General features: G+C 37.3%; 8 protein-coding genes and 1 pseudogene across 10 annotated transcripts; 3 read left to right on the plus strand and 6 right to left on the minus strand.

Annotated features, from left to right (window-relative positions):
* Positions 1-19,448: 19,448 nt before the first annotated feature.
* On the minus strand, positions 19,449-20,325 carry KRTAP26-1 (keratin associated protein 26-1). The gene has a single exon (XM_015244061.3). It carries the CDS (start codon positions 20,259-20,261, stop codon positions 19,710-19,712), a length of 552 nt encoding a protein of 183 aa, XP_015099547.1. The 5' UTR covers positions 20,262-20,325; the 3' UTR covers positions 19,449-19,709.
* A 14,520-nt stretch (positions 20,326-34,845) lies between these two features.
* KRTAP27-1 (keratin associated protein 27-1) lies at positions 34,846-36,427 on the minus strand. The gene has a single exon (XM_006209792.4). It carries the CDS (start codon positions 36,276-36,278, stop codon positions 35,658-35,660), a length of 621 nt encoding a protein of 206 aa, XP_006209854.2. The 5' UTR covers positions 36,279-36,427; the 3' UTR covers positions 34,846-35,657.
* A 5,221-nt stretch (positions 36,428-41,648) lies between these two features.
* Positions 41,649-59,906, minus strand: LOC102533350 (keratin-associated protein 13-1-like). Of its 3 annotated transcripts, none has more exons than XR_012076041.1 (4): positions 59,518-59,906; positions 53,669-53,845; positions 45,058-45,231; positions 43,462-43,583 (listed from the first exon to the last, which is right to left on the minus strand). XR_012076041.1 is itself a non-coding variant. In XM_072968243.1 (3 exons), the coding sequence occupies exon 3, from the start codon at positions 43,553-43,555 to the stop codon at positions 43,118-43,120; it is 438 nt and encodes a 145-aa protein (XP_072824344.1). In that variant the 5' UTR covers positions 43,556-45,231; positions 53,669-53,845; positions 59,518-59,906; the 3' UTR covers positions 41,649-43,117. The 3 variants fall into 3 exon arrangements, 1 of the variants encoding a protein (XP_072824344.1); XR_012076043.1 differs by adding an exon at positions 48,077-48,278 and having other exon boundaries at positions 43,565-45,231; XM_072968243.1 differs by having other exon boundaries at positions 41,649-45,231.
* Positions 59,907-61,456: 1,550 nt separating this feature from the next.
* On the minus strand, positions 61,457-62,322 carry LOC107034124 (keratin-associated protein 13-2-like; annotated as a pseudogene).
* A 15,090-nt stretch (positions 62,323-77,412) lies between these two features.
* Positions 77,413-78,203, plus strand: LOC140700260 (keratin-associated protein 13-1-like). The gene has a single exon (XM_072973450.1). It carries the CDS (start codon positions 77,457-77,459, stop codon positions 77,970-77,972), a length of 516 nt encoding a protein of 171 aa, XP_072829551.1. The 5' UTR covers positions 77,413-77,456; the 3' UTR covers positions 77,973-78,203.
* A 10,867-nt stretch (positions 78,204-89,070) lies between these two features.
* Positions 89,071-89,744, plus strand: LOC140700277 (keratin-associated protein 13-1-like). The gene has a single exon (XM_072973529.1). It carries the CDS (start codon positions 89,106-89,108, stop codon positions 89,502-89,504), a length of 399 nt encoding a protein of 132 aa, XP_072829630.1. The 5' UTR covers positions 89,071-89,105; the 3' UTR covers positions 89,505-89,744.
* Positions 89,745-104,143: 14,399 nt separating this feature from the next.
* LOC102532037 (keratin-associated protein 13-1-like) lies at positions 104,144-104,916 on the minus strand. Its single transcript, XM_006209876.3, has one exon. It carries the CDS (start codon positions 104,843-104,845, stop codon positions 104,360-104,362), a length of 486 nt encoding a protein of 161 aa, XP_006209938.1. The 5' UTR covers positions 104,846-104,916; the 3' UTR covers positions 104,144-104,359.
* A 5,570-nt stretch (positions 104,917-110,486) lies between these two features.
* LOC107034113 (keratin-associated protein 13-1-like) lies at positions 110,487-111,363 on the plus strand. The gene has a single exon (XM_015244038.3). The coding sequence runs from the start codon at positions 110,549-110,551 to the stop codon at positions 111,074-111,076; it is 528 nt and encodes a 175-aa protein (XP_015099524.3). The 5' UTR covers positions 110,487-110,548; the 3' UTR covers positions 111,077-111,363.
* A 5,714-nt stretch (positions 111,364-117,077) lies between these two features.
* LOC102532866 (keratin-associated protein 14-like) lies at positions 117,078-118,010 on the minus strand. Its single transcript, XM_006209790.4, has one exon. The coding sequence runs from the start codon at positions 117,932-117,934 to the stop codon at positions 117,428-117,430; it is 507 nt and encodes a 168-aa protein (XP_006209852.1). The 5' UTR covers positions 117,935-118,010; the 3' UTR covers positions 117,078-117,427.
* Between the last annotated feature and the right edge of the window lie 26,169 nt (positions 118,011-144,179).

Below are 144,179 nucleotides of genomic sequence, written 5' to 3' on the forward strand. Positions count from 1 at the left end.
CATCAAATATCTGAATTCTGCAAAACAAAGCTAAGTTTTTCATAGTTGTACATTGGAACTTAGATATAATATGGCAGTATGTGGGGATTTTCTCTTTCTACCCAAATTTATCTCAAATTAATCCTTGCTCCATAGACTACCGGAAGCTTTACTAGTTATATGTCCCCCTCTTCTTCCAGGACACATAATTGTTTTACATCTAACAGCATTTCCTGTGGTTATATAAGGCCACGTGGCTGAGTTCCATGCTTAGCTAAAGTGGAATGCGACTTCTAGGGCCATCTTGGTAGTCACGTCTTAAAGAGTCAGGCCTCTGCCAACTAATTTCTAAATGACTGCATGAAGTGCAGCTTCCCTGCTGACCTCTTTCCTTGCCCAGTGTTGTTGGAAAGGCAAGGATGTGTTTAAAACCATTACATATTTGGTGTCTTGCTTGCTACACCCAAACCCTACTCTAAGTGGCAGAGTCCTTCTGAGACTAAATTTACTGTTACCCGAATGATCCTCTTGCAAAGCCCTCGAAGCAGCCATGTACTGTGTGTACACACTTTGACAATAGATTTTCATAGGTCCTTTTTAATTAATCAGTTTTTAGCCTTTGGAATAATTTCAATATACTCCATAATTAATCCAGAGTACAAAAACGGTCAACATCACATAAAGCAGTTGACATAAACCAAGAGAATAACAAGACATAAAATACTGGTTCATGAGTCTTGGGAATTCCTTGAAGTTGCTGTTAAGACCCCACAAATGGGGACACACAATGGGGAAAATTCATTTATGGCTACGTTTTTTTCATAAAATGAAAATATATATATGTGAATACTTAAGAAAATTAATACTGTATTTTTAGAAATGATAAATGTGAAAAAGTCTTCATTTGGGAATTAAAACTTACTTTGCATTCTTTGAAGACATAACCTAAATTCAAAATCTAATTCATTTTCTGGGAAACTTGACATCAATATCATATCCAAGTGTATCTTTCCCAGTGAAGAATGGTGACTTGGAAAGCTTCGACTATCTTTGTTAAGATCCACACCCAAAGAGACTATATGTCACTTGTAAAACTGAAAATGTTAGCACACATATTTTGATAAATGTTACACAAGAAAGAGGTCATATATCTCTTTGGATGCTTATTTAAGTGAATTTTAGTATATTATTGCACATATAGAGTGATGTTTATAACCTGTTTCCATTTTACTATTTTTCAAAGAATATCTTTCACATGTAAATAATTCATATTTTGGAAATAATTCATATTTTTCTGATTACTTACTTAAGAAAGACAATCTAATTTATGATTAAGTTGTTTTCTAAAGGTTTGTTCATCTGTTGATTATTTGGTGTTAGAATGTGTTTCTATGAGGAAAACAAATGGAAATTCCTCAACTAGTTTGCTAAAAAGAAAAATGTTTTAATAATAATAAATAACTCAAAATTGACCACAATATTTGGATAAATGGACTTTTATGCACTCATTGAGGAGTTTTATTTAGAGAAACTGCTTATATCATTGTGTCTCTGGAAATATGCTTTTGATGGGAAAATAATAGATCTTTTATAGAATAGTGTTCTTGTTCCCAGGTTTCAGTATTATCTTTCTGAGTGATGAAGCAGCAGGAGCCGGCGTGCATAACCAGACTGAACATAGCCAGAACTCATGACTTTGACACTATCTAGCTATAATAGCCTACTCTATGACATTTCTGAGCTTTACTTTTCTCATATGTAAAATGGGTACAGTAAATACAATCTCACTAGTAACTTTCAGAATTTAATGGAAAAAAAAAGAAGATGAAAGTCCCTGACCATTGTTCCCTAGCACAACCTGATTGAAGCGGGTTTGCGGTTACACTAAGATGTGATGCACAGCAATCAGGGTCAAGGTGGGTTTGACTGGACCTGCTTTTTAGGTTGCTGACAGCTTGTAGAAAAGGCACACTTTCACCTTGAGAAGAGAGGTGTTCCTCAGTCAAGAGTTCACAAAGAGCTGAACTTCCCTCCTGGAAACTAAAAGATCTCTCGTAGTTCATTTGTGCGAATTTAGTCATTAGATGAGTCTTCTCCGCATTTACAACCTCAGGAAACTTCCACCCTGGCACTGAGTACACTACTCCTGCACACGTATATTCAAAACCACATTTATATGGAATCCCTATAATACTGGTAGCACTATAAATACATTTTATGATCTTTGGTTAAACTGAAAATGGAATGAGTCACGCTATAATTCTTTTTATTGAGTAGGGAGTGTCTGTAGTAACTAAGTGCATACTACACCCTCCTTACACTGATGTTTAAAGAAAAATTTTTAAAGATAAGCCAGCTGACTATTTAATTCTTCAATCTAGAAAATAGGTACCACAACAACATGTCTTTTCTGATTCTGGAATATGATGTTCCCCAATGATACATGAGAACAAACCAATCAAGTTCCCAAGTACACCCAAAAGTTTGAGTGTCTCAATGATTAATGCCACAGGGTGGATCTATCCTTTAAATTTGTTAACAGCCAGCAATGGAATTGTGCTGTTGTGTTACTGGATTGTGGATATTCTGGGTTATTATTATTGTCCACCATCAGATACCCCTGGTATAACTAATTGGACTTGTTGTAAATAAGAAGTGCCTTTCCTTTCTGTTATTCAGTTAGTGCACAAGTTCATATGTAGTGAAGTAAATAATGCTGACTTATCTTCAATATGCTATATTTCCAAGTTCCTGTGTAGATAAAACATCACAAGTAGCAAAAGAATAGAAATGTTGTTATCTCTCCCCTGAGGCCCAACAAATGCAACAAAATGAAAAATATTATTTATAATCTCTTCAACTGCCTTCTAAAATGGGTTTACATACGAGGAGGTCAGATTGGCATAGCTGTGTTAAGTTTGGGAATAAGGTCTGGAGGGGGCTGGATTTCTGTTCATGGGAGATTAAGATCTGGAGTTCTCTGAATCAATTCACATGAGAGTGGAATGGGGAAAATGGAAGCAGAATTGCTGGTACGGGGAAGTTAAATGACCCACCTTTTGACCAATCTTCCCAGTAATATTATTCGCTTACTGCTTCTGGAAAGTAGTGAAGGGCTGTGGATAGCTCCTTGGTGGATAACTAGTGAACTAGTGAGAGCAGGATCAGGGAGCAGATGGGACTATAATTCCCCGGGAATTAGTAGAAGTAATTGAATGGTACAGGATTTTCATGCCATGGAAACGGCAGGGGTTACAGTCAATTATAGCCACACATAAGAGAAGACAAAACTCTGTCTTCTATTATAGCTCTGTCTGTATTTCTGTTATGAATTTGTAAAGGTAGAAGAGTCTCAGATAAATTCCTCTCTTTGTTCATGTTATTCAGTGTTTTTTCTCTGTGTCTCATTCTGGATAGTTTCTGTTGCTATGTCTTGAAGTGTATTAACGGTTTCTTCCTTAAGTGTCTAATTTTCTGCTAGTGCATTTTCTGCCTCGGGCACTATAATTTCCACCTCAGTTTTACTTATACCTTTCATGTCTCTATTTAACAGGAACAGTCTTTCCTCTAGCTTCTTAAACATATGGAATACAGTTATGCCAACCACTTTTATGTCCTTGTCTAAAAATTCTAGCATCTGTGTCATTTGTGGGTTACCTTTGATTGATTTTTCTTTACCATAGGTCTTATTTTACTGTTTCTTTGCATACTTGGTAATTTTTTTTGGATACCAGATATTATGATTTAATTTTCTGTGAATTGTATATTTTTTGTATTTCTATAAACACTCTTGGGCTTAGCTCTGGGCCACAGTTAAGTTACTTGGAAACAGTTTGATTCTTTTGGATCTGATTTTTAAGCATGTGGGACTAAAGCAGTAATTAATCTAAGGCTATTTTGGCCCCAGCACCCAGGGAAAATCCTGTTTTCTACTCTGTCTAGAATGAACACAAATCAGTTTACCAATTTTCTACTCTGTCTGGTATGAACACAAACTGTCCAAAACCCTCTAAGACCTCTGAATATCTTTTGTTCACTTTTTTCAGGTGGAAGAGTGTGGCAGTTTTGTGCAGTTTTTCACATGCAGGTACTGATGGTTAAGATCCTGTAATGGGTTTCGTGGACCATCTATGGACCTCTGGGACTCTCATTCTGTTCAACTCTCTCTTCTCTGTCATTCAGGGATCACTGCTCATCTCTGCCTGTTGTCCAATGTCGCCTAAACCCATGTTTCACCTATTTTGCCTAGTATTATGATTAGTTTAGATGAAAGAATAAATCCTGCCACTGTTACTTCATCTTGGTTGAACCTCTTTTGAACCTCTGCTGTCATAAAGAGAAACATCTAATACACACACACAAAATCAATTTCCCTTCTTTTAGAATATATATAAATATAGATCCCATACTTTGTAGCCTATTAGGGTGACATTCTCCTTCCTGTAAAAACCTTATTTATGCCCAGCAATCATCATTCTTGTTTAATCTTAAGCCATTTTTTTACATATGGTCATTTTTAGCATAAAGGACAATTTCTAAGGATACCATTCATGAAAAGAAAAATATAGCTAGATTCCCCCCCTTTAGGCCAAAAAAGTCTCACTTCTTTAACTTTTATCCATGGGATATATTTATATTCATTCCCATGTAGTTTCTTTTCTTTTGCTTTTCAAGTAAACCAAGTATCAATACTCTACAAAAGGGCTCTCAAATCTGAAAGGAATGTAACCTTTCAGCTAACAAATATTTACTTCCCCGTTAAAACAATCCAGAATGATACTGCCATTGTAAGCGTCTACGTATTTGCTGTGTGGTCATCTACATCCTTGAAATTTTTTTCTCTTCATTTTCATAAAAGTCTCTATTCAACACATCAAGCATGATATCACAAGTATCAAAAACTGATAAGCAATTATGATGTAAGTGTATGTTTACTCCTAAGAATACTTTGATGATGCTTACCTAAGCAACACCTCCCTAAAAAAGTGTCCGATAAACCTTAAAGGTTAAAACATGGCATGCTCATGTGGAATATACACATACTTCTCACAGGTAACACACCCATGAATGGACCTGGAGCATCTTTGAACGCCAAAAAGTAAGGAGTGCTCAAAAACAGAAGTAAATTAAACAGCTATGGAGATATGTCAAAGAGACCCAGGAGCCAGCAGAAAGCACTCTTAATGACTCAAACTGGAACGATTCAAGCAACAAAATAAATAAGATAATATTAGATTATATCCCAAAGTATAAAATATATAGCCATGTGTCCACACTGATATAAATAAATCATTGTATAAATAATAAGTAGGGAAAAGTAGACAAATCTTCTATGCAGAAGGATTCCAAACAATGCATGTAAATGTTTCTCCCTTGAAAAATTGGAGCATAACTTCCACTTAAATAAGGACTACACACAGTGGCTTCCTTTCAAAAGCACAGTTACAGGTGAGGGAAAACAAATCCTATACAGCAAGCAATTCTGACAAACACTATCTCAGCCAAGTGATCAAGGTTAACATGAATAATGATAAGTCATGTTGATTGCATTACTCTTGACCTAGAACTTTACTCCAATGGTGTTTCTCCTTAAAACCCATAAGCCAAGTCAAATCCTGTAAAAATATCATGCAAATCCAAATTGAGGACATTCCACAAAATTCCTGAGTAGTACTCCTCAGAACTGTCAAAAGAATCAAAAACAAACAAACAAAACTTTTGAGAAAGTGTCACAGGCAAGAGTAGCTGAAGGAAACATGACAACTAAATACACTGTGATATCCTGAATGGGGTCCTGGAACAGAAAAAGAACATTAAGTTCATTTGTATCATATTTTAGATTCCATATATAACTGATATATAGTATTTGTCTTTCTGTGTCTGACATACTTCACTTAGTATGACAATCTCTAGGTCCGTCCATATTGTTGCAAATTACATGATTTCATTCTTTTTATGGCTGATTAGTATTCTATTGTATACATAAACCACAACTTCTTTATCCAATCATCTGTTGTTGGACATTTAGGTTGCTTCCATGTCTTGACTATTGTAAGTAGTGCTGCCATGAACAATGTGGTGCATGTACCTTTTCAAATTAGAGTTTTCTCCAGATATATGCCCAGGAATGGGATTACTGGATCATAAAGACACTCTATTTTTAGTTTTTAAAAGAACCTCCATACTGTTTTCCATAGTGGCTGTACCAGTTTACATTCCCACCAAGAGTGTAGGAGGGTTCCCTTTTCTCCACACTCTCTACAGCATTTATTGTTTGTGGACTTTTTAATAATGGACATTCTGACCAGTGTGAGGTAATACCGCACTGTAGTTTTGATTCGCATGCCTCTAATATTTAATCTAAAACATGATACAAATCAACTTATTTACAAAACAGAAACAGGCTCACAGACATAGAAAACATACGTATGGTTATCAAAGGAGAAAAGGGGATGGAGAGGGATAAATTAGGAGTTTGGAATTAGAAGATACAACTTACTCTGTATAAAGTAGATAAATAACAAGGTCCTACTGTAGAGCCCAGGGAACTATATTCAATATCTTGTAATAAACCCTAATGGAAGATAATATGGAAAAGAAAAAAATATATATATATATAACTGAATCAATTTTGCTGTACACCAGATACAGAAACTAACACAACATTGTAAATCAACTATACTTCAATTTAAGAAAGAATATTAAGTAAAACTAAGGAAGTCTGAACAGAGGATGGCGTTTAGTTCATGATAATAAGTCAACATTGGTTCATTAATTGTGAAAAATGCAGATATCAATGCAAGCTGTTACTAATGGGGAAACTAGGCGTGGAATATATAGAACTCTCTGTACTACCTTTATAACTTCTCTGTAAATCTGAACTAATCCTAAAATAAAATATTTATTTAAAATGTACATTAATGAGCTAAATTATTGAAAGAGATTTGTTTATTTCATATCTTCATCAGTTTACACCACTGGTTATTGGGACTTGACTTCTTTTGTCACATAAACTACCAGTTACTAACTTACATTTTGGTAGCATTCAGATACCGGTCTAAAACACTTGATCGTATTGACCTCGTTTCATTTTTGTTGCAGCTTTCTGAGGCCAGAAGGTTTGTTTCCCTGATCAAAAGATAACTTTCAAAATGTACTCAATGTAGCCATGTCGCAGAATTATTAAAAAGTGAGGCTGAGTCTATAAGCCAGCTCTTGTGACATATTGCCCAGCATTTTTTGGTATTTACCTTAAGAAAAACTAAGTCATTGCTAAAGACGATTTTTTTTTCCTTTGATTATGGACAGAGAGCAAAAAAAAAAAAAAAAAAAGTTACCATACTGCTTTTAAATGCTAAATAGCACCACTGTAGCCTGAAAAATCAATGATGATAATATACTTTCCTAGGTGACTCTTCCATATGTCACTCTGCTCACCCTCTGCTAATGAGAGCAGGGCAATTGATTATAGCTGTTCTTATACTTTATTTCTCAGGAGATGAAGCCAATCTAGCAGTCTTCATGGTGAAAATCCCTGTTATTAAGTTCCTAACATAGCACCAAGCAGTATCCAAGCGGAGAAGAATTTAACATTTGTGACAATTCAGTGGCTCTGTTTGTGATGAATAAACAGTACATGTAACCATGTCATTGGTAGATGTATTTCAATGTCTTCATGAGTTTTGGAAGCTATTACTTCAAAAGACACATGATTTTCTACTTTTTAGCTGATTATAGAAAACCAATACATTACCAGAAATTCTAAATGATACTCTTGTGACATTACTCTTACCAACTCATGTGACAAATTTACCAGTACTACTGCATAAAGCACTGAGAATAATTTAACCATTGTACACAATATGCATCTCTGTCAAGTTGTTTTCCTATTTAAACTCCCAGAGTGCATACTTTTTCGGTAACCGGTACCATTAATATTTCTATAATACCATTTTGAAAATAACTTTAGCATATTTTTCTCAGTTGCAGAAGAGTTGATGGAATTTCAACACACACTAATTTATGATGAGGGACTGACTCACACATACATTTTACTCAACAGTCACTGAGAGCTTTCCCACATCTACACCCCACCAGGTTTACTGAGCAGTTTTTATGCTTTTAATTATAGTGGCCACTTGAAAACTCAACGACAAGATTACACAAGTTTAATTACCTGCCATCGCTGAGAGCCATGGTAAGGAAGAATAAGCCCCAAGTAGCGTCCTGCTCACTGGGAGCCTGGGAGCCACCACTGAATGATGTTTACTCCTTTCTAGTCCTATGCCCATGGAAGCCTCAGAATCAGGGCTTGAGAGTGGCTTTAACCAATGTAGTTCATAAATGGTTAAAAAAAAAGTTTTATAACCAACACGAACATCCAGAAGGACCCATAGAAAATATTACAACATGGTACATGGCACAATTTTTTGAAAGTTAATAAATACTTGCTAAGTGAATCAATGAAGAATTCAAAAAAATCACTCAGCTTACATTTGCCATTATTTATCAAGCGAATAGAGCTCTCTTATTAATTAAAAATACTGTAAGCTCCCTATAATAAACTAAAAATGTAACAGAAGCCATATTTGTAGCACTTGGAAAAGCACACTTATTAGGGGTTAGAGCAAGCATTAGCTCATATGCTGGAAGACGTATGAACAAAAGCTGAGTTAAAGATGACGTTGTCCGGGAGCACCTTGAAACAACTAGTACAGAAAAAAAACCCCTCTCTCTCTGTCTCTGTCTACTGATCTTCCTATCTTTGGAAGAGTTTTACAAGAAATAAAAGATGGAGAGACATTTTTAGCCAGAACTCTCAATCCTAATATTGATTCTACTTAATCAAACTTATTGGAAGATGAATAATGCCAGGTGCTCCAGAGAGGACACAAGCATCAGAAATTACCAGACACATGAGTCAGAGGTCTAAAGTTACTGGACTATAAGCTTAGTGTTTGGCCTCTGCTATACACCTAGTCAGTGACTGCAACAACAGGAGTCATAAGTCAAAGGGAATCCAGATGAATAATTGAGGGGCCAGAAGATATAGAAGAGGAAGGTCAGGGAGTGGCAGCTGTTAACCTTGGGAAATTTCGGCATCTGGCATATGTTGGTGGACGAATACCGGAAGCACAGGCTAGAGCAGGAATGAAGTCAGTTTCTGCAGAGTCTGGACACGGGCAATCAGGAGAAAGGTATCAGTAGGTTCCGCAACTTCTGGGCCCACAGCTGGCTGGTTGGCAGCTGGTGGTGGGTGCACCACAGTGCTCTTAGCAGTGGTCCAGGAGCCAGGCTGGCAACCACTGATTAAGCAGAGGTCACCTCCACTGATCACTCCTCCAGAGCAGAGAACAACAGATAAGGAGAAAGGAGCATAGCCATGACTCCCCAAAGAGCAGGGGCTGTCGTTTCCAGAGTGGTGGTGGTTGAAAGACATGAAGTTAACAGTTTCAGAAGAGTGATGGAAACTTTCTCAAATTTGACTTTCTCGTGTGCAACCATCTTCTTGGTACATGCTCTTTATGATCTTATTGCTTCCTGGCAGTTCCATACACATACTCACTTGTCTTGCTGATTTTTTTTTTCACCTGATGGCATTTTATTAATAGTTGTTTAGATGCCAATGAAAATATCCTCCAACTCTCATAAAATTTAACTTGTACTTTTCAAGCACTCCTGTCCCAGATACGACCTTCTTTCCTATTGCTTCCAGCAAAGTATGAGGGTCATAAGCAGCTGGCATGGAATTCCTTCTCCAGGATATGGTGCAAAAGGGGAAGGAGAACATAATAAGTGTTCTTATCCATAAGTTGTGGGTAGAACACACCAAAGAATAGGCTAGTAGCTCACGAAGCAAGAATGAAGTTTTCTGACCTGGAAGTCTTCACAATTCTGGTTGTCAGCAAAATGGGAAAAATATACACAAGTGGTGGGGTTTTATAAACTAAACTTTTCAAAATAAATTATTGCATTTACTCTAAAATTATATCCAGATTATACCTACATGTTAATTCTCCCATTAAAAATAATCCTGAGTAAAATTCAGATTAATTGGAATACTCACCACTTGAGGTATAGTGGTTTCCAAAAACCTGAGAGCTTTGGCAAATGTTTTCAGTTTCCCATAACAAAAGATTTGTTTAGAGGCTGCTCATCTTTCTGTTTTAATCCTATTCAGTTTATCATTTTATAAAAACATTCTAACCTAATCACATCACAATATATTTTGAAGGCTTTTTGATACATGTTTCTAAATTCACACTGCTAGTACAGTGAGTGAGACCTCACCAAAACCTCAGCAACATTGGATATTGTCACCATTACTTAATTTTGCCAATTTGATATGGAAACTAACAGTTTATTATTAATCTAAAATGCATTTTTAGATGACTGGTGAGGTTTCCTGTTTTGGTATATTTTAATTAATTGTTTAGCTTTCTAGTTTTTAAGTCCTGATGGTTAATTGTAACATAATTTGTTAAGAACATTTCATACGATGAGATTTTATTCTAAGAATCCAGAAAAATATAAGCATCGAAAAAGGATAGTTTAGACTGATTCTTTATTGCCAAACAAAACTCTACTTTGAAAAATATGGTGAGTTTTTAGAGAAAAAAATAAAGCAGATTGCTGGACTTAACACTTGGAGGCTCATATTAAGAGAGTTGTAGATGGACCCAAGAATGTGGTTTACTTTGCAGATGTCTACAAAGCCTGGATAGGGATCCACTGCACAAGAAAATCCCTTAGGCATCCACCAAATCTCAAAGTCACTGACTAGCTGTCCCTACATAAAATGAAAACAATCTTACTGCATTCCAGAAGTTCTTAAGACAGAAACTCTTGAAAAAAGCCCATTGCCATGCAACTTTCTGCAAATTTTATCTTTTCCAGAAAATACTTCCCAACTCCAAACACAGATCAAACTGCTTTGACATTTGGTGAATAGATTGCAGAGTAACACGTTGGACTGAAGCTTTATTAGGATTCTGCTTTCAGATGCCAAAACATTCACCTGGTAACTAAACTTCCTGTTCAGAGTTATGCAAATAAACTGTGGTCATCACCTAGACTCGTGCCCAGCAGATAATAACAACTCAGAAATATTTGTTGAGTAAGTGATATTGAATGAACATATTTGGAGATACAATTTTAAACAAAGATATGAAACTGTAGTTTCACCAACCTAATTTCAGATTCTACACCTGGGAGATCGTTTTTGCTCTTTCAAGTCCTTCCTATCTTTGTCTTTCTCCTTCTTTTCCACCCTCTCCCCACACAACTAGAAAAGTAATAGAATTCCTGTGTGCTACTACACTGGTGCATTCTGATAATAAATAGAATAATAGAGAATAGATTTTTCTACAAGAAACAAGACATCAAGTATGCTTTAAAATATAGCAGCTTTTTCACCTTGCAGTCAAGAAAGTTCTACAATCAATTCATAAATTTGTATTACAGATATTTCTTGCAGGTCATCATCGCCTCCAGAGATGTGGCTTGTGCTGACTTGACAATACCAGATATTTATCAACCAATAAGAATTCATAAAGAAAAGGGAAAGTACTCTTCTATTTTAATGGAGAATGAAGGCTCATGAATACAGCTGCTGTTAGCACAGACAGAAACAGGCAATGTGTTATGTGTGGGCCACATTATGGTTCCTTGTGTGTTCTTTCTTTTCCACTACGTAGTTAGACCTGACAATGATCTGTTTACGTTGGGAACCAGAGATGGTTGGTACTTGCATATGGAATTAAAAAGACTAGAAAGATGGAGAGACAGCAAAATACTTTGTGTGACCTCTCAGGTGGCCCCTGAAACCATTGACCTCAAGTGCCTAGACAAAGCTAAATTGCTCCTCTGTAGGTTCTGTGCACAATTCCATTTCTTTGGATCATGGAAATAAAAAGACTTTTAACATTTTCAGTAAGGCTCTGGTTTGAATTCAAAGAAATCCTAGTCCATGGTTGATTCTCCTTACTTAAGTATGTCCTATAGTGTGATCTTATAATCAGTCCTTTAATTTCAAAATAACTGCCACAAGATGCAAATATTCAAAGAATAAAATTTATTATTTTGAGATTTTTTTTGAGAGAGAATAGTAGACAATTGTGGAGGAAATACAGAACCAAGACACCTGCGATCCATTACTCACTAGGAGTTAGGAAACTTTGCAAGCTCATGTCTATGGTCAGCTGACTAGAGCCAAACAGATACATCAAACATGATAAGAAACTTGTGCATATGGAAGTAGGAGCTCCTAAAACTGAATGTTCTATTGCTCTCAATTTTCCTATAAGCCTATTTTCTAGAATCATTTGAATGCAAAAGTCTCTGTTCAAGAAACATGTTACATTTTGCTAGATAATTTGACATACACGTTGTGGTAGAGCTGATCAGTGTGGCTGTAGTTAAGAAAGCAAAACAAAAAGTATTCCATATTGCACTTGTTCACAGGTCAAATTTTACAAGTTTGACACTATTGTGTGTTCTGAAATAAGGCATTAAATAGTCATAAGGTGTTGATTATTAACTTCCCGTTTAGATGAATTTACATGAGACTTTAAGAAATTTTCTAATAGGATTAGATTTTTGAAGGAACCATAAAGATTAATGATCCTATAACTAGATTAAATTATCATAGAAAGTATGTTTGGATTTGTTTTCCAATACTGAAAAATCCCAGCATCTGATTGAAACATCTATATACCAGAAGTCCAATTTGCAGCATTGTTTCTCTACATTCAACTGAGGGACTTTCATTAGAACGACTTGTTTGACACTACACTGTCTACACAGAAGTATCGTTCCTCACTTCCCCCGTTGATATATGATCCTGGAAGATTTTCTGTAAATTCATCCTGCAGTCTCTCACTGGCAGCATTGTTTATGCATGACACATTATATAGGTTCCTTGTGGGCAGTAAACTGCCTTCTCCTGACATCCTGGAAGCTCAGATGTCACATAAAGGGCACTCACCCACTTGGAAAAGATCATTGTTTTCCACAGTATAAAAATATTAGAGGGCACATAGGACCCACAGGATTTTTCCTAATTAACCCTATTCAAAAAGGCAATTGCTAGATACTTCACAGTATAATTAACCTCACGTATTTTGTAAGCAGATCTTTAGTTTTTATTTTTAGATATTTCCCAGCACAGGTCAGATAAGTAGGACATAAAGCAACCTGCTTTCATTTCACTGCACAACCCAAACTTTGAGAATCTATATACACAATAAAAAATAGAAAATGATCCTGGTGAACACATTAGCAATAATGACATAAACATGACAAAAGAGTGCATTTAAATATGCTGAGCAAGTTCTATACAAAAAAGTAACTCAATCATTAAAAAGGAGCAGAGCTATACAAATAATTTGAGAAGAGAAAAGTCCTTGGACCTTGAGCAAGGTCAAACAAATATTTAGTCACTCTCATGATAAATATGTCAGAACAGTTGCAGAATTAAGAATATATTCTTTTAGTTATTTCTTTTGAAGCTTATAATTAGGGTTACTTTGACATCTCAATGTATACTTTTTGTGATTTGTTAACCTTCAAAAAATGAGCATTCTAAGTGAAGTAAGCCAGAAAGAGAAAGAAAAATACCATATGATATCACTTATACGTGGAATCTTAAAAAAAGAAAGGACAAACTTATTTACAAAATAGAAGCAGACTGATAGACATAGAAAACAAACTCATGGGTACCAGGTGGGGAAGGTGGTAGGAAGAGATAAACTGGGAGTTCGAGATTTGCAGATACTAACTAATATATATACAATAGATAAATAGTAAGTTTATACTGTATAGCACAGGGAACCATATTCAATATCTTGTAGTAACTTATGTGAAAAAGAATATGAAAAGAAATATATGTATGTTTATGTATGACTGAAGTATTATACTGTACCCCAGAAATTGACACAACATTGTAAACTGATTATACTTCAATAAAAATATATTAAAAAGTGAGCAAGATGTTTGTAAGGTATTGATTGAGTAGCTTTCTACTGAAGGTTGATAACCAGGATGGTCAAAAATGGAAGATGTTGGACATGGCAAGAGAAAAGTAACCATATGTCTTAATTTGGCTAGGAAGGGCACCTCCGTATCTTGTACTATTATTTCAAATTTACTAAGCTTCTGGTTTCTATTGGTTTAAGAGTTACCCACATTATATATTCTTCTGTCCTTTGGAGCTATCTCAAAGTTCAAGCTCTGCTGTTCTGTTCTTACTCAGCTGATGAAATAAATGCATGAATAAGAGTAACAGATGATGTTAAAACACCTAGAGGAAAATATTTTTGTTTATCCCTCAATGGCTGCTGACACATTCCATGAAGCAAAAATTCTTAACCAGACCCCTCACTCCTCCTTAGAGGTGTGTACCTTAAAAAAAAAACCTTAGGTCAGACCTGGAGTTACTCCAGTGAAACCTTAGATTAATGACTGATTAACAAATACTAAAACAAAATACAGCTGCAAATTATTTTTGAAGATCATGTTGTGAGAGAATCAGTCTTATGCAATCTGAACCACCTTGGGTCTTACTGTCTCAGCAAGATGCTGTGATTCATGGTAAGTATAGATTCATCTCTAATTGGACGCCCATCTGGCTGTATTTACTCTATTTTTGGAAAACCACCACTGTTTGTTAAACACATTTTAAACATACCTGAGAGAGCTGATGACCCTGTTGTTGGCAACAGTGTCTAAGCTACTGAACATATTGATCAGTTCTGTACTGCTCTCAACTTCCTCACTGCCTTCCACCCACACGAGTCTCCTCTCGTTCTGAAGAGTCGCCAAGTCTGTGTCTTCGATCTTGTCCTTCCTGCCCAGAACACACCTGCCTCAACAGGATGCCCTCGTCCTTACCCTTCTAGCTGCAGTTCCTATGTCATCCTTTAAAGGACAAAATGCTCCTGACCTTGTAGAAAGTAGATCTCTCCCCCTGTTTTTAATACTACTTCCCTCCCTTTATTCTGCCTTATACACTCCAATGTTATCGTATCTGTATCAGTGTTTCCTGTTTATCTTGTCACTCCTGCAGATAGTGTGTCAGCTCCATAAAGGAAGGGATACTGTCTTAGTTACCATTGTATCTCCAACACCCTTTACACAAGTTGGCACATAATAGAAATTCCTTATTATTTACTGAACAATTATGCACACTGAAATAACTTTGAATTATACAAATGTGTTAATCAAATGGTACACTGAAACATTTATTGAGTTGTAAATCTGAAACAGTTCTTTTATTTAAATAGGTTTTCTCAAACATTCCAGGGAATATATTTTTTTAAAGACAAGAGACCAGTGTAGTGATTTAAATGATGAAGGGAGCCATGACTAAGCAGTCGTATTACTGTGTACATTTCTTTTGGATCAATTAAGGATAAGGGAAATTAAAGAGTCTATTTCTCCACTGTCCAGCCTATCTTTATTAGGAGCTGAGCTTCTGACATAAATAATTTCCTTCTCGCTGAAGAATTTCTAGCATTCTTTGCAGGAATCTTCTGTTAGCAACCAATTTCCCAGGTTTTGTTTGCCTGAGAACATCTTTATTCTCTTTCACTTTTGAGATCAATTCTGTTGGATATAGGCTTCTAGGTGAGTGGAGTTTTTTTGTCTGTTTTCTTTCAACAATTACAAGTATGTTATACCTTTTGAAATTGTCCCTCGGTCTTTGGATGCTCCATTCTGTTTTTTTGTTTTGTTTTGTTTTATTTGTTTGCTTGTTTTCTGTTCTATTTCTCTTTGAATTTCAGTTTGGGAAGTTTCTATTGACCTATCTTTATTCACTGATTCTTTCCTTGGCCATGCCTTGTCTACTAAGGTAATCGAAGGCATTCTTCATTTCTATTATAGTTTTTTTTATTCTAGTCTTTTAAATTCTTTCTTCAAATTTCTATCTCTGTGCTTGCATTAGCCATGTGTTGTTGAATGTTGTCTACCTTTTCCATTGGAGCTCTGAACCTAATAATCAGAGTTATTTTAATTTATCTGTCTCATAATTCCAACATCTATGTCATATCTGAATCTAATTTTGATGCTTATTTGTTCTCTAGGGAACACATTTGTTATTGCCTTTTGGCATGGTGCATAACTTTGTTGAAAATCAGGCATGTTTAGGGTGATAGGAATTGAGGTAAATAGGCCAGGATTAATCACAATCAACACATTAGTGCTTTGATATTAATTAAAAAATTAAATTTTGTTGTGAAAAAAGAGTTTAAATACCTATTTTCCACTTATTTTAGCCATAAGAAATATACATATGAAGCTAGAAGTCAATAAATATCAACTAATATATTGATCTGGAATAAACTGACTAAACTAAATAAATTTTTGTACTATAATCATAATATAGGGTGCTAGAGAAACATAGACTTTGAGAAAACTTGGAAATAAATCTCAGATAGTAATTTACAATCTATGATTTTGGCTGAATTAGGATCAATTATCACCACCTTCTGGATATTAAGGTAATTAAATTAATTAAATAAGAAACATGACCCATAATTGGCAAAACAAAATTATCACATGTGGGCTAATGTATAAATGTTAATAGCATATAGAATTTCCCTAAATTTCCAGCTCTTAGAATTCTGAACTATGGGGAGATGAGAAGTGAATTCTTTTCTCTAGCCCACCTCAAGACAACAACATGGAATAAAATTTCAAAGGGGGAAAAATGCACCGTGTAGAATTTCTTGTCAGTACTATCCTAAATCTAAATACCACTTTCCCTAAATTTCACAACCATCTGACCCAAAATCTAATTTACTTAAACTCAAATCAACAAACATTTCCAGAAAACCTGGTCATATATTGACCAAAGGCAGCCTTCAAAGAGCTTCAAGTCTGGAGAAGAGTTCAGAAATGCTAATAAAACAATGAAAAATCAAGCACAATATTGATGTAAGAATAGCAAAATACTGAATAGAACAGAATGAAGAGTCTAGATATTGACACATTCATTTTATACTTACTTGATTCACGTACCAAGAGCACTGAACTGTTTTGCAGTAGGAAAAGGAGCAACTTTTCCTAGTACTGGATCTCCTGGAATTTTGGCCCCTAGTACAGAACACACTCACACACACCACACACACACACTCACATCAATTTTACATTGATGGTATATTTAAATGTTGAAGAGAAGATAAAAACGTTTTATGAAGTTACCATATAGTATCTTCATTAATTTCCTTTAAAAAGACAAAAAAAGTACTAACCATAAATAAAAGATTGATAATTGGACTTAAATAAGGAACTTGTGTCAATCTAAAGATATCATTACATGAAAAAGCAGGCAGTGACATGGAAGAAGATACTCAAAAATATATATATTTATATATACACCCAATAAAGAGCTAATGTATGCACTACATAAGGAATTCTTTCTATCCTAAAAAAAGACATATCAAATCAAAACATAAGCTAGGAACCTGAATGGCTACTTTTTCATTTAAAAAAAAAAGTGATGTTCAAATAGTTAGGGAGCATTTAAAAAATATTCTCAACCTGATGAATCATCCAGGAAATTCCAAATCAAACCAACATTTGTTATAACTATATACTCACTAGAATAGCTAAACTTAAAATGACTGACAATTATAAATATTGATAAGGATGCAAGAAAAACTGGAATTTGTATGTTCTTGATAGCAGAAATCAATATTGGTATAACAATAGGGCATAACTTTGTTGTGGCATAAAATAAAGCTGAACAGAAACGTTTCATATAATTTGCCAGCTCTACTCATATTACCCAATAGAAATAGCTCCATTTACACATAAAAGATATGTACAAGAACAGAAGAGTATTTTATACATCATTTCTAATAAAGCCAAATTGGAAACAACCCTTCTGATCAGCAATAGCAGAATGGATAAATATATTCTGTTGTTTTAGTATCTTAACTATTAGACAAAAAGGATAATAAACATACTGGTGTATATACAACAACCAGGAAGAATCTCACAAACACAATATTTAGTTTAAACAAGCCCAAGACAAATGGGCAGATATGATATAATTTCATTTTAAAGTTCAAGAGCAGGCAGAACTAAGATTAGATGTTAGAGTAGTAGTGGCTACTTCTATGGAGTAATGATTTGTGTACGAATTCATATGTATTTCACATTTCAACTAAATTCTCACTCAACATTATTTTAAAAATAATCAGTTCAACAAAATCAGCAATAGAAACATGTCTGTGATAAAAGGAAGGCTAAGTCAAGTTGTGATTTACTCATTAGTGTAAGGGGCGAGAGAAGACCTGGGAAAATCTTCAAAAAGTAAAGGATGTTGAAGTCACAAAATCAAGACATCTAGGAGACCCAGACAAGTAAAGCAAAATAATGAACTAGAATGGATTTTGAAAGAGCAGCATGAACATAATGTTAAGAGGAACCAGCATTCAGCTTCAGCGCCAGGAAGTCCATCAGGAGAGCTGGGTTCTGAAGACTAGAGAAGGTGCATTCCTTCTCTAAAGGGAACAGCTATTAGTCAGCACCTAGAGATCATTGTCTTCTTTGCATGATGACACGGTTTCTAGATATTACAGTTCCTCAAAAGGTGAACGTTGATGACTTTACACTCTAGCTTTATTTTATTATGTGAAATATATACCCCTACACATTTTATGTTGAATGAGGGGAAAAGGTACCATTAATAGAGATATACCCCATAGTATATGATTTCTGGTAAATACTGAGTGAGGGAGTTCAAGTTTGTCTTATTCATCTCAGTATCTCTTGCAACTGGCACAGGATGGCTTGAGATGTAGTAGGTAAATCATAAAATTTTTGCTGAATAGATGAACAGTTTAATAAAGTTGAGCTGCATTTTTAAAAGTGAATATGAGTTTTCAAGGTAGGTAGATCAGAAGTTCATCCTGGTCTTGATGATGACACATACAAAAGGCTGGATGCTTATAAAAAGCAGCATGTGTGAAGAATTATGTATAAGTCAGAATCCTAGGAGCTTAGAATTTGCAATATTGAGGAGAGGAACCCGAAAAGGTGGGAGGGAGAAGGACAATGAAAAAAAAAAAACAAGTATCATGATAAAGGGCTTTTATTTTCATTTTACAGGAATACATCTTAGGAAGCCGTCAAGGCTTAAGCAGGAATGAAAGATGATTCAGTTTGCAGTTAGAAAGGACAAGTGGAAGTATGTTCATCAGAAAAGAGAGATAAGGAGATCATTCTGAATCTTGCCTTTTTAAAATAACTTCCACCAAGGGATTTTTGGGTTTCTCAAGTACATATCATCAGAGCTCTAGAAAGCAGCTTGAGGAGTGAAGCATCAAGCTCCTCCCCGGCTGTGAGGAAAGAACACGTGGTTGAGCACACCATGTCCTACTGGCTTCTCCCGCAAGCAGTCGAAGTTGGTCATGTGTGTTAAACTAGAAAATGAAAGACAAACTGAAGAACCAGATTCTTAATTCTGACTTAAGCTCATTTATTACAACGCAAACCAAATAAATTCTTCCCACACCTAGGTGACACTGAACAGCATTGTACGCCAAATAATTTTAGGTCAAGGAGAGATGAAAAAAGATAAACATGTGGAAGGAGCAGCTTTCCTTAGATCAGGCACAGGAAAATCCAGGAAAAGTAGTCACTGCCAGGAAAGAAGCAAAAATCCATGGAGTTTGAATTTCTGCCTTTCATCCTCAGCATGATTATTAGCTGGAACAAGGAAGCTACTGGCCTCCCAATGCAGAGCAGGATGGACGACAAGGACTGAACACTTGTGTCAGAGGTTGGCATCCACTGAAGAGAGGACGCAGAGGTCTGAGGCTGCTGGACACAACACTAAGGGGTTGAGGACCACAAGGCAAGCAATTCAAGGGGCAGCATCCATAGGTGAGGAGGCTCAGGGGTCGGCAGCTGCTGGACGCATAGCTCAGAGGTCTGCAGGACACTGGGAGGCAGGAGCCAGAGATGTAAGAAGCAGGAAGAAGGTTGGTCCCTTGGCAGGGTCTGGGCACATAGCAAGCAGTGGAAGGGCAGCTGGAAGTCTCACAGAGGCTGGGCTCCCAGGTGGCTGGCTGACAGCTGGTAGATTCGCTGCAGGTCTCTTGGCAGTTGTTCAGGGGCAAGGTCTGGTCGGGATAGCTGCTGGGCAAGCAGAGGACATCTCCACAGCTCACATTGGTAGAGCAGAGGGCAATGGAGGAGGGAAGAGAAATATGACAGAGATTTCCGGAGGATCCCAAGCTGTAGTTTCCAGAGCAGTAGTTGTGGCAAGACATAGTGAGATTTCGAGAGCAGGCTGTGGTTGAATGGAAAGAAGTGATGGCTCAAGTTTCTCATTCGGCTGCCTCCCTCATATACCTCTAGAAGGTGATGATTGTGTACACAGACTCTCTTCCTGTTTGTTGTATGAGGCTGCATCAGAACTCTTTATTATAGCCCGGAAATAGTGCCCCCACCGCCCATAAAACTGAATGTCTTCCATTGATTAAGTATGTCTATAAAGCAGTGTGACTGAATTTTAATAGGATCTCTGCTTCTTAAATTATCCAACCAAAACAGACATTTTGAAGGTAACTTACTTATTTGACTTATAACCACCACTGCATAAACATTCTTGGAATTGTCTTTAAAAGTTGTAGTAAACTTCTTTGAAACAGTGGGAAATTGTTTCTCTTTGAGGGGAAATCCTGTGCTTTTTTGGAAACTGTCAAAAGAAGAAATGTGAAAGCACTTATGTCATAAAAGAATTAAAAAATCCTAAAATCTATACGGTTTGGGGCAGAAAGAGGTTAAGAGTGGTAGAATACAGAAAATTTCCAAGTGCCAAAATTGCTTTTGCCTTATTTTAGAATCCTGGTGGAAAGTGACTTTCCACCAAAATATCTTTATTTCAAAAAATCATGGTCATTTTTTTCATTCAATAAATAAATAAAAAAAAAACTGAGTCAAGTTGAAATTGTGATTTATGTGTTCTTAATACAAATAAATAAATTGGGCCCAGTTTAAATTATGGATCTTACTGAGAATAGAAGGAAATAAACAAAACCCCTTAAAAAAGTTACACAACATGACATTTTACGTAGTTGTTATAGGCTTATCATTTCATGGCTACTCACGTTCCAATTGAAAACTAATGTCTTTGGTTAAAGGAAAAAAAAGGAATTAGACACAACAATAAAGACATATAAATGGATTTGCTTTTCTTCTTCCATTGGTTCTGATGTCAGTTAAGAGGAGCTTATAAACTGTGTGTATGGCCAATAGCATCAGAATAAACATAGAGTTTTCCTAAGTGTGAATACTTTGAAGGCTATTTGGGGATATATTTTCTGATTAAAAATTGGTTTAAAAGATGCACGATTATTTTTAGCTTCAATCATCCCACTGTATTTTTTATATTCCAACATCTCTGGTGGCTCCAAGGACTATTTTAACGGAAAATTTAATTATCTGCTGGATCTAAGCTCCAATTCCCTTTAGCTAAAAATTCAGTGTAAATCACAACACTTTATTTTTATATTCAGTGGATATGCTCACACTTATTAACTCTCCTTTAGTGGAATCTGAGAAATAGAAGATTGGTTTTCTATGAGCCAATATAGGACTGTTTTACTGCCAGGGGTAGAAATATGAAAAGAAAAGGATACAGCCTCTGAGGTGTCAGTGTGTTAGGTCAGGGGCATCGCCCTTTGATGATTTGCACCTGACGTGTTTGAGGAGTTCCCCAACTCCAACCCCCACCCTGCCAGCCTTCAGTTCATGACACTGTTTGTTCATGTTGCTAGGGTCTTCTTGTGGAATCTCAGATGCATCAGCTGAATGGCATTAGTAATACCTACAGCCATTTTTAGCTGAATGCTTGTCAAATTTATAATTGATGCTCTTTACGCCTGCCCTTCTCTATTATAAGCAAGAGCCCAACAACTGAATCACTAGTTCATCAATATATTTGTGTGCATGTGTGTATAGGTACTGTTTATGTTGTATGTATACATGAATGTTTTCCCATGACTATAAGGGGCGTAGAATAAGAGAAAACTGACATTCATTTAGTATCTACTCTGGGCAACATCTTGCAGCGTGCATACCCACATGTGCTGTGTCAAATTCATCCTCACAATTCTTTCCAGTAAATTTTAAAATTTTAGGCATTCATCTGAAAATACTTGAGATGTAGAAAGTCATAGTAATTGATAAGAAGACAAACATTTGAACAAAGGGAGTTTTGTGGTCTTTGACCCCTAAAATGTTTTTTCTCCCTTTATCCAAGATGGCAGTCTAAAGAGAGACACTGGTACCATTCTTTACTAACTGTGTGACTCATGACAAAAGTTACCATCCTGAGTTTAATCCCTTTAGAGCACCTCCACATTTTTCTGTTGTGGTTAGGTAACACTGGCAAAATACTCACGGAATTCAAAAATTAGAGTGCCCTGAATGTAAGTTGTAACCTAATATAAGAAATATTGAACTAGTGTTATTTGAAAGTGATGGTGTCACTTCAAAAGAAGAGCTCATGTGGGCATCACAGTAGATACCTCATTAAAAGGCTCTTATAAACTACATATTTCAGGCTCTTCTTCTGATGCAAGAGCCCAGGATAGATGGAGGAACTGGACATCCAGTGTGTTCCTCCAGATTTATCCACTTTGTTGCTTTTTCTTCAATGAACTAGAGGTCTCCTACTCTAGAAAAAGCATTTGTCTCTTTCTTGGACACAGAGAATCCTCAGAGCATTGCAAGGATAAAGGTATGCCAATAAATGATGCTTGGATTCAATCATTCATTCAACAAATATTTATTGAACATCTTGAACTTGAAAAACATTATGATAGACGCTGACAATAATACCAAGATACTATTGATTTCTGCTCCCAGACATATCTAGTCTTGTAGATGTAATAAGACAGATACATAATGCAAACCAGTAATTAATAAGTTCTATAGACGATATGCAGAGAACATTGTTCATTGGTTTTACCTAAAGTTGGCATTAATTTTGAGGGATGGGAGGAAATGGCAGGAAGACACTTCAGTTTGTGGCAAAAGGTGGAAGGGCAGAAAAAATGCTGACATGGTGTTTTTCAGTGGAAGGTTCTTAAAGGCAAGCTGTAGTAGCTGAGCTTAAATTCACATGCAAAATCTCATTCAATAATCAAGGAAGTAGTTAAGATTTTGTTCTACAGACAAGATGATCCGGTAACTGCTTTCAAGAAGAGAGTGTTGTGATTAAATTGCGGCACAGACTGGAAAGAGGGAAAATTTACTGTAATGCTTTTCTCCTTTGATGCACTAAAATGTCCTTTTATACGTTCTGTTATCATTGTCATCACTCAAGTTGGGTTTTGTTCCTCTTTGGTAAATACATGTATTTCTTACTGCCCCTTGACTCCTATCTCTATTGTCTTCCTGCTTGAATACTGTACACAGATTGACTCCTAAAATTAACTCCATCATAAGACCCTCTTACTCAGAAATGTCAGTGACTCTCTTTGCCCACAGAAAATTGTCCAAACATTTGATTAGTCCTCTCCTGCTTCCCAATAGCAACTCTGTCTATTTTCTTCATGTCTCCAGTTACCCCACATCTGTCCTCATTCCATGTCATCTCTTCATTCATTCATTCTACCTTTCCTCTCCTTTGGAATAAGTCTTCAGTTTTATCCATCATTCAGACTTCAGCTAAATTAGCCCCTTCTTTGTAAATACCTTCCTAATGACCAAAATCTCTGCGGCCTTAAATTTGTGTAATTATCATTACCTAATTCACACACATGCACATACACTCCTTTGCATTACAAGAAAAACATTGTTTTTGCATATCTTATTTTATGACAGTACTACAGAACCCTTGTTTGCTGCCGTTTGCTGAGTCCTCATTATATACCAGACATAGTTTTACATGTTTTACATGTATCAACTGATTTAATCCTCACAACATCCCATTTAAGTAGATGTGATCATTATTTTCAATACAAGGGAAGAAACTTGGTTGATCTTTAATAAATATTTCTTGACCTCATAGCATTCATACACATAAAAAAATAGATTTTTCTTCATCAAATAAAAATTGACCTTTACTTAGTCAAATCAATAATCTCCTTTATATATTTTTCTGTCTATATTTTCACCAGGGATGTCAGCTTTCAAGGAATATGAAAGAACATAAAAGCACAAAGAGACTCAGGTGGACTAACCACCCTTTGTCAAGTGCTTTGCTCCTTATTCTAATATTTCTGATTTGTATTCATCTTAGCTTGACTTAAAGAAGACGATCAATTAATTATCTGGAGTCAGTACATTGCAACCTACAACATAAATGAAGCATCCTAATTTTAGCACCTCCTGTTGGATTCCATGTGTAAAATCATTAAATTATAATCAATTGGAAGAATTAAGTAATGTAGAGTTTTGGGTAACTGAGAAGGCTGTCAGACTGTAATCTACTTTGAACTGAATTTTTACTATATCATTCCTGAGTGTGGAAATTGTAGTTTATACATGACTTGAACAAAATTTGCTCCATGTCCCTACTTTATTCATACACAAAAATTGTCCCCCAATGATGTTAGAAAACTGGTTTGCATTAACACATCCTTTCATGCTTGTATTAAAGACAGTGTAAGTGGAGGTAAACCTTCCATGATTCATAGCTAAGTCCTTAAACCATGTCCCACTCAACTTTAGAAGGTCTTTGGCAATTTCCTTCCTTTGCTGATATATTTTATCAGCTTTTTTGAGATATCATTGACATACAATAAGCTAAGCATATTTAAAGAGTACAACCTGATGTTTTGACATCTGCATATACCCCAAATCAAGATTATAATCATATTCATCAGCCCTCTAAAATCTCCTACGCCCCTTTGTAGCTTTTCAGCTTTTCCCTTCTCTCTCTCTCCACCCAACCCCAACCCCATCCCCAGGCAACCATTGGTCTGCTTTCTGCCATTTTGGACTAGTTTGTATTTTCTAACATTTTATTAAATAAAATGAAGTTAAATAGCATATATTCTTTTTCACTTCTTCCTTTCACTAAGTATTTTGAGATTCATCCATGTTGTAGCATGTATCAACAGTTCATTCCTCGTACTGTTGTATAGTGTTCCATGGTATGGATATAACATAATTTGTTTATTCATTCATATACTAATGGACAATTGGGTTATGTGAAAGTTTTTGAAAATTACAAATACACAAATGCTATGAACATTTGTGTACAAGTTTTTGAATGGACATATGCATTTGGTTCTCTTGGGTACATACGGAGAACTGGAGTGATGCAGTCATATGATAGGTCAACGTTTAACTTTTCAGGAATTGTCAAACTGTTTTCCAAAGTGACTGCATCAGTTTATATGTCCCACCAGCAGTATATAAGAGCTCAAACTCCTTCATATTTTTTCCCCAACATTTGGTATAGTTACGCATTTAAAAAAATTTTAGTCATTCTATTAGTTGTACAGTAGTATTTCATTGTGGTTTTAATTTGCTAGTGACTGATGGTTCTAGACATAGTCATTGCTTATTTTCCATCTCTATATCTTCTTTAGTGAAGGGCTGTTCAATGTTTTGTCCATTCTTTTATTGGGTTGTCTGCATTCTTGTTCTTGACTCGAAGAATTCTTTAAATATTTTAGATACAACTCCTTTATTAGATACATGATTTACAAATATTTCCTACCTGTCTGTGGCTTGTCTTTTTTATTCCTGTAATAGTGACTTTTCGAAGAGCCAACATTTTAATTTTGATGAAGCTCAATTTATTCATTTTAGTTTTTAGATTGTGTTTTTGATGTTGTGTGTGTAAGAAATCTTTGCCTAACTTGATGTCTTAAAGGAATTTTTTCTTATGTTCTCTCCAATCTAATTTCTATCCTCGCCAATATTTTACGTTGTTATTTTAAAGATCACCAGTGATTAATTCCCCACCCAATGGTAATTGTGGCCTTGGTTCTGAATTCCATGGCACATGTGACTTTGCTGTCCACACTCTCTGTTTTAAAGCATTGTTCTATTGCAGCAATGATCTAATCTCACGGTTCTATTTCTATCACATGGAATACCTGTTTTTTCTTCTTCATCTCTATTTCTCGTTTCTCCTTCTATTCCCCAGGAGGATCCTTCTTTAGCCTCTTACTCTTCTGCGTTATTATCAATCTGCATTTCATTAATCTTACACATACAATTAATAGCTGTTCATAAATTCCTCTATATTAATAATTATAGGCTTGCTCTCTTTCCTGATCTCTGTTCCTGTATTTGCAATTGCCTGCTAGACCATTCCACAGGGACACCTTGTACTTCAAATTAAATATGTCTTTGCACATACTGCTTTCTCCAAAGTTGATTCCTTCTCCCATGAGCTTTATATCTACATATGGCACCATGTTCTCTTAGTCACATGGGCTTAAATGTATTGTAAAACTGTCCTCATGAGTGCTTTTGTCTCTGTCATATTCCCAAGATGACATTAACTGTTAAATTCAGCTCACGTTATGTGTCTTTTTTTGATTGCAGTTAACTTGAACACTTCTCTATTGCCCACAGAATAAAATCAAAGATCCTTAAATTATCATTCAAAGCTATTCAGAATATTGGTCCAACGTACATTGCCAAACATAAGTCCTTCAGGTCTTTGTTTGTTTGTTTTTTGTTTTTTGGGAACTCTAGATGAATTTATTTTCCATTCTCAGTATTCACTGAGAATGAATAACTCACTAACATTGCTGGTTCCCTGTTTGCTCTCTCAGATGTTTTTCCACCTTTTGTCTGCTTACCCGCATCTTACTTATCCTTTACAGTTCAAATCAAAAATAATAACTACCAGGAAGCCTTCACTTCTGCACAACCAGAAGTAATTTCTTTTCCCTTTAAAGTCATTTCTATGCTATAGATTTCCTATTTAACTAATCATTTCATACCTTATATTTTATTCAGTTTACATCTTATTTTTGCTTCTTTGTCATAATTATATTAAAGACATTATAGCATTTTTTGTGTTTGTATTGCTAAAAATGCTTAACATACTAACTGTTTTTGGTAAATATTTATTTTAAAATGAACAGAAATGCTTTAGTCAATGTTTTCCTCTATTCTGTTCATGTATTTTATTTTCTCTTACTTTACCTTAGATATTTCTTATGTCATATTGAAGACTTCCATGTGGATCAGTGTATATGATGGTAAATGGCTACTGAGGAAGATGGATTAGGGATTGGCAAAGTCTATCCTAATGTAAGCCATACTTTCTCTTGTTTCCTAACCAGTTCATCTGAATGCAGATGTGTCTTAAGCCCTTTTGGACATTAGTTTTATCAGTTAGAACCAATTGTTATTTTTGGTTCTGTGAGAGCTTTTCACAATGAAAGCAAAGATTTACTTTAAACCCCTAGAAAAAAAGAGTTATAGGTTATTGTAGTGTTTATAACAAATTTTACAGCCACGAGAGCGTGATTCACCTCCAGGTCCTAGAGGTCCTTGCTCGGCTATTTCCTTGCATAGCATCAGCACCTCTCCTGGCTCCTTTTTACTGTCCAGGCACACAGGAACTCTGGAAAGAGACTTTGCAAATAAAAAAGTATCATGTTAGCATATAAAGATTTTCTAGTTGTTGTTGTTGTTTTTAGCAGAACAAGTGATCAAAATAGCAAAGCTATGACCTGTCAGCAATTCAGCAGTCCCACAAAAATGAGTCAGTGCTTCCAGGAGTCTGGGCCTAGCAGACCCTTATCTCACCAGGCAGAGCAGCACTCAGGGTCAGATGTCGACTCTGAGCTTCCTAAAACATTTTTTCCTCTAAGAATTGTTTTATAACACTTCATAAAAAATAATCACTCCTCTTCAGTTGAAAGACTGACATTTAAGAGATGCAAGTCTTCATCCTGATCTCAGTCACAGGCTATCCCCATTCCCAGGTTCTGATAGAAGAGTTTTGTGCTTTTCTTTTCCCCCAAGCTGAAGGGATTTTTGTTTTTTCTAGAAGTTTTCTCATAGTATTTGAAGACGTCTCATCTCTTTCCTTGACTAATACTAATGCCTCTAGAGATGGTCTTATTTTATATTCAGGTAAGTTAACCCAGGGTGAAATACTCTGAGAACCTGCCACTTGGTTACCATGTATAGTAACTTTTTTTTTTTCCCATGGTGGAAATAGGAACAGGAGATACATCCCATTCTCCTCTACGTTATCACCAGGAATTCTTCTCTGGAGGAATTCAAGGCCATTCTGGAAAAGAAAAAAGAAAAAAAAAATAGAGGACACTCTCCTATCTGAAACACTTGCAGATTGGAATATGTAGCAAATGGTCCTTTAACTTAAAAAAAGAAAATTCTAAAACAGTAGGTTCCTTGAAAGTGATATGAAACATCACCAAGAATATAGACATAATAGGCATAATTTTATGATAAAGGAAGCAGTACCTTTCGTAATAGGAAAATTCATCAGAAGCAGTGCAGTGCAGAGACCAGGGCTGGATACTGGGGAGAAAAAAGTCCCCATAGGTTTCTTGCATTTCTGCATGTCTTGCAAGCAGAGTCTTTGGTTTCCGCTATTTTGAATTGTCTTTTAAAGCATGTCTGTATAACAAACAGCCTTGGAAAATAGATACAGTATTTCTCTCTGGGGCAAATGACAGACATGCTTACTGTCCCTTCTCATGCCCATGATTCAGACTTCTTGAACTCAAGACTGCTCTTCTGTAAAACAACTCACTGTGTATGCAGGTGTCATCTGGCCATCTTACAGTTGCCCTTTGGGAATTGAGGCTCAGGGAATTTCTGCAAATGTGAACACTCTGGCTTCTGCTATTGCCAAGAATAATGAAGTCTTTGTCTCTGATCCACAGGTTACATGTCTTCTGCCGGCATCCATGAAGCTGTGACAAGCTACCTTGTTAGATTGGGAGTGGGATAAAATCTTGTTCTCATTGCCCCCTCCCACAGATGTCTCATTTCTAGTTGATATTGTGGCACTGCCATGTCTATATGTTTTAAGCAATAATTTCATAAGAGAAATTTTAATAGAAATACAATAATCATAATATTGAAATAATGATGACAAATGTATGCAGCAGTAAGGAGTGGAGATCAATCAAAGTTATTAGAAGATAAAGTACACAGCTTGATGCCATATTGAGAACATTTTCTTAAAAGCTTCAAAGAAAAAACTGACAAAGAAAAGGAACAACTATAAATCATCGCTTAGTTAATAAGCAGTCTTAATACTGAATAGTAAAGCAATAGATGAGTAGAGCAAATTTTTCTTTAAAATGGTAGAGCCATATAATATTGTCTTTTAAGATACTGCTCATCTTTTTTAAACAGGCTAGTTTATTTAGGAGTTGGCAACTATGAGGGGTGACTCAAAACACCTCAAGGTATAAGATACGGTATTCAGGGGCAAAAGATACGGAACTCAGGAGCAAAAGCTGTGGAATAATGCAGCTCATTGGCTAACGAGCAAGGCTCTCCACTAGGGGTCAGCACTGCCAAGCCTCCGTCATGGATGTGCAGTAAGTAACCACCCAGGGATGAAGAGCCAGGAGCCCTGTGAACGTAGCCATGAACCGTCCATGTAGCCCACAGTTTAGAGTGCAGGTTGCCGGATGGTAGGGGCTAAAGACCTCAGAAGAAAAAAAGCAGGTGGTGAAGGCATGGCTGGCTCAGGACACACCAGCAGCAGAGAGCTGTAGGTGGTGGTTCACAGAAGCTGTGCACAGGCATGCTGGTTGGCAGCTGGTGGTTCCCTCCAGCTTCCTGGCAAGCCTTCAGGAGCTGGGTTCTGCCACGACTGCTACTTGCTAAGCAGAGGACACCTCTGAGGATCACATGGAGGAGGAGTTTTTAGAGGAGATGACGGAAACATGGCGATAACCCCCGAGGGAATGACAGCTGTAGTTTTCAACTGAGCACTTATTGAAAGACAAGCTGACTTAAGTGTAGATTCTAAGCAGATTACCAACACTTGGTGGTCTTTCCAGTCTGTGCTCGGCTTCTAGAAGTTTTTAGTGATGAGTGTTGCCTTCCAGTGCAGGCTCTATTCCAGCTCAGTATTTCAAAATTGTTGATAAACATGACTCAGTTACTTGGAAGTCAGGGAAGATGGCTCCTTACAGCCATCGAAAAGCACCCACTGAACCTCTAAAACAAAGAAAATTGTGGCCTTATTTACCATTCAGCAAACCATGCATTTAGAAAAACAGTATTCCAAACTTCACTCAACTTTATTGGAATACTTCAAGTATTAAAATACTTGAAATTCTGCAGATAGATTAATGTTTATTTCATCTGGCAAGTTAATTTAAGGTAGGCCACATTTATGATCCAATAAAGGGTTTTTTAAGTGTGTTATATATAGCCTTTAATGTACATGCAGGGCTCATTAGAAATTACTGTGCTTAGTACATTTAAATATTTGTAATAAACTTCTCACAAGGGACAGTTTAGATTGTGGTCCAGGGGCACCAGAGAGAGAGTTACTAGGCTTGAGTTCTTGGACATCTTTCAGAACAAAACTAGCTTCAGATGGTTTTTGCCCTCCAGGGGAAAGCTCAGAGGGCCCAAGCGTAGCGTATTGTTTTTTGATTACCTACCACTCCATTTGTAGCCTGAGGGCCCCAGAGCACTGGCCTTACATTAGAAGCCCCTCCAGGACCATCTCAAGATCAATGCTTTGATCACTATAGCCATTCACGGCAGGAAATTAAACCAGACTCCTGGGGACCAAGCCACCATCAGCTGCAGCCTCTGGGAGATAGGAAACTGAAAGCAGGCCCACTTCACACAATCTGCTGAACAAATGCAGACTTGGCAAAATGAAAGAACTACGCTGATGACTGTTTCTGTTTCCTGAGGAAGATTTCTAAAAAAGCATTTCACTCAGTAGTAAGAGGTGTTCTAAGTTTAATCTGGTAAGTACACCTGTGATCATTACAAAACTTAATGTGATCTACTGTAAATCCGAACATTAAGTAAATACAGAATAGTACTTGTAAATACCAAGATAAATAAAATTTAAAATATTTTTGTCACTGTCTCCTGTGATTTAATAAAATATGAAGTCTAGAGGGAGATACTTTGTTCTCGAGAATTTTAACATACATTATTACATCGGTTTCCTAACATACAGTGTCAGGGTGCACATAGCTCATTCCAAGAGGAAACAAGAAAAGTTAATAACTCTACTGTAAAAGCTGACAAGATTGATGGTGGAAGAGCGTTTTTTTAATCCGGGTGATAACACTGCACATTCAATGCCCCGCTGTCCGTGAAGCAATGGTGACAAGGCACAGAACTGCTAAGGGAGGTGTTATTCTCAGCTTTTTATTTAACTTTCAGCCTTCTTTTCTTGTTATCTTTGTTGATTAGTAGTTACTGAACTCCTGCAGGGGCGTTGGCCCTGTGCTTGAAGCAATGCCATATTGAGTGATGGAAGAATAGCGATGGACCATTTCCCATGTTTACCTTTGAAATTCCTTTGTTGTGTCTGGACGCAGCCACATTGATTTTGTCTCTGTCCTCCAAGAAATAACTCTCTTTGAATGTCATTAATGAATTTGTTTCCATAAAACCAGAGAAAGTCATACAAAAATTCAGGCAAAGGGCTGAGTACTTTGTACCCACAAAACATTATTTTTTTAATGACAATTTTAATTTACTCTTTAGGTGTTTAGTCTATTTGTATCTGTCTGCCTATGATGTCTTTTATTGCTTATCAAAGTCATCGCTGGATATGATCAGTAGTAGGGAGTTATCAGTTGTCTAAAGCAGTATAATGCTCTTGCTTTATTTTGGTGGTTCTTTTTTTAGCTGTTTTGTCAGTCAATTATTATTCTTTCCATTCGGGTCCCAAGGGAAGAATATGGAACAGTTCCTGGCATGAAAGAGTTTCCAGCTGAGGGAGTAACAGGAATTCTCTGAAGGTAGAAATGGGAAGCAGAACGAGAGAAGAATATTCTGGCTTCAGGAATGGGGTCAGTGACTCTGATGCAACAGGGAAAAAAATATTGTTTTGTATCCTGTTGGTTTCTACCACAGGCTCAACATTTTCAAAAGGATAATGATTTAACTAAAAATGGATTGGGACTAGGTATGAAGAAGTGAAACTGCTAACAACATTCAGATGATCGAACTTCTGTTGTAGAAAAATCTCACTCCATACCATCTAAACACCTTCCTTGACACCTAGGTTATGTCAGTTTCACAAAATTTGAAATTAATGCTTGTTCCTAAGATACTGAAAATCTATAATATTTTACAAAGTCCAGTGAGATATGCCTAATTTCTTTCTAGCATTAATTCCTGAGTTATAAATAAACCATCTAAGCAACTATGCTTTGTTCTGATTGTAGCCTTGACAGACTCACAACAAGATATATACCAGGCCAAGGATTTTCAATTGAATTGTTTGTACAGACCTTCCATAAGACACAGAGACTTTCCCCACATTTGAGCTGATCTAGTGACAAAATAATAATAATAATAATAATAATAATAATAATAATAATATAATCAGTTAATCAGAGTTTATAGCTCTAACTCCGAAGTCCAACTCACTGGATTAAAATCCTGACTGCCATTTACCATCTGTATTATCCTGGATAACCTACTTAACTTATCTGTATATTCATCTTCACTGAAAAAAAAATGAAAATCTTCATTCTCACTGAAAACAAGTGGGAATTAAAAAATCATACTTATTCAATAAGGTAGTTTGAGTTTAAAATGGTAAAGTATACATACACAGTGCTTGGTAAATAATTAAAATCAGACCTGCAGACTTAGTAAACAATCTTATGGTTATTGGGGAAAAGGGGTAGGAAGGGATAAATTTGGGAGCTTGAGATTTACAAATGTTAGCCACTGCATATAAAACTAGATTTTAAAAAAGTTTATTTTGTATAGCACAGGGAACTATGTTCAATATCTTGTAATAACCATTAATGGAAAAAGTATGAAAATGAATATATGTTTGTATATGAATGACTGGAACATTGTGCTGTACACCAGAGATTGATACATTGTAATTGACTGTACTTCAATTAAAAAATCAAATTAATAAGAGGTATTTTACAGTTCTTATCACAGTATTGCATAAGCAAGGAAATGTTCTGTAAATTCACTATCCTTGGCTTCTAGGACAAAAGAATGCCATTAAGCTCTCCACGTTTTGAAGAGCGTGGGGTAAGCAACGTCAATACCAAATCCTACCAAAGCCTTTCCATTCAGGCAAGAAGAAATTCCTAGATCTATAGAGAATGTTCTGTAGCAGGTACCACTGAATCATTTCTGCAGTTTTGAGAGTACCACATAGACTGTCTGGGTCATGTTCCATAATACGTACGTCCTTTGCACTTATCATCAATGATTTTTCTTGATCTCTGTCCTAAAATGTAAATTCAGTAGATTGTCTACCAAGCATCTAATCCCATCACTAAGCCATTTGCTAGCCCTTTACCAAGAGTCTTTAGCAACCGAGTCCACACAATTTTTCTCTATAAAGAGCTCCAGCATGCTCCATTTTGGGTTAGACTAGATACTGGTTTCTTCTTCAGCTACCTTCATCTTAGAGGAGTGGTCACGTCCAGCCTGGGAAGGATGAGTGGCCCAGATGAGTTGAACTCTCCCCAGACACTCCCTCCTTGAGTCACACTCGTAACAGTCTGCACTGTGAGTGAGTTTCATTTGTCCACATGATTGACTGGCTGTGACTGGAGCGCTCGGAAGCTGTCATGCAGATGCAGTCCCCTTACCACTGCCAGTGCCACATTGCTGCCGTCACTGCTGTGGCCAGGAGCTCTGTGTCAACGTTTCTTTCTGCACGGATACTCTGATGTTATGACTACCATATGCTCTGTTGCTGTGGATGGGATCAAAGAGTGCTCATTCAGCTTCTTTCAGACCCGCCTCAGCTACCTCTCAATCCCACCCCTCTACAGAAGGACCCATGCAAGTAGTGGTTTATAGATTTTAGGCTTCACTCTTCCCTTTTGGGATGACCTCTGTCTAACCTACCCACAGAGATGACAAGCTAATAAACCAACATTAGCTCTGTCATCCACTCGGAATACTTGCCAGCCCACTTCCACAAAGCATGGCCTGTACTTTTTACGCATTTCCCTTAGTATGAAGTGCTACTTGCATCTTTCCAGATACAAAACAGCTAATCTCTCATTTTTTGGATGAATTGCTTTTCTAATATGTCACAGATTTCTGGATTTATCTACAAATCTCTGCCTCCACCCTTCACTTTGAGTCTCTGAGCTAGCTAATCTTGTTGCTAAATCTCACTGAGCATTTCCTAGACACAAGGTCACGTGCTGAGCACTTTCAAGTTATTAATTTATTAAGTCTCACAGTGGCCCTGTCATTATCATCATCTCAACTTTGAAGTTGAGGAAATCGAAGTGGAGAGTGGTTAAAAGAAACCTGCACGTGGTCACACAACTGGAATTCAAACAGCCTTCACCAGCGCAGCTAAGGTCAGACCTGAAGGAATCTGACTTCAGAGCCCATGCTCTTAGGTAGTACCTAATGTCACCCTGAATAAAAGATCCAGTTAAGAGCACACCCACAGCTGCCCAACAGCTGAGCTGTTCTAAGCACAATCAATGCATCTTCACAACATTGAGACTCCATGGTTTCATGATAATCATACTGAGTGTGTTCCCATCTTCTGCCGAGTACCACCCGTGTGTTCTTTTATTCTGGTCCATACTATACAAATAATGCAAAAGGAACATGTTCTCTTTTTTTTCTTCCAAATAGTTATATTTTTTATCCAGTGGGGTGGGGAGGTGGGGGAAACCTGTAACATTAAATCCACAAAAGTGTTGAACAAAAATAATAGTATGACAATGATTAGTAATGTAAATAAATTTATTTAATACAAAGAACATTTTCCTAAATTAAAAAAAAAACACTTAAATAGTGAAAAGAGGAAGAAGAATAGCAGAAAGGTAGTGAATATGCTGAACCTGAACTTCTCATTTTCAAACATCTCTGGCTGCTCTGGTTATGGAGCTCGTGGAGGTGAAATTCAAAATTCTCTTACACTTTTCAAGCAGTAGAGTCAATCTCATGTTAACAAAAAGTGCTGTGATACAGCAAATAAAATAGTGATGGAGAGAGAGTAGACACAGATTTGAGCTGCGATTCTGATGTTAGCTGGGTGAGCAACCTTTGATAGAGTTGAACCTATCAGATTCACACAGATGGGCTTCAAAACGTCTTTAAACTTCAACACTGTACGGATTTCTGATATTAGTAGCTCGTTACCTTTATCTATTGTAAATAACATGTCATTTTACAATAAGCCAGATTCAATGCTAAGTGCTTCCATTGATAATTAGTGGTAGCCAAAGTGTGATGTGGACATTTAAAATAGCCATGCTAGTCCCTGGTTGCAACTTTCATTGCTCTTTAATAAGTAGTGTCCTAGTGACCTAAAATAGTTAACATACTTTCCTATTTCAGCTTACCACCAGAAATGCCCCCAAAAAGCAAAAAGGAAAAAGAAAAATTCTTCTCTTTGGAAACAGTGAAGACATGTTCATTCACTCACAAACACCTGCAAAATAATTTGTATTTAGAGAAACAAAAGTTCCTAGATATTTCAAATATCAGTTTATGCAAATTAGAATATGATTCTCGCTACACATTTTTCACATTCTTCATTCACTAGGCAACTGCAAACCACCAGTAACACAGCAAGTTGGCTCATAAGTGTTAGAAGAAGATTCCAGGAGTTGTGGCCTCTGTGCTACGCAGACCAGAGAGCTACAGGAACTGGATTCGGGGCTCTGAGATTGGCACTGGCTAGATTCACATGCCACAGTTTGGCAAGTCTTAGAGACATAAGTCTTGGCTGGACAACACTTTGCCATGTTACTTACAGGTTGGCAGCTCTGGACTACAAAACCCATTTGCTGGCTACTTCTTGACTGGCAAGGCTGAGAAACACACTCTGACACTGCTGAGGAGCTTCCCGATTGACATGGTGTCCTTTCACAGGGCCTGGAATTAGAACAATTCGTTTGGACAACTCGGGGGAGGCAGGCAGTTTGCACACAGCTATCCCCTGTGGACAGTCCCTGTTCACAGCTGGGTACTTTGCAGCTGGTGGTTTCACAACAGGTTTCTTGAAAGTTGTCCAGGAGCCAGGTCCTACTGTGGCAGCTGCTGGGTAAAAAAAATCCATCTGCAAAGTTTATAGCTTTCGATTCATGTATGATGGCAGAGAGTGGTGGGACACTGTAGAAGCTCTTGAGTGGGTGGCTGTGGCTCTGGGTCATATTGTTAAAACCCTTGATTGAAGTTGATCACAAGGACCCAACACGCTGGGTCTGAAGATTAAATTCGTTACCGAGGAGATTATATACTCAGAAAGCTGGGTGTTGGCTTCTTCTCAAGACTCTTTTCTACCTCATTGCTTGAGCTAATTTGAAGGCTAACATCTCATTAGCACTTTGTTATATATGACAATGACATCTTATTCATAAAGAAGCCAGTCCATTTTGAATCTTCAAAATAGCTTTCATGTTCATCCCAAGGCTGATTCATCAAGGTGGAGCTTGTCCAATACGAGTCCCAACATGTCACCAAGCTAATTTTTTTCCCCTTAGTCACCATGACTTGTCATATTGGTAAAGGGACAATAAGAAATGTGTGTGAAGATGGCCAATTGAAACTGATTAATATTCAGCATTGGAGTTTTGAGAAATGCCACCGTGGCAAAACCTGATATGATCAAGATGTTTTTAGTAAGAACTGATCTGATTGAGCCCGACCCTCATTCTCCTTCTTACTCTTTACCCAAAGTATCAAAAGTGGCCATTGTCCTATAAACATCTGTCCCTTGGTCTAACATTTTGTTCCCCTCATTTTATTGAATGCCAAATTTAAATGTCACCTCTTCATAAAGTTTTTGCTGTTGAGATGTTATTACTTATTCCTCTGAATCACCAATGGGTTTTGACACATTCTTTATTATGTTTGCATTTCACACCAAGTAGTGTGTTTACTTACATTTCTGCTTGAAAATTTGCCCTTGGAACAAACTTGTTTTCAGATCTGCTTTTCATTTTTGTTTATTCAGTGTTTTGCTTTTGGACTGCAGAGTGATGAACTCCTACACTTATCACATTAGCATGCTGTATTTCTCACAGTTTCATACTCATAGCACGGGACCTGCCAGCACAATTTCTGTAACACATTCTATAATTTATTTAGCTCAGCTTTTGACAGTGAAACACCAGAAGCATATGTTTAGCACAGCACTCTGATCTCCCTCTCTTGGGTCGGAAGCAAATCAGGAACATTCAGGAACTTTGAACAGCTCTTACTTGCACAGGGTCCTCCTTGATATGTGATGCACTGGGGACATTATGTATTTAAAAGGACACCTCTGAGTATGTCCAACTTAACAAGCTGTACACTCAACTTGTGTGTAAGGTCTTTGTAATGCATGCAAATCATTGATAATTTGAATGACCACTCTGGTGTGATTGAAGATCCCATTATGCCCTCTCCATGAACCCTACAAAAGCCGATTTAATTCTTATGCATACTTGGAGTTATCATTGCACAGAAGCTTCCACTGTAGCTCATGAGTCTCCTGCTTAAATGTACTAAGTGGATTCTCTTTGCCCTTAAAACAAAACCGAGTCCCCTTAGCTTGGACTATATCACCTTGTAAGACCTGGCTGCTGTCTATTTTTCTAACTCCAAATCTTGTCATTTCCATCTGCCTGGTGTGTTCTGTTCCCCCAGAACTCTATGTACCTCCTCAAACACATCAGGCTTTTCCTCATCTCAGTAGTTTGCACGTGCAGTTGCCTTTCTGCAAATAATTTTAGTTGTTTCTTCAGTGGGTCTTTGCCACTACACTGTGAGTTCCAGAAGGCACGAGGCATAGATATATTTCTCACTGTTGTACCCCCAACACTGAGCACTGTGCCTGGCTGGCCTATCATAAGAGCTCCATAAATATATTTTGAAAAATTAATGAATAGAAAATGCTAAGTAAAAATTCATCCAAACTCTAGTTACATGTCTGAAGGGATCCAGGTCTGAAAGCTGAACATACCCAAGATTTCCCAGAATTGGCTGGAGTGCAGAGCTTAAAGAAAAAGAATTAATAATAACCTTGCCTACCTTTCAACCACCCCTCTGTGAAATAAGAACAAAGTCATTAAGGAAGCCACTTATTAGCATGGCACAAGCTGAGTTAATTATTTCAAAATACATTTGATTGCACATCGGCATGTTTTTAAAAAGCTTTTACCATGAAAAAGGGCACCACTTTTCACTGTCAGCACAGAGCCCTGTTGCCGAATTCTGAGGGGCAAAGACAGGACAACAGTCACACAGTTGTCTCCAACAGGCAGCCTCCTTATTAACCTCACGATGTGTAGTACATTAAGGAATACCTGTGCAGTTCCAAATCCCCAAACGTCAGACAGTGTCATGTGTGAGTCGATCTGTCATTTGTGAATAAGGCAACGCCATGAGTATTTTTTCTCTTTGGGATAAGGCATTAACTTGCACATTCTATTTAACTGAGTGCTGAATTAACAGGTATTTGAGCCTACAGCTTTGATTTAATGAATAAATACAGATTTTGTCTGGTGCTGAATTTATGCAGGGAGTTACCTGTCTTATTACAATGGAATGATGTAGGCTAGGACAACTGGTCACCTTGTAATTGTTTTTCATTAAACCTACTAAAAATTAAGTATTAGTTTTGTAGGCACTTGAATAATGATAAATATGTAGTCTATTTCCTAGTATTCTTGAGGAATAGGTAGAAATAGTTACCTGATTGCTTAGGGGTGACTGGGTATGTGTTAGTAGATGGTTGAACAACAGTTTCCTGGTCTTGAGGTATACATGATTGCAGCTGCAATGGCACCTCCTTACCACCAGAGGGTGGAATATCAACATTTGCTATGGACTGCCAGGATTCTAAGCCTGATCTACAATCACAAACTATAACCTTCCATTTCTGTGACTTGGTTTCTTCCCTTTTAAAATAAAAACTATGAGTTTCAACCTCAAAAATTTGTTTTAATGATTAAATGAGATGATATATATTAGGTACCAGGTTGCCTGCCACATATTGAGTGGTAGATGAATAAAAGTAGTGATTATTTTTGATCAGCTTAAGGATTAACATGCAGACCAAGATACTGTTCTTGTCAATATCAGTCTTGGATTGATCTAAAACTATAAGGTAGATCAAACATGGTATCTTTTTTTGTGTTTGAGATGGTGTTATTTGTGTCTATAAAGGTTGCACATTCCATCCCTTTAAGGGTTGGGTTGTACTTACCGTTATCATTAAAGATCTAGCCAGCCCGTTGCCACCTCTCAAGAGCTTGGCACTTGGTGACTTTAAGCTTGAATACTTAATATTGCTTTTATATTTGATTATGTGGCCATGGTGGACTTCTGATCACTTATTCAACTATATTAAAAATTTTTAAAACTCAAAAAATTAGAGTCACCCTTCATTAACATAATTCAACTCATTTCCCCCAAATTTATTTCTTCTATCCTAGCCTTAGTTTCATTGCACCAACCAAACTTATGCTGAAGCACCTAAGTTAATTTAAATTCATTCCTCTTTTCCAACCAAGAAGTCACTCATATAGATACAGTGCATAGCAATGGAATATTACGGCAGGAGTGAAAAAAACCTGGCTTCCAGCCCTGTTGGTTCTGTTAATTCACTACATGAATTTGGACGAGGCCCTCTGCCTCTCTGGATAGCTTACAAGATAATGAGTTTAGATGAGAAGATCTCTAAGGTCCTTTCCAGCTGTCACATTCTATGATTTTATATCAGAATCTTAATATCTTAGAGTTAAAAAGGACATTAAATGATATCTTGTCAAATCTACCTACTGAATGGAACCCACACTTTCCTTTAAGCCATCTAATCTTTATGAAGATTATTTATAAAAAAAAATTTTAAAGGACAGACAAAAGATTGAAGTCTATAGATGATTAATTCCCATGCATCCTGGTAGAAATTCACAACTTTAAATGTACTGTTCTATTGTATTTGAGAATAACTTGAATAATAAACAGAAAGTATGCTTTCTGGCCAAGAACACACTGGTCCACCTGGAAAGAGTGTGTTGAGTGGAATGAGTAATTTCCTTTAGATACAACATTCTGTAAAGTAACCCTTCTCAGACACTGTAACACACACACAAAATTGGAGCTATCAAAATTTTGACATTGTGACCATAGGAGTGATCCTATGTGGAATATGAAAATAACCTCTTGCCAGCTTTCTGTTTCTGATAGTATATAGATTCTCTTAGAATATGATAATAAAAGGATTCACTCATGATGTTTCTTCTCTGAAACTCTCTCTAAATAATTTTGCTTCTTGGGATAATCCTTGGTTATTTACTATTCAATTACATCAGACTTTGATTCGAAGAACCAAAAAGAAAAAAATAGAGAAAATTTAAATGATTACACATTATCTATGTAAACTTTAATGATTGGTAATTGGAATAAAGAATGAACCAGAGTATCTCGACCACCTGAGCACTGAATCCCGTATTTTCCACCCCCTTGTTCATTACGTCTTGGATATGGAAGTGTCATGGTTTATTATAGTAATTATACAATTGCTTTTGTTCCTTTCCCTGGAGGAACTTGCTCTGGCCTGCCTCCAAGGTTAGCTTTTGGTGAAGTTATTCTTCTGCTTTTGTGTGATGCAAAAATGTGAATTTGTTTCTGAGTTCCTCCACTTCTCCCATGGGTACTGAAGTTGTGATAATATGCCACTGAGATGTGCTAAGTCAGTTTTGATGATGGTCACAGATGACTGATGACGTTGATGGCAACCAGCTTATCTATAGAGTTCAACCAGTTAAAATGGGTGCATGTTCAACATCACTGACATAATACATCCTGCAGACTGTCATCCTGGCTCTGTTTCATTCACTCATTTATTCAGTTAACTTTTATTGAGGATTTACTACTTGCATGATTCTGCTGGTCAGCATTCATTGTATTCATTGAAAATATGACAAGGGTAACCAAACAGTGCGAATTAACCAAAATAGTACTTTAAAAGAAAAATTTTAAATAGTGACTTTGTAATAAACAAAAAATAAGCATATATAATGCTGGCATTATGTAGGAAATAATCAACTCTATTGATTTTGAAATCTAGAAAGAGAGAAAGGATATAAAATATTTCCTTGGGTTTTGAAGATTAAGAGAGATATGGCATTCCTTCTAGAGGTACTAGACTATATCAGAGCTCAGTTCTGCACAATGTGTTCAGGAAAATAGGATTAGGTAGCATTGATGGAGGGCATGTTGGTGGAGTGTGTGTATAGGGGGTGGTGAGAAGAGAGACTGGGAGAGGGTGGAGGTGGGCTGCAAAGAATCTTTAACATTATATTAAGGAGACTTTATTGGGAAGGGGGCTTCTTTCAGGTTTAAATGTGTCTCATTTAGAAAAACATTAGCTGCAAGTAACAGAAATAGTAATTCAAAATGGCTTAAGTAATACCGTTTATTAGCTCATGTTTACTGAGGTCCAGAAATAAGATGGTCAGGGTTCTGTTCCTCAGCATTTCTCCTGGCATTACTCTCTTCCATGTGATGGTTCAATTTTGAGGCCATATGCAAGATGCATGTAGTATTCTACATATGATATGACAAAAATCCAGAGGAACACATGATTGCTTCAAAAAACTCCACAAGAAGAACTCTACCAGAATCACCTCTCCAGATCACTCCTCGCTTCTCATTGGTTTGAGTCAGATCACATGCTCCATTCTGAACCATTCACTTTCAATGGGGACGGGGAGCCCCTGGGCTAGCCAGATTCAATCCTGAAACTCAGGCATAGCCACGTTCATATAAAGGGCTGGTTAGGGGTGGATAAGAGGGGATACACAAGCAAAATCCAGTTCTTGTGGGAAGAAGAGGGAGAGAAAAGCAATTGTGAGGGCGATGAACAATAAGCTGTCCACATCCAACTACATATTTCCTTCCCACTTATGCATTTCCAAATGTGGATGCCTGCATCCCCCAAACAAGAAAACAGTAAACTATCCATCCAGATCATACCCAGTTATCATATCAAGTTATCGTATCGGCTATAAACCCAAGATGTCAAGAAGTTCTCCCTCTCAGTCCATATTTCCTACTCATGATACTGCTGTGTCTCTAGAAGTTCTCAGGAGACTTCCATGAAGATGGATGGCCTTACAGACTGACCAAACAGAAGGAGGACTCATGACCCCAGAATTCCATTACGGCTTGCATAATTCTGTAAAAGGGTCTCATTAAAGTATTTTTAAAATTTCCTTATCTAGAACAGTCGGTCTGGCACTTGCTGAAGCATCACTACTGTCTCTGAAACTTGTCTTCTTGGATCAGACCCATGACTAGTTTAACCAAAGTAAGGTGTCCTGATAAGACGGAAGTGACCTCGCACAGAAGAGTTTAGGATCATCTCCTGCCCAGGCTCTGATTCCACTTGCCAAAAATTTCAGGGAGATGGGGAGGGTATAGCTCAAGTGGCAGAGCTTATGCTTAGCATGCACAAGGTCCTGGGTTCAATCCCCAGTGCCTCCTCTAAAAATTAATAAATAAATAAACCTAATTACCTCCCACCCCCCAAAAAAATTTCAGGAAACTAACTCTGTACTGGCAGATAATTCTACCAACTAGGGAATCTGTTCCTTAAATCAAATCTTTATTTGTGGACAAGTAACAGTAGGTTTGGTATTTCCAACGGACATCTTTTTCTTTTTTAATTAATAGCAAGATTTGTGAACTGATAACAGATTAAATGAGTTTATTTGAAAGGAAAAAATACCTCTTATTGCATTTTTAACTAGAGAAGGAAGGAAGAAAATAGAAGAAAACAGAAGGAAAACAGAATGTGTATTTTATGAGATAAATGAGTTTAATATTAAAAGGATTGTTTTAATCATCACTCTTCTAGGTAGTAGAATACAGACTCAAGCCAGGTAGCAGCTGAGATCAACTTTGAGGGAGGTAACGGTGAAGTCACAGACTAGAACCCTTAAGGTGATCAGTAGAAGAGGCCAGATCTACAGGTTGGCTGGTAACAAGAAGTTTGGCAGCTTCAAGAAACCACATAAATTGGATGGCAGGATCCACAGCTCAGGGAGGGGAAGCCAAAGAATCCAGAACCCAGAGATCCACTGGACCCACAGCTTCTGGATCCATAGACCAGGAAGTAGCCTTTGCCGGACCCAGAGCCCAGAGACCCAGCATAATTTGTCCAGCAGGGACTGCAGAACGTGGATGTCCTAGGGCAGTAGCAGGATGACTGGCAGGGGCTGGACACACCATGGGACATCTGGCACCTGCTGGGCTCCCAGCAGGTCTCCTGACAGCCACTGTACAGAGAGGAGCTCAGCTGGCAGGTGCTGGGAGAGCAGAGGTCCGTGGTGTAGATCAGGTTGCTGGGGTAGGAGGAGCCACAGGAAGAGCTTGGGTAGTGCAAGTGGCCCCCAAGGGAGCAGGAGGAGAAGTTTCCAGAGCAGCAGATGTGGGACATGGTGACAGGAGATGTGAGTTCAGCTGAGCTGTAGTGAGAAGATACTCTGATATCCTTGCCTTCTCCCAGCCATGTTTATATATGAACCCTCACTGCGCTGGATGTGATGCAGACCCTCTCCATTCTTGTGCGTGTCTTATCATGAAAGCAGTTAATTAACCTAGGCTATAACTGAATATATTCATGTGTTTTCTTAACTGCTGTTCAATTATTCTGGTTTATAGAAGCCACTCTGCTCCTCTCTCTCTTTTCTCTTCTTCTTCTTCTTTTTTTTTTTTTTTTTTTTTTCAGAAATAAGGTGTGTTCTGTCTCCAAAGACATAGACCATGATGCATGTAGGTATTGCCCTCACTTCTTCCCTGAGCGGGATGATGGGGATTTTGTTTGTGACTGTGTAAACTGTTACTCGTAACAGCCATCATAACCTCCATCTCAGCTATTTAGATATGTTTTACGAAGCATTTACTCCGTGAAGAACCTTGCAAGTTGTGGGATCATTTAATCCTTGCCACAAGCTTATGAGATAAGAATTATCACTAATTTAGTAACCCAGGTGTGACTGCCTCCGAAGCCAGCAGTTCCAGCAATGCTGTGCTGACAACCCCAGAAGTTTATTCTTCCAGATCCCAGATTCACGTGAACAATGAACACCCAGGTAAAAAAAAACGTTTTGATGTGATAGCATTTGCATTTTATCTGATGTGCCTACCTAGGTTTTCTTATCGCCTCTGTGAAAAACCAAATACAGTCCCCAAAGAAATAGACTCAATTCTTTTAGTTATACTTTTGAGCATTCCAAGTTACCATGGAGATGGTTATTTCAAACCACCTTCTATTTACCCACTCATATAGTTTATCCTCATTAAGCAGCTCATGTTTGATTCCACTTGGCGTTATTGAATGCTTTTTCTGTGTGAGGCAGAGATTCTTTGGCAAACACGTAGACCATAGCCGAGAATAATTGCTAAAAACTGGTATACCTTGAGTGAGTTGACTGTCAATGAAATACATTTGCAAAACTTGAATTTTAATAGTGTGCTAACCTTTGCCAACTCAGTTGGGAGTGAGAAACGAGACACCTTAGAGAGTGATTCGTTTCACTCCCTGCTAAGTTCTCTTTTGCTCATTGTTCTAGAAAGACAAAGCAGCAAAAAACTTCCCTTCATATTAAGTAGTTAAAATTATCCTCATCGCTATAAAAAAATCAATGTATAAAGAAAAGTCCTCGAATTAGAGATGTCTTTTTTTTTTGACTTATTATAATATCCAACATCTGCCTTAAAGCATCTTTGAGAAATTGGAATGCAAAAAGCTATTTATGTAATTTGATCTTTTCTACTTGTTTCTTGGATGATTGTTTTCTCTAATCTCCTGTAGTATTTGCTTATCAGTCACCACTGAAATAGTCTGCCCATTGTTTTGCTTACAGATCTCTGCCAAATGTCTTGCTTGCTTCCCCGAATTCTTCTCATCCCTCAAAGCCAAAATCGAATTCATCATACCTTACAGGTATTCATCTCACAGCTTTAACTCTTCTGCAGTAGGTTTTTTGTATCTTAGTAGCAATTCCCTGGGGTGAGCGTACACACACGTCATGGAGGGAGTGGAAGGGATGGTCTTTTGAAGAGGATCATGCAGATGAAGATTTCAGCCATTTGAACTTGCAGGACAGTCACCTATGGGTGAGAGTGGAGTGCACAGAAGTTGTTCTGGATCAGAAACAGGGCTTAATTTTCTTTGTCACAGCATCTGCCACACAGTGGATGCTCCAAATTATTTATAAAATTAAGGAATATATCAAATCATTGGCTTTTGACTTTTACATTCATCTAAAAGAAATATATACATGCACACTTACTGTTTTGCTTCTAACACTTTCCTTTAAGACAACATTAAGTGAATATAAATATCTCTTTCATAATTAAATATAATCCTCAAATTAATCATAACCAGTTTAGTGCTTGAAGGAACCCTTATCTGTCCCCACTTCCACCCCAAGCAAAGTTGCCTTTTACAGCCTCGATCAAATATTATTGCTTTCTCTGTCCAACACTTCATGCTCCTCACCTACTCTAATGGTTCTGTTTTCTCAGCCTTGTAAATACAGTCAATCTTCTTTAATCCAAAATGTTATGTTAGCGTCATTTCCTCGATGATTATATAGATTTTATTTTTAAAGATCAAATTCTCTCAAGACTTATGTGATCAGCTGGTCAACTCTTTGGTGTCTTACTGTCTTTTCAATAACCATATTATTTGTCTCTGGTTTAACACTCTTCTGAGATTCACCTGACATGTTCAGCAGTGGCTTTTATGTGTCTAAATGTAGTGGCCATTTTTAGGGTGATGCCATGTGAATGTTTAACCACATTTAACACAGGTACCTGTGTCCTTGACCTTGAAATACGTTTTACTATGTCCTTCTGTGACATCACACTTCTGGCTTTCTGTCTAATTTTCCCCTAATTCCCTTTCACCCTTAGTTGGCTTCCTGTATATAATGTTTCTTGCAGTTTGATGTTGATTTGGCCAATTATTCTCTCTGTAGAAGAGGCACCTCCCCTTCGTGACTTAAAATACTATCCGTATTCCATGCCATTCAAGTGTACACACCTCTTTTTATTAAAATTCTAGATCAAGATATCCAATTACTAGCCATTTCCATTTGAGGCTTCATAAGGCTGTCAAAATTGCATGTGTATGAAATTGAACTTCTGCCTTTCCATGGTAAGCAGTATTTTCATCCACACAGTCATTTAACTCAGGAAACTTGGAATCCTTTTAATATATGGAACGCACTCTAAATGTGACCCTTCTATCTCCTAAACTTCTCATAAATCTACCCAGTCCTCTTACTGCCTTCCCTCTGGTCTAGGGTTTCCCAACCTTGTCATCAGTGACATTTTGGACTGGATAATATTGTGTCATGGGGAGTATAGTGCTCATTGTACGATATTTGGCAGTATCCCTGGCCTCTTTCCACTAGATGCCAGGAGCACATCACACACACACACACACGCACACACACATAAGTTATGACAATTAACATCTCCAAAGATTTCTTAGGGGCTAAAGCAGTTCTGGTGAAGAACCACTGCTCTAGTTCAAGGTAGTCTCCCTTCTTGGTGGGACTACTGAAAGGGTTCCAACAAAGCCCATATCATTTTCAAAAAATGTCTCCTCCAATCTTTTCTTTCTATACCTGCCTGATTAATCTTCTTGAAACAGAAAGCTGATCATATCACTGTCAAGATGAAAACTTTCCCATTCTTTTCTTTTTTTTTGTTTTTTTTTTTTCAGTTGAAGTATAATCAGTTTACAATGTTGTTAATTTCTGGTGTACACCATGGTGATTCATTTATACATATATATATATTTATTTTCATATTATTTTTCATTGTAGGTTATTATGAGATACTGAATATGATTCCCTGTGCTACACAGTAGGACCTCGTCGCTTACCTATTTTATATATAGTGGTCAGTATCTGCAAATATCGAACTTCCAATTTATCTCTCTCTCCATCTTTCCCCTCCAGTAACCTAAGTTTATTTTCTATGTCTGTGAGTCTGTTTCTGTTTTGTAGCAGTTCATTGTGTCATTTTTTACAGATCCCACATATAAGTGACATCATATGGTAATTTTCTTTCTCTTTCTGGCTGACTTCACTTCGTATGACAATCTAATATACGTTTGATAAAACAGAAATCCTCTGCACGATCCGCAAAGTTGCACAAATGTGTCCCTGCCCATGTCTCTAACCTCATCTTCACACTCAGACTTTTTCCTTTCTCACAAACACACTGCCTCTGCTCCACAATTAGCACAGCTCAAGCTCTTTTTTTTTTTCTTAACCACAAGGACATGCTGTTTCCTCTGCCCTGAATGTTCTTTCTTCATCTGAATAATTTAGGTAATTAAGCCTTTCCTCACTTTTTAACCACCACATCCCTGGATAAATTAGGTTCCCCTGTTATGATATCTACCATCCCTATAATTAATTTTATTATTTTTATAATGTATTTATTCTTTAGACTGTCCTCTAGTACAATCCAGACAAGTTGGTGCATGAGTCTGTACCATCTGCCCTGAGACAAATAGTGTATTCCAGCTTCTAATTCCTTTGCACACTATTGTAGTTAAAGTGTACTCTCTACGCAATTCCTGGAAGATATCTTTGACCTCCATCTTCCTCTCTTCCCACATCTGATCTTGGATAAGCATACCTTGCTAATTTTTTTTAAATCTGAAAAGCATGTCAAAATCCTTTTCTTTCTGTCCTGCTATAACTCAGCTATTTTGCCTCTGTTGTGGCAGGTGGTCCCTGGATCCTCTGGCCTTGCCTGTTTCAACTCAATTTCCGACACATTTATCAGAATATTTTTTTCTGAAAGTCTATTTTTGTCCTTTTCAAACTCAAATTCAATTTTCTAAGTATTTCATTTAAGTCATCCTTTGATCTGAACCCCAATTATCTCACACTTGGTGTCTCTATGCCCTAATTTTATCTTCAGAAGTTACCTGATCACTGCCGCTCAGCTTAAGACTGAAGGCAAAGAAGTAAGTCATGCGAGACGGTCTTGTTCCAAGAAGCTCAGCGTCAGAAATGAGTGTCAGAAGGGAAGAGATGAAAGGCGAGGCTGGTGACAGACGGAAGCCAGATGACAAGGGGCTCTGTAAGTCGTGTTGGGTGTTTGGACATTCTTCAAAGGCCCAAAATACACTGAAAATCAATCACTTTCTTTAGAGCTAATTTAGTGATAAAAGAAGACATTGCCTGTTCTCTTTGGATGGAATGACATGATCAAAATAATGGAAACCACGCACATTCTTCTTTCTTCCTCTACTTAGTGTAAGGATCTTTATATATCAGAAATACATCAGTATGTTTGATTATGACGTGTTGTCCCACATATTACCTGGGGTATTGTATTACATACAGTTCCTCCATTCTGTTGTCTTTCTAAAACCTAAAAACCTGGATTCCGAAACTCATATGTCCCTATTTGCTTAGACAAAGAAATGGGGACGTGTAACAATGAAAAGCCACTGATGATAGGTTAAAAATATGGACCTAAGCAGGTCAAATTTGCCTCCTACAGAGATGACTAACTGCAACATGAAGAATGGATTGGAGGGTCACATAGCAGTAAGAGTGGACCCCCAGGTTCAGACCCTGGCAGTGTGATTCAATAGCCTATATTCTTAACTATAATACTTGGCTGCCTCCCATAAAAATGGTTATTAAAGCTCAAAAACATGTGTAAAATGAGATGAAAAGGGGCCCAAGAGTTGTGCGCTGAGAAAATCTCACGATTAAGGCATTGGCAAAGTAAGAGGCTCCCACAAAAGACTGGGAAGGAATAGCCAGTAAAGGTTAAAGAAAAATTGGAGTGTAATAAAAATTAAGTTAAAAATGCATTATAAATAAAGGAAAGTAGTCAAAAGTTTACAATGTTGGAGGGAGGTCAAGTTAGATTTTAAGCATCTCACTATCAAATATTATATATTTATATATGTATCTGTATCTACTGTTTATGTTTTTTTGCTTTTGTTTTTGGTTTATTTTTTATTTTTTATTTTTTTTAATTTGGAGATGACCCCAATTTCAATAGTGCCCAGGACATAGATGCTAAAAATAACACTCGTTAAACTAAACCTTTGTGTTCAACTTTCCCAATATCCTAACATGGAATTTGAAAGCTAGAGGGATTAATTTCAGGTTAATTCAGCAAGCACACACGTGAATGATGAGGATGAGGAGGGGACTGAGAAATGACCCTATCCAAAGGAGGCAGCCTTCACCTGACTCTGGAAAATGAGAAGAATGTTAAGAGCAGATAAAGTACATTTATAGGCAACTAAATCTAATCACTTTTGCTCTTCTTTAAGACCCCCAGCTACTATATGAAGCTGGATAAAATCTTAATGCCCTTTACATTTGCATACAGTGAATTATTTTTAATCTTGCTTATGTTTTATGTAGGAAATAATAATTCTCTGATTAGAAGTCAGTTTAGACTGGAAGATTTTTCCTACTTACGCAAATGGACTGTTCTAGCACTAGTTTTACAGATTGCTTCTTACAAAATCAACAGCCAAAGTTACCGAAATAGTAATTTTTCCTCTTAGAAAAATGTAATCCCAGTAAGCCAATAACTCTTAAAAAATCAAGGAAAAATGAATGTATTTGAATCCCATAAAATGTTAGTTTATTTAAGAACAACATTGCTGTCACATTGTAGGAGAACAAGGACACATGAAGAAACCTCATTATTTCTCTTATATATAATTTCCCTTAATATCTGATACATAAAACTTCAGGACAGTTTCCCAATTCTGACTATTCTTTGATTGTGTAATGATGATGGAACCTGTATGCCTCAGAGAAACCAAGTGGTTGGTGGTCAGTCCCTTCCTGAATGTGAGGAGTTGTTGTAGTAAACGAGCATTATTAAAAGCAGCATTTCGTATAGGAGTGTAAAGAGACATTAAGCTGATTTATAGAAGCCAGACCTTTAGGCTGGTCTGTGTTAAGTTGGTAGGACATCCCTAGTAGGGAAGTGGTTTGCGTAACAGAAGCTGAGAAGAGAATTCAGTTTATGGGAATCACCGGATCGACATTTTAAATGTTGGAAGCTACTGTATTCACAGTCTCTGGGAAAAGGATGGCTTTTGGCTTCTGGAAGGCTTCTGAAAGTTCTCTAAGAGTCGTTAGAAAGAGACCTATCTTGGAGAGACTGGGAGAACAGAGGCCAATGGGTAAACAAAGTAGCTGAGGTACAAGGAGCCACAGGCTAAGACTGGGTAGACCAGAATTCTCTAAGAAAGCAGGGAGGAAAGATTCCAGCCAGCAGCTGTAGCATGCTATCACTATACCTAACTCATTTGTTAGTGGTGTCAGGGAACATCTGAATATTCCGTGCTGGCCCAGAGGGCTTGTCTGTTCTAACCCTGTGGTCAAGATGTTCTTGACAGCCAACTTCAATATCTTTCTATACTACAATTTGCATAAGAACATCTTCTTAGTGTGTTGTCTAATTTCAATCAAATAAATGAACACTATGGTAAATACACTTACTTGTACTTTATAGCTAAAAGCCAGCTTACAGTACTACTTTGGACTTGAGATGGCTGTTGCATACTCAGAACAGTTGGTTATCTTTGCTGGTTTGCTTTGTGATTCCAAGGGTCATTTACAGGATACGGAGATAGAGCTCTTTTCTTTCCTCCCTGCTTTCTGCATTGTATTTTATTGCAATTTTTTTCTCAGTCATTCCCGACGTGGTTTGCCATATTATAAATCATGTATTTATGTTCAGTAGCAACTGATATGTGTGATATAAATGGTGCATAAAAGACAATGCTATCATTGCATGATCATGATACTTTGTAAGAACTGCATGAATTTTATGGAAAAAATAATTCTGCTTGGCTCTCTTTAGCAACTGGATGAATATGGAATGCCTCATATAACTGGATTTAAATTATATTAGCTAAGAAGATGGAGATTTCAGCCCAAATACATTTAAAAAGTAATCTGCTATCAAATTTACGGCATGTAAATTTTTAATGGCCCCTTAGGGGCTATGTTTATAAGCAGTAAAGCAAACACCAAATTATTTTCTTCAAGCACAGTGAAAATTGCTGAACAAATAAAAAGCTTACAAAGCAATGTTACAGATAGTCACATTTACATATTATGTAAAGGTGGACATTATATCTAAAGGTCCTTGATTCACGAAATATAGGAACGTGGTGGTTTGAAGGGTTGACAGACACTAGAGAAGATCAAGAGTTAAAGGCACAGAGAGAAGATTGCCCAGAAGGATCACAGTATGTATAAATGAAACATTAAATATATATACATATATGGAAAGCATAAATATATATACACACACACATACATGGAAAAGTACACACACATACATGGAAAAAACATTAAGAAAATTCTGAATTAGTTTATACCCAGAGTAAAAAAAAATATATGTATATATATATGTGTGTGTGTGTACATATATATTCAAAGAAATGGATTAAAACATGTTTGTTTACATGTTCATGAGGTTTGGGAGGAAATGGAGTATACTATTGTGTACTTTAGTGTGTATTTACTAAAGTGGAATTGAGAGGCTAAATAGTTTTAGGCCAAATAAAAGAATATGATGTTAATGACTCATCCAACCGGAGTTAGGTTAAGGGACCCATATGCATTTATATTTTTTGGATATAAGTTGCATGCATTTATAGTCTAATAATAGTTAACATTTATAGAGTGATTTCTGTATTCAAAGAACTCTTATAGTTGCTTCATATACCTTATCATTTGGACATATCATATTGTCATGAGGACTTCATAATTCTGTGATGTAAATACTATTGTTATTTCTCTTTTACATTTAAGGAAATTGAATTTTTGAGAGGTTCCACAATATGTACAAGACAGATAGTAAGGGTTAGAATCGGGGGATCCAAATATATATATATAGTGTTTCTTCTTAAACTCAGTTTAAATGGATTCACTCTCGCAGCAGACAAACTAACATGCAAGTAAAAAACAAAACCCATTATATCGAAATGCTTACATATTTTAAGAAATCGTAGTGTAAAATCTCAGAAGATCCTCCAGGTGGAGAAACCAAAGTGGGGACCCAAACGGAGGCACCCTGAGGGTCAAGGGATCCCATTATGTGGAGGACAGCATGGGAGCCCAGTCCCAGTTTGGGATGTCAGTTGGTTGATGGACAGGACAGCCCTGACCCCTCTGTTTTATGAATGGGCTTGATCCTCAGCCATTCTGTACCTAACATTGGATGAGCTAGCCTAGTTCTAGCTGCAGTTTGAAAGAAGAAGTTGCTGCTAACAATCACATTACCTACCAAAGAGGCTCGCCATTCAGGAACCATGTGCCTAATAACTGGCAGGAACTTCGGACAGTATCATTCCTACATGGGGTCAGCATCTTGAAGGTAATGAGACTGCATTCTCTACTCATACTGGCAAGACTTTAAAGTTCGACAAGCAAAGGTAATAACTTACGGTGCTCATTTGTTTTGCATGTCAGACCATCAGTAAGCAATTTTCTTTTTGTCATTCCCAAAAGAATCATGATAGAGGCATGACTGATACTGTTATCCCCAAGAATAGGATCTGGCGGGCTAATGGGCACCAGGTGTGGCTCTGTGTTTCCATAGTCCTGTTTTCCTAACTTTTCAGTGGCTCCCATTGCACCGCAGTGATTTATAGAGATTTACCCAAAGTGGTGTCAATGGCTAAGGACTCTTCTAAGGAAATTTTGCACATTTTTAGCCTGGTCTCCTCTCACTCAACATAGCAATCAGTGAAGGTTTAGGCAAGAAAAAATATTAAATTAGTTGCAAGTAAGCTTTGGAACACACATTTATTTTCCTCCGCATTTGAACAAACAATAGTTGTTTTGCATATACTTGAAGTAGAGATGCCTTTTGCTTGCATTTTGGAATCTCAGTAATTAACTCAGACCAAAGCCTATTCTATGCTCCTCCTGCTTTCCACAAGGACGCTAGTGAGTCAACACTAATCGCAAATACCTGGTAATCACATCATGTATCAAAGGGACAGAAAAACAAGTATGTCTGGGGTACAATACCTTCAAAGCACGCAAAATCTAAAAGCTCCTACTTTCCATTAGATAATTCTTATTTAAATTCCTCATAATAGCACTATGAGGTAACCAGTGTTACTTTCACTTCTCAGGAAAAAAGTGTGGTAATACGTTAAGTGATGTGTTAAAAGTTATTTTAACAAAAACCTCATGAAGCCAGAAGGTGAGACGCAGTCTCTCTGTCTCCAAATATGTCACGACCTAACCCCAACTTCTGTTATTAAGCCACAATATACATACAGCTAACAAACGCTGAGGACCCGATGCGTGACACGGATGAGTCGAACTTTCATTACTCAGCTCTTAAAACCCCTCACAAATAGGATTAAAATGGAGAGGAGGAAGGTAATGTCCCAGGCAAAGTGCTAAGCCACATCACAAAAGGCAAGGGGTAGGAAAGGAAAGGAAAAGCATTTTAGAATTCACATCACATTCTTTTCTTGTCTAGAATTTGAAAATGAAAAACTTGCCGCGAAGAATTCCATCTCGTGACTTCGGTGAACGCAGGCTTGCTGTCCCGAGCATCCTCCCGGCGTGTTGACAATCGATTATGAGAACAGTTCCACGTCTCTCTCCCAGAATGAAGTCTGCATCTCCCGAGGATGTGCTCAATGTGGTTTGACTGTTTGTTTTTTCTGCTTTACCTCCTGCAATAAATAGACCATGAAAAATCACCCTCAAATTGTGGAAGCTAAAGAAAGCATCTTTCAAATTTGGTTTATAAGCTGGAGAAGACGAACAATCAATGACACCGCTTCACCTTGCAATATCCGTGGGACACAGAGAGCGTTGTCCCCTGGAATCAGTTTTATAGTCGAGACATTAACCTCTGTGGTCATTTGCCCAGCAGGAAGAGTAAGCTGTTAGAAACACAGAATCAGCCACTATTCACTTCTTTTTATGATTAAGAGTGTGATAACAGCTTCCCCTCCAGTTACATGACTGGGGCTATTTTGCTGGTAAAATACCAAAAATAGGGTGTATATCAAAAAAATTTTAGTTATTATCCTTTTGCAGAAATTCCATGAAAAAAGAGCAATAACTCATTACCTGGAGTATGGATTTTAATTAAAATTAATTTTGGCTAAAAATGACAATATTACCTGGCTCCCAAAACTAAGGGAAATTCATGCTGTGTCCCTATTCAACTTCATTGTGGAGAAGAGACAGATGGAGACAATAATTCTCCCCTCTTTTTTTTTTTTAATTCACAATATGCTTAAGCATAAAAAAAAAGAAAAAAAACAACTCTGAAAGGGGAAGAAAAGCAAACCTGATTAACTTGGTTCGTCCAATATTCATTGTGTTAGTGTAAACTTTGTATCTAATCTATTAATATCACTTAAGAACAGTGATCCAAGAGCTGAACGTTGGGAACTGGGGCTTTAGTTTTTTGGGATTGACACGAGTGAAGAGAGCTTACTGACTCCATCAGGAAACAAAATGGAGATAGAAGGGGAATCTTACAAATTCTGAAATAGACATGTGTGGAACATAGAAGAAAAAAAACAACTCTGGGCAATTTTTAATCATGTGACTTTATTCACAGCCCCCATATCCACCCATAGCTGACTGAGAAGTTCCATACATCAGTGACAACCATGTCTTGTCACTTTATCTGATAGACTTTAGCGTGCCTAAATGATCCTTCCAGAAACACCTTTATGATGCATATAAACCTTTATGATGCATCTTGCAATCAATAGTTGACTTATGCTGTTAATATACATTTAACTTTCATTAAACCTTTAAAAAAAATAATTATAGGCATACAGGAAGTTGTAGAAATAGTCCATAGGGTTCCTTTAACCTTTATCCAGCTTCCTCCAAAAGAGACATCTGACCCAACCATATGGCAAGACCAAAGCCAGGAGACTGTCATCAGTGCAGTACTGCTAGCTGGACTACAGATCTCCTTCAGTTCAACTAGTTTAAACATGCACGCATTTGTGTGTGTGTATGTGTACAGTTCTTTATAATTATATTTCATGTATAGATTTCCTGTAACCACTGCCACAGATGAAGAACTGTTTCATTCATGGTTAGTTTTTTCATGTTAGAAAAATTAAAAAGTATAATGAATCAGAAGTATGGACCACCAGTTTTGCCCTTTTACATTTAAGAATGTTATTTAATATGATTAAATCTGAGATTTAAAAAAAAATGAGTGAAGTTCATAGTTGTAGCACAATGATTGAAATGGGGTGAGGGGTGCAGTGGGGCAGGGAGAAAGATCAAGTTTAAATATCACTCCCCTATGTGATAATCTTTTCCTCCAAATCACAAGCAGATGCAGTGTCATTAGAAAAGCGTAAATTGATAAACTAGGCAGACTAGATTCTTCCATGACACGGTGTGCATAATGTCTTTTCTTCTTTTCTATATTAAAGAAAAAAATGATGTTCACATCGTTGCAGCACATGGATTACTGTGTTTCACGATGAAAATTACTGATTTTACATTCGGTTGTCAGGAAGAAAAAATTGTGAGACTTTGAAATAGAGGACATTGGATTCAATTACTCTGTGGCCCGTCTAGCTTTCCTTTCAGGTTATCTCCACTTTGCATGGCTTTTGATCTACTGCATAATTCAATACACTGTAGACAATTGATAATCATGCCAACGATTCTTGTCTATTAAAATAAAAATGGCTCCTATCTAATGGAATGCCATTGATTTATTTTTTCTCTGCATACGGTAACCACTTTGTATCGAGCTTTGTAAATTCATTTCAGCATCTCGGACAGCCTATGTTTTTTGCATTCTCCTTTGAGCCAGTTGTAGCTTCTTAAGGGTGGTTCCTTCGTTTACTAATGAGTTAAAGTATTTAATATGTGTGCTTTCTTATTTGTAAGAAGATCATGATTTTACCTTTTTGAAAAGTTATGTTAACCCCATTAGATTTTACATTGCATTTTAAATGGTTTTCATCTGTTTTTCCCTTCCCAGGTCACATAGAAGAGTTTAAACTATTATGAAGGACATTAACAGCCCATCACTCACGTGCTCCTATTATCTTACTATTATCATATAATAAGGATAGGTCAGTAGTGTTGAAACCTTAGAGACCACAGATTATCAAGGACCATCTCATTTTACATATAAGGAAGATGATATCCAAAAAACTTAAGTGATATGTGTAAGATCAAGATCTTGTTAGCAAGAAAACTAGCAATAGAACCTAATTCTCAACATATTTTTTGCTTACTTTATTTTCCTTTATATGGCACCATAAACAAGGGAGAATATTAAGAGATTTCTGGACCACAAAACAAGCTTCAGTAAACTTAAGAAAACTGAAATTGTATCAAGCTTCTTTTTTGACCACATGCTGTAAGGCTAGAAATCAACTACAAAAAAAAAAAAAATGCTGCAAAAACATGAACACATGGAGGCTAAACAAAGCATGGAGGCTATGCTATAAAACAACCCGTGGATCACTAAGGACATCAAAGAGTTGAAAAATCAGAAAATTCCTAGAGATAAATGAAAACAAAAACATGATAGTCCAAAACCTCTGGGACACAGCAAAAGCAGTTCTAAGAGGGAAGTTTATAGCGATGTAAGCTGACCTCAAGAAACCAGAAAAATCTCAAATAATCCTGTACGTACAGCCAGAGGAAACTCTAATTCGAAAAGATACATGCACCCCAATGTTCATAGAAGCACTATTTACAGTAGTCAAGACATCAGAACAACCTAAATGTCCATCAACAGATGACTGGATAAAGAAGGTGTGGTGTGTATATATACATATACATATATGTATATATATATATATATATACACATACACACACACACAATGGAATGTTACTCTGCCATGAAAAAATGAAACAATGCCATATGCAGTAACATGGATAGACCTACAGATTATCATATTAAGTGAAATGAATCAGAGAAAGACAAATACCATATGATATAATTTGTATGTGGAACCTAAAAAATGATACAAATGAACTTATTTAAAAAATAGAAATAGACTCACAGACATAGAAAACAAACTTATGGTTACCAAAGAAGAAAGGGGGGTGAAGTGGGAGGGATAAATTAGAAGTTTGGGATTAACATATATATACTACTATATATATAAAATATATAATAAGGACTTACTTATAGTAAAAGGAACTATATTCAATATTTTGTAATAACCTATAATGGAAAATAATCTGAAAAGAATATGTATATATTTATATATAACTGAATCAATCTGCTGTACACCTGACACTAACACAATATTGTAAATTAACTATACGTCAATTAAAAGAAGGTTAAAAAATCTAGTCTACCTATAGTAATTGTCTATGTAGCAACATTTTTATAAGTTCAAAATTTAGTGTGCATTTCACTGGAAAGGAAATATTTCTTTAAAACTCAGAGCATCCCAAAGATACACCAGAACACACACACAAATGACAAATGGTAGAGTGCACAATTTTTGTGCCAATGAGTTAAATCTCACAATCTCCTTTTTCTCTGTTGTCTTCTACTTCCTTGTAAGGATCTACTATACTACAAAAAAATAAGCCTTGAAGTAAAACATTACTAAGATTTATTACTTTTTAATGGATTAGCCAAATAGAAGGGCTAATGGACAAAAAGGCTACTTTTCTCTAACGAGATGGTTGGTTGTCCTGTTATAATGGCTACCTTAGAACAAGCGCAGTTGGCCTGGGGGAGACCACAGTCCAGCAAGGGAATGTTCATATTTGACAATAGTTGATTGTGTAGGAAGGCTCTAACATCTCTAGAAGCTTGTGTATTCTTTGCACGAAAGTCTGATCATGCAGCAGTTTGATGAGTAACCCACGTATAGAGACTGCTTGGTAAAACATACAAACAATTGCTAGAAGGAAGGTGGATGGGTGGCTGGGTTCACAACCCAGAAGTAGCAACTGTTGTGTCCCTAGACTGAAGACTCCAGGTCAGAAGTTTGGGAGGGACAGCAAAAGGCAACAGTTATTAAGTGGCATGCATGTGACAGTCAACATAGGGAGGGGTTAGAAAGTAGAGGTACAGGCAGGACCAGGACCGGGGCTTGGGGAGGGGCGTGGAGAGCCTAAGGGCAGCACTGAAGGAGGCCACCACTGGACTACGCTGAAGTGAGTACCCCCTTAGGAATGAGATGCTCCTGTAAACCAAGTTGATGGGATGAGAATAAACACAGCAGGACACCAGGAAACTGGAAGATCCCGAAGGGAACAGTAGAGGGAATTCCCAGAGCAGCAGTATGTAAGGCATGGTGAGAGGGATGATTTCCTTCTGAGTAGCTGGGTAAGGTATTTTAAACGTGAGCAGTAACTCACATTCTCTTAGAGGCCAGTGCCTCCCGAGCGATAGACTGCATCCCTGAACTCTGCCCTGTGTGTGTCAGCATTGGATCAGACTACTAATTGCAACGGAATGAGTCCCCAGTCACAACAGCAAGCACATTGATTTTGTTACCCAAGAAAAACATAAGTCCCTCAAGTCACTCTTGCATATTACTTGCAATGGTTGTGTTTTTGTCATTGACATCTTGTCACCCCAGACACAATGCTCAGGCTTTCCCAGGCATCAGCACTGTTCCTACTTCTATTCATACACCTGTAGGGTTAGGCAATTACATTTTTAATTGTTGTGTAATCTCTTACCTCTTGCTGCCCACATATTACAGTTTAATAAAAAAAAGAACTTGTCTTTTTTCTCCCCACATCATATTCTTTCAAGAAGCTGGGCAATTGCTTAAGCAGTTGCCTCTTCCTGAAGCTCTGCTCATACTCGCCCTCCACACCAGGATAATGGGAGAAAATTTGTCTCTCTTGCTAGTCATGAGCTAACTCTTGGAAGGCAAAAGTCATGGTCTTTTCTAAGTTCTCTAGTGCATTTTTCGTAGAAGAACTCTAGTGCAAATTCAAAGCTCTAAAGTTATTTAGTGAGCTGAGTTCAGAAGAAAAAGCTGATGTCAGTGTGCTAAAGGGCATTAGAGTCGGGAGAGCTACGCTTATTCATAATGAGCAGCATGAGCTGGAGAGGAAAGTGCCCCGTGTCAGTCTGAGATTTTTCACTGCCATTGATAGATCCTAGTCTTCTCTTACACTCTGTCACCATCATCCAAGTCAGTCACCCACCAAGTGTTACCTGGTCCCTAGAGGGTGGATGTGGAGAAAAACAGAGTATATGTAGGAGATGAACAATCAAAGGGAGAGAGAGGGAGAGGGAGAAAAAGAGAAAGGATAGATAAGAGAAGAAAAATAAGAAAATATATAGAAATAAGCAGTGATGTGATACTAAGGAAAGATCACAATGCAGAGAATGAAGACATGCACATGGTACTCACCTTGTCTGATCCCTGAAATCTTCACAGATACTTTCAAAAGTTTAAATATTGGAGCTTTCTAATGTATGCATTTCCTCTCCCACACTTTGCCTCCTTGTTTCAATTTTTAACCTCTCACCTCGAAGATTCCATTAGAATGGGAAATCCTCAAGTCATCAAGTCATTCCAGAACTAGATTCTCTACGCCACTGGATATCGCTTCCTTCCATCTTGGATTGTTCTCAATTTTAAACATTTCTCTCTACTCATCACCCCTTGCTGGGCGTGGAGACTTCGTTGCTTGCAGTTAAAACCTTCTAGTTCTTTTAGATTTGCTGAATGTGTTTCCAGGACTTTCTCACCGTCTCTGCCATAATAACCCCTTTGAATTCATTTTCCCTTTGGTTTCTTTAGCCCACATGTTACTCACTTTACAGGACTTTAAGAAGAACTCTTGTTCAGTGCTAATGGCAGTAATTCAGACTCACAGGATCTTTTTTGTCTTACTAATAAAAATTTTATATGCCTGTTTACACCAAAGTCCATGAGTAATTCTGCATCTGTATGACACATCATGATTAATTGTAACTCTTTGGATGTGAGTGACAGAAATCTTATTTTATTTTAATTAGTTTAAACAAGGAGAAGACTTTATTGGTTCATATAATCAGAGTGCATGGAGGGCTAGAAAAGCTGGCTTAAAGGTGCTGGGAACCAGACGCTTTTGTACCAGCAGGAACTTCTGTGTCCCTCTTCTCTACTTCTTTCTTTTCTGTCTCTTGAGCAGAATTCTGTGCACAGAGGGCCTTATTCCCACACCTTCCTGTTTAGCCCATAACTGTCTCGTATATATGAGGAAAAAGCCAATCTTTTCTCAGATTCAACCAGGAAAAGCTCGAGGAAGAAGGAAGACAAATTAATAAACCCTCATAGCACATGACTGGAGCAAATGATAATCTTGGAGAGTTACTCTCTCAATCATGCTGAGTTACTACTAAATATGTTGTAAAAAAAAGTTTTAACTGAATTCTGACTCTCCGTTTAGCCTCCGAGACAAATAATCTGCTCACATTAAAATGAACACAAAGTGTCCTGTTTCAGATCTGAATAGTATCTTACAAGAATGTATTTTCTCTTTACTATCAGTTGAGCAGTGAATTCCAAGGATACTGAAACAAGTTATTAGATTCAGAGCATTGGAAGTAATCTAATTATTCTTCCAATTCAAAGCAGAAGTCACTAACCAAAAACAAAGAGGGCTTATGGATTTTCTACTTGTTGAGGAACTCAAAAACCTCAAAGAAATGTACCCAGATTATAATTCTATAAATTTATAATTCATATATATATTTACAACCAGCCAACATGTTTCTACAACTCTTTTCCCATTACTCACAGTTTAAAATTTTTAGATTCTTTCTCTCTCTCTCTCTCTCTGTCTCTCTCTCTCTCTCTCTCACATACACACTTTATAATAATCCATTTCCCATGCATTTAAATACAACCATAATGTCCTCTAATCAGTGGTCTTCATAGTTTCTCTTTTTCTTACAAAAACATCAGATTTATATAAATATTTTATATAATGTATTTTATAAATATTTCATCACCAAGTTGACATCTTCTGGACAAACTCTAACTTATACTGCTTTGAAAACATAAGATCAAAATCAAATATGGTTGTCAGCATAAGGTGTCCTCATTGAAAACACAATGAGAATGTTGACTGCATTATGAGCATACTGTCAAGAATAAAAATCCTACCAGCTTTGATTGTGGAAGACATGTACACCTGTTAGCTCTTAGGCAGTGGCTAGAGAGAACTTCCCATATACCAGTCCCAACACCACTTGCTGGGGAAATCTAAACTATTCCCAGGGAAAGGACTCTGAGGGCCCAGAGCCCCAAAGATAGATGACAGATCAAACCCTTAAAATGAATGAAGAACAATGAGAACATATCAGATGCAAAGGTGAATAAGTTTATTAGGTCAAGCAAAAGAGAATTTCTACATATTGTATACGAATAATTTATGTAATTCTGAATTAACTATTTTAACAAAATTACAGACATTGAACTCAATACTTTGGTCATTCATTAATTTCACCATTTGAAAGAACTAGTCTGTCAGCCGGTGCTTGATGACTGAGAAAGGGTGAAGAGCTGATGGTGAGATGGATTAGCTAACATTGCTGGAAAAGGCTATGATAGCAGTTCTAAGAAGAGACTGAAACATTTTGCTCAGAAGGTCCAGAAACTCAACAAGCTGATTTACAGAAAGCTGATCTATAAACTGGCCCATAGCAAGAAGGCTGGCAGCTCCTGGAAGCCAAACTTTTGTTGGAAGACAAAGTCTGGATCCATAGCTCAGGGAAGGGAAGACATGGGCTCCAAAACTCAGGGGTCTGAGGACACCGGATCCCCATCCCAATAAGGAGGAACTTCTGTATCAATAGCCCAGGGAGCAGCAGCTTCTAGATCCAGAACCCAGGGAGCAGCCTCTGCTAGACCCCCAGCCCAGAGACCCAGCATAAGTTGTCTGGCAGGGACTGCGGAGCGTGGAGGTCCTCAGGCGGTAGCAGGACCTCTGGCAGGGGCTGGACACCACACAGGAGGGCTGGCAGGTGCTGCGAGAGCGGAGGTCCGTGGTGTAGACCAGGTTGCTGGGGTAGGAAGAGCCACAGGAGGAGCCTGGGCAGCGCAGGTGGCCCCCAAGGGAGTGGGAGGAGAAGTTTCCAGAGCAGCAGTTGTAGGACATGGTGACAGGAGGTGTGAGCTCAGCTGAGTTACACTGAGGAGACTGAGTTTCAGTGTCACGACCTGACCTTCTAGTGTATATATACTCTTAGACCTGGATGCGTCACTGTCCAGATGGATGCCTGCTCCTCCTTGCTCACCGCTTTATACAAGCATACTTCTCTAGGTTATTGCTTAAGTCCAATTTATCACATCTTCACATACTTTATAGTACTTGAATCACTCTGATACACTTGGAAAGAAACTACTCAGTTCCTTTCCCCAGGAATTTGCTGTGATTTGACCTTCAAAATTAGGAGCCCTCACACTTCTAAATATCCTCCCCCTTTTTACTCACGTGTGCAGTGTGTCCTTGTCCTACCAGCGGGAGTGACATACTTTCCCTTCACGTCCATTAGGTATCAGAAGCATCAGTTTTAGCATTTCAAAATAGCTTATCTTTTTCTTCGCAAGCAAATTATAATGTATTTCTCCAAATGTTAACACCATTGAATAGTCTCACTAATCTATCCACTGAAACCTTTACTTTTTTCTACTTGAATTAATCCGTATAATTCTTGATAGCCATTAATTTAGCTTAATTAAATTGTGGATTCATTGGCAAAGCTCTCATCCTGCCTTCTCTGTGATATGGTTGGATTACTCATGTCTTGCGCTCATGATCAGAATTAAGGGGTGCAGATAGCATCCTCGGTGTTCAGGCCAATGGACTTTATTAAAATGAATGGGAGCCTAAAATGTTTCCTTAGAGGATGCTCTTTTAGGAAACAATAAATGCAACTCGTAGTGAGACTTTGAATAGAAGTGTTTACTAGACCTGAATCTCTCCATATATTTTCTGATATGCCTGTCTTGTAGCAGGCATTATTCTCTGTTTATGCCCTAAACAAGTTCATAGTTTTTTTGTCTTGTTTTATTCTTTGATGGAAGGACAGATTCTTAGTTGCAATTATTTATTTATACTTAAAATTTTAGGAATGGTTAACATTCTCTGAAATAACTAACTTGAAATATTAGAGCTACATGGGTCCTTAAAATCCTCTGGTCAACCTACACATAAAAAATTGTCTCAGAGAGGTTCAATAGACTTCTTCTAATTGCTCAGTAAGCTAGAAACAAAATTGAAGCTGAACCATGGTCTCCTTTTGCAGAGTCAAGATTCAAATACTCTGCAAAAATAAAAGCAAATTCAACTTTAAGTTGTCTCAGAAGAGAAGCTATTAAGTTTATTTATATGAAGATATAAATGCCTAATAAAGCCTTATTTACTTCTCCTAAGAATATTTGCATTGAATAGTGCTCACTAGTAGAATTCCATGCATCACTGGCCTTTATACATTTAAAGTATATTTTACTTTCTAGCCTAAGAAAGAGAAAAGAACCAGTGCAATCCATACTTAGATTAATGAGGGGTAAAGAAAAGAAAAAGGGCTTTCTTTGTCTGGTATGTGCCCATTTGTCTTCTTTTGAATCTAACATTTTATTTGTTTTAACTAAGGGAAATGGCATTCACAATTGTCATTGAAGAGAGAGCTCCTTAACTACCTGAAAACTAAGTTGCTTTATTCCAAAGCACGCTGCTTCAGAGCACTTAGTTACTTTGTTTTATGATTATCTCTCCCATGCAGAATCCAAAATGTGGCATGCATCACGTGAAGTGCCCTTGTGCAATACTTAAACCGTCACTCTGATTCACTGAAGTAAAATAAGCTATGCTTTACAAGCGGATAGCTATTAAATTTACTAAAGATGTATGTGCCACCCCCAACACATGGGAATCCTTATAATGCCAGCCCTTAACTCCTTTAGAATGGGTAATACTTTTCTCTTCCTATTAATAGTTGATTCTGCTAAAAAACAAACAAACAAACAAAAAAAAGATGTTCTAATATGCAGAAGTTCTTGCTTTTCTAGGCCAGCTCCCTGTGTCTGGGTATTAACATTTAAACAACTTGGGGATAAGTCATTTCCAATTAACATTCCCCCCAACTCATTCCTGATTAGCTTAACATTTTTCATTAGAGTCATTGGTGCACTTTGTACAAATGCTAATGAATAACTCATAAATGCTAATAAATGTGTCCCTCTGAAAGGAAGAAAAAGCAAAGCAGAACTAGAATGGCTTGAACAGTTGAGAAGTGCATCCAGGAACTAATAAAATACTCTGTGTGCTTTGTATACACAGGCAGTTTGTTTAAGAGGAAAAGAAAAAAATCACTATCTGAATAAGTCAGAGGAAAAATGCAATATTGGAAATTTTTTTTTGAGAAATAGAGGACTATGGAATACCGACATTACATAGAATAAAACAAACATTAGCGTGTCTACCGGCCACAAGGAGATTATGATCTGAATCACTTGAATAGTGATGGTTTTACCAGGTCACCGTATTAATGCAGCTCAGTCTTAAAGATGACAATCCGTTTTGCAATGTGTTTTCAGAGTCTTTGACTCTTTGACTGTCTTCCTAATGAGGCAAATACTAAGTAACAATAAAAAGAGCGGAAATCCACGTGTTCCTACCTACCCCTTTATCCCTTCCTGTTCACTTTTCTTCTGTGGCCTTAAACCACCTTACCTAGACCTACAAGATCCTTGGATTACCCCTTCCCCAAAGGTTCTCCTTCATAACAGCTATTCTTCACTAAGATTTTACTTTCCTAATTCTCTCACCCAGCAGATGACCTATCTGTTAAACATTATTGCTAAGAATGAGTTAAAAGACCACTTCTCTGTAAGGAACTTGAGATAAACCGCTTGGCCCCTCTGCCCTGGCCTCTCTCCCAGGCACGTGTGCAAGTCTGTCCTGGGCGGCTGCTTTTCCAGAGACCATCCTGCCTCACTGTTAGAGATTCTTCTTGAGACTGACCCTCCTCTTGTATCACTGCTCCTTTTTCCTGCTTCAAATGGCCCCATTTCCAGACTGAATCATTCATAACTTTTTTATTTCATTAATTTTTTTCCTTCCATTTATTGTGATATAATTGACATACAGCACTGTATGGGGGGTGATTAGGTTTTATTTATTTGTTTATTCTCAAAGGAGGTACTGGGGATTGAACCCAGAACCCTGTGCTTGCTGGGCACGCACTCTACCACTGCGCTATCTTCTGCCCCCATAACTTTTATTTTAAGTGGAAGGACCAGTGTAGCTGACTTCTAATGGGTTCTGCTTACAGGCATCTCTGATCGTCTTACACTCAAATTTACCTGTTGAAAAATGAAAACCATTTTTAAAAAATAAAATACAAATATTCCTGCCCTCTTTCAGACATTTATTCAAATCAAATTTTATTGCTTATCTTTATTAAAAGTTTTTTTTTTTTAAGAAACCAAACATCTTTTGAATCCTATTAAATGTGATGGCCTCCAGCTGAACAGATGGCTCTAGTTCTTTGACTGCCATTATCTTTTACAGACATGCATGGCCAATGTCCTACCTCACTTGCTCTTGGTGCCACATTTAGCAGTCTGTTACTAAGGTGGCAGAATGTGGTGATAGGTTTCACCTTGCATCTGAAGCGAAGATCATTCCCTGGATGCTGGATGGATCATTTAACTGGTGGAGGCTAGTGGAAGTCCTTGATCTTCAGTTGGCTTGTCAGCTGATAAATACTTCTGACTATTCTAGGAGGACTGAAAAATATCCAACTCCTTTTCTGTTTCCAAAGCTCAGTTCTCAAATCTCCATCTTAAAATTTTTCAAAGATGTGCCTAAGCTGGAAAAAATTCTTAGCCAACCAGAAAAGGAGTCCAGTAACATAGTCAACTCTAAGCTCTTTCTTGTTTTGTTTGCTTAAGTTCAGCACTGTGGGCAAAACAGAAACAGAGCCTAACTAGGAATTGAGCAAAGCACGTATTTCACAGAATTAAACATTATGTAACCTACCAAGGAGATGCTAGTGTGTGAAACCATGGATTACAATGTCTGATTTCTTACACTGATAAAGATTCGTTTTAGTATATTATGATGGAAATAACACTGCATTACAGCCACTTACTTTTGGCTATTTCATATCTGATCAGAGGTATGACTAGATGGCAGCTAAAGGTCCTGATAATTGCAAAATTCTCTGACCCCAAGGTAAAATTCATGTTCTGATAATTCAGTCTCCTTGAGTTTTCAAATGACTACATTTTTATTTACTTGTGCTTGTTTTTCAATTAAAGAAAGTATAGTTGATTTACAATGTTATATTAGTTTCAGTGGTACAACTTAATGATTTAATATTTTTATAGATGATATTCTATTTAAAGTAATTATAAAATATTGGTTATATTCCTGTTCGTTGGCTGCTTGTGAAGGAAGTTACATTCTGTCCCTAGTGAAGTTCAAACAAGATTCAAGAAGCACATGTTTAATTTGGTTAGAGAGGATACTGACAACAAACATTAAAGAAATCATCTATTTCTTGGAGAGTGTATTGGAGTTCTCCAGTGAAACAGAAACATACATGTGATTAATGTATATAATGGACATGTGAGTGTATATATACACAGATAAAATGTTTATCTTTATACAAGATATGTATACACACACACACATTTATATATAACTTGTAGGTATATCTTGAGTGTGTGTTTATACAGAGACAGAAAGAGAGATTTATTCTTATAAACTGGCTTATATGATCGAGTCTGAAATCTACAGAACATACCAACAGGCTAGAAATTCAGCCTGATGAGGCAGTCTTAAGTCAATCCTATAGCACAGCTGGCTAGAACCTCAGGCAGGGTTTCCATGTTGAAGCCTGAAGAATTTCTTCTTCAAGAAATGTCAGTCTTTGCTTTTAAGGCCTCTAACTGATTGGACGAAACTCACCCACATTATGGAAGGTGATCTGCTTTACTCAGAATCTACTGATTTATATGCTAATTACAACAACATCTGGATTGGTGTTTGACAGACAACTGGAAACCATGGCTGAGCCACGTGGAAACACTAAAGTTAATCATTACACATGGTTATCAAGGCATTAAACAGTATCTGCAAATCAGGTATCACCAGGCATTAAACAGTGTTAGCAAACAATGCCTTCATCAGAACATCATGATTATTTGTCACTCTTCTATGTTCTCCTTTTGTTGATTTAGTATTTGTTTCCAAAATATCGATAATATAGAATTTTTGGAAATCTCAGTATCTTTGAGTCACCTGGATCAAGTCATATTTAATGTTGCAAGCTTTAAAACCTCAACAGCACTTACAGAGAAAAAAAATTAAGAGGCTTTTGACACAAGTGTTTTGCAAAAGTAAAGCATCATATGGCAAAGACATTCATCTTATTTACACATACAAGAGAGAATGTTTTAAAATATTCACAAACCAGTGCTATTCAATATAAACTAAATCTATATATACTCTAAACCTCATCATAATGTCTTTATTTACCAAAAAGTACAAATTAATTTCCCATGATACTGAAATGTTTATTATAATAGTTTAAGAACTCTTGACTTTGGAACATGAAAGCTATGAATCTTTGTTACATAGGAAGACATATTTGTTAAGATGTCCTTGTTCAGTTAAAGTTGCAAACTATATTTGCCATTTGCCATAGAATGTGAATTTTCGCTCGCTATGCATGTGATTATTCAGATCTTAACTATGACATCACTGGATTAGCTATCATTCCCTCACTTCAGCAGGTGAGAGTCCTGGAGACTTCTTTGAAACTCAAAACATCCAGGAAAGTATTCCTAGTTCTTTTTTTTAAAAGCAGGTAAAATAGATTAGACAGTCTAATGACTAATTATTGAACACAATGTAGAATCTCAATTTTCTCTCTTAATAAAATAACAATAGTGAAGAACATGCAACAAGCATTTTATATGGACCAGACATTGCGCTAAGCATTACACATGGTTAATAAGTTCTCCTATTTGATTCACAGTAGTTCTATAATAATTTATATCCCCTTATAGATGAGCAGAGACTATATATCATCTTAGCTTTATCTGAGTCTACACTCTTTTTATTTTTTAATTTTTAATTTTTTTTATTTTTTGTGTATATATATATATATTTTACTGAAGTATAGTCAGTTTACAAAGTGTCAGTTTCTGGCATACAGCCTAATGCTTCAGTCATAGATGAACATACATATATTCATTTTCATACTCTTCTTTTATATCGTAAGTTAGCACAAGATATTGAATATAAGCCAGAAGGAGAAAGAAAAATACCATATGATATCACTTATATGTGGAATATAAAAAAAAAAGCCAAATGAACTTATCTACAAAACAGAAACAGACTCACAGACATAGGAAACAAACGTATGGTTACCAGGAGGGAAGGGGTGGGAAGGGATGAATTGGGAGTTCAAGATTTGCAGATACTAACTAATAGATATAAAACAGATTTTTTAAAAAAAGTTCATACTGTATAGCACAGGGAACTATATTCAATATCTTGTAGTAACTTATGTTGAATCTACATCCTTAATTGTACAGTGTCAGTAATAAGAAAGATGGATAAGATGGCTGAGAGTGAAGAGAGTAAAAGATTAGAGGAAGGATAAACAATGAAGAAATATTAGAAGAACAAAGTGAGAAATTTTGGAATGATTAGGGTTGGAGTGTTCTCAGGACCTACTTTTGGTTCCAGTTATCCAATTCTGTTGAAACGAAACTTTAATTAGACTGTTACCTGTGTATGATTGAACCAAACCAGAAAAATCCATACCTAAAATCTACTACAAATTCATGCCCCCTAGGCTTCCATGATACCAAAAATGTTCTATATTATTTAGAAAAACAAAATCTTCCATCCTGATTCTCTACCATTTTACAAATCCTTGAATCCTTCCTTAATAACTTCCTCTTCTTTTGATTCAACTGAACTCCAAAGAGCTGAACTTCAGAACCACCTCAAGTAACAGTTCTCATGAAGGCTTTCTAGCTTTTCTGACAAGATTCCCTTGGTTCAAATATAGTTGTCAACTTCACACTATTTTGAGTCAACCCTGAAAATTATTTTAATTTCTAATTTGCATGCCATGCAAAAATGCTTTATAAGCCTACGAAGTCATAAAGAAACAAGTTCAGGACTCCTAATTGTCAAAAGCAAGGTTATATAGGACAGAGCATAGACACAAACATTAAGAAGGTGAGAAAATTAAGTTTAGAAAGTCTTTCTAGGTAAAGAGAGATCAAAGAAAAGGATTTGGAGTCGTACAGAAGTTAGATGGGAAGGAAAGAAAGTGGAAGGTGCAATATGTATCAAACAACAAAAGCAACCGTATGCCAGGAATTTTACATCTACAAACTAATTCAATTAATTTAACAAACAAGAAACGCATGTCATTATCGTTCTCATTTTCCAGATGTAGAAGCAGAGACAAAAAAAATTTTAGCAACTTATGTAAGAGCACTTTTATAAGTAATGGAATTAAGATTCAAGTTCAAGTTTGTTTTACTCTAAAACTGATCTTTTCATTTACTCATTCATTCTATTCATTTCTTATGAGTTTCTTACACAGAGTAGATATTTTATTCATTGTGAGCAGATGAGTTGATCCAGAGATACATAAACAAATGAGTGTTTAATGAATAACATCTGAATTATTAGTATCAAATCCACTCCCAAATTCTCCCAAATTCTGACTCTGTTAGGAGCCAGAAATAGATTTCTGGATGACAAGAACTGTATTCTGACTTTAGGTTGAATTTGGATTCTGCTTCTTTGAGATAACACTTAGGTCTCAAATGGAACAGCTAGCACAAAAGAAAGATCTTTTCTCAGCACATTTCTTAAGTTGTACTCATTGCTTTATCTCACAAGGGATGGGGAGAAGCTATTTATCGTTTGGACTTTAAAAAAAAATCTTGCTTGGGGCTCCAAGTTTTGATAGAGACCAAGAGAGGAAAAAAGAAAAAAAAAAGAGAGATAATGGAGAATCTAACTATAACAATGATTTCAGTATCTGGGGCACCTGGCTTGCATATTCTCCAGAAATTCTGTATCTCACAGCTACATGGTATTCTTTGGGGGAAGCAGGATCAATGTATTTTCATGCCAAAGATAAATGACTAAAGACACACAGAACACACTAAAATAAATATAGGCACATGAACCTGATTTTTGTGCTAAGTTAAGCAAACCATTGTAAAATAAGCTGAAATCTTTCTATTCATTTGTGACATCCTAGAAAGAGATGATCCAGAAAGTAGGAAAAATAAAATGTGCTCTGAGAAAGGGAGAGGAAGAGAAGGGGAGAGGTGGGAGGGAAGAGAGGGAGAGGATTTCAGAAGTAACAATTTGCAGATTTCTTGTAGGAGCATTGGTTGTTGGTGAATTAAAAAGCTTTTGTTAGTGATAAATGATGGCTTTTGAAGGTCTAATCTCTTGGAAATTGATAGGCAGCTCCTGAGTTAGGAGATGTGATATTTCCTTAGTAATCAAGTGCTTTAAAATGAGTTGTTTGAGAGCTTAGAAATGTGTCATCTTGACTTGTAGACCTCTGAACACAGATTGTTGAGAATAAAATGAACTGACCTCTCCTGGAGAAAACAGTAGGACTGTCAAGGTAGCCACGTTCATCACTAGTGGTGGGAAATGTCCCAGATCCACAGCCCAGAGACTGGAAACCACAGAGTCCACAGCCCCAAACTTACAGTCTCATCTTCCGGATAGACAAATGAAGAAGGCACTCCTAAGTGGGCACAGGATGGCTGGAAGTTTCCCTGGTGGCCAGAAGAAACTAGGTAGACACTGGGCATAGGGAGTCACTCAGTTCTTGAGAAACGAGGACCACCACGTCTTTTGACAATAATGACCTCACGGTAACTCGATCATGTCTCTAAAGACTTTATTTTTACAATAAAGTCATATTAGGAGGTATTGAGGATACGACTTCAACCTATGAATTTTGGACGGCGCAGTTCAAGTCATAAGCAGAGACAAGTAGTCATTAAAAGTAGAAAAAGAGGCATTGTACCAAGTTGATCAGCTATAGTTTCCCAATTTCAGCATTCTTTGGGCTTAGTGAGGAATTGGAGTGAATTTTCCGCTTTATAAAGACATCATCAGGGGTGATATACAAAGAAAACATCCTGGTAAAGTCCTCTGGGGTCTTACTAATCAGTTATCTAATTAAAATAAAATTAATCTTCCCCTGCAGAGACATGGCTGAATATGTTTTATTCATTTCCTTAAGAGACACGGATCATTCCTTTCTCATTTATGGAATGAAGGTGGCTGTTTTCACAGCCAGTAATACAATAATCCCCATGCAACCCAGCAGGGCCCCCTGCCACCTCCCACTCTCTGCCATCTCACATTGACAAGATACCTTGCTCTTTTGTTTCTGTTTCCTGAGGTACCAGGCAGCAAAATCTCAGTGCATGAGGCAATAATCACGTATTTTCAACTGTCAAACTGTAAAAATAATCAAGTCAATACTGAGTGCCTGTATTCATCTTTTTAATAAATGTTACTGAAAGACCTCTGCGAAACAGACACTGAGAAAAGGACATTATCCTTCTCATCTAGGTCCTTCCGGTCTGGTGGATTAAGATGTGACGCACAAAGCTGCAGATTCCTAAAGCACCCTGCAGGAAACAGACTAATGCTGTGGAAGTCAGATGTGGACAGCCGTGAGCACAGGTTCACCAGGGTCCCAGCTGCAAATCATCTTGAAACTGTTTACTTTCAGGAATATCCCATGAAAAAGGCACTCCTGCACTGAGGTTTCAACATTTAAAATGGGAGCTGGAAATTTTTCATTCAGTGATTTCCGATCTAAAATTAAACCAAATAGCAATACAGCTAATTGCATTTCAAGCATTTCAAGAGAAATGAGCAGAAATGTTTAACTACTCTTGAAAATAAACACAGAGAAGCATCCATTTTCCTCAATCCATGAAACAAATAGAAATATTTCCTTGAGAGTGTCACCAGTTCAGAAAGCTAAGCCAAGATGGATGGCAAATGAAATAGAAAGGGGAGAAAAGAGAGAATGGGGAGGAGGAAAAGGAGAAATTAAGAGATGGATGGAAATGAGAAAGAAAAGGAAGTTAGAGAAGGAAAGATAAAAGAAGAGACAGAGCACGTGAGCACAACAGGAAGCCATTCAGTTAGGAAGTCATTCATCACTGGCTTCGAGCTGCTGAGCTGCTGACTAGTCCCGTAAAGGTTTGAAGCAGTGCTTTCTCCACAGGATTGTAGTTGTCATGCTGTTATTTTTAATCAACGGTATTCTTTGAAATTCCACGTTTCTCATTTAATCAGAAACATTTTACTCTTTTGCCAAAGAATGGCTCAGACGATAAAAATGTACTTAAGAATTTTATAGCTGTGATTCATAAATTTGATTCCTCAGCACCACGTGGGAAGTGTTTTATTTATTTGAGCAGAGATTTACATATATTCCTTCCTAATTGCCAGGCCATGCTCTGGATATTTTGCATGCATTTCCTCCTTTAATGCCCATAGTAATCCAACGAAGGAAGTACTATTATTCCCACATCGCAGATGAGAAAAGCTGGGCAAGAAGTGCTCGGGTCAATGGCACAAATAGCCGTGCTGAGAAAGCAGGCCAGAGTCTGCATCCCAGGGTTCTGACAGCAGACTGTGCTTTATTGTCTACCTTAAGTTGTTCCTTAATTGCAATGGTGGTTCCCTCCCCAGAGCAACTCATTGTGCTGGTGGGACTCTGAGATCTATGTTTTAATTCACTAGAGTTCAAAATCTTGAGTGATGAAACATACCCCATTCCACAGTGCCCTGAGATTACCTTATGTGTTCGTCTTAAATTCCAAGTCTTTAAAAATAAATCAAATCCTGGTATTAAGATAAGTTTAAAAATCAATATCGAGAAAGATTACAGGACAGAAAGAAGGAACCCTGTGCCTAACACTTTCCTGGGAATAAATGGGCTGAACTAAGGTTGCAGCCCTCTAACCACTCTTATCAAGACCTTAGTCTACTCTGACACCAGCAAATGTTGCCAGAACCAAATTTTAGCCTCATAGAATTTGAGCAATGAAATGGTAAAATGAATAAACTGAGTTAAACAATTTACACCTCAAGTTAAGCAAGAAAACCAAAACAAAAACCCTAGATAAAAGTTTCCCAGGTGTCAGAGCTCTCCAGTTGTCTCCAACAGACTTTGGGATCCCATCGCCTCTGCCATGTCTGTGCCTCCAACCGTCCATCTGCTGCCATGTTCAACCAACTGAGCACAATAAAACAAGTCCACTCCAGAGATAACTGGGCTCCATTTCAGTCTAGGGCACCTGCCTAATTACAAGGGTGAACAAGTGCAGGAAACAAAGAAACCTCAAGTATCCTCTAATTTGAAGCCTCTGAAAATACAAAAGCACCCTAGAATAAACTCTTCCTCTTTAGCATCCTTTGTTCTGCTCTCCCCTCCATGTAGTCCTTACCCTTACCCCACCACAACCTGCCTACCCCTACCTCTGGAGATGAAGATCGAGGAGCAGAAAGCTCACTCAACCCTAGGTTACCTTCCAGTGGTTAGATGAACAAATGCAGAGAAAATGCAAAGCTGCCTTCTGTGAAGCCACTCACCACGCCTTCAACCAGCAGAGATTTTGGGTAAAGAGAAATGAGGCAGGGGATGATGACACCCCAAGATCAGAATGAGTCCAAACCTTTACAAAGCAGCAGGAGAGGAAAGGTGCTCACACACACGTCTCCTTCTTGTTCTCTTTCCCCCATCTCACTACTTCCCTCTAGTCCAAAACTTGATACCAGCTGGATAAATCCAAGCCCATGGGTCTTACCCGACCCACACCTCCTAGTGGAAAAACTTCCAAATCTGTTAATAGATATTGTCAACCCTCATTCAGCTGCCCAGTCAAAGAAAGAACAAACAAAAAGGAGCTAATATTCACAGAGCCTCTTACACTCTTTATTTCATTTAAGATATCTGCTGTCTAACTTCTCTTTACAGTCAATAGACATATATTCATGGAATGCCAAAGATTGCTTTAGTCTCACTCATATATTCACATGCCATTCATTTGACTTTTAACTGAAACATCCTTTTTATTCTGCCTCCCAATTGTAGCTATCGTAGTCCATCAAAACTGCTGTTCTTCTTGTCCGTATTTATAGTGAATCATTAGTAGTCACCATGAGGCCATCACGGTGCCACTGGGTAGTGACAGGCAGCTTTTGTTCAATCCCTAAGACGCTGCATCTTGCAGGATGGATATTAATGCTACCAAATCCATCTTCAACATTCCCAAATACAGCATCTGTCACAGCTATTATATTTGTGCAGTGGCAAGAAGAAGGGGTACAGCATATTATTAGCAGGAACTGCCCATCACAATAGAATGATGATGTTATAAACAGAAAACAGATTTCCTTTTCGCTATTTTTAATGTTATGCTTTGTATTCTTGGAAAGACAATTCCTGTACAAAAGTGGTTGCACTTGTCATGCATGCAGTATGATTTTAGACGTCTATGAGCATCTCTTATGGGCTCCTGGCTAGATGTTAAACCTTTAATTTAACAATGATAGTATGGTCAAATCACATGTGGAGCAACCTGGGAAGGAATCAATCACCTGGGCTTTTTAAAAATTATGAATTTATTTTTAGGTTGGTTCATGGACATCACTGATTTAAGTCTTTGCCCAGTATATAAAAACCAACTCAAATTCTTCTGGCATATAGAGCATTTTAAATCAGAGGATCACAGAAGTGAGGTGGTCCAGTTGAGTTGTAATTTGCCTCATAACTGATGTTTTATATTCTAATTCATCAACACAGATGCATGATATTTTCCTGTTAAATGTGGAAGACTATCCTTCAAGTACACAGGGGAGTTTGTTTTCACAAATTGCCTTAAACTCCAAAGTCTATCGCTCATTGCTCTGTAAAGTTTATCACTCATTGCTCTGTTGATGATAGAGACATTAACTAGCACAACAAAACAGTAGTGCAGGCTTGCTGACTACTGGTGACTGAAGTTAAGGAGTGGCTGCTGTGGTTGGGTGTTAGAGGACGCACGCCCTGGAGGCATGGAGCAGCTTGTATCCAGTTCCAAGCAACAGCAAGCAAAACAGCCCGGTGTCACCAGATTTTCAGAAATTTTGAAAGGCACAAATCCACCTTTTATGTGAATTCTTTTGATTTTCAAATATTAGCAACTAATCTGGAGTTTAATAAAAATCCTATGGAGACCTGTAGTTTGCAATAAACAAACCTATGTGGGCTGGATTTGATAGAGAAGCTAAGATTTTGTGATCTGTTATTTCAACAGCTATCACTGATGACCACATTGATGTCAGGAGGGTTAGAGAGGTACAGAGAAGGGAAGAGCATATCATTGCAGCTTGGCAGGACAGCCAGAAGGATCTGTCACTATAGACACATTTTGCTGACTTCATTATTTTTATAAAGACGGGTCCTGCCTTGAGTCGGCCATAAGCCACTCTTGTGATAAGACAACTATTTTCAAGAAATTGTTTGGAAAATAGAGATTTCAGAAAGGTGTGGCCTTCACATCATTGCATGGAGTAGGACTTTTATCCCGGTGGCTGGGAGCCCATAAGAAAAACATTTAGAATTTTTAAAGATCGTGAGATTAAGTTTTTGATTAAAATCTAATAAACTTATCATACAGCAAAATTTGAGATGAATGAAGCAGAACTAGCATTTTTTGTTTCTTTTGCCTGATATATCTTTTACTTTTCCCTTTTCTGTTTCCTTATATTTAAGAAGAACTATTTTAAATAGAAAATAGTTTTGATTTTCAGTCTAGTCTGAAATTCTGGGTCTTTTTTATAGATGATTTTGTCGTGTTTGATTTAATTGTTGATAAGTCAGATTCTACTTACATATTTACTATTTTGTTGCTATTTGATACATCTTTTATGGTCCTTTTTGTCCCCTTTCATGCTTTAGAAGGGGGTAAGAAAATGGCTTAATGCTATAATTTTACTTTTTCAATGTGTTTTCTAAGCTTTTAATTTTTAAGCAATTTCTTGAGATTTTAACAATCATCCTTAATTTAGTACTGCTTACTTCTACCTATATACTGAGACTCATTTTATTAGTATTGTGCACAATGAGTATTTAGACAAAATTTACTTACATTTCAGTCCTCTTTTTCCCCTCCTGCAATTCCAAGTTCCCCTCTGAGATTATTGGTCTTTTTAAACTGGAGAAAATGCTTCAGTTTTCATTTTAGTTCAGATTTGCCTGAAATGGAAATCTCTATAAAAAGAAGATATTTGGATATTTAACAGTGGAAAAATAATCTTAAAGAAGTAAAGTAGGGGAAAAGTATGTTTTGCTGTGAAAAAGAAAACTGTATGAAAGAATCTGAAGGTAAAAATATTCGAAGGTACTGCTTGATTGGAGTTGTTCCAGAAGAGCAAGCTCTATAGAACATTTTAAATATAGGTGACAAAAAGAACAATGTAGATATGAAAAATCATAAACGATACTGATACTGAATATTTTAACTTAAATTACACAGAGATGGAAAACCCCATAAAGTCACTACTTATATCCTCTTGTCTCTAAAAGACTCCTCTTTGAGTCTTTTCACATATGCTCAAACTGGTATACCCTGAGTCTCTGTTAGACGTCCTTTGTCATTTTGCCTCCAAACACTTGTCCTGGTTCTCTCTGTGATCCACCATATTTCTTGTTCAATTTATCTGACCTATCTTCCCCTTTCCAAAGAATTTGAGAAGATATTGTGTAATAAAATATATAAAAATTATTTTATAAATTTAGGGAAAGAAGATCATTGGTGACAAATAGGATGTCTCTGTTCCACTGACAAAGAAAAAATTTACTTTGTCTTAATCCCTGCTCTTACAATTAAGCACCAATCCCCAGCCAAAATATAGAGTCAAATGCACAAAGAGTCCTGGCCAAGGAGAAAAATAGGGGATTTCCTGGTCATGATGAGATGGCATTAATGACATATAGTCATAGAATTTCTGACATTGGAATAGGTCATTAGCTTAGTGCTTTAACAACAAGGTGAATTCACTCATAAATATGAAATGAAAGGAATTTTTCATCTGCAATTACAGAAAATATTGTGAATTACACATATGGAAATGAAAGATTACAAGCATGAGAAAGGTAAGTCTGTAGAATGCCACACCCACGGCTGAAAGTATAAAAACACCCCAGTCCAGGAGGTGACATTAAACCTCAGAATCTTCTCATTGTCACTCATTTGAACTAACACCTCCTGTCACCATGTCCTACAACTGCTGCTCTGGAAGCTTCTCCGCCCGCTCCCTTGGGGACCCACTGCTCTACCCAGGCTCCTGCTGTGGCTCTTCCTACCCCAGCAACCTGGTCTACACCACTGACTTCTGCTCTCCCAGCACCTGCCAGCAGGACTCCTCTCTTCACAGCGGCTGTCAGGAGACCTGTTGTAAGCCTATCAGGTGCCAGACGTCTTATGTGGTATCCAGCCCCTGCCAGACATCCTGCTACCGCCCAAGGACCTCCATGCTCTGCAGTCCCTTCCAGAAAACTTATGCTAGGTCTCCAGGCTCTGGGTCCGGAAGAGGCTGCTTCCTGGGCGCTGGGTCCAGAAGCTGCTACTCACTGGGCTTTGGGTCCCATGGCTTCAGACCCCTGGGCTGTGGAGTCTGTGGCTTCCCTCCTCTGAGCCATGGATTCGGTTTCTACCGTCCAACCTACTTTGCCCCTAGGAGCTGCCAATCATCCTGTTACAGACCAACCTGTCAGTCTGGCTTCTATTGATCAGCTTGTTGAGAGTGCAGATGCTTTGAGCAATATGTCTAACCTCTAAACAGAGCATTTATCAACTTCATGATCTTCAGGAGAAAAGAAGCTCTGATCAACTGCTCTTCACCATTTGTCCAGTCATAAAATACTGGCCAAAACACTGTAACATATACTAAGCTCAATGTTTAATATTACTGGATGAATTAATGGAATGAATATAATCTAATAAAATCATTTATTCTGGCTTCCAAATATGCTGCTAATTTTGTTATTAGTTTTAACTGGCTAAGTTTTGGTGTTTCCTGTTTTTGTTTTTGTTTTTGCAGGGTGGGGAATGTATTTAGGTTAAAGTTTACTACACTTCTGAGAGCAAACTTTAGAAACCTACTATCAGTAGCTTTGAACTAATTTATTTTGGGCTTTTAATGTGCCCTTCTTCAACAGTGCTGTTTTCTGAAATCCTTATACCGCATGCATAGGCTTTACATGGATGATCATCTCAGGAGCAACACAGAGCACATTTCCTTCAAAGGGTGTGGGGCGTTGATGTTTGCTGACTGAGAGAGAAAAACAAGGAACTTGGAAATTACAACTGTGTGGGGAAAACTTTTAGGTTATATGAAAGTTTTGTACATTAGTTTAAAGAGCTTTCTTTGAGTCAGTCAATGTTGGGTAGCAAAAAGAACCATATCCCTTTGTCTCACTGAGGACTTTTGTACATAATTAATTTCTTCATTGGTGTAAGAAGGAAGCCAATTAACTCTGGTAAGAATTAATTAGGTTCATGAGATGTAGATTTTCACCTTCTTATATCCAAGATGCAAATAAATGAGGCTGGAAAAAAAACAAGACTTTCATATCATCAGAAATTATTGTTCCATTTATATCTCAACATGCATTTGCATGCCCCTTGTTCTTCTGTTTTATGTTGCCATTCTGCTACTCCATAGGTCAAATATTTCAGAAGACAATATAGTTCTAAGAGAAGTAACATGCTGATAAAGTCTAAAGCTAATAACAAAAAGACAGTATCTTTATACAGAGATGAAGAGCAATATTCGAAGAGTTTTCCTTTTTGTGACTTTTCAGATCACTAAAGAATCATGAGAAACACACATTTTATGAACTACTTATTTGATACCTAAGGAAGTAAAGACTCAAATTGGATCTAGAGTTCACTATAGGTCCCAGTCTTAAAATGAAACCAAGATTCAAGATTTTATGACAGATGGGGACTAATATAAGAAGTGAAGACACAAGCAGTGTGGGAAAGAATAAGAATTTTGAGAGGATGAAATGAAGTGAACAAAGCGGAGAGGTACAAAGGTACTTGCATTCATGGAATTATTGGGGATCAAGTTATAATTCATATAGCTTAGTAATGCAAAACCAATTTAGTGATGTATAATAGGTATCTTTCACTTCATTATTTGGATATCTTGAGTTTGGGATCACATTAATCATAGGATTCATCTCCTCTCAGTCATACGGTTAAGATGGCTTTCTGCTTGGTTACTTTCACTCTATTTTCTATCTGTTCAAACATTCCTAAATACTTTATAAAACAAAGTTTTTGTCAAAGATTGTGTAAAATAGTGTATTGTTATATTTTCTTATTTTATATAAAATACATATTTGTGTTATATATATAACATAAAAATACAAAAAATATAATAAACAGTTAAATCTTTTATATCCCCTACTACTAATAAAGAAACAGAGCATCTGGTAGGCTTTTTTGGGTTCTGGAACAAACATACTCCCCACGTAGAAATACCTCTGTGGCCTACATACACAGCTCCCTCTATGCCAAGAACAGAAAAGGCTTCTGCTGGTCTAGGTTCAGATGCAAGCAGCCCCATTGGTTGGGCTAGACAATCTGGCAGACCATATGGTGTTGGTGGCATTTGTGGTGTGGGAAAAAAAATAAAATAAAATAAAACTGCAATGTGGAGTTTATGGCAAACTTCAGTGGGAGAATCACAATGCAAGCAAATCAAGTTGTAAAACTGGGTCTTATAACCTGCAGTGGAAAATTAATCTACCTTTGAAAAATGAGATGCTTGGACACTATTTGGGCCTTGTAAAGATACAAAATGCGACCATGGGACAAGTGACCATGCATCTCTATCTGTCCATCATGCAGCTACGTTCTGCTGAAACTTGCAAGTCATAAAGTCAGGGAGACTCAGCAGCAATCCATTGGAGGATGGAAGTAGCTTATACAGGCGTGAACAAAGGCAGAACAGGAAATCAGGCTACGTGAGCAGGAAGGAGCCCAGACCCCCATGTCACTGCCCAGGACTGCACCACCAGCACCCTTTTCTCAGATCACATGTGTGGTCACATTCGGTGCCTCAAATGACTGGCTGAATGAGGAGGGAGAAAGACCGTGCTAAGCTTGCAGATGGATTGTCTCATTGCATGGATGTCTTTAAACACTGTAGTGGGAAAAAATATTTTCTCTATGGGCAGAATTGTATGCCCAGCACCTGACTATCTACTTTGTATGAAAGAAAAAAACGGCCCCAGATGGTGATATGTCTAGGTCCCTGAACAGTGGCAATTGACCTGACCAGCTAGTTAGAGATGCGGAAGGGAAAGTATTAGGATTTGAAACAATGAAATCTAGTCTAGAGACATGTGGATGGACGTATATATGTAGGTGGATTCAAAGAGTGAAGATCTCTGTATTTCTTTTTAATGCCTACCAGAATGCATCCACCATGGAAGAGGAAGTGAAAAATCAAGAAGACCAAATGACTCTGCCAGTTGATGCTAGAGAGCGTTTGCCAGCAGCCCCTGCAGTGGTGGCAAGATGAGCATGTGAATAAGTGACCACAGACGCTATGAATGGGCCCAATAGCACAAGTTCCCACTTACAAGTCAGATATTGTTAATGTCACGGCAAATGTCCAGTCTGTCAGCAACAGAGGGCAACGCTAAACTCCCAGGACGGTGTTGTTCCTCAAGAAGGCCAACTGGTCACTTGGTTGCAAGTTGAGCGTGGCCCCCTTCTGCTCTGAAAGAACCAGTGGCTCATCCTCAGACACATAGCTATCTGTCTTCTTTCCGTGCTTACCTCAACAGCACCATTATTCAAGAGCTAATGAAAAACTTGATCCAGCAGCACGGAGTTCCTCACCACGTGGCGTCCAATCAGGAAATCCACTTCATAGTAGAGACAGCAAGAGTGGGATCCGCAGATTAAGGCAAAAACCACAGGACCCTGAAGACATCTGCCTGACAGTGCATTGACAGTCCCACTGACAGCAAAGCTGAAGTGTCAGCATGGAGATAGACTGGGTTCGAAATACACACTCACTATCATTCCCAGTGACCCGCCTAAGAACTCTGTGCTTCCCATTTCTGCAACTGGAATTTCCAAGGATGGCAGCCCTGTTCCCAGAGACAGGCTTGCTGAGGGACACATCAAGGACCTCACTGAACTACAGTGATGGCTGTTCGCTGAGCACTTGGGGTTCTTGTTTCAGGGACCAACCGGCCAAAAAAGCAAACAAACAACAACAACAACAAAAGAGTTACCGTCTATCCCAGGGTAGATGATCCTGATAGCAGAAAATGTTAGGATTGCTGTGACTCAGTGAGCGTGGGAGGGACCATGTGTGGAGCTCAGTTGATCTACTTGGGTGGCTCTCGAATCCTCCTGTCCAGTGACAGACTTGATTTGCCATATGCAGTAACTCCAGCAAGAAAAAGGGTTCCCGGGGTTCACGCTCCTCAAGAATAGGATCACGGGTTAATATCACCAGAAAATCCCCTGCGACCAACAGGGGTGGTAGCTGCGGGTGAGGCAAACGTATAATGGACTGTGAAGGAGGGAGATAATGATCACCCGCTGTAGCTCCAAGATCACGCGCAGTGACAGGTCTGTGTTTCATCCCACTGACCTCACTCACGTATGTCCCCTCAGGAAGAGAGACCTACCAGAGAATCTCCTTCCTGATAAGTTGACTCTCAAGGTGCGAATGGAGGACAGTAACAGGTCCCGAGTACGCACTGGAACTCATATCACGCCACTTCAGAGAAGGAATAGCTGTCCAGCTGTGACAAGTGAGGTTAGCTGACAGCCTTTTCTGCTGGCTTCCTTTGGATCTGCCTTAGATTTTAAGCCAAATCAGTTGTTTCTTTCTTTTTTTTTCCCATGGCAGCCCCTTGTTAGTGACTGAGCAAGGTAGTGGTATGACTTTGTTTCTTTCACAGGTGCTCCTCTCTTACAAACTTGTTCTTCTGTTCCTGTCTCAGTGCCTGCTTCTTAGAGAATCCAACTAGCAAATATTCTCTCTAGTCTTTCTTAAAATGTAATGTTCCTTCTAAGATTATTTTCCTTCAGCCTAAAGAATTTCTGTGTTTATTTCAGTCTAAGTTTACCTGATATAATTAACCCACTGGAAATTAGCACTCAGATACCGTATTAATCAAAGGAAAAACTAAACTGGAGAACACGGATGACGAAAGAAAAATACTTTATAGTTTTGAAAGAATTTACAGGAAAGAAACTGACTTTGAAAATGCACAGAAATCATTCACAGTCTGAGCAGAAGAGCACCTGATTTGTTCTGGGATGCAGACCTCAGGTCCTTTTAAAATTTGTAAACATTTTTATGATGCAAATGAAAATATATGAAAATGCATAAACTATATTCACTTTCAAACAGTGCTTTTTAAAAGGCATTTGAATCCATAGTCTCAAGGCGTGTAGAAGAGGTACCTGAAATTCCTCTTTTCATTCCTCTTCTCAGTTTCCCACATTGTCACCATTATCCCCACTCCCTCTCCCAGTGGCCCAAATCAACCTCTTCTTGTGAGTCTAACACAGTTCAGTCTTCTTGAGTCATTTTGTCTTTAAATGTTTGCCTGGTTCCCTCTGTTTCTAGCCGTTGCTCACTGTTTGTTATTTTTTGTCCCTCCCTTGGATGTGAGAAGCACTATGATAATATGTGATAGAAAATAATTTTGAAGACCATGAATCAGTAGTGACAAGTAGAATCAATCATTAGAAGCATCCTTATAAAAAGACAAAGCCACACCACTGATCACTTGACTCAGTAGAAAAATGACAGAAAAAAATCCCAGAGCAAAGCAGGAGTGTACATGGAGTCATGGCCAGGGAGTAAAGAATGGGCTTTCCTGGCCTAGATGGGATGAAGATGACTGACAAATGGTCCTAGAATTTCTGTAGAGGAATAAACACTGGCTTTGTGTTGTCTTAAATTATAGTACTCATAAATACAATGATTAGGAAGCTAGTCAACTGCAAGAGATTCATGAGTTACACTATGCAGGAGAGGGTGTGCAAAATATGAGAGAATTGCACCAGTGCTGTACCATACCAATTGACAGAATGTGTAAATTACTCCATCCACAAGATAACCTTAGACTTTGGAACCTTTTCACTGTCACTCATTTGAACTCACATCTCCTATTAACGTGTCCTACAACTGCTGCTCTGGAAACTTCTCCTCCCGCTCCCCTGGAGGCCAGCTGCACTACCCAGGCTCCTCCTGTGGCTCCTCCTATCCCAGCAACCTGGTCTGCACCATGGACCTCTGCTCTCCCAGCACCTGCCAGCTGAGCTCCTCTCTCTACAGCGGCTGTCAGGAGACCTGCTGTGAGCCCATCAGGTGCCATGTGGTGTCCAGTCCCTGCCAGACATTCTGCTACTGCCAGAGGACCTCCACTCTCTGCAGTCCTGCCAGTCAATTTATATTGTGTCCTGGGTTTTGGGTCCAGAAGTGGCTTCTTTTTGGCTATGGATCTAGGAGCCTCTACTTACAGGACTGTCGCCCCATGGCTTCAGATCCTTGGCTTGGAATCTGGATTCCCTACCTGGGGCTACTTACCCACTTTCTGCCATCCAACCTCCTTTGCTTCTAGGAGCCTTTAACCGTCTTGTAACCAACCCATCTATGTTTCTGGTTTCTACTGATCAACTTGTTGAGTTCTAGTACTTTTTAAGTAATGTCATCAAAATGCCTACTCAAACTTCTGTCATGCTCACTATTTCCATTGGCAAATCACATCTTATTAAACAGTGCTTCCTACCTTCAATAGAGGGATGAAAAATAACACATAATGAGCAATGGGTAGAAACAGAAAGGAACAGGCTAAGAGACTGACTCCTGAATCCGCTGACTTTAGTGATTTAATACAAAAGAATGAGTGTAATATCAGCATTACTGAAAGAATTTACATTTATTTCCTGCCCAAAATGGATAAAAAGTTAAGGGATTATAAACCAATAAACTAATTCAATCTGACATTGAAATATCTTTACATTATCACTTATACATTATTGACCAGACTTTGTACTGAGTTAGATTTGGCAGGAAGAATGAAAACTCAATGTGTACATTTTGGAAGTTTAAAAAGTTATAGATTTGATCTAATTTCTCTGGACAATGGACATTTTTCTCATTCAAACCATAGTCACTGGACATCCATGTTTTGAAGTTCTAGAGTTTTACAAATAGAAGTCTCAGGATCAGGATAAACTTTGATTTTCTCAAAGAACATCGGTCTTATCTGTGTGGACTTAGGGAACTGTAACTGTGAGGTTGACAGATTTGTAGGGAATTTCATGAACAAGAGTAACATTTAGAGTCACATGATTAGGACAATAAATGGAAGAAAAACTAAATGAAAGACTAATTTAAAAATACACATGAACCCTAAATAAATTCAAATGAGTTTATCCAATATGTATTGTTAAAAACAACCAGATTCATGCTTCTAATGGTGAGTTTCTAATGTAATTCATTTTTCTGTATGTATGAGAAGATACAGACAATGATTTTTTTAGTGGGAAGGGTAAAGCTTCAGAATGTCAGTGATTCCACCCTAATGCTTCCCTAAAGCCAATCTAAATATAGATGAAAACAATCCCTTTATATCAGTAAACTTGACTATTTCATTTGGATCTCAACATAAAGTTGGAGACACTATATGTTTAGTTTTTTTGGTAACAATCTCAGCTTTCACAAGCCACATGTTTAACAAAAAACCATATGAGATTAAGAGAAATTGGTTACTGAGAAATAAAAGTGAATTACAAAATTACATTATCCCTGAATAGTACTAAAAACAAGGTTTGAAGAACATCCTATTAATTATTTCCTTAGGTCCTCAAATAGATTTGTGACAAAGATATATATTTAAAATTCAAGTTATTCTAAGTAGGAGGAAATTGATATTTAAAGCAAATCAGAGAATCTCCCAGTTATGACAACCAAAATTGTCTCTCCAGATATTGCCAAATATTTCCTAGAGAACAAAAGGCAAACTCTCCCCTGGTTGAGAACCATTTATCTAAATTAATTCATGGGAAAAAAGGAGAGAAAAATAGAGAACAGCATTTAGGAGAATCTGGATCTCAGTGAAAAGATCGAGCATACTTGTGCTTTTGAAACTCTGAAAACAGAAAAGAGAGAGAATGGAGGAGAATATATATTTGGGGAGAAAATGCTAAGAATGTTCTAAAACAAAGTCCAAAAGTGCTGCAAACTGAAAGTTGGGTAAATACAGAAACTTTGACGTCTGACACCCACCCACACCTAACTCTCATGAACATCTGATGAATCTGAGTTCCCTGAGGAAGAAAGCAGATTATCTGTTAAAAAAAAAATAGCACTGAAATACGAATTATCTACAAAGATAATTGAACAAAATAGTCAAAATTCTGAAAGAACACAGATTTCATACTGGAGTACTATGTTCAGAAAACGCATGCTTCAAAAGTGAAGCAAATAAATCAAGAGAATGTCTCATCAGCAGACTGACAGTAAAATATATGTTGAAAGTTGTCTGTTACTGAGAAGGAAAATATATTTACCAAACAACAGGAAAATGTCTCACGTTAGACTACGAGCTGCACTTTTCTCCCATTCTTAAGAATGTTACTCTCTTAGTCATGAAACCTCACCACTGGATATATTTACCGCTTTCTGGAATGTAAATGACCCCTAGTCTACATTGGGTAAATATAATAGAAATATTTTCTAGATAACAAATAGACAAGACACCATCTGCTGGCATCAATCTTCATATTTCGAGTCATAATTTTGATGCCTGCCTTCTCATTAAGATGATTAATCAAAGTTGACTCCTCCGGATGGTTAGTAAGTTAAAAAGCAACTCCCATAACATAATTAGGTGGGTGGAAAAAGTAGGATCTAAAAATACATCATGGTTCCACAAACCACAGACCTGAAAAAAATAAGATAGAAAATGGAAATGAGGATCTGCAAACATGTTTGGAAGCCATTAGTTCCACAGCTCAGAGTCAACATTTTAATTTAAAATGTCCCAATATTTTAAAATGTGGATAAATAATTCTCTTTTTGGAAAAAATAATCTATGGAAGTATACATTGCACCAATATAATACATGGGTTGCATTTTGCAATGGTCTGAGAAGAAGGAGTTCCTGAGGAAAAAGCACTGATTTCAGTGTTTGGCTAGAGAATGACCTTGCTCTGCACTCATCAATTCTTATTTTGTTCCATCAAGGCTACTTTGAAAAAAGGTTTGGCGAAGAAAGAAAATGGGGGACATACATACAGGACATCATATTGAGTAGAATATTTTCCCTACTTGGTTGGCAAGAAGGAATAAGATTCAGATTCTAACTTGGGACATTAGTAAATAAATGATTTGCAAATGCGTTTTGGAAAAGTCATTTCCTTACTTTGTTTTCTCGAGGAGCCCTGTGCTATGTTGCTTTTCCAATTTGAATGTTACTGTCATTACCATTTTTGAAGAACCAACTTTGGGCCGTGTTATACTCTATACAAGTAGTTTTTTACTCTTATATTGATTTCTACCTTAAACTTGTTTCTTCTTTCTGTTTTCTTTTGTCTTAACTTGTTACCTCTTATTCTAACTTCTTGATCTTCAACCTTTCTTCTCATCAAATATATGCACTTAATGCACAAAATTCTCTCGAAGCACTGAATTGGTAGAAATCTTTAAGTTTTGGTTTTTTATCTTCAATATCATTTAGATCAAGGAGTTTTTTTTACTGTCCATGTTATCTAAGTGAGAAAGGCTGGAACCTGGGACCTGGGACCCTTTGCTGCATACTTACACCTGGGCAGGTGTCTCCCGACCAACAGAGTACAAAGACATTATAAGGGACTAAAAATAGCCACACACATGTGCAGTTGCTGCAAAGTTGAACAAGATAAAAACAAACAGAAACAAACAAAAAACCCAACTGCCACTTCCAAGGTGTCAGGACCAAAAGCAGGGCACCGCACAAGATCCCTGCCCACCGCATCACCACGGGGGTGGGCAGACCAACTAAGCAGCCCTCCCACCCCACCCAGGGGTTTGCTTTTATCCTCACCCATTTAAGGCACTGGCTCACCTCCCCTCAGGGAGCGAACAAGGGAACCTGTCACTTGTTTTCACCCCCTCGTGCTGCAGCAAGAATCCCAATAAAGCCTTGCCAGAATTTCTCATCAATTTCTATTGATTAAAGAGTCCAAGAACCCGAGTTGGTAACATAAGGAAGAGGGAGGATGTTTGACAATAAGGGAGAAAAATGTAGGAGAGAATGTGATGGGGCTGCAGTGCCTAACTGGGGCTTCCAAAGGAGCAAGATGTCTGGATAAATTGTAAATATGGTTAGCAAAAAGGCAAAAATCTATTTTAAAATTCATAAATTTCATCCATTTGGAACCACTTTGATTTGAATAATATTTAAATTCAACAAATTACAGATTTAAAATTAGGTAGAGGGAAAATTGATGCATCATTCTATCTTCTGTCGTTTACTTCTTTTACTCATCTCAGTAGACTCTGCTCTGATTTCCCTCTGATGGGCTCAAATCGGTCTCCATTTGTAACTTTGTTCCAATTTACTGTTCTTGTATCTCACTTCCAAATACTCATCCAGGGTTCACTCTGTTCTTAGCCTTCCTCCACTTGGTTTGTAATATTTTGGGCTTTCTCCATTGGATATGAGGTCTCTGCATTAATATTTAATACTTGGAGATTAATTCTGGAGAACAAAAATGAAGGGTCACAAGAAGGCTCAATCTTTAGAAGACTTTTAGAGCCATGCCTCTAACTAAAAAAAAAAATAAAAAAGATGATACCATTGTTAGACCAGGCAGATAGCTAGATACCAGCAGAGAAAGGGGGACACAGGGCAAATGGTGGGAATTGGGCAGAAAGGAGGAACACAGGCCAAATGCAGGAAGCCATGCATCACATAAGAACCAGGGGTGCCTGAGCAGAGAACGAAAAGCAGGAACCTCTGGGCTGACAAGTGGTCACAACATTTGGAGTGACAAATGTCCTGGAGGCCAACAAAGAAATGTGGGAAAAGGGAGGAATCTCCAGTGTCTGAATGTAACTTTTTGATCATTATACTCTCTTTTCAATAAAATTAGCCTTGCAGATGAGAAGTACCCATCATGCACCAACACCATCACTTCCAATCCAGACGAAACAAGGACAAAACTCCCTCCTCCCTTTGGGAAGGTGGAGCTGGCATGAAAATCAGGGAATATGACCCCAAACCCTTCCTACCCCAATAAATATTCCACCCATTCATTTTTACATCCAATGTAACCAACTTGCCAAGGAAACTCAGGGCAGCTATCCATCCCTTAATAAATCCTCACTTTATTTTCTCAGCCTCTGGGTCTTGTCTCTGAATTCTTTCTGGGATGGGAAAAGAACCTGGACACTGGTTACATCTACCAGCAACACCATTTCAATCTCCACCCTTAGAAGGAATGCATATCAAGCAAAGCCAGAATCAGATTCACACGCAGCATATACCAGGAAGAAAAGGAGGGACATTCCTGGTTGTGATGGGATGGTCATTAATGCAAAATTGTCATAGCACTAGTGACATAAGAGTAGTTTACTGGCTTTGTGTTAAACAGAAATTATTATAGCGCCCATAAATGTAATACGCGTGAAACCACGCAGCCGCAATTACAGAAATGATGATTGAGGTAATACTACGCAAATGAGGGAGTAGAAAGGTAGGAATGATGGCCTTGTAGCTGTTAACACCTATTGCTGAGAGTATATAAATGCCACAGTCTAGGAGGTACAAACGAACTTAAGACATTCTTAGTGTAATTCAGCTGAACTCACATCTCCTATCAAGATGTCCTACAGCTGCTGCTCTGGAAACTTCTCCTCCCGCTCCCTCGGAGGCCAATTGTCCTACCCAGGCTCCTCCTATGGCTCCTCCTACCCCAGCAACCTGGTCTACACCACTGACCTCTGCTCTCCCAGCACCTGCCAGTGGAACTACTCTGTCTACAGTGGTTGTCAGGAGACCCTCTGTGAGCCCACTAGGTGCCAGACAGCCCGTGTAGTGTCCAGCCCCTGCCAGACATCCTGCTACTGCCCAAAGACTTCCACGCTCTGCAGTCCCTGCTGGACAACTTATGCTGGGTCTCTGGGCTCTGGGTCAAGAGTAGGCTGCTCCCTGAGATATGGGTCCAGAAGCTGCCATCCAGGCTATTTTGAGTTTTGGCCAACCTGTGGATTTGGGTTCTAGACATTAACTTATTGAATGTCCAGATCTTTTTGCAGAAGGTCAAGTGTTTTATTATCATGAGAAAAAAACTATCTTCATGATCTCCAAATACTAGTTCTTCACCCACTCTGTGGCTACCCAGCCTAGCTTACAGACTGATTCTTGCAGAATGTTTCTTGCAGAATTTAAGAAACCTAAATTTAAATTATACAGCTGCATTGGAGATAGAAATCATCCAAATAGTATACAGCCCTCAAAAATTAACACTATCTAAATATCATTAATAAATACATTTATTCTGCCATCCATATATGTTGTCATTACTATTATTATTAGTTATTGCCCAGGAGTTTCTTCTACTGTTTATTGGGTTTATATATGTAAAATATGAATTTGCTTTACAAAGCAAGCTTTCCAATCCTAGAAATTGAGGGATTTGAAATAAAATTGTTGGTTTTTAGGTGGTGGTGTTTTTTTTTTGGCCATTTTATATAAACAGTATAAATAAACATCTCAAGAGCTATAAAAGCCTCGTTCTTTCAATCATGTGAGTCCTTATAGCTTTCTTCACAGGAGAAGTAAAGCATTGGTGGATACATATACAGAAAGCACAAAATGTAGAGAGACTTCAGAGAGAAAAATAAGATTTAGATATACTGCTAGGTTTGTACATAAAACAAAAATCAAATATAAATCTAACTTGCAGCTATATATTTTTACAAAATACTAAATATAAAACTTGAGTAAATCCATTTAAGTTCACCTAAAGTTGATTGGTAAAAGTGACCAAATTCATGAATCCTATTGAGTACTTTTCCATGAAATTCATTTATTTATAGTGCATAAGGAGGAAGCCAATTATTCTTAGTGTGAAGAATTTTGGCTCAGGATGTGTGGGTTTTTATCTCTGTGCTCGCCAATGGCTCAAACTATATATGGCTGAGAACCACAGCCTTCATGTCAGCAAAAAATGGGTGTCCTTTATTTTTATTTTTTATAGTCATGTGCTAAACTTTAATAGGACACAGATTCCAGAAAATGATACATTGCTGTCAGACAGTTTGAGGAGACAAATGTAATGATAAAAGTGCATTATCTTTATGTTGAGCTAGATAAATGTTCTAAGAGATTTTCGTGTCATTATTTCTTTAGAATTTTAATCAACACTCAGAGGAAGATCAAGTTTATGTGCTACGTTTCTTTTAAACATGAGGCAATGGGAGCTCAAAGGGAGTCAAGGTCTGGCCAAAGTTCCCAGTCTTATAGAGAAATTGATGTTCACATCTTCCTGAAAGATGGAGACTGCTATAAAAAGCAAAAAAAAAAAAAGTAGTATAGGATGGAAGAGGGAAAGTTTGGGAAATAAAATGGAATGGACAAAGCCAAGATATATAAAGTCACTTGGTATTTTCAGGGAACATTTGGGCAATTATTTAACAATGAATGGAGGGTTTATTTGGGAAATAATGCTAGATAGTATTTCTAATGGTTGCACATCACCCCGTAATTGTGAAATTTGAGTTTTGAAAGACATTAATCCTGCATTTCCTATCCACCTATTAAATGTACGGGAACAGATTTCTACTAATAATACTCCAGATTTCTTGTCTATTCTAAATAATTTTGGGTATACTGTAAAGCAAATATTTTTACCAACCATCTTTATATATAGCAGTGTAACATGGTATTATTTACCAAATATAACTTTTGTCAGCAACAAACTGGGTGGTTCAAATCACTGCTAGAACTCTAGTAAAACTGGATAAAATAATCTGTGCACAAACATTGGAGCACAACCAGGTTAAGAACCGCTAGGTAAAAATTAGGAGAGTTTTAAGTCAAAAGAAATGTTGGCATTTGGGCTGTTTTCTTCCTAGAGTTGCCCACTAATTCCAAAAATGTTAGTGGGCTCATAGTGTGAATAAATGCAATTAGAACCCCTGGGCATTAACGAGCTGGGAATATAGGTACACATTCCAGGGTTTTGAAACATTCTAGGATTGTAAAGACTCTACTAGAATTTTTAGGTTAAGCAAACAGAATATATTTTAAAGGAACCGAAGTCAATCTTCGAATTTCATCCCTCATGATTATATGACAATGTTAGTAATCTTACCCTAGCTTGGTACACTTAGAGTAAATTCTTCTGCAAATAGACTCATTCAGAGCCTCGTATTACCTAGAGTCATTGATTAAAAATTACCAATGCTACAAAAAAGGCAACACAAGACCAAACCAAGAGATAACATGGAGTACAAACGAATCTACGGGAGATTCAGATAATGGACATATTAGAAATGCATGGAAAAATAATTGTGGTTATTATCCTTAAGAGATTAAAGACAAGGTTAAGAATTTTAACAGAGTGCTAGAATATATAAAAATGAAACCAAAAAATGCAAAAACTGTAAAATACAGTAACTAGAACTAACAAAGCTCAAGTGAATTCAAAGACAAACTAAAATGGTCTGAAACTGTCAGAGCAGGCAGATAGGTAGCTATGAGTAGAGAAAGGGGACACTGGCCAAATGGCTGAAATTGGGCAGAAAAGAGGGGCACAGGTCAAATGTAGGAAACCATATATCATGTGAGCACCAGGGGTCCCTCAACAGATAAAGAAAAGCAGGAACTTCTGGGTTGACAAGTGGTCACAGCTTTTGCAGTGACAAGCGGCCTGGAGGCCAACAAAGAAAGGTGGGAAAAGGGAGGAATCTTCAGTGTCCAAATGTAACTTTTTGCTTATTATGCCCATCTCAATAAAATTAGCCTCGCAGATTCGAAGTACCCATCATGCACTGACACCATGACACTTCCAACCCAGACTAAACAAGGACAAAAATCCCTCCCTTCTGAAAGGTGGAGTTGTGATAAAAATAAGGCAATATGACCCCAGACCCTTCCCTCCCCAATGAATATTCCGTGCATTCATTTTTTACATCCTATGTAACCAACTTGCCAAAGAAACTCAGGGCAGCTGCCCACCTAAGCCTGCCCTCTTTCCCCTTGAGAGTGTGCTATCTCTCCCTTAATAAATCCTCACTTTACATTCTTGACCTCTGCGTCTTGTCTCTGAATGCTTTCTGGGGTGGGACAAGAAACCGGACACCGGCTACATCTGCCAGCAACAAGACTATAGGTAAACATCCCTTCCAGCTGAAATAGAATCTAATAATGAGCTCAGATCAGGGAGTGGCAGCATGGTCAAGTACAGGCAGTTCAACCAAGCTGATTAAAATCAGAGACAGTGCCTACCTAACTCAGTTATTTGAGGAATCTTACTTATAAGCCTTTTACCTTTCTAATATGTAGAAAAAAGATTTACAGTCTCTGGGAAACAGTGAATCAAAATATTTCATATATATATTTGTGTATGTGTATCAATAATATAATCATAAATTGTATGTGCATGCAAAGCAATCTTACTTAGACAGGATGGAAGGGGGCAGGGCGCAGCCATTCAAGGAATGCTACAGCAATGAACATCGAAGTGGCGAAAGACCCCAATAGGCCTTGAGGCTCAAGATGATGAGAGATTTAACTTCTAGCAGATCTTGAGCTTCATTATACGCTCATTGTAATATACTGACATGGTGAATAACACGCCCACAGGCACCATGGCTGTCCCAAGGCTCGCCACAAAAGGTCAAAGAGTGGGAAATGGCCAACTTCCTGGGAATCCCAGCCCCTTCCCCAGGCTACTTAGACTGGTCCTTCCACTTTCTAGCAAATGAAGCCACCAAGCCCATAAAAGCTAGCAACATGGCTTTCCCTCCCTCTTCGGAGAAGGCCCACATTCTGTCTATGGAATGTGCACCTACTTTTAATCTGAGCACCCAACCCCTACACCTCATGGCCTTTCTCCTGCCTTTCAATGTATCTCTCTGAATAAATCTGCCTTCACTCAACTGTGGCTCGCTCTTGAATTCTTTCCTGCACAAAGCCAAGGACCCACACTTGGTGGGGCATGCCCCAGGGGCTCAGCCAAAGCCTGGGACACAGCCCTTGTCATGCCTCACACCTGTTTTTCAGCATCAATATGGGTATATAAATATAAATATTTATACTACAAAATGTGCTTTTACATATACAATGTCTATAATGCAATAAAACATTACAAAAAAATGGCAAAGAGCATGTAAATATTAACCCTATCAAAAGAATAGCAATTAATAGGAGCAAATTCACATTTCATAAAAATATTAGACTTAGTTGACATAGAGTCTAAAATGACTATGATGGATATTGAAAAATTTAAGAAAAAGATGGACATAATTGATAAATTTATGGGGAATTTTACGATACAAACATTAAAAAAAATACCTAATGGTTATTCTTAAATAGAAAGTTAAAAATTTAAGTTTTAAAATAATCAACTTAGAATCAGGTCAAAATATCCTTCAAAAATGAAGAAAAATGAAAACATTTTCAGAAAAATTTTCTCATAAGTTATCTATAAAATAATTGATTTAATTCTGACTTATTTAATTAGCAGTTTCCAGAAGTTGGTGCAGTTAAAAAAATACTATAATCTATTGTTAACACTTCTCATATCAGAAAGAATTGGATCTATATCTCAGGAATGTTGACTTACAAACAAACAAAAAAAAATTGCAAGTCAGTATCTCCACAGTAAAGAGCACACATATTGAAATTGCCCAGTTGTATAATGTTGACAAATAATTCAGTGTTTTTTCTTAAAAAGACAAACAAACAAAAAAAAAACATCCTGGAGGCCAACACTATACAGAAATAATCAATACAAGATTGGAGCTGGATTGACCAGGATCTGAGTGCACGGAAAGTCTTCTTCAACTGATAACCCTCGTCATTCACTGTAACACAAATGTAGACTTGGAGATGAAAATAAACTGGAAGAGAATGAGGCTTCAAGCCCCTTTGATTGATGCAGAGGATATGAACTGAGATTCTGTACCCTTTGAAAACAAATTTATTGACTTTCCACTTTGCCTTAGAGTGGTTCTGCTTGCTACTCATTACGTGGTTACTCTTAAGTTTGCCAAGAGGACTATTTTGAAGAAGTGTTTGGAATACAAGAAGAATGGGGAATATTTTCCAAATAATTATGTAAATTGTGTAAAGTTATCAGTCACTTCTTTTCTTATATGCTGTTTCTTTTAAAAATTGAAATGATTGATTTCATTGATTTTCCCAAAATCCAAATTTTGACCATGTTGTTTATCTCTGTTTTATATTTGACTTCTATCTCATTGATTTCTACTCTTACTTTTATAATTTTCTACCATAAATTTTTTTTTGGTTTAAATCACTATTCTTTTTTCTGGCTTCCTCACATAAAGCACTAAAACATTTCAAGCTTTCTTGAATGGTCATATATACCTTAAAATCTAAGAATTTCCTTCTAAACCACTGTATCTCTCAAATTTTACTGGGTTGTATCATCATCATCATGCTTTTAAAAACATTTCTTATTTCCATTTTTTCTTTGACGTTTGAATTTTATGAGTGGTCCTAATTAATTCACAGTCATATGAGGTTCTCTTCATTTAAAAGTTTGTAGTTCATTTTTATCTTATATCTACTGATCTTTCACATTTTAAATGTATTATCGGCAGTAAACTTAACAATAACCCAGATTTAAAGTCTAATGCCAGCATTTTTGATAGAATTTATTTCAATAGATTCTCTCCTCAAAGTGAAATTCACATGAATAAAATGTACTAAACCCCTTAATCCAAAAATAATGTGATGGTTTGTTATCTGTTTATTTTCTAATTATGTTTCCTTGTGTACTTGTAGGATTAAAATGAAAAAGCAATATTTCCTGTGAATGCGTTTTGAAATCCTAAGTGTGTGCAAGGTCTTAACTAATATCTTCAGAACTTTAAGTGTCTTATTGTAAAAATTTCCTGGAAATTCATAGTTTGAAGGCACAACTTTCTCTGACTATAAATCTTAGAAGCAGAGGAGAGGTGAATTCCCTCAATGAACAACTGACTATGTGTCTGTACTCGCAGGAGGGAATTTGGAAGTTGGCATATACACTAGGTATGTAGAAAACAAGGAAATAATTTAGTTTATATGATTTGGTTCATAATAAAAAAAAAGCAAATGAAGGATTAATATATATTTGTAAAACTGAGGAAAAAATGTCTATGAGCTTTTAGTAACTAAAATTGAATTTGCCCCATTTTGGTTGGCAAATTATCTGAACTTTGCATTCCAACAGCCAATTTCTAGTCTGATTCATTTCTCTAAGGGCGATAAGGAGGTTATCACTGAACCTAGGTGGGACACAACCAAAACAGACATACAAGCTGCTCTAGAAGGCCTAGAAGGGTCTAGGTTTGGGTGGCATGGATTCCATCTTGGTACCTTCCCAAGTCTCAAACTCACAGTAGCTGAAAATGAGCTTCTGGAGCAACCCATATGTGTTTTGGTTGTATCTCACCATAAAATTTGATACTATTTGATTTCTAAGCTTTTATAAATATACATAACTTTAGGAAACAATGTCTCCAAACAAAGAGCTTGTAAATGAGCCAAATATAAACATAAAATGCTATCTTTGTGTAGAGCCAAGGGATCTTTAAAGAAATTTCCTATGCATTATTTCATCATATGCTGTCAAGCAGAACTGTGAGGAATTCACTCATTGTAACCGGAAGTCCTTTTGCTCTACGAGAAAAGAGAGGCTCTAAGAGAATCATAGACTTGCTAAAGGTACCATTTCCTTAAGGAAATGAACATACCTGACTCTCTTCTTATGTATTAAATATGAGAGACCTAAGTGATGGCATAGATCCCCAAGTTGAACCCACTTATTGTATAAATGTAGAACTTGAGATCTAGAAGAGTTAGTTTCTAGGTGTCATAGAAATTACCAATAAAACTCTTAATTCCTAGGTTTCATTTAATACAATTTCAGTTGTTCAAGGAGGATCTTATCTTGCCTTCTCTGTCTGTCTCTCTTCCTCTCCTATCAATTATCACCACCACCATCATCATTGTCACTAGATTGCTTGGGAAATATTCATGGTTTGGGGACTGTTCCTGGGAAATCTGAAGGGATTGAAATAATGAGAGAAAAATATACAATATTTTATGTGGCATTCCCAACAGAAATTGAAATAATAATGTTACGTGCTCTCCTATGAACTCAATCTGATTTTGTTTATAACTTCCATAATTTTTGAAAAGGTAATATTCCAAGTTATCCCCATATGAAAATTTCCACTTTTGCCAAATTGGGGCAATCTCTGATGATTAAAAATTATCTGCATATTTCAGATGCGAAAATGGTTCTCTGGCCTCTGGAAATACTCTATTTAAAAAGCAAGCTTCCTTTTAAAGGCAAACCAGGGACTGATTCAATAATAATTATACAACAATAAAGTGAAGCCCTCACACACAACTGGTAATGACAATGTTGGAAACAGTAAACTTGTAATATCACAACTGGTACTGAAGTTAAATACAATTATGTTTCATTTAAGGATATGTCTCAAAGTATAAAAACTTGTATTATTAGTTCTCAAGAAACTGTCCCAATTCCACGTAAAACTGCTCTGGAGACAGCCGAACACCAAGGCTTGGGCAACATTCTGGCTTTAAAAGGATTAAGACAAATCCTGCCTAGATTCCAGCAGCAGTGATTCTGAGGCTTCAGTTCCCTGCAAAAGCAGCCCTGCTCTCCTTCACACTGCCATTAGAGCTCTCAAAATTCCTGTCCCGACCAGAGTTCCGGATTCCTCTTGCTTCATTCCTTGCCCATCTGTTACAGTCACTGGCTCTGTGAGATCTGAATTCAGGGGTTCAGTTTCCAAGCTCCTGCTGCCTAAGCGACTTTATTTCCAGGAATTGCCAGTCATCATTTTTACCAGCCGGCATGTGGTACTTACTTCTAGGAATTAATGTATTCCGTTTCCCAGGAAACTCATCGTGAGTCATTCCCATGCCATTGATTTCACCAACTTCTATTTATTTATTCTTGTCACATTAGTGATTATAGATAACAGCTTTGTTTTCTCCCAACCTTAACTCCCATATTTTTTTTATTAGTAATGCCTCAGCAGTATCTTGCCAAACATCTTGTCGATATCAATTGATCCTTAAAATAATATGCATTCCATTTTGTTCTTAGGGAATGCATGGTGAACAAATGTTCTATTACATTATTTTTCAGGGAGAATGCATTCATTCCTATACTTCTCTATGTTAAGAAAATTTTAAAACAATTTTTAGAAATTTGGTTTCCATTTCTCTGAACTTACCATCTAGCAAGTTTAACTAAATAATGATTTAATTACAACAGTAATTAAAGCTGTAAATAAGCAGTTCCTCAACATATAAGTATATTTAACAGCGAGACTTTAATAACAATCTTATATGTCAATAAACTTCCCAGAGAAAGTATTTTATAAGTGGAATGAGTACATCTGGAGAATGAATACATGAGTATTTATAAATAGCTTGACCTGAAAAGAAACTGGAGCAAAGATACGCAATTAGATGATTGCACCAATTTGAATAGAAAAAAGAAAACCTATGATTAATGAAGTCCAATAGGCAGAATGTTCACATGGACACATCCTATAATGCTAAACCCGTCTCTCATTTCTACGCAAATTCCTCCTTTTACTGTAAACCAACTGATCTTCAATTCTCCACTGAACACAAGTGTGGATTTTTCCTCTCTGCTTTGGTCATTTTACTTCATCTTTTTTTTTTTTTTTACTTCCCCTTGTTGCTGCAAAACCAGCCTCTGTACCCCCAAAATGGATTAAGACTCAGAGGCAGAGTTTTGGGAGCATTACAAAAGAGCAGCTTTATTGCTTTGCCAGCAGGCGAATGCCTTAGAGAATGTGAATCCATCTTGGAGTTGGGGTCTTGAAGTTTTAGAGAAAAAAAAAAAAACGGGATGGAACAGAAAAGGTGATAATAGTTAAAGTGCTTTACAGGGTGCTGCTGTATTCCCCTTAATTTCACTGAATCTTTCTGGAGTCATGGCGGAACTGCAGAGGGTCTGTCCATTCCTCTGAGATTATCTGCCCATTACCTTCTTCCTGGAGCAGAGCCTCTGGGTTAAAACTATTATAAAGAATGTAAGGGAGAAGTTTGGAGGTTACTTAGCAGAAAAGCAGCAAGGGACAGGAAGCAGACTGCAGGACTTCTTAGGAAGAATCAGCAGACAGTTTTAGCATCAGGGAAGTTAGCTTCCTTTCCTCCTCCTTCACCTTTATCTATTCTCAGAACACTTGTGTTTCTGATATTTAAGAAAGTCCCAGCTTCTAGAGTTATTTTTAAATGCCATTTCCTTTATCATTCTTCTATCACCAAATAAAAGTTTTCTTTTAGTCTTGTGAAGTTGGAGCTAAACTGAATTACAGTGAAATTTAAAGGCTGAGGTGATAGGAATAGTATGATATGGTGAAAACGGCAATCTTGAATTAGAAGACATTTAATTAGTCAATCACTATATGTGAAGTTTCCATTTCCTGATCTGAAGAGACTTTGAAAATGGAAATCCCAGGCTCACTGAGGATAAGAGCAGAAATTTTGTTGCAAATGCCTTCTAAATGAACTAGATTAATAATATCAGTCAACTTTAACTCATTCCCTTGGTCAGATATAATTTGATACTGTGAACAAAAGGTTCATAATACTTCATGTATGACTGAAGAATTGTGCTGACACCAGATATTGACACAATATTGTGAACTGACTATACCTTAAAAATAAAAATAAAATTTTAAAAAAGGTTCATAATGCTAAAAAGATACATGTCTGTTAATTAATACATGTTATTGTTGTGGACTGAGAATGTAGCACATTCCTACTCATATATATACACACAAATCAGCAACATTAATGTATTCCCACATTTCTAGTCTTCATTGGACTATAGGTCTTATCTAGAGCAATAAGGCAAGAAAAACACATAAATGGCATAACTATCAGTAAGGGAGTAAGAAAGCTTTCTTTTTTCACAAGTAGAATGATTGTATACATAAAAAAGCCTAAGTAACGTACAAAATTACCACAGGAAAATCTGTTTTATTTCTATTTACAAACCAAAAATCTATGAAAAACTAAGTCCAAAATATGTTGTAGTAACAGCAAAATATATACTCTAAAATTACATTTCAAGATTCAAGATTTCCATATTTAATATTTATAAAATACTGCAGAAAGAAATTAACTAAGACTGAAATAAATAGAGAGATATATCATGGACTGAGAGCTATTTATTATCCCTAATTTGTAGATTAAACGCATTCTGAACAAACACGCCACCCAGCATTTTTATAAAAATTGAAAAACGGATTTCAAAATTTATGTAAGAAAGCAAGAATAGGCAAAGTAATCTTTAAAAAGGAGAATTAAATTTGGAAGACTTTCACTATTTCATTTCAGAATTTAATATAAAAGTATATTAAGATATTATGGTACTGAGAAAAGTATAGGTAATTATTCAGTGGAACAGAATAGAGTTCTGAGATGGGCTTACACATATACTGTTGACTTCTTTTCACAAAGATGTGAAATCAATTCAAATGTGAAAACCTGTGTTTTCAACAAATAGCATTAAAATCACTGGATACATTTAAAGAACTAAAAATCAAGAAGAAAAAAATGTGTTGCTGTGCAACAATCTTACATCTATGCTTAAAATCATTCAGTGGCTTTTGTTGCTTTTAAAAGAAAGTGTAATCCTGAATTAGACCTCTAAAGTCCTATAGAGAATAGCCCCCAGATCTTTCTGGCCTAATTTCAAGTCATCCTTTCCTTTCTCCTCAATAACCAGACAAAACGGTTTTCAGTTTTATAATGCACATCTCAAAACTTTGGACCTAAAAACACTTTCTCTCGAAGCCCCACCTCTAAATCCCCTACTTTTCCTTTAGGCCTGTTTCAAATGCTATTCCTCTGGGAATATTTTCTTGCCCTTTCTGACCAGGTGAGATTTCTTTGATGTATATTAATGTAGCATCAAGAACCAATTTATAGATCATTATTTAGGATCTGCTTTCTCTGTTAGACTTTCAGTCCAGTTAAAACAAACAGCACACATTTTCTTAATCTATGTTTTCATCGTGGAGTAATACACAAAACAATTTTATGTTAAAACAATATATTTCCATAACAAAGATTCTGGTTCATGGTAAAGGTTCAATGAAAATATCGTAAAAATAATAGTACCGGCAAAATGTTTGACAGTGTATTCTGAGGCGTGATTAATTAAAAGAAAACGTGTGGGGTCAGGGAGCTGGGAGGATAAGACTGCTCTCTATAATCACTACTGAGACAAATATTAGTTAATAGAAATTGCTGAAATCAAGTGCCTAGAAATGATTCATGAGAGTGCATTTATTCTTGGCAATCAGAACTGGAAACCGATTGGTCGACAGAAAATCAGCAGCTTCTGGAACTTTAGTTGTGTGGGCAGCAGGTTAAGACCCAAACCCCTGGGTTCACAGTTCATCTCTCAAAGGATACAGCAGGAGGAATCTGGAAGCTAGGGAGGCAGGAGTTAAGGGGGCAGAGCACAGCCATCCAAGGAATCTCACAGCAATTAACACCAAAATGGTGGAAGATTCAACTCCCAGTAGGTCTTGAGGATCAAGATGGTGGGATATTTGACTTCTAGCAGACCTCAAATTTTATTATACACTCATTGTAATATATTAGCATGGTGAATAGCATACCCACAGATGCCATGACAGTTCCAAGGCTAACCACAAAAGGTCAAAGAGTGGGTGGTGGCCCAATTCCTAGGAATCCTAGCCCCTTCCCCAGGGTAGTTGGAATGATCCTCCCATTTGTTAGTATATGAAGCTACCAAGCCCATAAAAACCGGCAACTCCACACCTCATGACCACCTCTCTCTCTCTTGTCTTTGGAAATGGCCGGCACTCTGTCTGTGGAGTGTGTACCTACTTTTACTTTAACCTGGGCACCCAACCCCCACACCTCGTGGCCTTTCTCACCCCTTTTAAAACAGCCTACACTCTATGCAGTAAGTATCTGTCTAAATAAATCTATCTTTACTCAGCTGTGGCTTGCTCTTGAATTCCTTCCTTCATGAAGCAAAGGACCCACACTTGGCGGGGCATGTTCCAGGGGCTCACCAGAGACATGGGACATGGCGCTCCTCATGCCCCACATCCATTTTTCCCCTATGTCACTAGAGGCAACTAGATACCAGCCAGATAAATGTCAGGTGGTCTCCTGCTAGTTGTGTAGAATACGATTAGATTGGTGAAATCAGACCCCTGGACTACTCACTATACTATAACTAATTGTTGAAATACAGGAAGAATAAAATCTGTACTCTGGGAAATTTATAATGTGTCAGAGCCTTGGAATGAAGGAAGAAAATGCAGTTTCCTGAGCAGTAATGACAAGACATCAGCTCAGGAGTTATGAATTTCTTATTATAAAATAATATAGTTTTCTTATTTTGACTATCAACCTGAAACGAGGTATTATATTTACCTTCAGGCATACTTGTAGTATTACAAATTCATTGTCCCCACCATTGAAGTCTCCTCTTTGTGAGCATGTCATCATAGTGCTATTTTTATTCAATCAATCTTTGAGTTGTTTCTATAAACCTGCTTGTTTACTAGTTTTGATAGGCAGACTAAAGGCCCCTCAAAGATATTCATAAACTTTGTGAATATTTTACTTTATGTGGCAAGGGTAATGAAGGTAGTAGTTGGAATTACAGTTGCTAATCAGTTGATAAAATAGAGAGATTGCCAGGTGGGCCCAATATAATTAAAAAGCATCCTTCGAAATGGAAGAGACAGGCGGAAGAGAAGGTCAGAGTGATACATTGTAAGAAGGATTTGACCCACCATTGCTGGCTTTGAAGATGGTGGAAGAGGGGCGTGGGTGAAAGAATTCAGGTAGCCATATCCTCTGTAACGACATGCAGCCCTGCCAGCACCATAATTTTAGCCCAATGAGAGTGTCTGACTTTCGTCCTACAGAATGACAGCACATTTTTATTGTTTAAGCCATATGTATGTATATGTGTGTGGCTCATTTAATATCATTTGTTATAGCAATAATAAAAAAATCTAAGACATTAGGACATTCCTATGGTCAGAAAACTTTCCACTCCTGCATCTCAGATTAAGAAGACATTAACAAAGGAGGCATCAGCTTGGCCAAAAAGCTACAGCCACTCCCCATGAGTGCTCTGCTAGTGCTTGTGTTTCATAGTATGAAACTTGGTTGTTTCTTTTGGTTGGAGATTATGAGCATGAGACCAACTTGGATCATTAAAATTCAAGAGCAGGACTGTTTATAGAGGAGTTTACTGTTTACCATTTGGGTTTTTATAATGCAATGGCTGATGAAACTTCTTCCCAGTTTTTTTCATTGTTACTACATTTTTGCCTCTAACTATGTAAGCACCATAGATATTTCCTAAACATGGGTCAGGAGGACCAGGAGGAAGAGAAGGAGCACATGAGGGAAAAGAAGAGGGAAGGGAGAAAGGTGCAGTTGGATGGAATAAAGTCCTTCTACTCTAAGTGTACGATAACTTGCTGTGAGTCTTGTAAAATTCTATTTAACTCTTCTATGTTTCAGTTTCCACCTCTGTAGTATAAATATGTTGGAAGTGATGAACTGCACAGCTCCTTTTGCATGTTACATTTCCTTACACTGGTAGTAAATGAGGAAATAAAGAGAACATGATGAGAAGACTGAGATATACTTGTTAAGACCAGATTTTTTGCCAAGACTCTCCTACTCTGCATCCCATTTCCTAATTTCAGGGATATTTGAGGATCTTATAAAATAAAGAACAGGAAAAAGTATTTAAACATTACTTGTTCCATATAAAGATTAAGTTTCCAGTTATTATTATACCATCTATGTTAGTATCTTACTTTCTATGACACTCGGTTATAAGATAGAAGAATGGTATAAATAAAGTATTTCCAATTTTGTTTCCATATAAATTGAAACTGTCATTTTCAACGGTATTAAAAGTTTCTTTTCTGCAGTCAGATTCAGTTTACATGTTGGCTAAGAACCCAGGTGCAACTTCACACCTGCTGAGCCTAGTTCCTGCCCATCTAAGTGTGTTGCCTGCTTTTTTATACAAATGGTGATAATTTGAGCAGATTGAAAGTAGTAATTGGGGTACAGGGATTTAGTCAATTAAAAAAATGAGAAAATTTCCTGTGTTGTGATTATTTAAAGCTCATAGGTGCTCTTTTTCTAAAAATGTACACCCACACACCAGCCTTCCATCTTAATAACCTTCATGCACAGGCCTCATCATATAAGTCTAAATTTTATTCCTACGTTCTTCAAACCACTCTTACACATAATGTCTTCAGAGATGCATGGTCTGTATTTATTATATAAAGGTATTCAAATCTCTTGAGTTTTCCGTTTAGAGAAAGGCTGTGTCTAGAAACTACAGGCATCCAAGGAAAACTACTGCTTAGGGAAAGAAAAAGAGCTAAGCCCAACCAAAATTAGTGCCTAGCCCCCCAAATCTGAGCTTCCAAAGCCCATTAATAGCAGCAATGATAACGCAAACCTTAGTTGACACATCACTAATAAATAACAACATTAACAGCATATTGGGATAGCAGAATACAGAGTTTATTAAAATTAAACTATTTGGTTTTCCATCTATCTTTGGGAGAAGTGCAAAACAATAAATTCTGTCTGCAATTCAATTTTAATTTCTCATTAATTTTGTAGGTTGACGGAATTCATCTATCAATTAGTGCTTGAGGGCTGGAGAGGTAAAGAGTTGTTGGTGATCAAGGAATTTTAATACTTTTCAACAGAGGAAATTGAGATAATAGATAATAGCACAGAATCTGAATTTCTCAAATGGATTTGGCTCTTCTATGAATTAATCAGTAGAAGCCAGATCTACAAATTGGCCAGTAACAAGATGAACAGAAACTTCTGGAAGGAAAGTTGATTGGGTACCAGAAATTGGACCCATAGCTCAGTGAAGGGGAGCCACAGACTCCATAGCCCAGGGGTCTGAAGCCTCTGGATCCACAACGCAGTGAGTAGCAGCTTCTGGATCCAGAGCTCAGAGAGCTGCAGCTGCTGGACCTAAAGCCCAGAGACACAGGGTAAGTTGTCCAGCAGGGACTGCAGAGCTTGGAGGTCCTCTGGGGGCAGCAGGATGCCTGGCATCTGATAGGCTCACAGCTGGTCTCCTGACAGCCACTGTAGAGAGAGGAATCCCGCTGGCAGGTGCTGGGAGAGCAGAGGTCCGTGGTGTAGACCAGGTTGCTGGGGTAGGAAGAGCCACAGGAGGAGCCTGGGTAGCGCAGGTGGCCCCCAAGGGAGCGGGAGGAGAAGGTTCCAGAGCAGCAGTTGTAGGACATGGTGACAGGAGGTGTGAGTTCGGCTGAGTTACAGTGAGAAGTTTCTGAGTTTGAATGTCACCTCTGGACTGTGGCATTTATGTACTCTCAGCAGTAGGTGTGGTAACTTACGGGGTCATTTTTTGCATATTTGCACTCCCTCATTTACATGTGTGTAACTCAGCAAGTTTCTCTGTAATTGCAATTGAATTGTTTTCCCATATTGTTTTTATGGGAGCTGTAATTTTGGTGTTACAGCCACGGCCAACGAACCAACCTATGTCAGAAATGCTATGACTATTTCACATTAATGCTTACTCCATCCTAGTCAGGAAAACCTCTCCTTTTCCTTTTGTCATAATCTTCGGGTGTCTTGTTTCTGAAAATGATGGGCAGATGCCTTCCTCAAATGGTGGTAAATAAGATAAAATTGTTTTTCTTCTTTGTCAGTGGATAAAAGGCACAGCTTTGGCTTGAATGAGGAACATCCTTAATACAGATCTTACTTGCCACCATGTTTTCTCATTCTTCAAAATTACTGTGCATCTAGTACATTCTATCACATATGTGTCTCAGACACAATGGAAAGGAAAAATGACCAGTTAGGACAAACTGAATATCAGTGATAGCTAGAACCAGAGAGAAACCTAAGCATTTATCTGGAGACATGGTGACAGTGGGAAACAAAGCCAAGACAGAGCTTTAAGTGCAGGCCAGTTTGGGTCCCTTATCAAGAGACTCAAAGAGCTATGTAATATTGAGATGAGGGAAGGAAACAACAGATTTATAGACTCATTGTATATGTACGAGGTCTTGGACCTAACAGACGCTTATCTGTATGTGTAGCAGCCCTGAGAACTTAATTCTCAGATCTTCATCTACAGGAGACTTGATTGACCAAAGGCCCATAGGCTATGGTTCAGAATCTAACACTACACTGGCATGGAAGCCCCCTTTTCCACGGGGCTGCTCCCAGGCAATGAATGAACACAGCAGAGATATTAGTAAAGGCACATTCCTGGGACACAAAGGCTCCTCCGATGGCCAACAACTGAGGATTCTCCAGTGGCTTTGAGGAACCATCCTTAATCCATGTGGCTACATAGCACACTTCCTTCCTCTCTCCTTCACCCTGGTCAGACTTGCCTGGAAGTCAGCCAACTCTCCTAGTCTTCCCTACATCCCCCCTCCCAACTCCTTTCTCTTACAGATGTTTCCCAGTGAAATCCTTGTGCTGTTAATTCCATTTTGCTGTCTGCTCCTTGAGTGACCTGTCCTAACACAGTAAGTCACAGAGTGACTCTTGTCATCCTGCCTCTGTCTCTTCTAGGCCTTGCTGATTTGTCACTAAAAAAAAATCTATCTGGCTTTACTAATTTTCATTTGCTTTTTTTATTTTTAGTGGTAAATTTTGCTCTTCTATTATTTTACTCTTTTGCTTAATTTGAGTTGAATGTACTTTCCTATTTTCCCTCCTTAATGTGGATGTGATTTCAGTGATTTTCAGCCACTCTTCGGAAATGCATACATTTAAGGCTAGATAACTTCCCCGGTCAGCACAGTTTAATTTTGGTACTTGGCATTTTATTGTTCTTTCTTCTCTGAGGATGGATCATTTAGAAGCGCAGTGCTTCCTCTCCGAATCCAGAGGGATTTACTGGTTAATTCTGTTGGTCCTGTTGCTATTGCCTCTTAGCTTAAACCACCATGGTCCGCATAGGATCTATTTTGCTAAATGTTCTGTGGGCACTTGAATCAATATTCTGAAATTTTGGCCGCCATGATTTACACAGGTTAATTAGGTCATACTTGCTAATGGTGTTAGTATTTTCTCCGGCCTTACTGATTGTCATCTGTTTGGATCAGAAGTGAAAGAAGAGTGTTAAAATCTCTAGTTTTGTGATTGTGGATTTGTATACGTCTCTTTGTAGGTTGTCATTGTTTGTGTGTGATGTCCTGAGACATTATCTCTTTGTATTAATTGTGTTTGGAATTTGCGATGATTCCTTAATCTGTGTGTCAAAGAATATCCAGATGCGCTTTGTTTTGCATGTTAAACATTCTAAATGCTTACTTGAACGTAAAGGAGATAGGCATTAATCTTCGTTTTTAGGAAACAAAGGCGAGATAAGCTTTATAATACACAGAGAAGTTTCTGTTACAGTAGTTTAAATGGTGATAATGACACAAAGAGTCAAGAAATATAAATGCTGCAGTTGAGGGAATCAGCCTTTCTTTCTGACCCTGTCTCCCATTTCCATACCACGTCCACGTGCCTCACACTTTGGTACATTATGGCCTAAACTCTCCACGTGCCTTCATACCTTCCTGCTTGTCTCATCCCATTTTATCCTCCCAGAACTTAATCCTTTCTATATTTATTGTATCTTTGCTTCTCTAAGTGACACCTCATCCCCAACAGAAGCTGTCAACACCCTGCCTACTCCTCCTGGGTAGTCATCTGTACACTCTGAAAACTGATTACCGGGGGCAGCCGTAAAACTCTGCCTGAAGCCTTTTTCTCCTCACAAGGGCACGCTGAGCCCCTGCTCAGGGAATTCTGTACTAGAACTGACTCCAGTTTTCTACGCTGGAGCCTGGCTGAGTCCTGCCTTCCTTTCACTCCCCATCACATCTTTCCACTCCCCTACAGGACTGTACTGGGATCACCTTCCAAATAAACAACTTGCATTTGAATCCGTGTTCTCAACCTTCGTTTCTAGATAATTTACAGAAAAAAAAAAAAATACTTGGATGCCTCATTGACATGCTTATTGAGAAACTTTCAATGTTTCTCTAACTTATAAAGTTTTAATTTAAAAATTCCTAGGGGAAAAGACCAAGAAAGAGGAAAGTGTGTTTTAGTATTGCATATGGCACATTTAAGAAAAGAAGACATGATATCTTTGTCCAATGAATATATTTTAAGAATACAGGGTTCAAAAGTCATCTAGTCTATGTTGGGTAATAACAAAGGACATATTTTGTGGCTAATAGATAATGATATGTAGTGATTAAAGAGAATTTTAGTATAAGAAGTATTGGCTGTTGTTTACTGAGCTTCAAACCTAGATGATTAATAAAAGATCACCAGCACGTTAGTGCCAGATTTCCTGGTAATTTGAAGAAAAGCAGTAGGCGGGTGCCAAATGTTGTAACTTTCAACTGTGGATGAGATTCTGTTGCAAACACACCTCATATCAAAACCATTTTGTTCATAACATAGTGATGAGACCCTGCAATTAAAAGAACAGAAGCTTGGGATGTACAGCCCAGGGTGATAAATTTTACATGAAATATCTCACTCTTTAATTGTCAACAAATAGTTAAGAAAAAGAACAGCAACAATAATGGTGAAGGTCTATGTTATATAGAACGAACAATATAATCTCTGGGCTAATCTAGTCCAAGGTTGGGCAGTCTACAAATTCTTCTTAAATTTATATTAATTGGTGGTAGATGAAAGTTTGGAGACTAGAGAAAGAGAAGAGAGGAGCATCTCTTGTCAGAGAAGGATCCTTGAAGAAGGACACTGGAGTGACTGAAAACAAATTCACTGGGTTTCCTACTTTTAACTGATAATGTATGCTCCCCTCAAAAGTTTTGTCTTCAAGATAATTTTTTTCCTATTGAAGTGTAATGACAATGGAAGTTGTGTGTGTACATTATATACACACACGCACATACACATACATATAGTACAACGTGATATTTTGCTATAGGTTTATATTGTGAAATGATACCCCAAATCAAATTAATTTGCGTATCCATCAGTTCACATGGTTACAATTCATATGTCTGTGGTGAGAACACAAGACCATTTTGGCAAATATCAAGTACACAAAATAGTATTAATAGAATTACCGACTATGGTTACCATGCCGTACATTAAATTTGCAAAATTTATTCATCCTCCATCATGTACCCTTTGACCAAGATCAAGGTAGTTTTAAAGAGGTGTGTTTGAAACCAGAAAAAGAAAATGGGGAAGGAATAGTGCCCACAGTATTGTATCAATATGACATTTTACATTCTTGCTGAGGCACAAAGCAAAGAGAAATAAATTCTAGTCTTGAAAAACAGAAAAGAAAGGACTCACGAAGTAGCTGTTTGAATTGGGTGTATTTACTTCTTTCCTCAGTTGTCTTCCTTTTGGAAGGTTTACATTATGTTACTTTTCAAATTACTAGAGATTTTATTGAGAAAATCCAATATTTTAAACACTATATTGCAAGTTTATTACAGTTTTATTTGAGACTATAGGAAGAAAGTATTGCCATCAACCACAACACTACATTTCCTCGACTCTGGAATATAATGTAACTGGTTGTATTTTCACATTGAATACTTTGTGAATAAACTTAGAAAGTGACTGTTTATACTCTAAGAATATGAGAAATCTAGCAACTCTTTTTTAAAACTTTCAGTTTATGTTTAAGCAGAGGAAAAAATATGTTTACCAAAGCAAAAAATGAAAAACAGAAGAGAAAACCAAAGTTAAACACAGAAAAAGCAAGAAAGAAAAATGATGGGGTTGGGGCAGAAGGAGAAGAAAAAGAGAAAGAGAGAAGGAAACATTCCTATACCCTGCAGACGAAAAGAGAACTGGAAAATAAAGCTTCTCATTTAAGCAGGAAAGTGCAGGTGCTCTGAAAGTGCCGGAAAGTCTTTTCAAAGCCTGTGCAGTGAAAAACTAGAGACATTCTAAGACAATAGAAACCCTGGATATTTATACATGCAGAAGATAAAAAGGATAGCATATCAAAATTCATAAAATATATTGATTTTGAAAATTTTAATTATATAAAGTCAGTATGAAAGAGACCATAATTTTTTCCTAGGGGGAAAAAAAAGACAAAGACATGAAACAGACCATAATTTGAGTGCAATAGAAAAAAAAAAAAAGACAATTTCCTGAGACTTCTCTGTGTTGCGCTTTTAATTCCTCCCCTCATTAGACTAGGGTTTCCCTCCCTCCTGAATGGAGGTGGATCCGGACTGATCTTCCCTGGCACTATTTCAATTGAACCTTTTTATTTTGGGTCACCTTATCTCTACATACATGATAAGATGTCTTTCAGTTTCTAGCCATCTCCTCAGTCTCTATGTCTTACCTATTTTTGGTCTTCCCTCATTGGATCAGAGACACCCTGAGTAACTGTGACACTTGGTGTATTAGTTTTCTGTTACTGGAGAATGGGAATGAATGTTGACATGGTGGATCAATCCAGGAATGCTTCCTTTCAGGTAGAAACTGTGCCTCTGATCCATTGTATGGAAGAAAACTGATGTTATCTCATTCCCCACTCCTGGGAGGAAAGCATCCAACTGCAAAACCAGATGTGGATACATAGGAAGCAGATTAGCATAAACCAGAGGAAAAGCTTTCCTGGTCATGATGCTTTCCAGACCATGCCGGGATATGCATTAGCATATAGTGGTCATAGCATTTCTGACATAGCAGCAGTGCACTGGCTTTGTCTGTAACAACACAATTATAGCACCCATAAATACAATGTGCGGAAAACTATTCAAATGCAATTGCAATTACAGAGAAGATTACTAAGTTACAAAAATGCAAAAGAGGAAATCTAATGCAGGAACTATGACTCCATAGGGTGCCACACCCATAGCTGAAAGTATATAAATGCCCCCGTTCAGGAGTGACATTCAAACTCAGAATCTTCTCACTGTAACTCAGCTGAACTCACACCTCCTGTCACCATGTCCTACAACTGCTGCTCTAGAACCTTCTCCTCCCGCTCCCTTGGAGGCCACCTGCGCTGCCCAGGCTCCTCCTGTGGCTCCTCCTACCCCAGCAACCTGGTCTACACCATGGACCTCTGCTCTCCCAGCACCTGCCAGCGGGATTCCTCTCTCTACAGTGGCTGTCAGGAGACCAGCTGTGAGCCTATCAGATGCCAGGCATCCGGTGTGGAGTCCAGCCCCTGCCAGCCATCCTGCTGCCCCCAGAGGACCTCCAAGCTCTGCCGTCCCTGCTGGACAACTTACCCTGTGTCTCTAGGCTTTAGGTCCAGCAGCTGCAGCTCTCTGAGCTCTGGATCCAGAAGCTGCTACTCACTGCGTTGTGGATCCAGTGGCTTCAGACCTCTGGGTTATGGAGTCTGTGGCTTCCCCTCCCTGAGCTGTGGATCCAGATTCTGCCGTCCAACCTGCTTTACCTCCAGCAGCTGCCAGTCATCGTGTTATAGACCAATCTCTAGCTCTGGTTTCTATTATTCAACTTGCTGAGGGTCTAGATCCTTCTGAGTATTGAGATCAAAGTCTCTGCTCAGTACAGCCATCTTTTTCCTTCTCACTACTTACCACTGTTCCTTTATTCTTAAATCACCAGTTTCTTGCATCACCAACTTTTGAGAAACTCTGAACTTCATAAATAACCCAATATTAAGTCCTGATATCTGTATCATTGAAAGAATCTATGCTATTGGATTTTCATGGAAGATCAATTGAAAGTGAAAATTTTAATCTAATAAATTTTTGTCATCTGGCACCCAAATACACTGTCTATCTTCTTATTATTTGCCTATAGTTTTTTTTTTAATTCAAGATTTTTGGGAGATTTAAATGAAGATGAATATGACTCTGAAACTGGCTTTGGGAACACACATTTTGCTAGATTTGAGGAAACTTTTGTTGTCATTGGATATGTTCCCTACTAGGAGGAATTATTTCCTGGAGGTCGAAAATTTGTATGTCCCTATGTTAGTGACACTTGGCTAAGAATGGAGGCATGTATTGATTTCTGCTGAGGAAATCAATAAATAAAGGAAAACAAAACTACGAATGCAGGAAACAAGACTAGGATATAGTTTATAAGGTGAGGTCATATGTAGACCAAAAACATACCTATGTGTTTTGTGGAGATTTTCAGCTAAGAGACAAGATGAGCCTTAAACAGCTCGCAGGGCAGATGTGTTGCCCTCTGTTGGTTGGCGTGAGTGCTGCGATCCCTTCCTGCCAAGGCTGTGGCATTCCAAGCCTGACCTGTAAACTTATGTAAGGAGACCCACAGCGATCTAAGGTAGAGAGGAAGTGGTCTAAGGTGTGTGGTGACCTCCTGGTACTTCTCCAAGGCTCAGCTAAAATCGACCAAGAGCCACACACCTGAGCAGTGTTGAACAAACATGTGTAGTCATTAACCTTAGCCAAGATTCCTCTCTCCCCTAAAGCAGAGCTGAAGTCCAGGACTTGGGTACAGACAGTTTATTTGGCACAAGTTTGGGAGACTGTGGGAGATGAAAGAATCAAGGAGGAAAATCTCACACAGGGACATTTTTGAGGATTGATTCTACAGTGGACTATGGGGACTCAGTCCTTCAGGGCCTTTTTAGGAAGGTATAGAATGACAGAATTGCCCACCCCAAGGCAATCAACAGGGATGTGAATGAAAAATACGGCCAGCCATATCAGTAAACAAAGAACGCTGAAGCCATCAAGTCATCAGCCGCGGCCGCCACCCCCCAGGGAAGACAAGCCTGCAGCCCGGCCTCTGCAGCCGCTCACAATGGTGCACCCTGAGGGGACTCGGAATAAGAAAGGACAGGACACTCGCCCTAGATAGCTAGTGCTTGTCAAAGGAATGAATTCAATGAGCTCAAATATTCGCTTCCTCCCATACATAGAAAAGCACTAAATTCTTCAACTTGAGATGCCTGGTTTTCTTTAGTTAACAAGCAATCTTTTAATGTTCTGACTACCTGGTCTTTGTTATAAAAACTCCTATATATCCTGGCTGCTCCCCTACCGCTTCGGAGAAGTCCCTCAGAGCCACCTGGGAAGCTGTCACCCCAGGCTGAGTCTTCAGAATTTCCACCGAATAAAACATAACTCACAACTTTTAGGTTGTGCATTTATTTCATTCGACAAGGAGAAGCCCATTTATCCACCAGCTGCCATCTCCCATTGCTTGAATGTTGTCCCAGATGTGTGTTAACTTCCTGGGACCTTATTAATTGTGCAAAGAAAGATTCACTGTGGGCTCCTTTCGTTTTCCTGGCTGTAACCTCAGAGAAGCCCAGGTAGAGAGGAAAAAAAAAAAATGCTGAATACGCTCGAGAGGAGAAACTGTCTGTGCGAAGAAGCTTGAAGCCTACAGGAAATTGTTGACCATAGCTGTGCCTGGGGTCATGCATAAGAGAATGAGAATGTAAGGGAAGGCACTAGGGCTACTTAATACAACCCTTGCATATGATGCTCAAACATCCGTGTGGGAAAGAGGAACATTATACCCTATAAACCTTTCCAGACATGAAGGAATGAAAAGTCAACAAGGATTAGAAGCTTGCCAAAGTTTATACATTAAAGATCTAGGAAAATCTCATCTCTTGAATTGATATTTTGTTATTCTTTCCTGATTTTTAAAAAAATATGCAACTCCTTGCTTAACCAAAGAGCTTTGAGTATTTCTGATGCGAAATAAACTGCTTTATCTGAAAAGACTTTAGCTCTTATTGGATCTAATTTCATTAGCCTCATGAGTAGTATTCATAATAAACAGTAAAAATAAAAATAAAATTTAGAGTTTAGTAGAAGAACACTAAAGAAAAGTGAGCTAATTTCTTCTGAAAACATTTGCATTAATCATAACACCTAATAACAGACCAAGAGAAATATTTGATTACCTCTCAGGAAGATTTTGCTAGAAGTTCTGAGTGTTATGACAAATCCTATATTATTGATGTTAATTATCATTATTAATGTCACTCATATATTCCCTTCCTCAATAACTAAACAAAAAAAGTAAAAAAAAAAAAAAAGCAAAAAAAAATTCTCTTTCACATTCACACGTACACAAATTCATTACCAGCAACCAAAAAACTGATGATGAGCTTCTTGTTAAAATTTTTAAAAAATTAAAAATAAACAAGAAAATGAAGATGACTAATATAACTTGACAGATTTTTATCTTCCCTTCGAATTCCCCCAACACACTTTGTCGTTCCTAGAAGATTTTCTCTGAAAATTAAAAAAAAAGGGGGGGGGGGAAATTGCCAAACTGTGACATCTCACTAATCTGTAAACTGCATTTCTATGTTGGTGAGTGAGATTGAAGGAACACAGAGTCAATCAGGATAAAATCATGGGAAAGTCTTTGAGTTGAGAAAAGTGGTATTATTGGGTGCAAAAGTAACTTAGTATGTAGAGAAAAGATTGATAATTAAGCATGGAAGAATGTGTCACCCAAACAAGAAATGGAAACAAATTCCCTGGATGTGCTTTGTTATGTAAAATAACATACTAATGGCATAAAACTAACATCACAAAGGCACCAGGATAACAGTAATACAAAAGTGGAAGAATGATTGATGAGGTAAGGAAAACACTGATTGCCAAAATAATTTACTCTGGGTATAAACAAAACAGTTTTAAAACTACAGCTTCTACCTTAATTAGCAGAATATTATAGCATATTTGGACACAGTAACAAGTTACGTGTTTACAACAATTACAACTGTATTTCTACTCCACAGGAATCTTACTTTATTGTTTTACCAGGATGTTGTCCTTCACCAAAATTTGTATTTTTATTTACTGAGACAACCAATAATTTTGTTAGGCAGTTAGATAAAAATGCTCACTGGGCAAGGGCAGAGGAAGGAGGAGGGAGCAACCCAGAAAATAACAGTACACCAGCACTCAGGGTAAGGGGCTCCAAAAACTTACTTTCTCTACATGAGGGCCAGCAACGAAGTCAGCTAGAATATAATGCTGCGGCTGCACAGTAGAGAGAAGGACCTGGCTTAACCTGACCCAATGCTCATTATAATTAGAATTAACATTTCAATTTGAGCCCCTCCCATAGATTTCTCTGTGTGCATCATGGGTAAGAACCTGCGTAAAAGAGATGGGCGTGCCTGAGCTCAAGAAATGTGAGCTGTCAATCAGCCTGAGCGCTCAAAGAACGTGAGCTGTCAATAATCAGTCACTGAAACGCCCCCTAAGCCAGGATGCAAGAACAGGAAAAACAAATGAGCGACACCGTTTTCCTCTCTTGGATTGCCCCCCAACCCCCGTTTCTCAGGGATGTACGCTATTTTACTACCTTTTTACTTTACTAATAAAATCTTCTGTTTATATCACTCTCTCTGTCTCCCGTTAGAAATTCGTTTTTTTCGGGTGACTAAGAACCAAGGTAACTTTTATTCCCCTCCTTCTGGTAATAATTTTATCTTTGATGCTGAACTTTTTAAGGGATTTTATGGTTGACATTGTCAGATAGAGGAGCATGAACTTTCAATAGCTTTATTTGGATTCTTCGGACTGGATGAAGAAATCAACTTACTATTGGAATCAATTCATTTTTCTATTTGAAGCACTTGATAATACTGACATATTACTGGCTTCATTAATCCTTAGTGACGTTTTTCTTCACTAATGGAGGATCATATCATTAGCTACCGTTACTTATTTTTTTTCCTGCACAAGAAAACTTAGGATTTAACATGAGTGAAAATGATTTAGAGTAATTATTTGACCTAAATTAAATGTATGCACCAGAGTGATATATTAACACATCTGTTGCAGCTGCTCATAATAAATACTCATCTTTGGAAGTAATCATCTTACAATTTCTATCTTTTGGAGTAGATACCAATGCTTCTTTAGCAAAACTGTCTGTTACTTTTCACTTCTTTAGTGATATTTCTGACCCCCACAGTGGATAGGAAATGTCATCAAACTGTTGTACAAGTTATATATTCACCATCAACTTTCTTTTGTAGTAGAAATTCAGTATTCATTTTTTTTTCATTGAATGTGAACTTTTAGTTTTAGCTCATTGCTCCTAAAAATACTTTTTCTTGCAAAATTTAAAGAAGGTAAGATGTTCTGAAACAATAAAATAAATGACTGTAGGTTTAAATGATACAATATGTGGCCAAGCCCCAGTAGCAAAAGCATTTAGATTATTTTTTATATGCTGTGTGCCACCCTCAATTTTATGCCCGTATTTCATGTACACCTTATCACTAATTCTAAATTCCCCACTACCTCCACCTGCTGGTAGCTTGGTGTATATTACTGCTTCTTGCAGGCTGTGAAAAGAGCCATCGCAGTACTGGCTAAATTAGAACAAATGACCCTCCATCAAGATTTGAAGTGTGAACTGTCCTACCACTTGCATGTGAGTATGATTTGTTTTTCAGTGATCCCTCTGCAATAAGAGCAGTAGTTCTATTTTGTTCAAGAAGGATGAGCAAAGAAAGGATGGGGTACGGCTTGTCTTCTTTCAGATTTAACACTGATTAGAGACTCTGTTCACTGTACGAGTTTCATCCTCCATGAGATGAAAGAGTAGCAAAAGCAAAGTGGAGGTTTTCCTAAACCAGTCCACACTTACGTTAATTCAATTATTCACTTCAAGTGAAAATCTAAGACGGTTACCAACTGGACTGGACGCTGAGACAAATGGAATAAACCAAGACATATGGTTACCCTGCGGGGAAGAATCTAGGTCATCTGTATCTTTAGTAACGTTGTCCTTGACTTAATGGTTAAAAGTTTGGAGTATAACTGCTGATTCAAGGGTTATCAGCTGCCTAAATATTTTGTTGAATCTTGTAACAAGAAAATATTTGCACCATTTTTGAGTTTTGTTTTCTTCCCCCCCCCAAACTATTGCTGTCAACAGAACAACTGAAAAAACAGGAGCAATTGGAACTTCATCAAATGTATGCAACAAATTATATGAAAAATGTTGAGCCTACTTGCTAATAAGTGTTGGAGTGTGTTAGATATTTCATTTATAAATCAATTAGAAATTTAATTTGAGTTCTTATATGACAGTAAACCTGGGGGAGCTGGAATTCTCACCAAATCTAACTCTCTAATTTCTTACTGAATATCCTCATTCCAAATTCTCAAATATTTTAGGATATATTTTATGGGTAATCATCCTTCCAAATTTAAGTGATATAATCAATTTAATATATCTTACAATTTATAATTATTTTATATAAACATATTCTAGCTTCCAATTCCCTACAGAACAAAAGATCATAGTTATTTTTTCTAGTCTTAAAATTTATTTTTAGCTTTTATCATATGAAGGTATTAACAGATGGAGTAAACATGAAAGATGAAATGATTTCTTCCAAACCTCAATGATACTGAAGAATTTTACTTTTTAAATAAATTTTTTCCAGTGATGAATACAAGATATGGAAATATCTAGCCAGATAATTAGAAGTCATTTTGAAGACACAGAGAAAACAAAATGATATTAAAGCAATTATGTGGATATCATATGACATATTTTTATTTAAACTTACATTTTTTTCTACTAGTAAAATTTGAAATAGAGACATTAGGGAAAATAAGTAGGAGAAAGAAATAGGAAATAAATGTGCTTCAGTGTCACATGTCTGTGTAAGTACAAGGAAGAAGTTTTGACATCTTTCTTTACTGATTGCATTTCCAGTTACTGGTATTCAAATTATTCCCAATCTATAATAGATTACACTAGAAGTCAAATTTGTAAGCTAACAGTAGGACAGGAGACCAATAGATAGTATAGATCTTGATATAGGAGATATTGCATCAAATTTCTAGATACAGTCGGTGTTGTTTTCAAGCATAAGATTAGAAGAAGCCAGATCTAAAGATTGGTTGGAAAGAAGCAGGCTGCCAGCTCCTAGAAGAGAAGTAGTTTGGACTGTCAAAGCTGGATCTCCATCTTACAGATGAGAAAGCCCTGGGGCCACAACCCACTGATTGGAAACCACTGGATCCAAAGCCCAGAGACGGGAAGCCACAACCAAAAGATTGAAAACCTCTGGAGCCAAAGCCCAGAGACCCAGAGTAAGTCGTCTGCCAGGGACGGCAGAGCGTGGAGGTCTTCCAGCGGTAGCAGGATGACTGGCAGGGACTGGACTCCACCTGGAACGTCTGGCACCTGATAGGCTCAGAGCAGATCTCCTGACAGCCGCTGTGGAGAGAGGAGTCCTGCTGGCAGGTGCTGGGAGAGCAGAGGTCCGTGGTGTAGACCAGGTTGCTGGGGTAGGAAGAGCCACAGGAGGAGCCTCGGCAGCGCAGGTGGCCCCCAAAGGAGCGAGAGGAGAAGTTTCCAGAGCAGCAGTTGTAGGACATGGTGACAGGAGGTGTGAGTTCAGCTGAGTTACTGTGAGAAGGATCTGAGTTTGAATGTCACTTCTTGGACTGGGACGTTTATATACTCTTTCACTGGGGATGTCATCCCCGTGACTCATAAAAACAAGTTATCTTCCTCTTTTTAATTGAATTGAAGACAGCAGCATGGTTATGCATACTTAGTTTCTGTGGTTTTATAACTGGAAGGTGCAGTCATGTTTGTGCCTTGGAATTCAGGTAATAGTGTTGAATCTTCAAAGCTGTTAGTCATCTTTCTCTACCAGAGGTCACCGAGCAGATCACTCAGAGAACTACATTAGAGGTAGACAATGTCTGGGCTGAGGGAAGCTGGCTTAATTAAAAATAATTGATATCTCTTTCACAATCTGTCTCAAAATTATTGCCACCTGGATAGCAAAGTTGCTAACTCACTGATCTACGCATCGTCATTTCTTTTAAACAAAAAACATGCATTGATTGTTACCAGGAAGTGGCAAGTTTACCTAATGGATAGAGCTATCAGGAAGCAACAATGGTAACATGCAAGATGCCTGAGGATTTCTTAAATCGGATCTCAATTTTAAGGGCTTTAGTGAAATAGTAACTGAGAGATTCCTTTATTTCTGATGCTCCTGCTTAAAACCGTGTGCAAACTAGGAGTCAATCTTAGCTTTTCTCTCCCTTGTATGTGTGTGTTTACTGTGGAATGAGTTAAATATTATAAATTGCTTTATGTTATTTTGGAATGTAAGAGGTTATTCATCTAAGATTCCAGGGAAAAACATGAAAAATAAGAACAAAACGTATGGCAAAAATGCCCAGTGTATTTCTCTCTTTAATCAGAAGCAAAGTTTACTACTAAAAGAATTTTCCAGAATCTGGAAAATGCCTTTGTTTTAAAGAAAATTTATAAAGTAATTGCCTTGAGTTTTTGGACCAAAAGAACCATCTTAAGGAGATTCTTCATTTGCCTCAGAAAGCAAGATACATCGCTTTGACTTTAATTGTTTTCAAGTGTTTCTGACAAATATTACAATATTTTAAAAATAAAGGTAATTTTGGGTTGTTTTATTCCACCTCTAGGTGGTGAGGTAATGAAGATTGACACCTTGAAGAAGAGGAAAGATTGAGAAAGTTTATCTCTCTGTGGCTTCTGTGCTGTTTGATTTATTCATTTCATAAAAAAACATTTTCCTTGCACTTCTGAACAAATGCATTTGGGTGCAAAAGCCTCCATTTTGTGGAGAAAAGAATGTTCAAAATTACTTAATATCTGATTTCATAGAATAGTCTTCCACAGAAATAGCTTATATAAGAGTGGATGACTAGATAGGCAAGCACATTCAATTTAGATGAGTTAAATATTTATATTGGCAAATATTAACTACTGTATATAAAAATAGATAAAAATAAATTTCTTCTGTATACCACAGGGAACTATAATTCAATATATTGTAATAACCTTTAATGAAGAAGAATATGAAAACGAATATATGTATGTGTATGTATAATGGGGACATTATGCTGAACACCAAAAACTGACACATTGTAACTGACTATACTTCAATAAAAAAGTAAAAAATAAAAATAAACAACATGTTAGACACTCATTTAACATCTCTACCAATTAGGGATTGTAAGTGGGTTATTTCGTCTATAAGGTCTACAAGATTCAGGAGATGGAACAGATATTGAGATATTGCTTGTTTTCTGTTCTCCATTGTGCTCCTAAACTTGGAACAAAATAAGTGTCCCCACTCGAGACTACAAAATATTCTTCAGAGCTTTTAAACACAACAGAATCCTCACTTTGCTACCCATTCAATAGAAGGCCTTGAAGGACAGGATGAATGAAACACCAGACTCATGGGTACAATTATGCTTCACCTACAGTCATCTCCCCAAGCCAGATGAATGAGAAATGACATTTTTGCTTCATGAACAATTGCTTTGAAAAAGTAATGAAATTCATTTAAAAGTCTGCATTCATAAAAAGGGTCTTTGAAGGTTAATGTATTTCATTTTGGCTGGAGCCTAATGAAGCATTCTTATTAAAATGGGCACGTGCTGTTACAGCCACCGCTGGAGTTTATAAGTGTTGAGTGTAGGAGGTAACGTTCACACTCAGAACATCCGCCTGCAACTCAGCTGAACTGAGAACTCCTGACAGCATGTCTTTCAACCGCAGATTTGGAAACTTCTCCTCCCGCTCTCTCGGAGGTTACCTGGGGTGTCCAGTTTCTCCCTATAGTTCTTTCTACCCCAACTTGTTCCAGCTGGGCTCCTCTCTCCAAGGTGGCTGTTGGGAGACCATCTCTGAGCCCACCAGCTTCCAGAATCCCTTTTCCATAACTAGATCCTGCCGGACATCCCGCTTCCGCCCAGAGAACTTTATCTTCCGCGGTCCCTGCCAAACAAATTGCACTGGATCTCTAGGATTTGGAAATACCAGCTTTGGGTCTTTCGGTTATAGAAATCCTGCATTCTAGTCTCTGGGCTGTGGATACAACTTCTGCTGACCAACTTACTTTTCTTCCAGGAGTTTCCACTCATCACGTTACCAACTAGCCTTTAGCTCTCGCTCTTCTTAGATCAACTTACTGAATATCTCCCATGACCTCATGGTTATGTCCACACTTTATGAAACTTTTTAACACTCAGCCTCCTCAACATTTATGATTACTGACCGTCTTCATCACCAAGACTCACCATCACAGTCCTTCTGGAAGTATATGATTCACCAGGGACAGAGTGGCCTGTGACCTTTTCTAAATCAGACATATGAGATATACCTTGACTTCATTCCTATGCCAATGCTCAAAATCACTTCTGTTACTATTTAAGATTCCTCTCCTATTTTTCTCCTAAGATTCTTTCACTTAAGTGTATTTCAAATAGATATGGCATTTAAAATAAACTTATTTATTTAGCATAAATTATGGTATTCCGTTTTCTTTTATTCACATGGTACATTTAGTGACTGCATCCAATATCTTCAACTGTCTTAATTTGGTAAACATTTTGTTGTTGTTGTTTTCTTTGTTTCATATGTTTCATTTTTATTTTGCTGGGTAGAAAAGGGAAGTTTAGAGAATCCAAATAGATGGCATATCTCATGTCTTAAGAGATTTATAGCCCCTCCTAGGTGAATTTGTTTATTAATTGCTTTAGAAAATTTTGTTTTTAGGTGGGTATTCATTGAAAAATGTTTACTGAGTTCTGATTATAGACCAGACATTGTGCTGAGTAAAGACATGAATTCCTTGCCTTCATGGAGTTCACACACACACACACACAATTTTAACTCACTGTCATGTAGCAAGTGTAATAATGGTGATAAAAACGATTCAATGGGAACACAAAGTACAAGGGCTTCAAAAGAAGAGTTAAGGATACCACTTGAAACTTATTGACAATAGTAGGAGTGAATTACCACTTCATATAAAAAAGTAATCTTGCTGATCTAATGTGTTAGTTGCAGTCCTTTGAGAAATAGCTGCCAACTAGGATATGACATGAAAGATATATGTTGGGGAAAATACCTGTCAGTGAAAATGGTGAGGTAGCTGGAGAATTATGGGAGAGCCATCAGACAACGATGCAGGTCTGAACTCAGTGAAGGAGAGAGGGAGGGAGGGAGGGAAGGAAGAAGGAAGGAAGGAAGGAAGGAAGGAAGGAAGGAAGGAAGGAAGGAAGGAAGGAAGGAAGGAAAGAGGGAAAGAAGGTTGGTTGTGTTAGAATAATCTTCAGGGACGTTCCAAGACAGTTTTGGTAAGTCACCCATTGAAGGAGTCCCTTGTGTCATGAAGACAGACCTGCCTGAGTATCAGTCACTAACAAGGCACAACATGACCTTGGCATAAATGTGATGGTAGCTTGAAAGACTGGGAGCTGCAGCCCTGTGCTTTATGTTCCCTGCAGAGGGAGATTTGAGAGCTACATTTTCATAGCTTCCATGCTCATGAAATATATTCTGATTTCAAGTAAGCTGATATACTGATAAATAGTGAAATAATAAATGAAAATAAACTTTTCTGTGAATTAAGGTCAATATACTTTATTTTACTTTCGTTGATCAAGAAACAAATTGCTGTATCAGACTCACTCAGTGAAAGTCTAACCTTACAACCAAACGTGAGAAAGAATTGAGAACTATTGGGTAGCCATCTTTGATTTTAAATGTAACGGATGTATTGGACCCACAAGGGCAAAATTAGGAAGTTGCTTCACTTTTCTCCTGCTACTGAACTTCACAGTTGACCTGAAGGTTCTTACTTCCCTGAATTTCTGAGCAATATCATGGGCAAGACCTATGATCACACTAAGATACTAAGAGACATTTTCATTTCATATTAGGAGTTAAGTCCAATCCAGTATAAATTAAAAACCAGTCATCTAGCCATATTAAAGTTTCTTCCTTTTCCCTCTGTTCAAGGCTGGTCATGTTATTCCATAGGTCACCGGTGGCTTAGAGGGGCCTGATCATTTTATTTACCCTCCTTGTCTTCCATCAATGTTCTGCTCCTGGCTTCTTCTATTCAAGCCAAAGAGAAGGGTTGGGAGGAGAGAGAATGATGACTGGGGCCACCTGTCTCATCTGACAGCTTTAGACCACCTGAGTCAACATTAATTGGTTGTTTCAGGAGACTTTTCCTGGAAAAAGGTGAGATTAAAGCAATAAATCATTTCACTGTATGCTTCAGGAAACTCCTATAGATTAACTTATTGGATATAACAGTCTGTAGACCTGAAAAACACCTCCCTAATTAAGCAATGGTTAATTTATCCAGAGGCTCCATGTCAGTACCCTCTCTTTGCTTTGCCCATTGATTCTAAACTATCAGGTAATAAATTTGCACAGTCCCAATCAATTGTATGCCTTGAAGCCATTTGACCTCAGGACCTCACTTCTAACACCTGATTTTTGGAGACACAGCTAAATCTTTGGATGCAGTGGTACTTCCCCTCCATGCTGGAAGTTTGGATATCCTTCATTTTGCTTCGTTAACAGATTGGTGATATTCTGAGGCGTTTAAAAGGCACATAGAAAGTCTTTTCACTGAGCTAGTCATAAGTGCTACCAGTGGTTCTTTGCTGATGAGTATCCTCTCTTATCACCCATGTCTGAATACTGGCTCTTTTCTGGTGGAAATGGAGGTATGTTTTCCAGAAACTACCTTCTTACCTCTCTGGCTCACTTCCTGGGACCATCTACCCTGAACCATTGCCCTGAAAGTGCACACTTTTAGAACCTCTCCTTAGCTCCTCGCCCTCAGTGTCGCCCACCACTAGCCCTGTATCCTACCCAGCTCTCTTTAGCTGGCGTCTATCTGCTCTGGAGATGACTCTCTTAGCCCAGAGGACACACACACATGCTATTCATGGAAGTAGAGTCTGAAAGAATGCTTCAGAGGGGCAGAATTTCTTTTTTTTCTGAGAAATCTCTGTTTTTGGTCTTAAAGTCTTAATTTACTGAATAAGCCCCTCCCACCTTCTTTCTTTTAACATTTTTTTATTGAGTTATAGTCATTTTACAATGTTGTGTCAAACTCCAGTCTAGAGCACAATTTTTCAGTTATACATGAACATATATATATTCATTGTCACGTTTTTTTTCACTGTGAGCTACCACAGGGACTTGTATATATTTCCCTGTGCTATAATGTATAATCTTGTTTATCTGTTCTACATATGCCCGTCAGTATCTACAAATTTTGAACTCCCTATCTATCCCTTCCCCCACCTTTGGCAACCACAAGTTTGTATTCTGTGTCTACGACTCTGTTTCTGTTTTGTATTTATGTTCTTTTTTTTTTTTTGATTCCACATATGAGTGATCTCATATGGTATTTTTTTTTTTCTCTTTCTGGCTTACTTCACTTAGAATGACATTCTCCAGGAGCATCCATGTTGCTGCAAATGGCATTATGTTGTCAGTTTTTATGGTTGAATAATATTCCATTGTATAAATATACCTCATCTTTTTTTTTAACTTTTTTTTAATTGAGTTATAGTCATTTTACGATGTTGTGTCAAATTCCAGTCTACAGTACAATTTTTCAATTATACATGAACATACATATATTCATTGTCACATTTTTTTTCACTGTGAGCTACCATATCTTGTATATATTTCCCTGTGCTATATGGTATAATCTTGTTTATCTAGTCTACGTTTTGAAATCCCAGTCTATCGCTTCCCACCCTCTGCTCCCTTGGCAAACACACGTTTGTATTCTACGTCTATGAGTCTGTTTCTGTTTTGTATTTATGTTTTGTTTGTTTGTTTTTTAGATTCCACATATGAGCGATCTCATATGATATTTTTCTTTCTCTTTCTGGCTTACTTCACTTAGAATGACATTCTCCAGGAACATCCATGTTGCTGCAAATGGCATTATGTTGTTGGTTTTTATGGCTGAGTAGTATTCCGTTGTATAAATATACCACCTCTTCTTTATCCAGTCATCTGTTGATGGACATTTAGGCTGTCTCCACGTCTTGGCTATTGTAAATAGTGCTGCTATGAACATTGGGGTGCAGGTGTCATTTTGAAGTAGGGTTCCTTCTGGATATGTGCCCAGGAGCAGGATTCCTGGGTCACATGGTAAGTCTATTCCTAGTCTTTTGAGGAATCTGCATACTATTTTCCACAGTGGCTGCACTAAACTGCATTCCCACCAGCAGTGTATGAGGGTTCCCTTTTCTCCACAGCCTCTCCAGCATTTGTCATTTGTGGAGTTTTGAATGATGGCCATTCTGACTGGTGTGAGTTGATAACCTCATTGTAGTTTTGATTTGCATTTCTCTGATAATTAGTGATACTGAGCATTTTTTCATGTGCCTACTGATCATTTGTATGTCTTCCTTGGAGAATTGCTTGTTTAGGTCTTCTGCCCATTTTTGGATTGGGTTCTTCATTTTTTCCTCATTAAGTCGTATGAGCTGCTTATATATTCTAGAGATCAAGCCTTCATCGGTTTCATCATTTGCAAAAATTTTCTCCCATTCCATAGGTTGTCGTTTTGTTTTACTTATGGCTTCCTTTGCTGAGCAGAAGCTTGTAAGTTTAATTAGGTCCCATTTGTTTATTCTTGAGAGCAATCTCCTTTGTTTAAAGTCAACTGACTGTAAACAACATCTACAAAATGCCTTTACAACAACAGCAAGACTAGTATTTGACCAAACAGCTGGGCACCATAGCCTAGCCAAGCTGACACAGAAAATTAACCATCACAGGTTAATTTTTCTCGAAATTCTGGGATGACAGTTTCTATTTCATTAAAAAATATACTATACTTTAAATTACAGCACAAGACTTAAAGCAGGAGTAAATTAAACTTTTACATATAAGTAATTTTCCTCTCAAGTTGTTAAATTATTCTCTTACTTTTTTATGATGGTTTTCTCAGCTTCTTATGTCCAATTCATAAGAGAGATTTCTAGCACAATTTCACAACCACTCCCTGGAATGACTAAACCTCTTAATGAAATGTCTATGTGTTCTTTTCTGCCAACAAGCCCTCTGTACTCTTTAGCACAATTGTGCTAAGAACACAACTCTGTTCCCAGCTGTGCACAAGAGACTTATTAGAGCAGAGGGCGATGTTCAGAGAATTTATTTCCAAGATCATTTTTAATCGATTTGTCCATCTTATGCTATTTCTGTCATCACATTTCTCATGTTGGCTTTACTCCTTTGCCTTTGTCATGCTCCCCCATTGTTTGCCATGCCCTTCTTTTATCATTTGCTACCTTTCTGCTTTGTTTTCTGCACTTTGTGCAAGTGTTCATTCTCTACGGTTTCCGTAACTCCTGGCACTGTCAACATTTGAGTTGCATGCTACTGTGTCAGGACAGGGCTGTGTTGTGCATTGTATGATGGTTAGTAGCATCCCTGGTTTCTTCCACTAGGTGCCAGTAGCACTAACGCCCCTCCTCCACCCTGGCCGTGACAATCAAATAGGTCTTCAGATATTGTCAAATGCTGTCTGGAAGTAAAATTATTCCCTGTCTAGAGCCACTTATTTAGATGGGCATCCAGAAAATGAGCCCTTTGGTATAGTTCTTAACTGTGAACACTGGAACTGAAACATTCGGGATAGGGATAGGATGGTAAAAATGCAACGGTATATTACTCCATGCCTGAATGAGGTGTTGCAAATGATGACTGCCCAATAAATGTATTTATACTGCATAAATCCGAAATAATGTTGAACTACTTACTTGGCAAATATTATCCCACCGTTTCATATAAATGTAGTAATTATTATTATGTTCAGAATTAAAATGACCTGTTCAACTGCAACTAGAGAAAAGATAATGGCATTTTTGTGACAAGCTTCTCGGTTCTAGAATGTCTAAGTTGTCTGTTGGGATCACACCTACTCTGACCATCCTGGGCCAAGAAGTAAGAGTAAGACTTAGATAATCTTCTCACTATGTTTCAAATAATCAAGACCAGTCGAGACCAATTGTCGTTTATAGACTCTGCTTTACTATCTCGTGGGCACTGTGAGAGCTTTCTTTAATTTGTCTGACTCATTCTACGTACTCCACAAAAAAGACTTCCACTCCTCTAGTATCTGCCAGCAATGATGAAGCTGACCATAAACTACACTTTCTTTCATTTTGAGGCTTTGAATCTGACATTACAGGTTTTGCTCTCTACGTCTCAACCATCTCAATTCAATTCATCATATGGGTACTTTACTATGAACTTCTTCAGCTGTATCTACCAAATATTTCACACTAACAAGCATCTACTCAGAGATTCATATTTCAAATACAAGAAAACAAGGTCATTTAAACAATTATATATTTGTTCTTGCTATATGCCAGGGTTTATGCTAGGCTCTGGAGAATACAAGTCTAAGTAATAATGTAATGGAACTGACATACAGCTATCAACAATACTGTCAACTAACTATAATTTTAATTAGACTGATATAATCTCACAAGACAAGAAATGAAGATTGGAGGATGTTTCCCAGAAAAAAAGTAAAGCTCAGGTTAGAACATAGATCATATATCTGAACAGGCAGAGTCACGGGAAAGGAAAAAAGAAAGTGAAATATGCAAAGAGTGTGTCTAAGGATTCTCCCTTGCCCTTCACATGTGGAAGAAACCTTGAGCTTGAACTAGAAAGGTTATGGGATACCATGGATGTCATGCTCACAAATTTAGACTGTAATATATAAGAAACTGGAGATCAATAGAAATTTCTGAGGAGTAATTTTAGAATTTCATTCTGTCACCTAAATTTAATGCACATTCTTGGGGACAGATTTTTAAATAAGAACTTTCATTTGCTTGTTTTAGTCAATACTTATTTTCCAATAATATTTGCAATTCACTTTTTTCCCCCATGTTTTATCATTTGAATGATTCTGGCCAGAAGGGTATTAGAAATACTTTGTAGTTTGTGGGCAGTATCTTATTTTTTAACTCTTATCAACTTGCCTGAAAGGAAGCCCTGAGACAAGAATTGTATCTTCTACATAATTTGTTACTTTCAGAGTATCATTTAATAAAATGTTAGCAATTGATTCACTCTGCTTTCAAGGCAGCACAGCACTTTAGATATAAATTATTTATTAAATGTAGAAAACTACCTTGATATCTTCTACCCCTCAGAAGGTGTCCTGGTTGACAAAAATCTCTGTTTAGGATTTTCCTGTGTTCCTGACACATATCTCCTTGTGTTGCACACAGGTCACGTTTCCTCATGGACAGACGAAAACTTTGGAGACAAAGCAGTTCTCTGAAAGGAGCCGAGTGTTCCAGCTCAGAAGCAGCAGGCAGGTCTGATGAATGACCATTTCAAGCATGTTTGTGTGGGAAGGGATAAAAGACATTTTGAAGAATGTCTCTCCGTTAAAACCAAAATATATCGTTAGGCTTTTATTGTTGGCTGAAAAAAAAAAATCACAACAGTAAAAAAAACGTTTCATTGTAGACAAAAATAAAATTTAGCTATGAAAATTCAAATCATTAATTTATTGACTTTATATTACTTTTAAAATTAGTAGTCTAAATTTAGTGGGCTTTCATTTTTAACATGTTATAACAATATACTCTTATAATCCACAAACACAAAGAGTTGGGCTCACTTTTTTTTCTTTTTGTTTTGTTTTTGTAATATATCTGAGGTACACAGAAGTTAATTTGTCCAAGATCAGCTAGTCCATAGTGTATTGTAAACTCAGTTTTACTTTTAAAATTCTGCTTTTTAAACCATATCATCCTATGCAAGAAGCAAAAATTAATGAATTAACTAATTAATTAATTTGTTAATTAATTTTTAAAAAGCACTCATCTTGATGGTGGTGAGCAATCTCTCGGGTAATAAAGTATCTACTTTCCTTATTAACATTATCTAAGCATTTGATATCAAGGAAATATTGATCATTACGTCTTCAAAGATTTGAATAATGTGGCATTTTGTTATCAGGAATCTATGCCATTGATAAATTACACTTCTACAAATTTATTTTATAAATCCTAGAACAAGGTTAAATGAATGCTGAAAAATATTCTCAATGGATACAGCAGAATGCATGATGACGTATCTAAGAATTTTCCTTTGAGCAAGTGGAGCAAAAATTGAGAAATGATGATATGAAAGCAATAGTGTCTAGAAACTGGACAGTATTGCAAGCAATCAAAGAGGCCCTACTTAAAGTCTGACGCCTCTACACAAAGACGAGTGTTCCGGCCAAAGACCCAAACAAGGAGCGGACTTTCTGACATATGACACAGCGAAGTCTCAGTAAACCCGGTCAGCTACCACATTCTCATAACTACTAAATAAGACATTTCTACTATGAGATTGACTTAAGTAATTGGATTTTACGTAATTATAGAAGGAAAAATAAAAAGCACCAACAAGAAAATTAAGATTATGAAACATTTCGCTTTGCTCTTTGATATTTTGTGCTCAGAATATTTTTGCTGCTGATTGAAACAGCACAATGCAGGTCTGTAATGATAAATTCTAAATTGCTTAAGCTCATAGTACCAGGCTCCTGTGAAGCAGTGGTCAATTGACTGCAGATTCATTCTAGCCCCTTAAAAATCATGAAATAGGCCAATTTTGTACAAATTCTATTATAAGGAATTAGGATTTTTTTTTTTTTAGTTTGTCCATTGTTCCTTTCAACCCCCAAAGATGTCTTATATGTAATAGGTACACATAACTATTCATTACTTGCCTGGATTTCTTATTCTGTTGCATAAACAACCATATATGTATATATATATATTATTTTGTATATATATGTATATATATATATTATATTGTTTTATTTGATATATAAAATGAGCTCTATTAAGAATAAAAATATTTTTCTTTTTTAAAGGTGTTTTCTGAAACAATAACACTAAGAAACCAGAGAGAGAGAGAGAGAGAGAGAGACAGAGAGAAAGAGTATTTTTATTGAGAGACTGAAATCCTGCGTATCCTCTGAGCTGAGTTAGGGTGGAAGGACGACTTAACATCCCTTCTCTCCATGTCCACATACTCTTCTTGAGAAATCTACTTAACCTGGATTTTCCTTTTTTGATAGAAAAATTCTTTGAACACGTTTTTTCCTTTTAAACTTAGTTACCAGGGTCACGCTTTCCTGGCGTACCAGCTGGTGATCCTTGGTGACTTACCGCCTCGCCTCAATTTCTTCATTTTTATAATTGGATAAAATTATGTCTTTGGCAGGATTAGACTAGGAATTCAAGGAGCCATTATATAACAAACACCTGTCACCTAGTGGAAGGCAGCTGACCAATGTTAGGTCCTTCCTACTATTATTTTTATTGGTTTTATTTACATGTTCTAAAACATGGAGATTTCATCAACAAATACTCAACTCACACTTACGTATCAACTGTGTGACAGTCACTGTCCTGGCCACAAAGATAAAGTGACATAGTTCTTACTCTCAAACAAGTTACATGGCAGTTAAAAAAAAAAAAAACAAGGGTAATGGAAAGAAAGAAAATCTCCATGTGTTTTTAAGCCCATTAGAAACAATAGACTATATCTAACTCAAGAAGAAAATTGTTTTCAAGTGCTGTAAGGTTAAAATGGACACTTCGCATAGGAATTTCACTATTTCTCTTTCTATGTCGTAAGTCTAGCACTGCGTCTGGAACAGCTCTACCAGCAGAATGTTCACACCATTCCTGATGGAAGGGCAGTGGGAACCAGGAAAGGTTCTTGTAAGAGCAGAGGATTTCAAATGCGTGTGACCCTTACTGATACTGAGAAACACATTTTACTTTGGAATCTATTTCTCCTTCTTTCTCTCTCTCTCTCTCTCTGTGTGTGTGTGTGTTATTCTCTCTCAAGAACGAACCTTTCAGGAAAAAAAATGTGTGAGATAATGCTAAACTTCTCCATTCCATCCCATCCCATCCCATTTTCCTCTATTTTTCTCACTGAAAGGAGTACCGGTCACCAGCAATAAATAGATCCTGTGACCCACTAATAATACGAAATGTGTATACTGAAAATTTTTGCCATGGAGTTGACCCACATGGGAGTTATTGAAGCAGCTAATTCTATGTCTTCCTGCTTGACCTTATCTCAAACATTTTCCATTCTTTTATACAATGCCCCACTGTCTCTCTCAGTAAGTGGAACAAAATTCCTGTAAAACTATAGTTCTACCACGGGTCACTAGATTTTTGTGGAAGAAATCCTAGAGTTCTGGATACTGCCAGATGAAATGATAAACCTTAGAATAAAAGATAATTTAGAACAAAATCAGAGTTGCTATTCCAAAAGGGCTAAATAACAATTAGGAAAGTATATTGATGAAAATTGAAATCAATTAAACATGACTCACGTATAGCTCTGCTTATATTAGTAATCCAAGAAGAATATTAATCAAGTAGATATTCAAGTTTGAATTATTTCAAGTAAAACTCTTAACAAAGTTTAATGTTCTTTAATGTTCATATAGTGTTTTACAGTTTATATGTCCTTTAACACACATGAATGACATTATGAACACCATCTGTTGTATTATAGAAGATACAAGTGGCTACTTCTTTCACAAAGATACAAATGTTAAAAAAAAAAAGAGAATGCATTACAATGTCCTTATAATGGAGAATTTGCAGGTTGCTAATACACAAGACTAGAAGAACCCCAACAAAAGGACCAGCACATTAACTGATAAATCCCACAAATTCAGCCATGGGTCTTGGACCTTCATGCATCAGTCCAAGGTGACTAGTTTCTCCACGTGGTGAGGTATCACAAGTGATCCTAACTTCAAGATGGAAACCCAGGGGATCTTCTGCTCAGATTGTGGAATCTACTTCAATAATCCCACTCTTGGGTATAAATTCTTTGTCAAGGACAGGACAGGGAGAAAGTCTTGGCTGGAAATGCAGGCCCTGAGCACAGCACTGGTAGCCGACGGTGTCACAGAAAGAATCTCAGCAGGCTTTGTGGATTTGAGAACTATCTTAAAAGGCATGAGAGGAGAATGAGGTGGCTTGGATAGGAAGACTGAGGGAGAAGAAGTTAAAGGGAGCCCCAAGGACTTGAGTGAAGTTTCCAGAAAACAGAAAATAACGGTTCTGATGGATTTGTTTTCAGGGGATGGTCTGATATAGAGTGTTTCACCCGATATTATAACCCTTTCTGCCTTATTAATGGGTGGGATATCTAACCATGATGATGTGGATGAAATCTATCACCTTAATGAAACTGCAGGCAGAAATAATGTCATGTTTAGTTGAATTCCCTGGTAGATGGGAGTGAGGAAGACCTACTTCTATGTTATAATTCATAAAACACCTCATTTTTAGAAAAATTTTTAAAATAATTATTTAACCTAATTTTAGGCATTAATTCTCAAAACACTGAAGTAGAGTGTTTGCCGTGACTCAGCCTCTAGTGCAACCTGAGGTAACTGGGTGCCTAAAAAGTCAGCCTTTAAAAATAGACAAAAAATTGTAATTTAAACTAATTTCCATCCACCTTTCTTGGAAACCTTTTAAAAATATCACATGTCCTCAAAGGAACTCTGGGAAACCAAAGAATTACAAAGTAACACCTCTCACCATAAAGATACCTAGAATCCAATTAAGGAAATATACACCCAGGCAGAACCCTAAAGCAAGCAAGCCAGAAAGGGCTTCTACGTCAATCAGCCAGTCGACATCCTCTGAGCCAGTATGTGTCAAGTACATGATGAGGACAGAGTGGTGAGCAAGACAGAGAAGATTCCTGACCTCGGAGAGCTTCCCTTCCACTGACGTTACCATGTCAAGTCACTGGACTGTTAATAATCCAAAGTGTGCAAGCCAATGCTGACTTTAGCAGATAGTCTGACTCAGATAATTGTCATTTCCTAGGCAAAGTAATATATCTCTGGCTGCTTCTCACCTCTTGTTTTGCCCTGACCCCTTTCCATCACTCTGTCACATGTTAACTAAAAACAAAAAGAGATCTTTAAAAATTAACAGTTTCATAATTGAAAGTGAAGAGTCTGGGAAAGTCTTGTTTTCTCATTCATACAAATATATAGCTGTACTGCAAGACCACACAGGTAATACAGGTGAGAACCAGGCACATGCTTTACAAGAATCTGCTTTGTTCACTGCTGTACCCTCAGGGCCTATAAACCGCCTGGTTCGAGTCGGTGCTCCTTGAGTATTTGATGAATGCATATAGGAATGAATGAATAAATGGGTGGATAAAGATTTGGCATACTTCAGAAAGTTTCCTGATCTGCATTTTACATTGAGAGGACTTGTTGAGCCAGATACTCTGCTAAACGCATGTAATATCTAGCTTAGTCATCATAACCATCCGATAAGGAAAATCATAACAAAAAACTCATTTTGCTGACATATTAGCTGGCTTTATCTTAATGAGATTATTTGCCCAAGATCACAGAACAAAATTAGGTTTCGAATTCAGACCCATCAGCCACCAGTGTGTATATTTTTTTAACTTTATTGGGGTATAATTGATGAAATTGTATATATATTTGAAGTGTACCAGCTGATGATTTAACATACATACACTCTGTAAAATGATTACCACATTCAGGCTAATTAATACCTCTGTTACATCAAAGAGTTATATTTTTTATCTTTCTTTGTGGTGAGAACACGTAAAGTCTCTCTTTTAGCAAATTTCAGGTACATAGCACGCTATTATTATTTATAACAGTCATCATGCACTGCATTAGGTCACCAGAGTTTATGCATCTTATAAATGAAAGCTTGTCCCCTCTGACCAGTATCCCTCATCTCCCCTATGCCCAGCCCCTGGTAACCACCATGCTACTTCCTGTTTGTATAGGTCTGCCTTTTTTTGTTGTTTGTTTTAGAGTCCACATGTAAGAGTGATCATACAGTATTTGTCTTTCTCTGCTTGGCTAATTTCACTTAGTGCATCATCTAAGGTTCATCCACATTGTTGTAAATGGCAGGATACCCTCCTATCTCATGACTGATTATATTTTACATATATATGCATACACACACTTTATATATCTTATATATTTATATATAATTTAGATATCTATAGATAACAAAAAGTATATTTATGTGTGTGTGTGTATGTATATATATATATATATAGCTCACATCTTCATCCATTTCTCCATCAACAGACACTCAGGTTGTTTCCATATCCCTTTTTTGTATATGTATTTTTTTTATTGATGTGTAGTCAGTTTACAATGTTGTGTCAATTTCTTGTGTACAGCACAATGCTTCAGTCATACATGAACATACATATATTTGTTTTCATATTCTTTTTCACCGTAAGTTACTACACCATCACCCTGTTTCCATATCTCAGCTATTGTGAGTAATGCTGCAGTGAACATGGGAGTGCAGATATAATTTTGAGCTGTTGATTTAATTTCTTTTGGATACATACCCAGAAATGGGATTCTTGGATCATATGATAGTTCTTTTTAAATTTTTTGAGGAAACTCCATACTATCTTCCATAACAGCTGAATCAGTTTACATTCCCACCAACAGTGCGCAAGGGTTCTCTTTTCTCCACCTTCTCCTCGACACTTATCATCTGTTGCCTTTTTGATTAAACCCATCTAACAGGTGTGAGGTGTTATCTTACTGTAGTTTTAATTTGCATTTCCCTCATGATTAGTGATCTTGAGCCACTTTTTGTGTATCTGTTGGCTACTTGGATGTGTTCCTTGGGAAAATGTCTATTCAGGTCCTGATACTTCGTAAAACTCTAGTGACCATTGAATGAGTTTGAATGAATGAATGAGTCAATCAAACTATCAGTCAGTCAAGAAAACCAAGGCCACAATGGCTGACGCATCTAAAATATTGATAATGGGAAAGAACAAATTATCGTTACAATAATGTCTGTACACTTATTAATCTACAGCCGCATTTGGAGTTAGGTTTACATAAAAGACTAGGAGAGCAACTGCAGTACACACAAATAATCTGTAAGAATCCAACAAGTTCAGAAACGCAAAGTCACAATGTAGCAGACTACAACGTCTTAGAAGAATCAGGAACTGTTCGAAGAAATTCACTGTATTTTCACCGTTTTCCATATATACTGCTTTTGGAACTAATTTTTTTTTAAAGAAAACTACTCTAGTTTTAATCTTGTACATTGGGAAGTCACTTCTCATGCCACTTTCCTCTCGCCCTTTACGAAAGAACCCACCATTTCTGGTATTACGTGATTCCTGAGTAAATGGCTCTAACCACACACACAGCCAGAATATCATAACTCCTCTTCAAGAAAATAAGTTAGGGGGAAAAAACATTATTGTTGAAAAATTCAAGAACAATCACAACAAAACCTATCAGCTTGTAACAAAAAGTGGTGTAAAGTTAAACACATACGTTATGGGAACACAGAATAAATGAACAAATGCTGGTGAAATCTTGCTGCAGCCCCTTCCCCGGTGTCCATTCTAGTTACATGTCCCTTCTGCATTTTTCACCTCCATGACTCTTACAGACATCTACAAATAAACTCTACCTTTGGTGTCTCCTCTTGTTTTTCACCTGCTCCCTCTTTGTTGGCCACCACCACCTTCACTCTGCTGAAATACTGGGTTAGTGGTCACCGATGCCTTGCTAGTGACCAAGCTCAGTAGTTTCTTCTCATTCTTAAATTTACCTGCACTTTCTAAACTGTGTGCCATGGGACCTTTTTACTACACTCTCCTGAAACTCTCTTTTTTTTCTGAAATTGTCTTGAAACTGTCTGATTCCGCATCATCTTGGATCTCTCCCCACTCATCTCACCATAAGTTCTCTACTCCTATTTCCTTCTATCCAGTCCTCACATGTAGGCACCTTGCACAATGTAGTACCACGCTCTCTTTTATTTAAGCTTCATATTCCGTCCCAGGATGATTGCATCTTCTTTCATGTTTTTCACTGTCAATTTTGCAGATAATTTAAAAAGGATTCACATTCAGAATCTTAACTATTTTTGTGAGAAAGTCTTGAATGCCAACTAATTCCTAAGTACCTCTTGCCATATCTGTTAACCATCAACTGTAACTTGTCAAATTTGACCTCATCATTATATCTTCTTATTGATACTGATATGAACTGTTACTGAAGTAATGACTCGAAATTTTGGTACTGGTTTGATTTTTATTCTTCCCTTAACCTTCACAACCAATAAGATTAGCCTGTACCTTTAAAATGTTCTACATTGCTACCATGTCTTCTCATTTCTATTCTACTCTCTTATGTGGGCCTGTGTGACTTCTTTGGTGCAATATTGCAAGAACTCCCTTGTGTCTGATTGCTTGGCACATAAATCTAGTCTCTGAATTGAATAAAACAGAATTGAATTAATAAAATAGAGTTGAATAATAAAACAGAATTATCGCCTTACAACAATTCAGATAACATCATTCTTTTCCTTAATTATGTTCAGTGGTGTGCCAATGATGATAACAAGAATTAATATCTATTGAGAATTATTTTGGAGGCTAAATGATATAACTTTACTTCAGAATTGAAAAAGTGTGGGCCAGATTGGTCCTGCATTCATTTATTTAATTAATAATCCACCCAGTCAACAAGTAGCTATGGAAAATCTCTGTATGCCAGTCACTGTTCCAAGTTTTGTTCAAGTGACATATGTTGATTGCCCCAGTATTTTTTTTATTTGAACAGATTTTCAAGATTTTAAAAGGGAGAGATTAAAAGATACCTTGCTATTCTCTTTTTTTTTTTTTTTTTTCAATCTGGTAAGGCTTAGCCTGACTCCTACAGGACAGTCTACAAAATCTGCAGAGATGTTTTCTTTTGTCCTGGGATGTGGTCTGTACTGTACTGCAGTTCGCAACTTTCTTTTAAACTGAGAACTAATATGATTAGAAGTTTTTAATGTAATTGCCCTGTTTCCCATCATAAAGTAAGATTTAAAAAGTGAAATATTTCTTCAACACTAGTCTCAGCCAAAAGGGGAAAAACAAGGACGGAGAGATCTCTCTTTTTAAAAGCAATTGGAAGAGCGTACTTTGCAAACGAAGACTGTTTCTGCATATTGGGTGCACTAACCGAGTGTGTTTGTCAGGAAAAAGATGAGCCTAAGATACCATTTGATGATATGTGATGAGCTGAATTCTTATGTGTGGCTCTCTTGTGCTCAATTATATAAATTGCCTGGCTCTCCCTGCTGTTTACATATGGAGTCTGGCCTTTGCATGAAATATCTTACTTAATTCTCGTAACTCTGTGTAGTTGGTACTAGAAATCAGAGAAAGTAAATAACACGCTCAAGGACATTCGGTTAATAATTTTTGAAGCCAGAATTCTTAGCTCAGTCTGCATCCAAACGCATCTTTTCAGTACAGTTCTTCCACATAACAATCTGCGATTTTGTTCCAACCTACTTTTTTCGATTTATTTCTTGACCGCACTCCAAATTATTCACCAGGTTCCTCTCACACCGTGCTTTTAGGTACATTTGCTTTTGTTTGGGACACTGCTCTATTTCTCCGATGCTGAAATGCTCTTTCTAAGCCTGTTCTTACTGTCACCCTCTCACAAGAGCCCTCTTTGTTCTAGAGAGCGCTACTTACATGATGACAACTGCATTTCTCCTCGTAACAGGGCACTTGCGTAGGTTTGTTTCCTACCATTTGAGTATAGAGTACATTGAAAAATCCAATACAGCATCCAGCCCAGTTTCTTTTTTAAATTATATACTAGAAATTCCACTTTTATTTATTATGTTGTAATTAGAGAAGGCTACCTGGACAGGCAATGTTTTGAATAACCACCCCCACAATATTGTTTTTCTTTCTGATTTTATGACCACTAACAAATATGGAAATACTACAACGTGGTAATCATTTTATGTATAATCTCCTGCTTCTTTAAGAGATAGTGGATATTCTGATGGGGTGAGGAACTGACATCACATTTGGAGCACATGCTTAGCTTGTAGCAGATGTTGCAAAACATGTGGATTATTGTGTAAGTTAATAAATATTGGACATTACACACAAGCATTACTAGTTTAGCATCAACAGTGGGGTCCAAAAGTGTTTGTACCTTTTTCCAACTTCCTCACCTTTTTGCTAAAGGAATTGGGATATCGTAAACTCACAGTAATGACTTTTGAAAGGTTCAACAATTGCCTTTTCTTTACAAAAACCCTATTGAGAAGCAATACTTGTGCATTGGTGTATTTCTTTCCAAAACCTTCTACCAGGAGAACAGTCCAGGTTTTTTTTATTTATAATTACCAGAGTCCCTTGAGAAATAAACCACAACACAGCCACCAAGCTCTGCTTCGTAGTTTGCACTGACTTTAATAGGAGATGAGTACTCCACTTGACCCCAGTGCAGAGGTGATTGTCAGTGGAGACATTTCCAGAGTGTAAATAGGATGTGAATTACGATGCACTTCACAAACCACATCAGCTACTTTTCTCCATTATGTTGCTTAACTCTGACCTGTATGAGGAACTCGCCTCCTAAAGGCTGTGGTCGACGAGGCACATAGAGAATCATATTTTCTATTCTTGACACACCGCCTCTGTTTCCTTCAGGCCCAAGTGTTAAAAAGCATCAGTCTGATAAAACGCTTTCTCTAGAATTACTAGTGCACCGCACACTAAAATGCTGAAAAGTTTCTTTGGGAAAAAAGAAGAACGGGTTGTTATATTCAATTTTACATTTGCCATGTGTCCTGAGATTGTAATAAGATGTGTGTGTGCGCACGCATGTGCGGAGAGGAGAGAGAGAGAGAGATATCTCCTTTTCTTGCTGATGACAAAAGCAAAAAGGCTGCAGTAGAACCTTCTGTACCACCAAGGGTTATGTTACAGTAGTTTCAAAAATCTATACTTCTTAATAACTAAAAAGATAGAACTTTTGTCCATGTATATTTTTTCTTCAAGAGCCATTAGACTTATTCTAAGACTTTTTTTCTACGCATGCTGAAGTATTCCTGCTCTGGCATTGATTTTAACGGGACTTGTTCTGAGTAAGGTCTGAAATAGCCTCAGCAAACGAGCACTGGATTAGAACCACCCAGAGCACGTCAGTCATAGAAAACGAGGTCGTGCTCATCCTAATTTGCAGCAGTTTCTACCTCAACAGAAATGTCAGGCTTCATAGAACAAAGAATTTAGGCTAAGAAAGAAAGAAAGTTTGAAGAGTTTTATTGCAATCTTGAAATGGTTCTCAGTTGGCCTGTAAATGACATTTGAACCAGAAACTTCCAACTCTTCGGGCTCCAGGATAAAATTAGAAGCTACCAGGGTAGTCTTGAAGGATAACCAAATGATCACCAAGGTGATGAGGAGGAGAGGGAGTAAACCACAGAGTTGTGAAAAGTACTTTAGAAATTGTAGAAGTGGTGCGAGGAAAGGGTATCATGCCCCCTATTGTACAGAGGTAGCTCTGCAGCTGTTTTCTCTTCCTTAACAAAAAGGATGTCTATGTCAGGGATTTCTAGAGACTCTTGAATTGTGCGAAAATCAAATAGACGCTCTCCACAATCATGATTTGTTTTTAATTTCAAGTATTTTTTATTTATAACTCTATGTAATAAACACATCATGTACGTTACCTCTGGTGCTTGAACTATCTGCCCTCTAGTGATGCCCCACCACTCTTAGCACAGAGAAGTCACACGGTTGTGCTGGGCAATATTGCACATTAAGAAAATGTTCTGTGAAAAGGAGATGCCTTCTTCCATTTTTTTTTTTTGAGACTTTCTGCCCATTTTGGATTAGCCTTTTAAATGTTCACCATCCAAACACCTAGGCTATGACCCACAAAATGCCTTGTTCTCTCTGGGAGAATTTTTGCAAAATTTACCTTCCTTAAAAGTTGTCAGATAGGATTTGAGGCATTTTATATCCCAAGGTGAAAGAGAGAGGGTAAGAAGATGAGGAAAAATTTAGAGGCTACTGCTTACGTATCGGTTCTTCCTTCACCCATATCCCACTAGACTGAGTTCCATGGTTGCAATCCTGAGCCTATGAATTTTCCTTTAATAAAGTGACTTTTTTCCATCCTCTGCTTAACATTGTGGGTCTTGTTCAACAGCTACACACAAAGTGTTATTAATATCGATTTCAATCCATGCTAAATTTGGTATGCTAAAGCAAAATGCTACAGAAAACTGTCCACAGTTGGCTTATACAAGAGTCTCTTTGATTTTTCCCAGGTATGTTCTCATCAAAACCTCATGATCTTAAGCAAATTTCATTTTCTCTTTTTTTTTTTTTCTGGTTTCTAGAACTCTGTTGAGCTTTACCAATGAATGTTCAACCTACATTAACCAGAGAAGACCACAAAGTCAATCCACTATCTTCCACAGTCTGTAGTTTATCCCAAATAACTGATGCCGGCTGTCTGGCAAAAGCAGGGTGTAGTAAAAAGAACAAACATGGATTTTGAATCCAAATTCTAATCCTAACTTTACCACCTACTCGCTATTTGGTCTTAGACAAGTCACTTACACGATTGGATCCAATTTTGTTTTAATGGGGATGATAATGTTTTCAGAGTTTATGTAAAGTATTCAAAATGCCAGGCTTAAATTAGGTAATGAATAAATGATGGCTGCAGTGTTTTGGTATATTAAATTTCTAGTACTATGCTTGCCACTTCTAAAGTTCTTAATATATTTAATGCTAACTAATCTCAGATCTTTTCTTCTCTGCTACTACATTTTTCTCCATATTAATTCTTTATAAGGTCAATGCTGTATAAAGTCATCCATGGAAGCTTTAACACCTGTCACTCAAAATAGAAACAGCAGTACCTACATTCTCAAGGGTACTGAACATTATTCACAATAACCAAGACAGAAGCAAACTAAATGTCCATCTACATATGAGTAAGGTAAGAAAACGTGGTATATTTATACAATGGTACTACTATAATACTGTTTGTCAGCTTTTCTTCTATTTGCTTCTATTTTCTTTGCACTTCTCATTTAAGACTCAATTCTCTTCCTTAAGAGACTCAAAGAAAAGATATGGAAGGAATGGGTTTTAAATTATGTCTTCATAATTCAGTGACCCTCGCTGATAAACACACAGACTGAAACAACCAACTTTAATATTTTATCAATTCATATAAAAACTACTCTCTCTTTATTTTTTCTGTTTTAGGTTAAATGCTCAAAATCCTTTCAGCCATATTCAAAACTGAATGTATTCCTCCTAAGATTGATTCAGATAAAGATTAGTACAAATTTCACTTTAATGGTCCTCACATATAGGAAGTTCAAAATCTACATATACATTTGTTTCAGTGCAAACACCAAACTGATATTTACCCAGAAAAAAGAAGTTACTTTTGATATTTGTAGCTTCTGTCCAATCTATCACGAAATGTTTTGGTTGATTCTGTGAATTCTTCTATTATTTCCCTTTCATTTAGAGATATGTCATACTGTAGGAAGAATTTAACAGGTTAGAAAGGAATTCTTTTTTTTTTTTCTGTTTCAGTAAAGGAAATGTTTAATGGAAATGTTTACAGAAAAAAAATGGGAAATTTGGACAAAGCTGATAAAGTGACATAAACAAAATATGATGAAGAAAGAAACTGAACAAATAAAGGAAAGTTGTTGAGACCAAGGGCGTTTTTGACAACTGTTGCCTTGTAATGAAGCAAATAAAACCTTAATAAGTTTTATGAAGGAGAGGGGCTTGCTCTCTTCCCCTTCCTCATCAATAGATACATGATGAGGGTAGACTGTTTAGTGTGAAATTGCATATTTAAATGGTGGATTCTTCCCATGTTACCATTAACAGATAAACACTGTATATTCAAGGTGTACAGTGTGATGCTTTGATAAGCATATACACTGTGAAATACTTACTATAATTAAGTTAACTAATGTTCAATCATCTCACATAGTTAACTTCTTTTTTTGTGGTGAGAACACTTGAAATTTACTCTCTTGGCAAATTTCAAGTGTACAATACATTATTGTTAACCATAGTCATCATGCTATACATTAGGTGTCCAGAATGTATTCACCTTGTAACTGAAAGTTTATACCCTTTGACCAACATCTCATTTCCCCCAGCCCCCAGCTCCCGATAAACTGTTCTGTTCTCTGTTACTAAAAGTCTGACATTTTTAGATTCCCCATATAAGTAACATCAGACAGCATTTGTCTTTCTGTGTCTGGCATATTTCACTTAGCATAATGTCCTCCAGGTTCATCCACATTGTTGCAAATCACTCAGCCTTAAATGAATTTTTTTTATTATTAAATTCAAATTAATTGATCCCAGGTGATTAAATTTGAGACCAGCCAGACTAATTGCTAAATACTCATCAAAAAGCATATGTTCACTTGCTTTATTTTTAGCAATAAAAATCAATTCATGAAGGGAAAGAAAATGTCTTGAAAATAAAAATCAGTTAACCCAAGTTATTTCAAATCATGAATTTAAATACTAGATTCTTCGGTAAACACTAAGGAGCAGTTAACTTTTATGACTTTGTACTTTAGGTAAAGCTGGAAATAGATATATGGCTTGAATATTGTAGCATTGTCCTTACAGATTTTATAGGCTACCTATTAGATAATCAGACAACTAATAGGGTCAAGGCATCAACATTTCATGAAATTAAGACAAAATTTTTAAAAATATACAAAAGCACATATATCTGTAATAACATGTAGCAGTAAGAAGAATCCTTAGCCATTTGTCTTTAAAGGATGTACCCTTTTAGCTTAAGACAAATATGGATATAATATATATAAAAATTGGCTTTATTTTCTAATAAAATTTTAGTTTGCAAAAAGAAACTCTGATCAGTAGTAATGGTGAAAAGAGGACCACAGACTGTTAAAATACCTTGATCATAAAATGGGTACAATGTCCTTGTTTTACAGATGTTGAGAGTGAAGTTGGGTGCATTACAGAAGTAATATACGATATACAAGCGTGACACAGAAATGATGTATGATGCTTACACTAGGCCACTCTTTGGGTAGCAAGTTGAAAAAAAATGAACTCCACAGATACAGTCACAACTGAAGTCACCATAGACTATTTACTGGTGTTTCTGGAAGGAAAGAAGAGCCATGTTTCTCTTAAGAGTTAAAAATTATTTTATCAGCTACATCATTTAAATTGGCTTTAAAAACACTTGTGTCTACCCAGTCATTATAATTAGGTGTCTAGAGGAACAACATATATTATTACTAAAAATAAAAAATAATTTTTCATTTAGAAGGCCCAATTAACACCAAAGAAGCATGATACTCATAAATCATTGCCTTTTTTAATAATAATAACAACTAGATTCAAATTGAAAGTATAAGAAATGTATGCCTTACAGAGTCATTGTGAAAGATTAAAAACTAAACGTTTAGATCAAGATAGAACAGATGTTAAAAAGTTATTGTACAAGTGCAGCCACAAAGTTAGATGAGCTAGCTGTAGGTAAAACTTTCTAAACTAAAGAATTAGAACAATCAGTGGGACAGATACGTTGTTTATGGTGCCATGGTCTTGATGTTCTTTGCTATTAAATCTATGTTGAGATTAGGTGGCCATTTCTTATGTCTTTTGTCATAAATATAGATTTTATTCTTACCCAGAGACTGAATGCATTAAAAATATTAGAGAAAAATCAAAATAAATAACTGAAAGTTGCTCTACATGTTACAAAATTGATTTTGTTCATTTGCTTGGATTGGCCTGTATTCATTGCTATAGACTTAATTTTTCACTAACATCCTACACTAATCTTGACATTAGATACATATTTGCTTTTTTTGGTTTTGAATATTATGGGGTTTCTATGTTTTCTACTACTCAGAATTTAAGAAAAGAAACAAATAAATAGAAGACTGTCTGTAAAAACCAAATGCCCTCATTATCACGAGCATAACTTAATACAACACTCATGAGAAATGATCTAGCAAAAGAATGATGATTGAATACGATTATCACACCTCAGCTCAGGCATGAGTATCTCATGAGTTATTTCTTTTGTCCCATGGAAACATGATATACCTGAGGTGGAAATTAAGCAGCTTGGAGGGTTTTAATATGATTTGTAAGGCATCAAAACTGAGATTTAGTCTACAACAATTAAGCACTAAACAGTCACTGAAATTGGGAAAAAATGTCTTGCTTTAAAGATTCTGGTGTACAAATGACTGGAATGTTTCCCAGTGATGGGACAAAGATGGTATTAACTCAGTGAATGCAGAATGTTAGCATCTTGTTAATGGGTGTTGAATTGATTACTGAGAACATTTACTTTTCATGACCAGACAGAAGCCAAAATATTTCACCCTATTTTCCAAAGTCCTTGTCTCCACAGCCAAAACGAGATTAATGACATAAAACACTGAGGTCACAATATTCATCACAAAGCTTCTGCGGAAGCCCAATTGCCAATAACCACAGATTACTCTCTATTACAGGACTGAATTCAGATGGGTAGTAAAAGTTGAGTTACTTGAGCTTAGATGTTACTCTCTACACAGTGACTTTACAAATTCTCAGAAGCAGGGCTGATAAAACCTGTAGTCTTTATATTTCAAATGGCATCTAAGCCCTCTAAACCCTTTAATATTCCCTTGATTTCAGCAAAAGAGGGACTCTTACAGGTAAACATATTTTAATTTAGTATTCCTTTAATCAACTTTGTGCCTATTAGAGGTAATTTTTCCCTCCTTAAAGCCTTGGCTTTTTTCTGACCCTGGTAAGATGCCCATAAACTCATTCCATGACATGAGGTAATATCCCAACTGT

This window comes from Vicugna pacos, chromosome 1 (assembly GCF_048564905.1).
Source record: "Vicugna pacos chromosome 1, VicPac4, whole genome shotgun sequence".
NCBI classification, from domain to species: domain Eukaryota; kingdom Metazoa; phylum Chordata; class Mammalia; order Artiodactyla; family Camelidae; genus Vicugna; species Vicugna pacos.

Excerpts from the sequence above, each read along its gene's own strand:
- KRTAP26-1 (XM_015244061.3), bottom strand. The coding sequence starts at position 20,261 with ATGTCTTGCCACAACTACTGCTCTGGAAACTACAGCTTGGGATCCTCC.
- KRTAP27-1 (XM_006209792.4), bottom strand. The coding sequence starts at position 36,278 with ATGACCCAGAGCCACAGCCACCCACTCAAGAGCTTCTACAGTGTCCCA.
- LOC102533350 (XM_072968243.1), bottom strand. The coding sequence starts at position 43,555 with ATGTCCCACATCTGCTGCTCTGGAAACTTCTCCTCCTGCTCCCTTGGG.
- LOC140700260 (XM_072973450.1), top strand. The coding sequence starts at position 77,457 with ATGTCCTACAACTGCTGCTCTGGAAGCTTCTCCGCCCGCTCCCTTGGG.
- LOC140700277 (XM_072973529.1), top strand. The coding sequence starts at position 89,106 with ATGTCCTACAGCTGCTGCTCTGGAAACTTCTCCTCCCGCTCCCTCGGA.
- LOC102532037 (XM_006209876.3), bottom strand. The coding sequence starts at position 104,845 with ATGTCCTACAACTGCTGCTCTGGAACCTTCTCCTCCCGCTCCCTTGGG.
- LOC107034113 (XM_015244038.3), top strand. The coding sequence starts at position 110,549 with ATGTCCTACAACTGCTGCTCTAGAACCTTCTCCTCCCGCTCCCTTGGA.
- LOC102532866 (XM_006209790.4), bottom strand. The coding sequence starts at position 117,934 with ATGTCCTACAACTGCTGCTCTGGAAACTTCTCCTCTCGCTCCTTTGGG.